This window comes from Mixophyes fleayi, chromosome 4 (assembly GCF_038048845.1).
Source record: "Mixophyes fleayi isolate aMixFle1 chromosome 4, aMixFle1.hap1, whole genome shotgun sequence".
NCBI lineage: Eukaryota > Metazoa > Chordata > Amphibia > Anura > Limnodynastidae > Mixophyes > Mixophyes fleayi.
The window spans coordinates 20,298,781-20,437,676 of record NC_134405.1 but is presented as its reverse complement, the minus strand read 5'-3'; the positions used below and the strand labels follow the sequence as shown (position 1 = coordinate 20,437,676).

The window sequence follows — 138,896 nt, the reverse complement described above, 5'->3', positions numbered from 1 at the left end:
TCCAGATAAGAGGATTTATGTACTCACATTAAATCCGTTTCTCTGATTCCGTCTGGGGGACACTGCTTACCATGGGGTTGTGGAGGGAGCTTGGGGAGTTGGCACCTAACTAGTTAACTTTAGTACTGCCGACAGACCCCTCCCCTCTACAATCTCCCTGCCCCCTCTTGTTCAGTTAATTAAAAAGCCCAAGGAGTAAAGGCCAGTCAAACAAGAGCACACAGAAGAAAAGCAGAAGGGAGGAATCGCAGTGTTCCCCAGACGGAATCAGAGAAACGGATTTAACGTGAGTACATAAATCCTCTTTTCTCTTTCATCCAGTTTGGGGGACACTGCTTACCATGGGGACGTTCTAAAGCAGCCCCCTAAGGATGGGACTACTCTGAAAGCCCCGCTCGTAAAGCACTACGAGCAAAATTTGCATCAGTGGATGCAAATACATTGAACTGGTAAAATTTTGTAAATGTATGGACAGAAGACCAGGTGGCTGCCCTGCAAAGCTGGTCTGCAGAAGCCCCATTTCTTGCTGCCCACGACGCCCCTATCGATCTGGTGGAATGGGCGGTTAGTCTCTCCGGCACAGGATGGTTAGCCTTTATATAAGCCTGTTTAATGGTTGCCGTAATCCATCTAGCAATGGACTGTTTAGAGGCTGGCCAGCCTCTCTTATTGGCATCATAAAGAACAAATAGAGAATCGGTACATCTAATCAGAGAAGTTCTTTTGACGTAAATGCGCAGAGCCCTAACCACATCTAACTTTTCCATGGATTGCTGATCCGAATGGGAAGTAGATGAAAAGACCGGAACTACAATTTCTTGCTTCAGGTGAAAAGCCGAAACTACCTTAGGAACGAAGGAAGGAAGGGTTCTCAACACTGCTCTGTCGTCGTGGGAAACCAAATATGGTTCCCGGCAAGACAGAGCTCCTAATTCCGATACCCTACGCGCAGATGCAAGAGCCAAAAGAAAGAGGACCTTCCAGGTCAACCACTTCAAATCTGCTCCAATAAATGGCTCAAAGGGAGGTCCTTTAAGCATATCCAGCACCAGGTTAAGATCCCATGGTGCTGTAGGCGGAACATAGGGAGGTTGAATATGCAGGACTCCCTGAAGGAAAGTCCTGATATCTGGTAAATCCGCTAGTTTCAGATGAAAAAATACTGAAAGAGCCGATACCTGAACCTTAAGTGAACCTAACCGAAGCCCTGCCTCCAGGCCATTCTGAAGGAAAGCCAACAAGCGAGGGAGACGAAAGGAAGACGGGGGACATGTCCTATTTTCGCACCATCTGATGTAAGCTCTCCAAATCCGATGATATATGCGAGCTGAAACTGTCTTTCTGGCTCGCATTAAAGTGTCTACTACTCTGGGGGAAAAACCTCTAGCCCTCCAGAGGCTGGCTTCAACAGCCATGCCGTTAAAATGAGCTGAGGTAAATTCTGGTGACGGAAGGGACCCTGCAGAAGCAGGTCGTCCCGAGATGGAAGAGGAATTCCCTGTCCTTCAGCCATAGAGATTATGTCCGCGTACCAGACTCGGCACGGCCATGAGGGAGCTATCAGAATTACTGGCAGACCCCCCTGCCTTACTCGTCTGAGTTCGCGAGGAAGCATTGGAATCGGAGGAAATAGGTATCCCAACCTGAATTCCCATGACATCGTCATGACGTCCACTGCCACCGCTAAGGGGTCTCTTGCCCTTGCGCAGAACCTGTGAACCTTTCTTTTGTGTCTGGAGGCCATGAGATCTATGTCCGGAAGACTAGAAAACTTCCGGATGGAGTGACCACTCCCCCGGCATCATCTGGTTTCGACTTAAGTAGTCGGCCTCCCAATTTCTTATTCCTGGAATGAAAACTGCGGAGATTGCAGGGACATATTGTTCTGCCCAAACCAAAATTTGAGCGGAAATCTTCATTGCAGCTACACTCTTGGTTCCTCCCTGCCTGTTGATATATGCCACGGCTGTAGCATTGTCGGACTGGACTCTGACCGGGTGGTTCTGGAGGAGGGACTGGGCCACCCAAAGGGCTAAAAGAATAGCCTTCAACTCCAGCACATTGATAGATAAGGCTGCTTCCTGAACCGACCAAAGTCCCTGGAGTCGGAGGTGCAGGATTACCGCCCCCCAACCTTTAAGGCTGGCGTCCATCGTGGCTATGATCCATGAGCATGGAGCGAAGGACCTGCCCACCCTCAAGTGATCCAGGACTAGCCACCACTGGAGCGATTCTATCGTCCTTGGGGATAGAGATATTTTCTGGAGATCCAAGCGTAGGTGGGATCCCGACCATTTTTTTAATAGATCCCACTGAAAACATCGGGAATGAGCTCGACCGAATGGAAGGGTCTTGAAGGAGGCCACCATCTTTCCCAGCAGCCGCATGCACAAGTGCATTAAGGGGCTGGGAGAAGTCAAGACCTGAGTTGTTACACTCTGAATAGAACTGATCTTCTCGACGGGCAGGAATACCTTTTGCTGACTGGTGTCCATAATGAGCCCTAGGAAAACCATGCATTGACACGGGATCATCTGAGATTTCCTTAGGTTTATTAGCCATCCATGGCCCTCGAGAACTGCCAAGAAGAGGGATAAGTGATGCCTTAAGCCAATCTCCGAGGAAGATTTGATGAGCAGGTCGTCCAAATACGGTACTACCTGAACTCCCTGTAGGTGAAGACATGCTGCCATAACTGACATGATCTTCATAAAAACCCTGGGCGCTGTGGAGAGGCCGAATGGGAGGGCCCGGAACTGATAGTGGGAGGATCCCACTGTGAATCTCAGGAGAGATTGATGGTGGATCCAAATGGGAACGTGGAGGTAAGCGTCCTTTATATCTATGGACGCCAAAAACTGATTCTTCTCTAGGCCGTTTATCACTGACCTCAGGGATTCCATCCGAAACTTGTCCACCCTTAAGTGCACATTGAGGCCCTTTAAGTTTAAGATGGGCCGAAAGGAGCCGTCCGGCTTCTTGACCAGAAACAGGTTTGAGTAGAAGCCCTGTCCTTTCTGGTAATTTGGGACCCTGCTGATAACTCTATGAGAAAGAAGAGAGGCGACACAATCCTGTATTGCCTGGCGTCTTGATGGATCTCGGGGTAACGGAGTTTAGAAGAAACGATGTGGAGCCGTGCCCAGTAGGTCTATCCTGTACCCCTCTGATATAATGCCCCGAATCCAAGGATCTTGAGAGGACGCTGTCCATTGTTCTTGAAACAAAGACAGACGTCCCCCCACTGGCGCCCCCTCCAAAGGAACAGGGTGGTCGTCAGGATGCAGGCTTCTCCTGGGTCTTGGAGGTATGACGCCTACCTGCAAACGAGGATCTCCCCCTGGCAGAGGAGCCTCAAGAATTGGGATGCCCGCCTCTTAAGGACTGACCCCTAAGTAAGGAAGTCCCCCGAAAGGGCTGGCGAAAGGAGCTGACCCGAGGGTTACGGCTCCTACTAGGGAATACCGGCAAGGAAGTGCTTTTGCCCCCCGTTGCCTGTGAGATCAGGGTATCCAATTCCGGGCCGAACAAACCTGCTGCAGAAAAAGGAATGGTTTCCACAGACTTTTTTGATTCCGCATCTCCTTCTCAGGATTTCAGCCATAACATCCTTCTTGCAGAAATAGATGCAGCCTGAACAGAAAATGAAACAGCTGCAGTGTTCTGGGCCGCCTCATAAAGGTACCCCGATGCCTCCTTTAAATGCAAAGCCAGGGGAAGTAAGTCAGAGTCCTGTAAGGCCTCTGCTAACTGGTCTGCCCATGTTTCCATGGCTTTAGCCACCCAAGCTGAAGCGAAAGTGGGTCTAAAGGAAGAACCCGCAGCTGCAAATATAGATTTCAGCTGAGACTCTACCCTACAATCATTGACATCCTGCAGAGATGCTGAACCCGGGGTTGGGAGTAAGGTGTGTTTGGCCAATCGGGCGATTGGAATATCGACCTTTGGAATAGTCTCCCAGCGGGCCACATCTTCCTCCTGTAACGGATACAGGGAAGAGAATATTTTAGGTACAGAGAACCTTTTATCAGGCTGTTTCCAGGCTCCTTCAGCAATATCCTTAAGCTCAACAGAAGGTGGAAAACGGCTAGCCTTTCTTTTGGCCGTCTTAAAGAGACTTCTGTCTCTAGGAATAGGATCCTCCTGTTCTGGGAGGTCCAAAGCTTGTCTTACTGCTAAAACTAAATCATTAATAAATTGGCTTTTAGAACTTTCTTCCTGACTCAAAGGTTGAACCTGGTCAGGATCAGAATTAATTTCCCTTTCTTCCTCTGAAAACTCCTCAGAGTCTGAAAGGACCATAAGGGGATTATCAGACCTAGGATGCTTTCTTTTAGAAGGCGGGATGTTAGGGGATTCAAGTAACTGGTGCAGCTTATCCAAACCCCTTCTAAATGCTGTGGACCATGGCGGTTCTGTGGGAACAGAGGCCTGGTCCGTCTGTAAAGAGGAAGTCCCTGGCATAGAGGTTCCAATAGAACCTGTGGCAGTAGGGAGGCCCAGCTGTGTACTAGGATTATTAGCCCCCGAGGTTACAACACTAGACCAGAACTGATTGGATTGGCAAACCATCTGAGCTAAAGAGGAAACCGACTGTGATAGGGAGGCCACCCAGGCCGGTTCCTCAGTCGGTGGGGCTGACATTTGCTGGGTTTGTGCAGATGGGACCTCTGCTTCGCAGACAGAGCATAGTGCCAACGGGTCGTTCTGGCCATTAGGTAATTTAACATGACATTTAGAACATGTAAAATATTTCGCAATAGGGCCCTTTCCCTTATCTGACATTTCTTAATAAAGGAAGGCACAACAAACACACAGACTAAAATTGTTAAATTTAGCTGAGTAGAGAGAGAGAGAGATATAATGTGTGGAGAGAGAGAAGTGAACTACAAGTAATCAACCAATCTAGATATAAAAGCTGTACTTGTAAAATTTTAAACACAAAAAAACATAAGCAAGTTGGAGACTATAAAATAACCCCTACTAGCCCACTTGTACACAGCAGTACAGAATATGTGTTTAAATAAATCAATACTTAGCCCATAGGCCAAATAGGGGAGAAGTCCAGCAGCAGTATCCTGGTGTCTGCTCCCTCAGCTCTGATCTCTCTCTTCCCGGGCTTCTCCTTGGCGCCAGAAGACTGGGACAGACCATCTCTCTCTGGAAGGAGGGGGGAGCTCTACTATGTCTTAGCTCCCCCCCCTTCAGTAATGCTGTCCATGCAGCTCCAAATCCAGGAAAAAGAACGGGGTTAATGTGGCAGAGTAATGGAGACCTCCAGGGGAGGTCTCCGCAGCGGAAGATACCAGATGCCCCCTCCTATGCATGAGGGGGGATCCTGGTATAGCCCCCTTCCTCCTCTCCTCCTTAATAGCGCTGTGTCCGGATCCAAGATGGCTGCCGCTATAACAGATATCCGATAACCGTTGCTCTATGCCTGCAGTGGCAGCGCCGGTTATCGGAGAGGCTCCAGGAGTGACAGCAGTCCGGTGAGACCGCTTGTCACTCCCAATTCAGGCACCCATTCTTTCTATCCCTGTCAGTGAGAGCCGCTGGCTCTTATCTGATCAGGGGAGTGCCTGCCACTGTTCTGCTGTGTGTGTTCTCTATAGCAGAACACCCACCAGCTCTGCCACCTGTTTAAAAAAAAAAAAAAGTTTTCAAAGAAAATAAATGAAATAAAAGTAAAAATTACTAGCAGTACATTAAAACACTGCCCAACTCACGGGCACCTAAAAAAACTGAACAAGAGGGGGCAGGGGGATTGTAGAGGGGAGGGGTCTGTCGGCAGTACTAAAGTTAACTAGTTAGGTGCCAACTCCCCAAGCTCCCTCCACAACCCATGGTAAGCAGTGTCCCCCAGACTGGATGAAAGAGATAAGCCTGTATTTTCTTTTCATTTGTAAGCTCATTCACTTATGTGTTCATTGAAAGTTTTTGCAAGAAATACTACACTATATTGTGTTTTTTTCTCAACCTGAAGTACCGTGATATACAAAAAGAGGCCCAGTATAATCGAAGTGATCTTGCAGATAAGCCTGCTACATTCTGTATTCTGGTATGCCTAAGCACTTTTAGTGTGGTTTTATTAATTTCCATCACTGGGTGTATGCTGCAAGGTCAATTACACTAAAAAGGTCACTATCGCTGGTTCTCCACGTTTGTTTCCTTTGACATATGATCCTGGATGGCCCTTTAAATGAAGCAGTAAGAATCCAATCTGATACGTTTGGTGAACAACAAACCATTTGGTGTGAGGACCATAATTCTCTGATACGCCTGGTTACAAGAAACTATCTGGTACGTGGTATTATTATAGTATAAGAGAGTATATCTATATTACTACACTATGAGGCGCCCTGCTTTGTCCTTTTTCTAGATCTGTTTCCTGGATTTACCACCCGGTTATCGTATTGTGGCTGCTGCTTGAAAACAAGAGTGTGTTCATGAAAGCTGGAATCTTAATATTATTTTATTGGACTTGATATGGAATAAGCACACACAGTATATCCATTGTAAGCCATTAACAGGACCAGCACTAGTGTACACAGTCCCCCTGACCTGAACTACTAATCTGACCATATTATATCTATTCCTTCAATTGATTCAATTCTGCAATTGCTGCGGGACCAGCATGCCGTAGTATTCAGGGGGCATTGCAGGGACTTGCTGGTGATCATGGATTCTTATCACAGGTAAACAGCGGGCATCACATTTTTTTATTTGTACGCTGGTTTAGTAAACTTGTGCTCAAACAAAGGTGAGCAGACAGGAATTTTAATTAGGGAATTGTTTCAATTGAAATTTAATTCCAACATGAAAAATAAGGGTGTGCACTTTCCAAAATGAAATTGTGCAGACTGATCCTTTTATGTCAACGATTTATTTTGAGCTTTGTGATAAACTAGTCTCCCACGCTCCAGAAATCCACGTCAGTGAAAAGAAAGCAAATATTTTTTTTTCTTCATAATGCCATTAACACACACCGCAGCTAGTTTGATGCAAACGCCGGACATAAGTAAACCTATGAGGTCGCCATCAGGGCTAACTACTAAACATCTCGCGGTCAGATACCCGTCATGTATATTCCTGCGTTTGGCTTGCAGACTTGGATGAGGGAGAGCTAGAGGAGCTGGTTACGTAGGTTATAAACATAAACAAAAAGAAAACTGAGAGCGCAAAAAACTGTAAGCCACTAGTTGGAATAATTACAAATTAATTTATTATATAAAATAATATGTATTTAAAGATGATATAAATATACCATTACACATATTTATAAAACAATAGCCAGTATTAGGTATAACAAAAAACTGGCATATATCAGATTCAACACTCTAAAATGTGTCAGAGCACATAAAATATTCCCTAAATGGATTCACAGCAGATGTAATAATAATTGGATATACTCGTGTATATGTATAGGTTGAAACTTGTAGACACAACAAAGTGTGTAAGATGATAATCCAACAAATACACGGCTCAATCCTGGAAAATGAATGTACTAGAGCACACAAATGTAAAAACAAATCCTCATACCGCAGGTAATTTAGTCCATGATAATGATAAAGTCACTCATGAATGATTCAGAAAGTTCATATGAACAAAAACCTCGTGTGTGAAATCCCCAATTGAGTACACAAAAGTCACCCTCTCTGTGAGAGGAACATTGTTGCCTTTTAGGTTGTTATATACTTGATGTTAGTCCCGGATAGGCAATCTAATGTGATAGTAAAGATCACTCATAGATAATTCAAGAGGTTCATATGAACCAGACTTCGTGTATAAAGTCCCCAATTGAGTACACAATAGTCACCCTCTCTATGAGAGGAACATAGATGCCTTTTAAGATGTTGTATACTTAACGTTAGTCCCGAATAGGCAATCAAATGTCATGGAGATTCAGCCTCAAAGCGGTATTGTATAGAGGTTTGACCATTCAAATCACGGAGAAAGTTTCTTCGACCCCGGGGTATGTTAGTGACTCCGCTGTTACAATCACTGACTGGAATCCAGCAAATACCTGACGCGTTTCTCGGCACTCTGGCGAGATTCAGCCTCAAAGCGGTATTGTATAGAGGTTTGACCATTCAAATCACGGAGAAAGTTTCTTCGACCCCGGGGTATGTTAGTGACTCCGCTGTTACAATCACTGACTGGAATCCAGCAAATACCTGACGCGTTTCTCGGCACTCTGGCCGTTTCATCAGAGGTGTAATTATCAGAACAGACCAGCCTTCTCTATATAGTCAGTGCTTCTAATCACATGGGGATAGTAAACCAATCCTTTATCGCTGATCATGTGATACAATGGTGCAATAGAATAAGGTTCCTGTTTAGAAAAAAGGTTATACACCATTCTGCTTCTATACATTGAGCTACCACTCTAAATACATATGGAGTGAACAAGACCTAGGTGGTAACCTAGACAAATTACTCCTTCAGAAGGAGAGCAGATTGATTTTTCTACTTAATTCAGTCTCACCATTCGGACTGAATGAAAACAATAGTTTCATTAGCTTTCCATAAATACACCATTCTGCTTCTATACATTGAGTTACCACTCTAAATACATATGGAGTGAACAAGACCTTATGAAGTATGTTTTATACTAGACACTGCTCAGGGAAGCGTGCAATTATGATAAGCATTGTATATTGCATCTAGCATTATCGCGCTTATTCACCCTGATGGTATACCAACAAATTATGTCCTCACCATACTTTTCTTCTCTACAGATTTATTTATTATACACAGTCATATCTAAACCATTGCTATTTGGATTAATCACTACTATCATTTATTAATGAACAACAAAAAAAATTTTTTATAAAAACTTTCATGTTCTTTACTTTAGTCTATTTATCTAATTATCTCATTTTCCTTACCTTCCCCTAATCATTCATTATTGCTCAATCTCACAACAGGTATCTTTTGTGCCTCCTTTTGCCTATGGTTACTATCATTAACATTACAGGCTTTTATATAATAAATTTTCTCATACCTACGATATATCTTCACTCAGGCTTTGTAAAGAATATTTTCTACCTAGCAACTACTGATGCTCTGAATCATTTTTCCTATTGGTTCTCCTAGGTTACACGATACATAGTTTTCTGATTGGCTCCCTCATGTGGCAATCACTGATAAGTACTCCCTATTGGTCGAGTACCACACAAAAAGAAACCTTCTCTGACAGCTCGGGTTATCCCTTGTCAAAGCTTACAGGCGAAACGTACGTCGGGAAGGTGACATCATCTCTGATGTCACACCCGGAAGTAACCACCACCACGGACATATAGTCCTTTTTGGGCTTCCTAGCTTTCCCAGCTTCTGATATTACCTGATAGCAATGCTGTATCTATATCTCTAATACAGGTTTTAACTCATTCATGTAAAGTAATAACTAAGAGAGATCTCATGCATATGAATCCAGCGCATCTTACTAGCAGGGGGTATATTACAACCCACTGAGTGTGCGCTCTGAGAACAGATACACTTAAATAAGATTCTTATGCAGAGCACAATACTCCTGAAAGGCTGTTATATATGATTATTCTATAGTGTGTTACGCATAAATCCTGTATGAATCTATTTGCAGTAGCACACAGACACCACATATTAGGTGAACTATCGAACTGCTACTGTTACTGCTTAGATCTCTATGACACAACATGAATATTAACCTGCTGAGACATTAGTCTATCGCCACATTGTACACTGTGCAGCAGAGCTCCATGCAGCTTTGATAAAGGATTGAGAGATTATCACATGTTTAAATCTCTTATTACTCTCCTTTCAGCTTGCGAATCTATACCAGACCATTATCAGGGACGCTAGGACAGGTGCTCACTATTAATCTGCACCGATTTAGAGCATCTCCATATGTATACCAAATTGGAGAATAATATATATATCTCACTTTATGATCATATAGCTTATTTATAATCTAGGCCACAGTTCATTAGCTCTATTTTTGCCCATTACCCACCACATCTTGATGTACTACTAACCTATCCAGCGGTGGTTACTGAAGGGTTAACTTATTTTAAATCTATTTTTCTATCCTTCTATGTGTTTTTATCTCTATATTTCGCCAAGTATTTACATGTGTTATAATAAAAGCATTTGCCCTGTTACATATGATATACTGACTATTTAAATTTTGGAAACCAGAGTGCCCTTGCTCTTTGAGCTACAACTTTCTCTGCTCCCCTTCCTTTTTTAAACTCATTATTTGAGTTGTTGGTGCACCCCTCCCTACTCGTGATACCATATAATTATCATTTGATATATTATGGAGGCAGGCTTCCTCCCTAGTGCGAACATTACTCTGGTTTCTCTCAACATGTTATTCAATGTCAAGAGGGTCGTTTGACAGGTCTTAAATTTAGGGCAATCGAGCATATTACCAAAACTATAAGAGGGGGGGATAGGTTTCATCTGTTGTGTAAGCGGGAAGCTTACTGGATTTTTAAGTTAAAAACTCTGACACCTTTAGGTTTGAACGACACCATAGAGCTTAACAATATCTGCTAAAGTTGTTTCTATATGTTTTAGAGTACTTATTCATGGTATTTATAATTAGTCAATTTTAATTTGACTTTAACGATCTAATTCGATGTATGCTAAGAAGGAGTACATTATGAGACCAGACTTGCAGTTGCTGAGTATGCTGACCACATAATATTGAAAGTGAAGTGGTTGTTAAGCTGTGTTCCAGTCTTTGGATTAATCATACAGATAAGCGATATAATTTCCTTTGGGTGTGTAATACTATGGTGATGGGCTATCACTAACACACTGCTTCTACTAATTCTATGCCTATATTATTCTGTCTTTTATATGTGCAAACTGGACTCATACCCTTGGTCCTATAAGACCGTCCAGCAAACGTGGAACTTTGATCCATTGACTATACTATTATTTCCCCACTGAACCTGGGATAAATTCCTAGTAACACACCATTGTGCGCCGTATCCTTGTTTGACTTTCTATATGATTCTGGACTTACCCACCTATTATAAGGAAGGCTGCCTCCATATGTGGAAGAGGTGTATGTGTGGACTTTCTCTATACTAACTTTATACAATACTGCTGTGAGCGCCATTGTTTATTACGCTTTTGGATATAATATTTATTTATATTTATTTTTATTACTATTATTATTTTTTATTATTTTTTGAGAATTTTGAGCCAACAATCTGTAGTATTGATCTTTTTATATATTAAAATTATTGTTTTATACCTTTATTTTATTTATATGTTATAGTATCTTTAGCTGTGCAGATCCGATATGTTTTGATGTGTAAAAACCATCTCTAGATACACCAATAACAAATCTTTATCCTAGATTGGTGTCTACAAATGATGTTTTGAACCAGCGGATCTTACAATTAGGATTACAACTTTCACAGCTGAGTTACGAGTGACGTATTTAACAGCTGGTATTTTTTCTGAATGGGAACCTTTTTTCTAAACAGGAACCTTATTCCATTGCACCATTGTATCACATGATCAGCGATAAAGGATTGGTTTACTATCCCCATGTGATTAGAAGCACTGACTATATAGAGAAGGCTGGTCTGTTCTGATAATTACACCTCTGATGAAACGGCCAGAGTGCCGAGAAACGCGTCAGGTATTTGCTGGATTCCAGTCAGTGATTGTAACAGCGGAGTCACTAACATACCCCGGGGTCGAAGAAACTTTCTCCGTGATTTGAATGGTCAAACCTCTATACAATACCGCTTTGAGGCTGAATCTCCATGACATTTGATTGCCTATTCGGGACTAACGTTAAGTATACAACATCTTAAAAGGCATCTATGTTCCTCTCATAGAGAGGGTGACTATTGTGTACTCAATTGGGGACTTTATACACGAAGTCTGGTTCATATGAACCTCTTGAATTATCTATGAGTGATCTTTACTATCACATTAGATTGCCTATCCGGGACTAACATCAAGTATATAACAACCTAAAAGGCAACAATGTTCCTCTCACAGAGAGGGTGACTTTTGTGTACTCAATTGGGGATTTCACACACGAGGTTTTTGTTCATATGAACTTCCTGAATCATTCATGAGTGACTTTATCATTATCATGGACTAAATTACCTGCGGTATGAGGATTTGTTTTTACATTTGTGTGCTCTAGTACATTCATTTTCCAGGATTGAGCCGTGTATTTGTTGGATTATCATCTTACACACTTTGTCGTGTCTACAAGTTTCAACCTATACATATACACGAGTATATCCAATTATTATTACATCTGCTGTGAATCCATTTAGGGAATATTTTATGTGCTCTGACACATTTTAGAGTGTTGAATCTGATATATGCCAGTTTTTTGTTATACCTAATAATGGCTATTGTTTTATAAATATGTGTAATGGTATATTTATATCATCTTTAAATACATATTATTTTATTTATTTATTTATTATTTTTTTTTAAACTCTTTATTTATGCAAAAAACAGAAGTTCCACATAGCAGATAATAAAAAAAAGAAAAACATTTGAACATAAGGGCCAAAACATGTCAATTGAGAAACGAACAAAAAAAAGTCAGGCAAATGACATATTGTTACACAGATTCCTAAACATAAAAAAAGCAGTAAGTTAACCCATGGAAAGGAGATAGGCTGACCCAGCCAAGGATGTTGGAAGACTCAACTGCCCTGGAACTCTATGTCGATGCTGTTCTTATTTTTTATTTTTTAGAGAGAGAAATAGAGGAGAGAAAGAGGAGGGAGAGGGGGGGTGGGGGAGGGAGGACCTGGTAAGAGCTTCTGAATAAAATAGCCTTTTAAGTAGCGGGCATATTTGCTTGATGAAAGGAGTACCAAAAGTTCCACACCTTATTGAAATTTATAATTTTGTCATGGAGAAGGCTGGTGATGTATTCCATAGAGGCCATGTACCACACACGAGAGACTACACTTTGGAGGCTGGGTGAATGGAGGGACTTCCATTCCTTCACTATCTGGAGGCGAGTAGCGGCACAGATGTGTTGAACAAGTCTATCTGCCTGTTTAGTTAGGCCTTTGACCCGGGAGCATAGCAGCATAACCATTGGGTCAGGTAACACCTCAACGTCTAAGATTCTTGTTATTAGGTCAGCCACCTGGGACCACAAATTTGAAACACTAGGGCATGTCCACCATATGTGGTAAAATGAACCCACCTCCCCACACCCTCTCCAACATGAGTCTGAAGTGCCAGGATATATTATATGAAGCTTTGAAGGCACTAGATACCATCTTGTATATACTTTAAATGTGTTTTCTCGTATTGAGGTGTTAATGGAGATTTTGGAGATTCTCACCCTTAGCCGGGACCATCCCTCCTGATCCAGGACTCTACCTTTAAATACATATTATTTTATATAATAAATGAATTTGTAATTATTCCAACTAGTGGCTTACAGTTTTTTGCGCTCTCAGTTTTCTTTTTGTTTATGTTTATATCCTTAATCAGGTCCCAGAGCCTGTAAGGAGAGCTGCAACTGGCCATAGTTTTGTTTATTTTAGGTATCAAATAGGTTTTAGAGCGCCCTCTTTCTATATCTAACTTTGTGTTGTTGCTGTGTCTGGTTGTGTGCTCACCCATTCAGTATTTATACCTATTAATACTACAGCTGGTAGGTTGTTGGCTCATTTTTTTCAACAATATGTCTATCTTAAAATGTATATCGGACAGAATTGAGAGGAGACAGGGCTATCTCTCTCGAGTAGTCCCTGGACCATCGCAAGCAGAATCTAATGGGAATGTGGAAATGTACCGTTTATTTAATAAATTGGAAACACTTTGCTTATCCGAAACAAGACATTGGTGGGACCAAGTTACATTACAAAAATATGTGGATGATAATATTATTCCCAGAGGTCTGCGGATAAATAAGATGGCTTCCTTTCAGGAAGATGTTAGCTTTACTAATGAATGGAATGTTATTCTGGATAATTGTTCGATCAAATTGATGAAACTTCTGATTCACTATAGAAATCAGAAGGTTGAGACGATACAGAAGGATATTGAAAAAGTTCAGGACTCTCTCAGAGATTATGAAAACTCTGATGGTTATAAAGAAAGGGACAATAAGATCAATAAGAGGGTTGTGGACTTTGAGAGAGCTTTGGTAGCTCGTAAAGATAGTAAACTTTTGAGAGATCGTACGGATTATGAAAATGATAGAGTTAGAACTTATAATAGGTTCCCGAGGGGAGAATCAAACGGGAGAGATAGATCTAATGGTCCTAGACAGTATGATTTCCACAATAAAGCTCGTCAACCATTCAATAGGAAGTTCAATACCCACAATACTCCCTCACCCAGGACTGCCCAATGGAGAGGTCCTAATAATAAATTAAAGAAGGATAACTCAATTTATAGACCTGCTCTAGACCGGGATACATATAATCCAGAACCTGATAGTGAATATGAGGATCCACCTTTGGATAAAATAGGAGCTCGAGCTCCATACAGAAAAGATACTAGACCTATGAGGAGGGACCCGCAGGAGAAAGTAGTTCCCCGCAGGAACATTGCGACCTCGTCTGCTACCTCTGCCTCTTCTTCCTCTTTTTTAGGAAGGGGCTATCATGCTCCATCATACACCCAAAGAGATCGAGATCTAGATATTCATACACCAAAAAGATTAAGAGAAGAGCCAGAGGATCCAGAGGAGGGGTGTTCAAATCGAATAAGAAACCCACATCATCAGTAACGGGTAAAGGTGTTTATAATTTATCTTCAAAAACACTTACACAATCCGAATTAAAACTCTTACAGAAGGGTTTAAAATTTGCCCCTGCAGAGAAACCTAATCTTTTTGATCTCTTTGTGGATCTAAATCGTTATATCAGGACTTTAAGTAGGAAGAGATACTTTGCATTGAAAGCTATTAAGAAGAATAAACAAGCTCTCTCTCCAATTTTGTGTGATGTTGATGAACAAATGGCACTGGCTGACTTAGAATCTTTATACATGGAGAGCAATGAGAATGACTCTCCTTCTGAGGTGAGTCTTTTTGACATTAACTCTTCAATGTCCTCGAAGAGGTTTAAGACAAAATCCAATTTTTATCCACTCCAGTATAAGGGTCCCTATGTGGATAGCTTCTACAGAAGCACCATGGAAGATTTTAGAAAACTTTGTGATAAATCCGTATGTGAACCGATCAGGGACAATCTTACTGCCCAAGAGAGAGTAGCTCTCAAGAGATTAATGAAAGATACCACCCTCATAATTAAATCAGCCGACAAAGGCGGGGGTGTGGTGGTTCAAGATAGATCTGATTATTACATGGAGGCAGTTAGACAATTGAATAATGACCGTTTCTATAGGAAGTTGGATAGAGATCCTACATCAAGTTTTCAATCTGAGTTGAAATTCATGTTAGATTTGGTACTATCAGAAGGGACAATAACAAAGGACACGTTTTGGTTTTTGTTTTCTCAACACCCGGTGACACCTACTTATTATCATTTGCCCAAAATTCACAAATCTTTAGTTTCACCTCCTGGGAGACCTATAATTTCAGGTGTGGGTTCCCTCACTAGTAATTTGTCTTACTTTGTTGATGTTCATTTGCAACCATTGGTTTCATCTCTAAAGTCACACATAAAGGATACGACCAGTTTTCTTAAGCTGATTCAGTCTGTAAGTTGGAAATCTACCTATACCTTCCTGACCTGTGATGTTGAATCACTGTACTCCAATATACCACATGAATTAGGTTTGGAGTCTGTTAAGTATTTTTTGGATAAACAGGATTCTATGGATCCAGTGTTATGTGATTTTATAATATCATCCATAAAATTCATTTTGGATCATAATTATTTTTTATTTGATCTGCAATTTTATTTACAGGTGTTGGGCACAGCCATGGGGACCAGGTTCGCCCCGAGCTATGCAAATCTCTTTATGGGGCTCTTCGAAGAGAGATACATATGGGATTCTGGCTTTGGGGCGAACCTGGTCCTCTATGGAAGGTATATAGATGATTTATTTTTTATTTGGGATGGGGATTTTCACTCTGTTTCATTGTTTACAGCTCACCTTAATTCAAATACCTTTGGTATTAAATTCACAAGCACGTGTAACTCATCAACTATCAATTTTCTGGACGTTACTTTGAAGATAGTCCAGGGACGGATTGAGACAGAGAACTTTTCAAAAGATGTAGATACGTTCAATTTTCTTCACTATAGAAGCAGCCACTACAAACCCTGGCGGGTTAATATACCGAAGGGGCAGTTCCTTAGGATTAAAAGGAACTGTTCTGATGTGGAAGATTTTAAAACTCATTCTGCCAAACTCTATGGTGCATTTCGGGAACAGGGCTACCCAAGTTTTATTCTGGATAAGGCTCTTGAGGACATTGAGAGACTTGATAGATCAAATCTATTTTTGTCTTCCAACAAACCTAAAACTATCGATAACTCTTTGGTCTTCATAACTAAGTTTAATAGTTTAGCAGGGGACATTAAGTCTATCGTGCGTAAAAACGCTTCATTATTAGAATTAGATGAATATATTGGCCCTCTCATCAAAAAGAATAACATTATAAGATTTAGAAGAAGCAAGAATTTAAAGGAACAATTAGCTGCTAGTCTTTTCAAGAGTACTGTCCTGACTCCCAGTCGACCGTCTACACAGCTCTGTGAGGGAGGGAGATGGTTGAGTAGGAAGGAAGGGTTTTTCAGATGTGGTAGATTAAAATGTGGTTCATGTGCATATGTGGACCACCAATGTATAGAGTTTTCTTCTTTTATATCAGGTGAGAAGTTTTTTTATCAAGAAATCCCTAGATTGCCAGTCTACATTTGTCATCTATTTGGTCAACTGTGGGTGCGGTATTCAATATGTAGGACGCACTATTAGAGCAGTCGGTACACGTTTCCAGGAACATCGACGCAACATAGTAAAGAATGTCAAAACACATCGTTTCTCTCAACATGTTATTCAATGTCAAGAGGGTCGTTTGACAGGTCTTAAATTTAGGGCAATCGAGCATATTACCAAAACTATAAGAGGGGGGGATAGGTTTCATCTGTTGTGTAAGCGGGAAGCTTACTGGATTTTTAAGTTAAAAACTCTGACACCTTTAGGTTTGAACGACACCATAGAGCTTAACAATATCTGCTAAAGTTGTTTCTATATGTTTTAGAGTACTTATTCATGGTATTTATAATTAGTCAATTTTAATTTGACTTTAACGATCTAATTCGATGTATGCTAAGAAGGAGTACATTATGAGAATTCTATATTAATATTTATTTATATTTATTTTTATTACTATTATTATTTTTTATTATTTTTTGAGAATTTTGAGCCAACAATCTGTAGTATTGATCTTTTTATATATTAAAATTATTGTTTTATACCTTTATTTTATTTATATGTTATAGTATCTTTAGCTGTGCAGATCCGATATGTTTTGATGTGTAAAAACCATCTCTAGATACACCAATAACAAATCTTTATCCTAGATTGGTGTCTACAAATGATGTTTTGAACCAGCGGATCTTACAATTAGGATTACAACTTTCACAGCTGAGTTACGAGTGACGTATTTAACAGCTGGTATTTTTTCTGAATGGGAACCTTTTTTCTAAACAGGAACCTTATTCCATTGCACCATTGTATCACATGATCAGCGATAAAGGATTGGTTTACTATCCCCATGTGATTAGAAGCACTGACTATATAGAGAAGGCTGGTCTGTTCTGATAATTACACCTCTGATGAAACGGCCAGAGTGCCGAGAAACGCGTCAGGTATTTGCTGGATTCCAGTCAGTGATTGTAACAGCGGAGTCACTAACATACCCCGGGGTCGAAGAAACTTTCTCCGTGATTTGAATGGTCAAACCTCTATACAATACCGCTTTGAGGCTGAATCTCCATGACATTTGATTGCCTATTCGGGACTAACGTTAAGTATACAACATCTTAAAAGGCATCTATGTTCCTCTCATAGAGAGGGTGACTATTGTGTACTCAATTGGGGACTTTATACACGAAGTCTGGTTCATATGAACCTCTTGAATTATCTATGAGTGATCTTTACTATCACATTAGATTGCCTATCCGGGACTAACATCAAGTATATAACAACCTAAAAGGCAACAATGTTCCTCTCACAGAGAGGGTGACTTTTGTGTACTCAATTGGGGATTTCACACACGAGGTTTTTGTTCATATGAACTTCCTGAATCATTCATGAGTGACTTTATCATTATCATGGACTAAATTACCTGCGGTATGAGGATTTGTTTTTACATTTGTGTGCTCTAGTACATTCATTTTCCAGGATTGAGCCGTGTATTTGTTGGATTATCATCTTACACACTTTGTTGTGTCTACAAGTTTCAACCTATACATATACACGAGTATATCCAATTATTATTACATCTGCTGTGAATCCATTTAGGGAATATTTTATGTGCTCTGACACATTTTAGAGTGTTGAATCTGATATATGCCAGTTTTTTGTTATACCTAATACTGGCTATTGTTTTATAAATATGTGTAATGGTATATTTTATATCATCTTTAAATACATATTATTTTATATAATAAATGAATTTGTATTTATTCCAACTAGTGGCTTACAGTTTTTTGCGCTCTCAGTTTTCTTTTTGTTTATGTTTATATCCTTAATCAGGTCCCAGAGCCTGTAAGGAGAGCTGCAACTGGCCATAGTTTTGTTTATTTTAGGTATCAAATAGGTTTTAGAGCGCCCTCTTTCTATATCTAACTTTGTGTGGTTACGTAGGTGTTTGGTGGCATTGTTGAGTCAAACCAATACTTGCATCCAAATGAAAAAACATATTGCAACATACGAGTAACAATTGCCGTACCGTGCCATAACTTTAGATGTCTGACCTGGAGAGTTCTAAAGCATAATGTGAAAAAGTGCCAGAAACCTACTGCAAAATCTACTAGCACTAGGTGGATCTAAGCTACATCGGGTGCTATAAGTCACTTTGTATTACATAACCACCAATGAATTTACATTTCTTGTACAGCCGAGTGCAGTCTTTTGTGCAATCATCGCAGAGACTGGTTGTAGCATCCTTTAAGAGGAGTAAAGGCAGGAAGTCTGCTGTGTACAGAAAAAATGTCTTCCGATCACTGATGTACAGCAAATATCTTCGGTTATGACAAGTTCCCGAGACTTGTATATATCTATGATCCTAAGCAGCTCTAACAGCAGGAGTGTAGGAAGCTGGCTTATCGATGTGCTCGGAATCCTACACAACACCCTCAACTCATCGCCTGTAGTATAGTGAGAAAGTGCCGCCCTGTCAATCGGTTGGGGCTTATCCCCAAATTACCCAAACATGCATTTGAAAACAGACAGTATTCTTCAACAGAGTGAAATAAAAAGTATAATTTATATGTACATCAGGAGGCAACAGCAGACCATGAGAAAAACAGAACCACATGAGGCATTGCAGGCCAGGCAGCGGTATACGAAAAGCGATGTGTGTATGTTTATATATATATACATGGCTTACATCAGCGGGATTGGAGAACACTGGAGGGCAGTTGGTGAGAGGACACAGGGACAGAGAGACTGACAAGAGGTCTTCGTGTCATCTGCTCTTTCTGGTGATGCCAGTGTGTGACCCTGGGAAGGACAGAACCATTGGCTCAGTGTCACCCTACGGAGGGACAGATTCACTGCATCCATCTGTCAGTGTTACCCTGTGAGGGCAGAAGGACAGACCAATTCTTGACTGCTCTCTTGGCTACTCTCCTCATTGAAGGAATAAAGGTCTCCTGTTCAGGACGAGACTTATTCATTCCATGCCAGGCCGAAGTACGACTCGCTCAACTGTGCAAAAGCTGCAGGGGATGAACAAACTGCAGTGCGGTGAGGTTCATCCTGTTGCAGTGCCCACTGGCCGGTCTCATCTGTCACTGCTTCCCCTCAGCAGTCTTTGCAGTACTTTAGCAAACATCAGGCGGGGCAAGCTTCAGTCGTCAATACAAATCACCTCTCCAGCTCTTCCGTCTTTCCTCTCAAGCAAATCCAGTTCCCTCTCCTTCTTCACCAGAATCGGGGGCCCATTAGACGCTGGAACAAAGGAAAAGGATTAAAACTTTAACTTGCAGGGAGGCAAGCACAAACCAATTAATTAAAATATTTGGAAGGTGGGGACCCACTTAAAAAGACCTGTAAATAATTTGACAGGACAATATTTTGTTTTACAGGAAATGGACTTATCCAGGTGATACAGATTTTGTTTCTTGTGTGGCTGGGAAATACTTGGACACTGGGAAAATCTAGATGGAAAACTGATGTACAAACTGAAAATTATATTACAAAGCCCAAAAAAAACTTGATTTGAATTGCTGAACAAATAACAGAAGACAAAAGCGAAGGACAAACAAAAGAAAGGCACTGCCAATGCTGAGAAATACCCCTCGAGCGCCGTTATTGCTGAGAAATACCCCTCCAGCGCTGCCGATGAGAAATATCCCCCTGGGAACGTTAGCAGGGTAAGAGGAAGGACGCATGCAGTTGTTTTGTAAACATTTCATTTCAGAAGGGTCTTCGTTTTATGTACAACCCATGCAGTTAGGGCAGCACAGTGGCCTAGCGGTTAGCACTACTGCCTCACAGCGCTGGGGTCGATTCCCGACCATGGCCTTATCTGTGTGGAGTTTGTATGTTCTCCCTGTGTTTGCGTGGGTTTCCTCCGGGTGCTCCGGTTTCCTCCCACACTCCAAAAACATACTGGTAGGTTAATTGACTGCAATCAAAATTGACCCTAGTCTCTCCCTCTCTGTCTGTCTGTGTGTGTGTATTAGGGGAATTTAGACTGCAAGATCCAATGGGGCAGGGACTGATGTGAGTGAGTTCTCTATACAGCGGAATCAGTGGCGCTATATAAATAAATGATGATGATGATGATGAGTTATATGCTGGGCACTGCGGGTTATAAATTAGTAGTCACTGTTGCTGTATAATACGTAATAATTTGTGAGATTGCATGCTGCTCATTGCTACCCAGAATGCTATGCAATTATGCAGAATGCATAAATGTAGCTCTCACATCTTACATTGGGGGATATAGGAACAGAGGCCTCACCTGCAGGAGGTGGGACACTAAGGGGCTTTGATTATGTGTTTTTCCCTACACTCAACAGAGTAGTCCTTGTGCAGAGTCAGATGCATGCTGCGATGCGAACAACTCAAACAATAGTAGGGCTTACAACGTTATATGTATGCCTGATGGAAGCAAGGACATGCGGTCATTTATTATCTAAGTCTTATTAATAAAAGCGAGTCACATTTACCATATTGAAAAAATTAAATAAAATTATCACCTCCACTTCTGCTATTTATCCATTTAAAGTTGAATGGTAATAGTCTTTCCTGCAGCAATGACAAGCAATGCAGGTAGATGGCTGCAACTTGATATAATGCAGCCACAGCACTAATGTCTTCAGCACTATCAGCTGGAGAGGTCAATCCGTAAACTGCAGATAGTCACCAGCTGCATCATCGAGTATATTTGGAAAATATTAGGAAACATATGTCTCTTGAAAGGCGTACCGGCGCATGACTCCACGTTTAACCGAGTCTCAATTACGTGAACACAGGCTTACGACCTAGCCTATGCTTGCCGCCCCTTCTGCCTTTCCAGGTGTAAGGAGTTGTAGGTAATAGGTATGCAAAACGCATTTTTGGTGCTGTACAAAACTGCAAATCTTAGGCAACTACAGAGGTACATCCGCTAAGAACAAGTTGCCTCCTTCTGCAGAACACATTGCCCCAGGCATGAAATGTGAAATATTCAGATCACCCAAAAAAAAAAAAAAGACTCAAAATGACTAATTGTTATTATGAAACAGTGACTTTAATTTATTGGCTTATACATTCCCTTGGGTAACCCTAATAAATTGCTACACTTTATGGTTGAGGAGCAAATGTACCCAAATAGCAGCTCTGCGTTATATCCAAGGCAGCACAGAAGGAAGACAAACCAATGTATTTAGCAAAACCAATAAATGAAAGACCGCTGTAGGGGGGAAATCTCTTTACACGTTTTGAACAAGACTTTAGTTTGGCCAAATCATTATCTGACAATCGAATCCAAATTCACTGAGACTTTAATGAGAAAGACACAGAAGAGCTATTTCCAGTTGCTGAAATATCCTAAAATATAGATTTATTGGACCTTGTTTACGAAGCACAAGAGGGAGGAGACGTCATTTAAAATCCTCTTTAGCGACATCGTGCCCCTAGATTTCATGAGTCTGAGAACCAAGGTGGCAAAGGCCGACCGGAGGAGCTGGGTGGAGAGACTGCTTTCCTTGCATAGTAAATAGTAAGTATAGTAACAATCTGCATAGCTTTGCAGAGTGGTGCAAAAACAAGATTTCACTTTGCGAGTGAGACTATGGCAAGAGATAATAGGTGGTGAAGTCACATTTTGTCTCCTCACTGTTATGATTAATTTAAGCCATAAATGAGGCAAAATGGAGCTTCAAAGTTTAATTTAAGTGCTTGGTTGTCAGACTTGCACAGTGCGTCTCTTCAGATTTTTCCGCCTGCTTGTAAACCTAGACTCCATCCTACTTAACGGAGGAGTCTCCCGAGAGTGTAGAGTAGACTCACACCTTGAAGTCCGACATCTGTGCGCAGCTGTGCAATACCAGAGCGATTTATTTATGCGCACCAAGTAAGCTTAAATTAGATTGATCCATAAAAATATACTGTAAAATTTAAAAACAATGCTTGTAAAACATAATACAATTTACAGAACGGGACACATAATGAAAAAAATAATTGGATGGAAATGAAAGGAAAAGAATGGTAGAGGAGAGAACGAAAAGCACTCACTCTCTTACCTGACAAGAAGGACCCTAGGGGCATCTGATTATAATTGGCCCCGGCATGTGGTGCTGTGGGTGGGTTGCTTGGGAAATGTCCCCCAAACAGAGGAGGAGTGGTGTAAGGACCAGGGGGGAACACCTGGGAGGGCAGAGAGAATTAAATCTGACTGTGTCACAACCACCGGTCACAACTTAACCCATCTGCTAATGTAACTGCAATTCCCACTCGTATACTAGACCCCTTGTAAGAACCTATTTCTATTTACCTTAATGCTAGAATGTGGAATGGAGCAGCAAGGGGCTTGACAACTGTTGTGGAACTACAATTCTGGCTAGCAAAGCTTCATGGGACTTGTAGTTCAACAACAACTATCGAACCACAGGTTGCCTCGATGTGTTATAATTATTGAAAACACAAATAGCTTCTACAAAGTTTAATTCCTCTTCGTACATTTTATCCCAATCCCTGCATCCCACCTAATTTTCCATTTTTCACAATTTCTGACTCATTAATGCAAACCATGTCCCTTCCATGCAGATTCTCATAATATCCCATCATTACCAGCAAGACACTTCTCTGTTCTTTCTACCCTTCCCCCACCCATCCACACCCTCTTCTATATCCGCCCTGGTCTCTCACCGGAGGAGCTGTGCTCTCGCTCCCTTTGCTTGCAAGCCGGCTCAGGATACTGCGCTCGGACATCTGCAGTCTGGCCGCGATCGGTGGGATGCGTGCGAGGGAGGCGGGCAGGCGCGTTACATCCGCCTTCATATCGCTCAACAGCTCCTCCAGCTGGTTCAACACTGAATAGAGGGAGAGCTCAGACACTCACACCAAACTCCTGTCTAACTCTAACAAACTGGGCCCACTCTAGAAATTGACACCTGCTTTCTTTACATGACTCTGTTCTTGGATAAAACCATTTCCACCCTATTATACTGACAGATTCACCCTCAGAAGGGGACCCTTCTTAATTTCCTTGTGACAATGGCCCTTTTTCTCCAGCTATTAAAAAAGTTTTCAATGCATCTCTATCTTTCAGCCCTGTGTTGGTGCAGATGTCCATGATATATATTGCCACAACACGTAGCTTATATGCTTAGAAAACACAGCCACTATGCTGCCTAATGATACGCAACTGTCACAAAAACAAACAATTCAATTCGGCCTAAGGCATTCTAATTCTTGTAAATCGTTGTTCTTAATCTTCTGACCTGTAACTGGTCTCAGTAAAGGAAATTGAGTGATGAGTTATGGGGATGACGCATGGACTAGGCCAAAAGGAAGAGCAGCTAAACGGGTGTTTGTGGAAACAAAACTTTCTCCGACTTCAGATGTTTTTACTACTGTGATGTTCTTTTTTTTAAAAAATAAATTGAAACTATGAACGTGATCAGGCATCTTTGTATCAATGTCCAGGCAGCCACAGTTATCCTAAAATAGGAAGGAATAGCTCAGTATTACTCCGGTCCTTTTACACTCATCTGTGTCTCTGTCCCGACATAGACCTGAGCGATTATAAGAATTAAAGGATAACTTCACCAACATCTAAAAATGGATGCAACATCTGCTACATTTTTGAGGGATCCTGTTGCACACTGCACTCATCTTTACGCTTATCCAGGATGTGCCAAATGCTGGATCCATCATGAATCCGGCTCCACGCTCCTCTTACCTGGCTTCTCCATTTTCTCAATCTGTCAGGGATCCAGTCCTACACTTGTCTCCTTTCTCCTTTTACCCTGGAGTTAGCGGTTGCTGGATCCATCACGGATCCGGTCCCAAACTGCACTCCTCTCATCTTACTCTATATGTGTCACTTTTTAGATCCATCAGGGATCCACTGCCACACTGGTCATCTTTTACACTGGATGCAACCTTTCTTGTATCTGTCAGAAATCTGGTCCCACACTGCTCTCCCCTGACCCAGGATGTACTGCTTGCTGGATTCATCAGGGATGTGGTTCCACACTGCATTCTTCTCGCCTCTTCCATGCGTTAAAAATGTCCTGGATCTGTCAGGGATTCGGTCCCCCACTGCTCTCCTTTTTCTATTTTTACCCTGGATTCGCTGTTTGCTAGATCTATCAGGGAACTAGTCCCATACTGCATTCTTCTTACCCAGGATGTAAAATTTTCTGCATCTGTCAGGGACCCAGTCCCACATTCCTCTCCTCTATCCTTTAATCCTGGATGTGCAGTGTGCTAGATCTGTCAGGGATCCAGTCACACACTGCACTCCTCTCCTCTTACCCTGGATCCATGAAGGTTCTGGTGCCATACTACTCTCCTTTTTTCCTGGAGCCGCTATTTGCTGGATCCACCAGAAATCTGGTCCCACACTACACTCCTCTTACTCAGGATACGCTGGTTCCTGGATTCATTAAGGATCCATTACCACACTGCACTCCTTTCTCTACTTACCCTGGGTGCACTATTTTCTACATCTGTTAGGGATCCAGTCCCACATTACACTCCTCTCACCCTGGATGTGCCAGTTACTGGATCAGTCAAGGATTCGGTTCCACACTGCACTCCTCTCACCCTAAATGTGTTGTTTGCTCTCCTCTTACCCTGGATATGCCATTTGCTGGATTTAGTGGAGATCTGGTCCTACACTGCTCTCCCATTACCCTGGAAGGGCAATTTGCTGGACCCATTAGGGATCCGGCTCCAGACTGCTCTCCTCTCTCCCTAGATGGAACATTTGCTGGATCCATTGGGGATTAGGTCCCCAACTGCACTCCTCTCCCCTCTTACCCTGTTTGAAACATACTAGACGGTAAGTATATAGAGTAGAACAGCATGGGACCATTAAAATTACCTTGAACCTCAGTGGATACGCAAGTTGCTCCGCTGCCATGACCACAGTTTTGTTTTTAAAGCAGCTCATGCAACACTACATTTTTCATTTTAAATCTGGTTACAATGCAATAAGCTCTCAAAGCTCTTCAGCAATTTTTGGTCATACTTAGCTATGGAGAACTCTCTGCAATACCCTGGATTAGTTACCTCCCATGAATAACTCTACACTGCAAGACTGCCATTCTCCATGGGGTGCGCAGGAACGTCCAAAATTCACTGCTACCTCACAAGACAATCGAGAGAGAAAAGCAGAAGCATCTATTACTCAACACAAATCTGTCATATATCACAGCCTAACCACAGTCTGGCTCTCAATGCAGACAGACTAAAAATGCTTCTCACATTCAACCGGCACTAAATGGAGGATTTAAGGTTTCAACCATAGGATCTGAAAAGCAATGCCAGATTCACGGAAAACAGCATAAACATCACACTGAGCAGGGAAATAGTCTGCTGACTCCAAGCAGACAAGCTGGAAGCCGGCCTATCCTTCCTGAAATCTTACCACAGAATGAAAAGGGGCTCTAATGCCAATAACAGAGAAGGACCGGGACAGATAGAAGGACCGGGACAGAGCCAAGCAAAGTCAATCTGCTCACCGACAGGAACAACAGACACTATGTTGGAGAGGAGTATCTGTGCTCTGTGTTCTTGTCCACATGGAAATCAAGAAGAGAAAGTACAACCAGCCCCAAATTCCTCCAAACTGGATGAATCAGCAGGGAGATAGACAGATGGGAATAGGTGCTAGAGGTCTAGAATCTAGTAAGAGCTTTCGTAACTTGCTTGGCAAAGATTGTGAAAATCAAACAGCAAAATTGGCACATGTGGAAAACCTTTATTTGCGGAGCCCCGTGCCGTGATTTGCACAGATTTGCTTAGAATTTACACCACAGAGCATTGGTTTGCCGAACAAGATGGCGGCATCAGCAGAGGACCGGAGAAGTTTGGTGGGGGGAGGAGTGTACAACCAATTGCACCCCACAAAAGCACTTGGTTATTGCGCCAGCTCTGAGCTGGCAGACGTCCAGCTTCACACTACCCTTTGAATGAGTCGAGTTTTGCGCCTTACCGCTAAAACATAGGCGCAGTCTAGTTTTCGGAGGCATCTCCCAAGATGCTACACCCAGTGCATTTTGAAGTGCACTGGGTGTAGCATCTAGAAGCACTGGTGCAAAACTAAGACATTTAGTAAATTAGGTCCACTGTATTATTGCTCCAAACAACTAAAACTGAGGCTTAAGTCTCGACTTGGTCACATTAGGCAATATCCGTAGTAAGTAATCCGACCAATCGTCCCAAGTGTGGAACGCCCAGATCCCTTTCAAATTGGCGACCACACGTGTGGCTTAACTGGAAAGTGATCCTGTCGCTGCAAAAGCCATTAGTCTTTAGTGCATAACACGGAGCAAGATAATAAGGAAGCAAAGGTTTGTTATGATGCTAAAATGGTGGGGCAATTTGAAATACTTATTTAAAGGGCAAATAATGAGCTATTTGTATGTTTCTTCTCACATTCATTAGGGCGTGGAATAAACCCTTCCTTATCTGGGATAAAAACAGCTATTATAAAAAAGTGAACACTTTTTGTTAAGGATGATGCTACGGTGAAACGCGTTTTATGGGGGACACACTGCTCTTTATTATGCTTTGCAAATGTCCCAAAATCACCCAGACAAATATAGATACATCTGCAGACATAGGGCTGATAAGACAAGGAGAGCTTTATACCCAATGTTATCCCTATGGAACAGGCAGTATGAGCCTATGGGAAATGTGATGTCTCAATAAGGACCCCTAACAACTCCACCTCTCTTTCCTCCTCTTACTTATCCCCCTTACTTCCAGCTTACCTTTATGTAGCACAGAGTTGGCTGGTTTGTTCCCTGCCAGGGACTCCTTCGACAGGTGTTGGTGACTCTCCGCCAAACATTCCGCCTCCGAGAAGCGGGCATTGAGGGCCATTGCGGGATGAGAGGGGTCTTGCGTCATATTGAGATAGGCAGCACGACGCAGCTGCTCCTCAATCACCAGGGCCTGCTCCAGCAGCTGAGAGGGAAGAAGCCAAATAGAAGAGTGGGGACATACAGAAATGAGACACAATGGGAAGAAGGAGAAACAATAGTAAATACAGTATATATAAATGTATAGAGACACGTTTCACAAATACAGCATGCTTGGTTGCTGGGTGGAGTGAATGGTGTGTGTCATGGGGGAGGTTCCCCCTCTGGGTGCTATTTTTGGGATGGGAGGGTATATAGCCCAGGGGTTATCACATCTTGAATATGGAGTATAGTTTTTGGTGCCTCATTAAAAGAAGAAAAAAAGACAAAGGAGAAATTGGAAGGGTTCAGTCGGGTAACCTAATTGTTTAATTGAATGCAAGGCTTAAATTATAGAGAGAGGTTAAAAGAACTAGGCAGGATTGCTTTGAAATAAATGGAGGAAATTTTAGTCAATACAAAGATTTGTTTAACAAACTTTTCGTAGCGAGGACTATATAGAGGTGAAGGGGTCATCACTTTCGCCATGAGCAATGGAAGACAGTTGTTAGTGCAACGGTGCCCAAGCTGCGGAATACTCGTTCACACGGCAAATTCACTAAGAGAACCTAAACATGGACTGGATGCCTTTCTTACAATAAATGGTATTGGTAAGTAGCAGACAAGTTACAATGCCCTGAGTTAGAACATGGTTTATCCCTGCGAATGTTCTAATGCTCTGACAGCAAACAATGAGAACAAAATTAAATTAAAAACAATAAGCGCTAATGTCCTAGTGATCAGAAGTAATAGAAAAGACAAAGAAAGAGAAGAAAGAAGAAGAAAGAAATGAGGAGCAAGAAAAAAAAGAGGTCAAGCTTAGGGGGCCGCACCTTGAATCGTCTGGCCAGGAACTTGTTTTTCATCTCCAGGAAGTTCCCCTTGTTGGTCTCGGATTTAAATGGCTCATTAATCATAGAAAAGGGAGGGTCGTTCTGGAGGTCTTGCCAGCGCGCATAGCCGTGTCTAAGATAATGTTAAAGAAAGAGTGCAAGAAGGCAGCAAAGAAGTTTACAAAGATTTAAAAAGCAGGACAACCGAACCAAGGAAAATGGGATATTTGTACATTAAATCTTTTCAGCTGAACCCATTGAATGACCTTGGGGAATTTTGCACCTAAAATAAAATCTGCAGTGTTTGAAACTCCTCCCTCTTCAGCTTCAGCTACAGTCCACAATCAGAAAAGTGAAGTGGAACCTGTAATGGTAGACAGTCAATCCCAATAGAATCTGAGGACCCCAAAACCCCAGCAAGGAGAGGGAAATCCCTCTCCTGAAGTCAAGCCTCCGGTGTGTGGTCCTGCACTGGGGCGCCCGATTGGCAGCTTATTACCAAAGCACCCTGCTCCTGCAGGCACTCAAAAAAAAGTTCACTCAAGAGCCAAATTCCTGGCTGAGCTTCTATACACCCAAGTTCTAGTGTTCCCATAGGATGAAAAAGAAAGAGAGGAAGTTCTACTTACATAATATTTATACTGCACAAACTGTTATAACATGAACCGTTGTTCTAGTTTAAATGTCCATACTATGCCCAAGGAAGAGTTCAATTGTTCAAAGTAATTAGATTTCTCTCTTTATTGTCCGTGTAGCTTGGCTAACACTGTTAAGCTGTGTGCAAATATTGATGTTTTTATTTCCTTTCTGCATGTTGTAGTGTGATTAATAAAATTTTAATTTGAAAACTGAAAATACAAATTTACATGAAATATTATCAGTAAAATACCAAAAATTACTTCCATGGCATTGGGGATCATGATATCAAGCACATACCTGTGTTGCTAAGACTCACTATTGCTGGATAATACACTGAAAAAAGACCAGGCCGGATGGAGCGTACAAAGTAGTGAGCATCGCGGGACTCTCCACCAAAGTCTTTTTTCACACAGGTGGACAACGTGCTTCCAGCTGTAGCAAGAAAGGCAGCACCACTCACCAGACCCCAGGTAAGTCAAGTAAGAATGGTTATAAAATAGAAAGACAAGGATACACCACAACCCCGGCCAGTAGCCAGTAATCGTGACGGCGGTGCCAGATCTCGTTCAGTCTGCCAGAGCAGATTGCTGCTCTCTCCTCGTTCTGCCACAAGGTGTGAAGTTCTACAGGTAAACAAAAAAAAATAAAAAGTTACGCACATATTTTATCTCTCCCTCTCTCTCATTGCTCCTCTCTTGCATCCTCTTCTACAAGTAGGCATCCCACCATCTCACCTGTGAAACCTCCATCTGCAATATTAAACATGAACCGAGGCCTCTCCGGTCGACTCTCCTCCTTCCTTCCATTGCTATTCCTCATCTCTTCTCGATGGCTGTTGGGCTTCATATCTTTCAATGTCTCCTTCTCAGTCTTCGCCTCCTCCGCTCCTGAAATGTAGGAAAACACTTTGTGGGACGATCTCAACAGGTAACTTGAGCTAATCATCAATGTGACGCAAGCAGAAAGAAAGCAGTCAATGGGCACAGGAACCTTGGGTTAAAAAAATGTACACTTACCCCTTAGTGTCTCTCTCTGGCCTGGGTCTGTTCTCTCTGCTGCTGGGTCTTTCTCAGTGGCACCTTCTTGGGGCTTCTCAGTATGAGGAGCTATATGGCAAAAACAAGATTTTTTTTTTAATTTAATCTATTATACACTAAAGAGAGATAAAGTACACTTAAATAAAGCGTACATCGCCCATAAAACTGAAGGGATGAAATAACGCAGCATACAACATTCTGAAGCAGAAAACTATACACATATACATAATGTGTACCCACCATTCCTCTCTTCCATGACTGGGGTTTGTTTTCCAGGCTCCTGCCTCGCTTGAGGCATATCTGGAGGTTCTAAAGTTTGTTTCTCATCATTCTTCTCTGGATCAGCATTTGAAGATGGACTCACTGCATCCTGAGGACTTGGCGACTAGAAATGAGATACATATAGGGTACATATATCAGATATTGATCTATTTCAGCCACCCTACATCATCCAAGTGTTCAGGGCAGCCTTCATCTCTTCACTTACTTGGAAGGGGATGGAGATGGGGAGAGAGTGAGAATGAAGGAAAAGGATAGGGAAGGTGAGAGAGTGAAAGAGTGAGAGGAGAAAGAGAAAGGAGAACGTGAGAAAGAAAGAAGAGAAAGAGAACACAAAGAGAGAGATAGAGGAGATAAGAGAAAGTGAAGAGAAGGAAAGAGAGTAAAGAGATTGAGATCAGAGTTAGAACAGAACGAGAGGAGAGCAAGGAGAAAACTGTATTTTTATACTATACTTTTCTCCGAGTCCATTGGGGAACACTGGATATAGAAGCTCAGCCAGAGTTTGGGCACCTTAAATTTCACTCTAAAGTCTGAACTCCACCCCCCTTTATACCTCCGCAGCCTGCTAGAATACGCAGTAATTTCAACAAAACCCCTGGAAACAACAAAGGAGGAACTGAACGAGAGAAAATTAACAAATTTCTCCAACAAAAAAATGTGGAACAATTTTTATTAGCAAGGGGAACAAGATAGAAAACAAGAGCGTAAAGGGCGGGCATACAGTGTCACTCAATGAACTCAGAGAAAATTATTTAACGCAAGTATAAAAATCCCATACTCTCTTCATTCTTTATGTGGGGCACTGAAACACTGGGGACTTCCCAAAGTTGCCCTTATGGGAGGGTACACCTAAAAACCCCTCTGTCCAAAGCAGGAATCTTTAGGCGCAAAAAAGGAGAATCTGTAAAACCTGGTGATTCTGTGAACCGAAGACCAGGTGGCTGCCCGACACAACTGCTCAACCAAGGGCCCTGTGTCCCATCCACCAGGAGACAATCACCGACTTGGTAGAATTTCCTCTCACATTTTTGGGAGCAGGCTATCCTGCAACAATGTAAGTCTGATGAATTAATTCACCTAGTAATAATCTATTTGAACATGGACCAGCCTCTCTTGTTGGCATCAGAGAGCCAAAAGGTATTCTGTCCTACGCGCTTAACAGGTCCTATGAATATATGAGATTCTAAGGGCCATATCTTGTACATGGACCTTCAAGCAAGGTCGGAGATCACTCCTTGATCAGCAGATTGTCCAATTAGGGAATGACTACCACAGGGACCCTCCAAGCTGTTTATGACAGTCATCAAAGACACCTTCCTGAACCTGTCGATCCAAAGCTGGATGTTTAGGGACTTTTTGATTTTTTTGAATGGACCTTAAGGATCCTTCTGGTTTACGGAGCAAGAAGAGATTTGAGCAGACACCCAACCCATTCTATTCTTCCAGGACTGGAATGAATGACTGAATGGCTTCTCATAGGGCAAATCGTCTTGCTTTGTCTTCAAGAAGACTGGTGTTGAAAAACCAAGCCTGCTTTCCTCTCTCTTGACATCTACAAGGAACGGAAAATTACCAACTGGAAGATTGACTCTTAGTTTTCCCTGAGGAACAAAAGGAGTAAAACATAGGGTCCTTAGGTCTGGGAGCTTTGATGGGTAGAAAAGAACTCTTTCTTCCGGTGACAAGATTAATAATATTATCCAATTCTGGACCAAATACGACATTCCCAGAGAGGGGTAGGGACTCCAGAGTGCTTTGTCAACCTCCCAGGCCCGAAGATAGATGGGTGCAGCATGCAGAGACTGTGAAGACTGAAGGCTCAGTAAGCCCTACATCTAGAGCTACATTTCCCAGGTATTCTGAGATGCTCTGTGGATGTGCTCAACCAAAGCTAGCAATTCGATCTGAGCATGCCGATAAACCCTCTAATTAAATCTTGACTGCTTTATTTACCCAAGCCAAAGCTAAGTATTCAGAATTTAAATGGTGGTGGTCTTAGACAAGTGCACTATGGGAGCATCCACCTTAGATGGGGGACACCCATTACACATTATCCTCACTGGATAGAGTATGAAAGGTTTGCAATCTGCGTGAGACCTGAAACCTACAATCCGGTTTGGACCACACTTCATTGCAACATGGACTTGTTGGGACACTTTCGACCCCTTGTTGTCCTGAATAATTAGTGCTTGCTGGACAGCTCCCACTAAAACCTCTACTCTCTGCGTCCTACTGGAATCCCCATCAAAACATGAGAAAACCTCAGTGTCAGAATCGTCCACCACCTCACCTTCCTTTTGGAAGGAAAATTCAGAGTATGAAGAACCGCAGAAGTTTAACGCTTCTGTTACTTGGCTAAGCTAGCAGATTATATGATCCATTCCACGGAAGAAGAAACCTTGATCTGACCCTGCACCAAGCATTGTAGAAGAGTTGCTCTCCAAGGCTCCCGCAAGCTTGATTGGTCTAAACAAGCTTGCCGCCCTGTGAAGTGAAGAGAGCTGGATAAGCTCCACAATCGACAGGGCAAGTATGATATAATCTGCCCACCTATCCCAGTAGGCTGCAGGTGAATAAAGGGAAGAATTCAGACTTTTAGAGCGAAATTTAAAGTGCCCAAATTCCAGCTGAGCTTCTAAACCAAGTGTTCCCCCATAATTATGAAAGAGAGAGAGATAGCGGAAAGATCAGAGGAGAGAAGTGATAGATAGGGAACAGAGGTAGGAGAGAAACAAAGTTACAATGTTATATGACAATATAGATATTGTCATATAACATTGGAGCGAGGAATGACCTCCCTCGCTCCATCCGCCTCTCTCCTACTCTGTGCTCCTTCAAACGTGCACTCAAAACTCACCTCTTTCTCAAAGCCTACCAACCATCCACTTAACCCCCATCTCCTCCGCTGATTCTCCCCTCTCTCCCATTCCCTCAACTGGCTCCTCTTGTGCCTGGTCTGTTTAACCCTCCCTTAGGATGTAAGCTCGTATGAGCAGGGCCCTCTTCCCTCCTGTCTCCTTACCCGTTCTTCTGCTCTGTGTCTATTGCATCTGCCTGCCTGGAGTTTCTGAAGTATTGGTACTTTTTGTTTATTGTTCTGTACTGTTATACCCTGTATAGTCTACTGTTTGTACTATGTGCGGCGCTGCGGAAACCTTGTGGCGCCTAACAAATAAAAGATAATAATAATAATAATATTTTACAGACTGCTCCTCTGCATGTGCCCTAATTTGTACAAATGTTGTCATCCCTACAACTTCCTTGCTATCTTCCTTGGCTCCTACCCCCTTCTCTTCCTATTTTTATGATCCAAAAGACATACATAAATAGTGTTGTCCTGCTGCGATAACAGATGGTGAGACGTGTCAAGACATGTGGGCGATGGTTTTACCCTCGCACTTGCTGTATGTTCCCCCTCCATCTCTTTCTTCTCTGTTCCTTTGACCTCTTTCTCCCTCTCTTCTCTGCCCTCCGTATCCTCTCTATCAACCGGGGTTCCCCCATTTTCTGGCCTCTCACTGGGGGCTGGAGTAGCTAGAAAACAAACAAACAAACAAACAAAAAAACACACAAAAGAAATGTTTTTTCTATAGATTCGATATTTTTTATGCAATAACACAACCAAATCAGAATGCACACAGTACTACTGACATATCTGCACCGGAGAAACAATGACAGACATACATGGATGCAGCCTTCGTTTAAAGCTCAGGCTTGTTGAAGTGACCCAGTTCACACTAAAAGGCCGATAACGCCACACGTTTGCCGATTCACTACATTTTCGTACCATCCCAATAAAATCCAATCCAATTAATACAGTTTCTCTCCCCCCTGTTATCACATTCCCACATACCTGGTTTAGATGTGCAGGGGGTGTTGGTGAGGCTGGGTTCCGGCGTGGTCGTACTGGTTTTTACAGTGGGTGAGGATGCCCTTGATGAAAGCTTAGAGTCTAGGCTGGGGTCCGGCATTAGCTCAGGCATACTCCATCGCCCATTAATATGTTCAAACTCCTGCACCTGTAAGGAAGGAATATATGGGTGATTCACCAGACGAGAATACCTTAAAATGGGGGGAAGGGGTTATAAGTAAATAGGAAAAAAAAGACAACAGGTCACTCTGGATCTATGTCTCTTGTGAGCCAACGTCACATTGTGGAGAGGACAGTGCTGAAATAAATTAATGTTTTATGTATTCCATCCCATGATCAGCACTATGAACATCCTATACATATTCCCGATGTAGTGATGGTTTGGTTTTAAGAGGTTCAAGAAAGAAGCGGTCAGTAAAAGTGCACTAATGTCGCCATGAAGTACTATTGCTGATTAAGTAATGCAATATCTCTGCCGCCCCCCCATCAGAAATGCCGCAGCATCCCGACCAACGCAATCTGTATAACTTCTGGCCTCTCAGTCCGGCTGCAGGCATAAAGACACAGCTTGGCTCTCCTCACAAAGCCAGGCACAGAGTGCAGTGCTTCTGGGAGGATGGAGGCAAGAATCTCAATCACAGACCACAAGCAACTAATATGGGAGAATATGTTATAAAACTCCACAGCCTGAAGATCTTGGGGGGTTTAAATTTAACAAAAAAAAAAAAAAAAAAAAGTTATTGGGCAATTTGGAATATCTATACAAGAAAAATTAAAGAAAAAAAAAAAGAAGAAGTGCATGACACAAGAACGTTTAATTAATGATAGCAGCTGCATCTAAAAATACAATTTTATCTCAGTAGATCTTTCCAGATATTACAAGACTAAGTATGACGATCAATCAGCTATCATACTATTTCACAAGCAATAAGGAAAATCTGACAGGAACATATTTAGCACTTAGTCACCATATATAAATACATTACTTAGACACACTTTATATTTTCAATTTACAATCATGGTGCAATTTGGAAGTGTTGGTATTAAAACAAGTTGTTGTTTTTTTTAAATAAATGCCCGTGTTTGATCTCTTGAGGAGTCCAACATTACAATGGTCCAATCCAAGATACAAAAGGGACAGCCCTTATTCAAGATGTCCACCTTTAGCATCCACAGGAGGGACTGAAGTGCAGAGAAGACAGACTGAGAAACAGGGTGGTCCAGATATAGTATTCGGTTAGACACTCAGTCAGAATGTTGACCTGAAAGGTCCGGGAAAGGAAGTGTACATATTGCAACTCCTCCAAGGTTGACCTTGGAGTAGCTTCATTCACTGGAGAACCATTCCTGTCTTGCGGGCTAGGGCACATCTCACTAACTTCAGGAGTGGATTGATCTTCTCCTGGCAAGAACACTCTCTGGATAAAAGTATCAAAGACAAGGTCCAAAAACACCATGTGTTGAGCCAGAATAAAGTCGGATTTTTGATCATTTATTATCCAACCATGTGATTCTAACAGTTGACTTGTTATCTGAAAGTGGTTGAGAAGCAGAGAGGAAAATTTGGCCTTTAGCAGCAACTGGTCCAAATAAGGACTCACACTGACTTAGTTTACTCTCAGCAGAGCAGCCATGACTGCCATGATTTTTATAACTAACCTGGGAGCAGTGGCCAATCCAAAAGGACTCTTAACTGGAAATGGTGATCCTTTATCGCAAATCTGAGAAGGCTTTGATGTCCCTTCCAGATTGAGATGTGAAGGTAAGCGCCCTTTAAATCCTGACCTTATGGACTCCAATATTGTACCTGCCCACCTGGAGACTGGTGTTTAGAGACTTCAAGTTCAAGATGGATCGACAAGTCCTGCCTGGTTTCTAAACAAAAAACGGACTGGGGTAAAAGCCTTGAGTCTTCTGCCTTTCCTGGAACTGGAACAATCAATGCTGTGGCTATCAGGACTGAATGGACTCCATGAAAGCTAGTCTCTTGACCCTTCCTAAGGGAAGACCGGTGTAAAAGAACCAACTGGAGGTCTAGACAATAACCCCTTTCTTCAATATCTCCAATCCACATATCTGAAGAAGGGGTCTTCCTTCTGTTTCATAAGAGCAGAAGGCAGGCTCCCGCCGCAAATAGGACAGGGTGAAGTTGGTTTGTCTGAGGGCTTGGGAGCAGGGTGTATGTATGCCCATGCCTGTTTGCCCTTTTGATTACCACCTCACGGGATGAAGAGCTGATCACTCGAGGCAGAATCTCTCTCTTTAGCGGGAAAGCAAAAGGATCAAAACCCCTGCACATTTCACTTGGGAGTATTAACTAGCAGAAAGAAGTTCTTACCTCCTTGTTGCTTGGTTAATTATTTTATTTTTTCTTGCTCTGGACCAAATCAAATTTCTTGCCTGACGATCAAATGTCAAGGATTCAAGAGTCCTCTTTGACTCCACATACGGCTCCCAAGATCTGAGTCAAAGACCTCTTCTAGCAGAAACTGCTAGTGCCAAGATTCTTGAACTGATAAAGGCAGTATCCAGAACTGCCTCACCTTGGTACTGTGAAGCCTCCCTAATGTGATCCTTTAAGGGCAGTAAGTCTGAGCAAGGTGTCCCTGACTGAAGACCCTAGATCACCTGATCCAACCATTTCTCAAAAGCCTTGTTGACCCATTCAGATGCCAGAATGGATCACAGGCCTGCACCTGTTTTGATATAAATGGATTTTAAAATGCCCTCACATTTTTGATCTGTGCTGTTCCACAGACAAGCAGCAGCACCTGGAACAGGGATAGTAGAAAGTTTGAACAAACGCGCCACAGGCACGTACACCATAGGAGGGAACACCCACCTTGCTGTATCTTCAGTCAGTAACGGATAGAGCAACAGGAACCTCAGCCGAACCTGGAACTTTTATCCTGGAACAAGGTCCATGGTTCTGCTAACATCTCAGACAATTGTGGAGAAGACAAGAAAGTAATGATGTGCTTTTTCTTCTTCGGAAAGGAAGGATCCTCTGAATCCGGAGTAGTGAAAGGCTGGTGAACCACCAATCCCAATACGTCCTCTCTCTTGTCTTTTAAATGGCTCTATTGCAATGCTAGCTGACTCACCATAATCAGAGTCTCCCATAAACCCTCACCTATCTCCTGAGAAAAAAAATCTCTGAATCCAAGACCTCGTGGAAATGAACCTGAGAAGGATTTGGACGCTTACACAGATTTGGACCTTAAGAATCAAATGGCTTCTCCAGTGACGAAGAGACGAAGACACTTAACCTAAACCCATAACCAACTTTTCCAAAGTTTTAGCCTACGGTGGCTCAATCTGGGCCACTGCAATGGACTCGGCTATAACCGAGCAATACTTCCCTGAAGGAAAGTTGAGATGGGTTCGGAAGAAACGGAAAAATCCTCACTCACCTTCCGATGTGCAGTGATTGATTGCGCCAATGATCTCGCCCATGCGGGTTAACTATTGGTATGATACATGCAATTTTCACTTAAAAGAGAGAAAGAGTACAGTACCCCAAAAATATCCAAAAGCAGGAGAAAAATACCTCATGTGCCTTTCATACTGGGATAACAGAGAGGAGAAAATTTTTTGTATGAACCATATCCACTCCAGGCTGCCTATGGCAGTCTGTCAAATCCCTCAGCGAGGTAAAGCTGGTCAAGGAAATGAGCCAATCCAGCAGGTTTCCCCTGCTAAAGCACTCCCTAGCAAGAACTAACTCTTTCTTAGCAATTGTTTTGGCCTGAAGTCCCCGGGACAGAACGACTGCCTCGGTCTTCAAAATCACTATGAAAACTCTTGAATGGAAGTAGCTGCAACTGCGGCATTCACAACCGTAATTCAAAAGTAAAAATCAACAAAATGTTATACGCTTAACTCCAGATGCTACAGCCCATAAAAGTACCCAGCACTTTAGGTCTCTTCGTTAGAATTGAGGAGCTGGAGATGATAATAAACAACAACTCTTTGATTACTTGTGAAAAACCAAATGAGGTTATCACTAGATTCATTACTAAAGAAATGCAAATAGGTTTACATTAGAAACATCTGTCAAAATGAGTCTTTTCTGGTTACAGGTCAGATATATTTGTCACATTTTTAATTTCACCTTTTTCTTGACCAAGGACATGACTCCGATGCGGGTCAGAACCTGTTGGCGAGACAGCCCTTCTCGAGGAACGCCATCTGCAAACGTCTCGGAACCGTCAGCACCTGGCTCACACAGATGCCTCATGAACAGAGATACGTAAGCTCTAAGATGCAAGAGAAACATAAAAGTTGGTTTTAACTAACTGCTGAGCTATACGGAACCCAAACCGTAACCCACCAAGTTCTAAGAGACTTGAACTGAACATAATCTCCCCAAAGAATCCCCTTTTAGGTACCACAATGAATGAACTAACTCAACTAACACAAAATATTATGGGACTGTAAAAATAAGATGCTTTTATATTTGTGGGTCTGGGGATACCTTGGAAACAGTAAAAACATCACATATAATAGCAACTTGCTACTACAACTTTAAGACCACCCCTTCAAATTTTAAGCTTTGTAAATTGTTCCCTAAAACACTGCTCATTTTTCAGGAGACTTTTCAATTAATTTAAAGTATAGGGATAAGGTTGAGAATTCCGCAACTCTGATCAGCTGGAGAATTCAAGTTCTTTTTAGGGAAGGAAAAAGGCTATGTGCACCAATCTCCCTAAATGCACTTTGTTGGCCCGATTCATTTTTGGATGCAACTTGCGTTTTAAAAAAACAAAAAAGAGCACGGAACTGCGAAGTTCCGACCATAGTCAAAATCCAAGCGTATCACAAGATACGCTTTGATGTTAATCTGTGTATAAGTACGCTCTGCCTAAATGTTATTTTCCACATGCAGACAGACAAGACTACAGAGTCTGTTCAATAAAAGGTCCCATCAAAGCACATAAAAAAAAAAAATGTTAAACTATAAAATAAAACAACAACTCTTAACAGTATAATCATTAATACAAATACGGCTTTTAAAAAAAGAGGGTTTATTTACTTACGTTAAATCTCTCTTTCTCTGAATCCATCTGGGGGACACTACTACAATGGGGTTCTGACTTGAGAAATCTGGATGTGAACATTATTAGTAATTTAGGCTTTAATGGCGTTGTTGTTAAGGCCGGTCTCTGGAGGTCTAAGGGCTTCTCGTACAAAGTAGTACAAACCTTGATGGGAGCGCACAAACCTTTTCACCACATATATACCACAGGGTGTGTCGTGCTAACATTAGATGGTGTGAACGGCATTCTTCCAGAGCTGACCTTTTCAAGTTACCTCGTTTGTTGGCTTTTCTGCAGACAGGCTTGGAGGCAGGGCTTCATCTGGCTTCACTGAAAGTCCAAGTCGCTGCTCTCCTGTATTCTTCCAATGTAGGCTTGCAGTTCTGCCGGCTGTTTGCACTTTTTTCCAGGGAGTTTTACGGGTTCAGCACACATTATGTTTCGCCCCTGGCTCCCTGGGATTTATATTTGGTTTTAGAGGTTCTTCAGAGGGAGGGCTCCTTTTGAACCTCTGGATTCGACTGAATTGAGACTTTTAACATTGCAAGTTGGTTTTTTTTGCTGGCCATAGCATCTGCGCACAGGGTGTCAGAGCTGGGTGCCTTGTCCTGTAGGGCCCCATATCTAGTTTTTCATGAAGACAGGGCAGTCCTCAGGACGGTTTGCTTCTTTCCTGCAAAAGATTGTGTCAGGTTTCCACATTAATCAGGATTCTGTGATTCCGACTTTTAAGGATAGTTCATCTTCCTCGGAGTCCTCTTTTCCTTCATCCTTGGATGTCGTTAGGGCCTTGCGAGTTTATGTGGATAGAGCATCGTCTTGCAGTAAGACGGATTCCCTCTTTGTTCTATATGATTCCCAAAAGAGGGTTTGGCCAGCCTCCAAACAAACCATTGCTCATTGGGTCAAGTCCATGATTAAGCATGGTTATGTGAGCGCACATAGACCTGATCACCAGATCACTGCTCACTCCACTTGTTCTGTGGGGGCGTCTTGGGCCGCGCACCATGGAGCTTCCGCGGATCAACTGTGTCCTGTGGCCACCTGGTCCTCTGTGCATACCTTCACGAAGTTCTATCAGTTTAATGTGTTTGCGTTGGCTGACGCAGGGTTTGGCCGCAATGTTTTGCAGACCGGGCAATCAGAGCGTTTCCTCCCATAGGTGGGCTGCTTTGATATGTCCCCATTGTAGCAGCCTCCCCCAGAGTGGATGAATGAGAAAAGAGGATTTATGTACTTATGTTAAATCTCTTTCTCTGAATCCATCTAGGGGACACTGCGTTCCCTCCCTTTTGCTCTTCTGCTGTCTGGTCTTAGTTGGTTGCTCTCTTCCTTGGGGCTTTTATATTACACTGAGGATAGTAGGGGTTGCAGAGGGGAGGAGTCAGCAAGTTTAGTTTAACTATTTGAGTGCCAACTCCTGCGCCCTCATACAACCCCATTGTAGAAGTGTCCCCCAGAGTGGATGAATGAGAAATTATATATATATATATATCTCAATGTAACAATAATTTATATTATTTTTTTTTACATTAAATACATAAATCAAGAAGCTTTTAATTTGTACTATACACACAATGGATTTTTATTGTCTCCCTTACTTGCATACACATACTCTGTGCTAGCTAGTGGCATGCACACTTGTAGCTCTTAATACAAACACTATGCAGAGTCAGTCAGCACTTACACCTGCCCTGTAGCTGGTGCATGTGATGCGGCTGACAACAAGCCTACTTACCAGAAACCCAGGACTTGAATCAGCCACATCCGAGTCTGCACTCCCTCGGTATGCCCTTACTACATATTGCCTACGATCGTCCACCCCTATTCCGCCCTTCAAGTCATAGCCAGTGGAGTCATTTGCGTTCAGACATGAATTGCATGCAACTGCGTTAAATGGCGTAAGACACGACACGCAAACGGACCTACGTCCGAACATGATTCGGGCCCCGCGTGTCTAATCCGTCCTTAGCAAGAAAAGGCCCCTATCCGCCCAACACCTCACTCATATGGTGCATCCTCGCAGACGCTTACCCGTAAAAGTGGGCGCATTTGTGCAAAAGTGTGACAACTCAAAACAGAATCTGCACTTAAATGACTCTTATTATGGCCAACTTTATTAACAGCCAACACACGTTTCACAAATTGGCTCCTGGTGAATACTGTACATAACTCAGATAATCAGCACATCAAGTTAATGGCTATGTAATACTGCCCCCTGCTGTGCATTAGCAGCATATCCCTATAATGCACAGCAGTAAACGGTGTAAAGGGATTAGACCTGGCCTCCTGCTACTTAATCTACAGAAGTGGGTACTAAATAATTCATTTTACACAGTATGAGTTTTCTGCTTTACCCATCAGACATGCCACAGCATCCTGACCCGCTTGGTCCGTATAGTGTCAGTGGATGGCTTCTGACGTTTGTCCTGCCATGGGCAGCGGGAAAAAAGACACAGCTCGGGTCTCCCCCCACTCCCCCAGCTGAAGGCAGAGTGTAATATCGGTCTGATTGAGGGAGGAGGTAAGACTCTCATTCACCACCACCAGGAAACAGACCAGGATTGACCAAGTAGGCATCAGATGAGTAAGGGCGTCATCACGTGAGCAGATGAGGCATTACACTGCACACCAATACCAGGCAGAGTCACTACGATATCTTTAATTGCATGTTGTCTGATGTACCAGTATCTATGTAATGGACATTTATCAAGCAATGGGTTTGAAAGAGTGGAGATGTTGCCTATAGCAACCAATCAGATTCTAGCTGTCATTTTGTAGAATGTACTAAATAAATGATAACTAGAACCTGATTGGTTGCTATAGGCAACACTTTTTCAAACCCACAGCTTGATAAATTTACCCCCTGGTCTGATGCACCAGTATGTGTTCAGGGGAGAATATGGGTAAATCTTTGTTGCACTTACTTAAATTCTTTCTCCATCTTGCCCCGCAAGTCTCTCACCAGCCAGTGTGTGCTAAATGCATCCTGAGGGGGCATCCCCCAGCGCATGACTGCATTCAAGAAGGCCTTTCGCTGACGCGTGTTGAAACCCAGAACCTGCAACAGAAGACAGTACATTTAGCCCACACATTAAGCCAATTTGGCCTTGTCAACATGTGGCAGAACTGGCTGCAGATTCGGTAGATTGCTGGTCATGGCTATGCATACGGCCAGGTTTATAATCATCACATTCAGACAATCTAAGCTAGTTTTTATGGGTTACATGAAACCTCTAACTAAAACAAATAACTACATGCAATGTGCTTTGTGGCCTGTATTATTCTTTTTGATGCTTTATTTCTTTCTTTCTATATGTCTTGTCTGTATTGTTGTTAATTTGAGCTTTTTAAGCAAAAGACACACACATCCGGGAGGTAAGATTGCAGTCAAATCAAGTTTCCCAAAATGTGTCAAATTACATAAAGGTTACAAAAATTATAGGAATCTTGTTTGAGAGTTTTACCATATAACAATACAAATCAGGACAGTCAAAGCACACACACACACACATACACACACAAGAGAAACCCATCTCAAACTAGTATATTCTGTGTTTTTTGGTGTGGGATTCTGCCACCGGGTACTCTGAAACATCTCACCTTACCTCTATATTCCCGCCAACTCGCGCCAGGAGAGGTGGCAGAGGCTTGTCCCTCTCGTTACGCAGTTGCCGACGAGACTGCCTCCGGCCTGCGACAGCGCAAATAAAAAGAGAGAAATAGCTGAGCAACAATGGCCCCCAGTAGAGATGTAGCACCCAGACGCTGAGCTATCTCGCCCTCACCTTCTGCCCGCTCGTCAAAGTCTTCATCTTCTTCTTCTGAGCCAACAGAATATTCCGACTGGTTATCTGAAATGGGGGTTAGTGTTACTACTTGCACGTGAAGCCACCAAGATTAGAAATGAACAATTTTGGTGATACTGTGGAGAGCTATAGGCATAATTCTGTATATGTACCCACCAACAGGTGGGTGGGAACAAAACTATTCCAATCTTCACGAAAGAAAGAGAAGCTGAATTCCAGGGTTCTCTCATACTAGTTCCTAACAAATCAATTGGCCCTTCACTTTTGAGGAATGACAATCCCTTCTAGCAGAATACGCAGTCTGTAGCACAGCAAGATATTTGATCAGCCTAAGAAGCTCCGCGATAAAGACTTGTAATCTTTAAGGAAGGGAAATCTTACCCTGATCTTCTTGAGCGGCGTCATTGTAGTTAACTTGCTTCCGTACTCTTTTCCCTTTCCCCAGGTTTCGTGCCAGGTCTTCCTGTTGCTGCTCGTAGTGATGTCTGAGCAGCTTCTCCCAGTAATCAGGATCTACGTTCTCCTCCTGTTTAATCACCTCCCGTTCCAACTCTTCCAACTGCGCAACATGAGGAAGCTCAGCATTACACAAAATGCAAAGTGCCTCCGTCGTGCTACAGGCAAAGTGCACTCACCTTCTCTTCCTCGCGCACCACATACTGAGCAACTTTGAAGGAGCTAAGATATTCGTTCACGTTCTGGACCTCAGTGTCCTCCGTCTCGTCCTGATTGCGGTCCAGAAGTCGCGCAATCGCCCCATTGTCGTAATGAATCACACTGCTGTCCTCCTCCTTGTTATCACCTGGCAGGAATCAAACGGTTATTGCCTGGGATTTTTATATCAGTAGTTTTAGAAGTATATTAGAAAACGGTGTGTCAATAATTACTGGAGCAGCTATATTAAAGCACATTTAGAAGAAGATTGACCTTAGACTCGCTAAGTCTACGGATGAGGAGCATGGCATGCTGAAGCCAGTGGAAGAGGTTGTGCATTCAAAGTGTGAAAACTTACTGAGGAGTGGTCAACTGTGGCCTTTTAGGCAACACAATAGATTATTACTTCTTGGTTTTATTTTTTACTTAAAAAATAGCTCTTTCCCCCTGATTGGTCATGAGTTGGATAAAATTATCAAAGAGGCTCCAACCACTGAAACCAAAATTATGGCCACAATAATGCCAGCATCCAAGGCTGTATCACCCAGGAACTCAGATGCCTCCAGAATATGGGCAACCAAAGTTCATAATTCTGACCTTGGTTTGGCAGATTGTAATCCTTCAGAAAGCTGTTCTAACCACTTTGTTAACACAGACCGAAGCCAGGATGTGTCTAAGGGGGGCACCAGCAGCAACGTAAATAGACTTTGAGGGGCATATTCAATTGACGGCAGGACCGCCGAAAATCCCGCGCTCGAAAACTATTACCGTTAATACGGTAATCTCTCGCTGAATTTCAGCTCGTAGCCCCCTGAGCTGCGAGCTGAAATCCAGAGAGTAAATTACCGTATTAACGTTTTTTCCGCTGGATTTTCGGCAATCCCGCCGACAATTGAATACCCCCCCTAAAATGGGTTTGCATTCTCTCACAGCTAAATTTGAGTATGGCTGCATTTTAGCATAGGAACGGGTGTGGTTTTTGACAACCGAGCTATAGGGGCATGCATTTTTGGCAGAGATTCCACTTTTCCTCATGCTCTCTTGGTAAAGGATTGTAATCTGTTTGAGACTTTGAACCTCTTATCAGGTTTGGCCCACATTTTGCAAAGCAACTCATTGAGCTGAAGAGAGGATGGAAAAGAAATGTACAGTTTCTTTTTGCAAGCAAAGAAACGTCTGGAAATGCAGGCCCAGCTGTGTCCTGAATATTGAGGGCGAAACGCACGTTTAGAGGAGTCTTCATCAAAATGCAAAAGGTTCCACCAAGTCCCAATTATCAGCTACTTTGCCTTCCTCCTGAGTGGAAAGGTTAGTAAATTCTAAAAACCACTCTTAAGAAGAGGAAACTCTCATTAAGCCTAATACTGACATGGACAGATTCTGGGCCCACAGAATCTCTTTTGAAGATGGGGCCTGTTCTAAAAAGCCTAAAGGTTCTCTGACAAATATGTGATCTGTCCCATCCTTCGGCTTACAGTTGGTATCTCAGAAACTCTTCTTAGGTGGGTCGAACAACACTTTAGACAATGCCTATAAGCAGTGACATTAGCACTTAGCATCAGCAATGGAAAGGGATTGAACTAGATTTCATAGAAATGACATCATCATCTAATTCCAAGGGCACAGTTACATTACTGCCAACAAGTGAAAGACTGAGGACCCATATTCTGCCCTCAATTAGTTCACCGGTTCTAACCCTGTTGCAGAGGCAATAAAGTAAACAGGCTGAACCATAAAACTCTCTCCTACCCCTTTCTAGATGGGTTGTCACTCACTTTCAATTTCATCTTTAAACAGCTCCTCTGTCCCAAACTTTAGGATGTCATCTAGCTCTTGCTTAGACATGGAGCCAGCTTTGGAGCCCAGACCTGGACGCACCACCAGATGAGTCAACATCATCTTCCTCTTGGCCACCTGGGTTATGCGTTCTTCCACAGACGCTCGCGTAACAAATCTGTAAATCATGACTTTGTTGGCCTGACCGATCCGGTGAGCGCGGCTGAAGGCCTGGAAGAGAGGATCGAAGAGTGTCTTGTCTCGACTCAAACACAGTAAGACTTCATTCATAGTCAATATAACGGTACACTACCTGAATATCGTTGTGGGGGTTCCAGTCAGAATCATAAATTATGACGGTGTCTGCTGTTGCCAAGTTAATCCCCAGACCCCCGGCACGGGTGGAGAGCAGAAAACAGAACTGTTGTGCTCCAGGGGCTACAAGGCAAAAGCAGGGATGAAGATGTAGTCAGGTCAGGAGAGATAAAACCAAACAAACAATTACTTTGCTGTGACAATCGGGCAAGATGAAGCAAGTGACATATTCAAATGCACTCACAATTAAACCGGTCAATAGACTCCTGTCTCAAGGAGCCGGTTATCCCTCCATCTATTCGCTCATATTTATACCCCTCATAATCCAAAAGGTCTTCTAGGAGATCCAGCATCTTTGTCATCTGGAAGAGGTGATTGTGAGCAAAGCGTGAGTAACACGGTTAAAAGGACCGAAACATATTACATACAATGTGAGCAGTGGCAGGTAGCATGATCATAGTATTTTCTGTTCGTTGTAGCCAAAGTTGTGATATTGTTTAACTCTTCATTAATCAAAACATAAAAGAAAGTAAAACCTTGTCTCTGAGTCCTTTGGGGAAATTGGAAGATACAGCGGAGTGCGGACACTTTAAATTTCTACATCAAGTCTGAAACTCCTGCCCCTTATAACCCTCGACTGGCTGGAAGTCAGATAATCTTCTTTCCAAGCCCACCGTAGAGAATAGAGAGAAACATAAAAGGAGAACTAAAGTGTAAAAGGGTTGGGGCCCAGTGTCCCCCAATGGATTCAATATAAGTACAAACATCCAGTTTTCTCCTTTAAAATGCTGGTCACTTGCCTGCCAGGAATACAATTTTTCTATAGGTTGGGGCTATAGGTTCCTTCACACCCCCTCTTTTTTCTTTTCCTGTTTTCCCCATGTTGTTTCCCATTTTCTCTTCTGTCCCTTCCCTATTTGTTGTGATTATCTTCCCTTTTTCATATTAAAAAAAGAAAAACAAAAACAAAAAACAAAAGAAGAGGAAGCGTTGTATGTTTACCCTAATATAATTACCCATACATAGACTATTGGTATATCTCTTTTGACATGTTTTTGATATGATTGATGTAACTCAATGTTCAATATTCCGTTATCTTTTACATCTGAACATTCATTTTCTTCAAACTAAAGAAATTATAAAAAAAACAAAAAACAAGAAAACATGAGGATTCCCTCCACGTGTAGAGCCGTACACTTCTCGAGATGCACCCGTTTGTACCCATTAGTGAGGATTTGCACCTGCACCTTTTAGCATGTCTGCTGTACAAATTTTCGTGAACACGCCTTTAGTGCACTCAATGTGCAGACAGAGGCGCAAGTGGCAGAATCGCTCAAGTCTGCATGGTTATATATGTATGCGCTCACTTTCCAGGAATGCACAGAGCAATTTCACATAAGATACATCATGTTCTCTGCATCAGCCCCATTGTGTAGAAATTTAAAGTGCCCGCAATCCTGGATGAGCCTCTATACCTCAAGGTTTCAATGTCCCCAATTAGGATGAAAGAGAAACGTCATTTTTGAACGTGCAAAACTTTTCGTACTCCAGCACAAATTATGTTTTGTAATATCAAACCTGTCCCCACTTTTTACATTTACACCCCCCTCCGATACAACATGGTTTTGCCAAGGTGCAAAGTTACTCATTTTTTTTTTGCTTTACTTTCCTTAATGGATCAGGCCCATTGTGTTCCGAGCACCAATCAGCAACTGATCGCTCGGAGTTACAATAGGGTTGGGTAAAACCTGCCTAGAGAGAGGCAGATATCATCTGAACAAAGCAACAAAGGTGAAGACACTACCACAGGAACACAGTGAGTGGAGACAACACCTGGGAGAAGATGAGCACTCGATGTCCCTGTTCATTTAGCTTCCGAAGCATCTTCTGTAAAAGGAGCAGCTTCCCAGAGGCTTTAATCAGAGCTCCTCCTTCATAGGCACCACTTGGAAGCTTGGCAGACTCCTGAAACGTAAGGGGTATGGATTAGTGCCTATCATCAACCATTTGGAGGAGGGGGCTCAGTTTCACAGCTTCCTGCTCTCTACAACTTCATGTCATCATGCAAGTGGAGGTAAAGCCTCATTTGTATTTCTGCTAGTTGTAAATGCAGCAATCCTGATTTAGTAAATAGTGGAACTCACCATTGCAGCCACAGGGAAGAGGTATGGATGGTTGCAGCATTTCTTTAGGTCCATCATGATGTTGAGTAACGATACCTGGTTCCCACCTCCTCGTGAGTTGAGAGCCTCAAAATTACGAGTGAGTATAAATTTGTAATATTTTCTGTAAGCCAATGTAGAAAAATTGCATGTATCAGGAAAAGACAGGATTTTTATTCTTACATTGAATCCTTTTCTCCGAGTTCAATGGGGAGGCACTGGAAACAGTGGGGTATAGAGACTGCACTGGAGCTTTGGCACTTTAAATTTGGCTTCATAGATTCAAGATCCTCCCCTTTCTATACCCCAGTAGACTGCCAGGACATTCAGTAATTTCTTTTAACAAAGCCCCAAGGACAGAACCAGGAAAAATGAAATGAAAGAGGAGAGAACAAGGTTCTCCAACAACAACAGGGAAATGGAACCCTTAACAAGGAGAACAGGAAACAACAATGGAAAAAAAGAGTGTAACGGTTGGTTATGGCTGGAACACCTTTCTGCAACACAGGCTAATGATGGCCACCACTGTAGCGGAGGAATTAATCGACTGGGCTGCAACTCCAAATGGGATAGAACTTAAATATATATTTGTTTAAACAATTTGTAAATATAATGTGTGCACTGCAACGCCTGGAGGGTTAATGTTCTGGCGCCTAGAGTAGAAATATATAAAATGTATTTTACATATGGGCTAAGAGTATTCTTAAAGTGTTTTAAATAATTTAAAATGTATGCTAAATAAATTATTCCTACCATGTCCTGGTGGTCCAGGGGATACGGGTCTCCTGCTGGCGGTGTTATACCACTGCTCCACTTCCTGTTTGTGGGAATTGGAGGGTTGTGGTGCCCCTTCCCTAATGGTCCAGTGTGGGGCTGTCCCTGGATAAAGTGGTGGCCTGAAGCCAACTAATGGTCACCCCCAGCTGCAGTACAGTAGCCACCATAAAGGACTTGTGATGGCGCCTTCTGGATTAATTTGATGTAGCTAGTCCCAGGAGGCAAAGAGAGCTCCAGTAGCAGAAGGAGTAACCAGCCAGTCACCAGTTAAAGTACACCCAGAAGTAAGAGGTTCCAGGTGCCAGTGAAGGTGGCAGCGACTATTCTACTACAACTTGGGTGCAGTTGGCACTTACAGTCGGTGGGTGACCGGTAACAGAGATCAGCAGTAGGAGTGGTCAGTAAGGCAGGTTGATGATGGTAAGATGGAACCCAAAATAAGCCACAGATAAACAGTTGGGGTAGCAGAGTCCATCCCGTTAAAGTGGGAGACTATTGGACTCAGAGAAATGAATTAAATTGAAAATGATGGGACTGAATGGCAAAACAGAGATGGCACTGGTGTCTCTCCCAGACTGGAGCATGCAAGTACACGTCCTTGACACTATGAACACGTCCTGTTTCATGCTGCTGATGACAGACCTCAAGGACTTCATCTTGAAGCAGTCCACGCAAAGCTGGATGTTTTAGGCTTTCAGCTTCAGAATGGGTTGAAATAATCTAACTTCTGAACCGAGAAGAGATTTGAGTAAAAACATAATTCCATCTCCTGATGGGGGGACATCATGAGATTTATCATATATCCCTGACTTACAATTCCTCACACTCAGGCATCTAAGGTGGAATCGAACCACCGCTCCCGGAAGAATAGCAGATGGGCTCCCACCATGGAAGAAACCGCATGGGCTGCTGCCTGTCATGCCAACGGTTTGTCTTAAGGCTTAGTAACTGGGCGCCTAGTAGCCCAAACCTGTTTTCCTCTCAGCTGACCTTCACTAGGAGCGGTTTGTTATCTGGAGGTCTAAGGTTTTGGATGTGCTCCTCTTACCACACATGACAGCGAGATGAGGGCAAATAGAGAGGATAGCTGCAATGCACAATCTTAAGGGGGAAGTGGAGCTGCAAAACAGACACAAAATCCAGAGGAGACACATAAAAACCCAGAAGAGTATAAGGGGAGCAGAAGGAGTTGCTGGATCCTACTGCTCTCTCTTTTTGGTGGCCTTTGCCTCAGTGAGTGAACCCCACGAAAGAGAAGGGGCTAGATAGAGAAAGCAACTCTCCCCAGGGTACAGCACCAAAGGGATGGCTGTAATTCAGAAGGAATTGGCCTCTCTGTGCCTAGCGCAGGGCTGCCACGACAGGCAGCCCCCACCTGACACCCATGGCACCAGTCTCTGAGGGGAGCCAATTACCTTCAAGCTACGCCTCCAGTGCCGGTCCCGATCCTCGATGGCACTGTAGGCAAGTGGATCCCAATCACTGCCTACAGCGGCAGTGATCAGGTTACCCCCAGAGGCAGTTTTGTGGTGGAAGTGTGTGGACCGGAGGCATGAGGTGGTATCGGCAGCGGTAACTCTGCAGCATCCAGAGGCCGCCAGGCTGTGGAGATGGCGGTAGAAGTGGCAGGAGTCAGTAAAATTAATATTCCCGGCTATCTAAGGCAGCCACAGAAAATAGAAACCAACTCTGGCGAGGACAAAAAACTGAAGGTCCCAGCAGGCTAGGGGTTAGAGAGGGAAGGGAGCTGGAATTTTTGTGCCAAATTTAAAGTGCCTAAGCTCAAGTCAGTCTTTAATCCCCAGTGTTTCCAGTGTCTGCCCACATGGATGAAAGAGAAAGTTAGATTAAAAGCCAGCCACAAATAATAATGAAACCTGAGCACCCATGTATGCACACTATGCTACTATTAGAGAGTCAGCATGGTCATCTCCGTATATACTTAGCAATGTTATGCCACCATTTATTCAGTCTTTTCAGTCTCCGTTACTGTCCTTTCAAGCCCACATTATACCTTCTATCCCACTAGTGCCCTCTAATCTCCACCACTTGCTCTCACTAGACTGACCATCCTTCTTACTTCTGCATGGGGCTAAGCTCCACTCGGACAATTAATTCCGTCTTGGCCGGCATGTTCTTAAACACATCAGCTTTAAGCCGGCGTAGTAGGTGAGGACCCAGTAGGTCATGCAACTTCTTGATTTGATCTTCTTTGGAAATATCTGCAAATTCTTCCAAGAATCCCTCCAAGTTACTGCAGGGAATAAAAGAAATTTATGAGTACAGGTTTATATAACGTAAATCCATGTGTCGTAAGATTACGTACTTGAACCTCTCTGGGGTGAGGAAGTTGAGCAGGTGGAACAGTTCCTCCAGGTTGTTCTGAAGAGGGGTTCCCGTGAGGAGCAGCTTGCAATCAATTTGGTATCCATTGAGCACCCGGAAAAACTGCAAAACAGGACACATGCTGACATGTCTATACTTCCACCAATATCGTGTGGACATATAAAGCCTGATGATGTCTCTATAGATTAACGATTCCATATAAATAAAAACTTCCGGGGGCTAATGAGTTGGTTTCTTCTATTTAACCAAAGCATGGGTAAAAGCCAGAACGGACATAGCCTTTACAGTGATTGCTTTCGCCGTCAACAGACCACCACTCCCATACACACCTTTGATTGATTGTTCTTGAGACGATGAGCCTCGTCCACCACCAGGCAGGCCCAACGAATGGATCCCAGAGCAGCCTGATCAATTGTCACCAGCTCATATGAGGTAAGAAGGACATGAAACTTCACCTGGGCTTGGGCCTGGGTGTTATTTCAAAAAAGGTAAAAATAATGTTATCACAAGGGAATAAAGGAGGAATATAAGCAGAACATGCATTTCTAATTGACCTACACATAATAAGCTAAATCCTCACCTTCATCTTGAAGGCTTTCTTCCCTCCCTTCATGACATTGCTCTGATAGGAAAACTCATTCTCTCGGATCACAGCTCTGCTGTCCTTGTCCCCTGTATAAGTCACCACATAAAAACCTGGAGCCCACATATGGAACTCACGCTCCCAGTTAATGATTGTTGACAGTGGGGCACTAACAAGGAAAGGGCCTCTCGTATGTCCCTATTGAACAGAGAAAAGTTAAGAGGTTAAAATCTTTGTCGCCTTCACCAACTCTCTTCTATGTCCAAGGTCTTTCAACAATTCATATAAAGCATTTCCAAACTGAAAAAGAGGATTTTTATACTCACGATAAATCCGTTTCTCCGATTCCTTCTGGGGGACACTGCTACCATGGGGTTGTGTGGGGGGAGGAGGAGTTCGGCACTTAACTAGTTAACTCTGTTAATGTATGCTGCTGACAAACCCCTCCCCTCTGCAACTCCCCCTGTAGCCTTCAGTTTAAGTATAAAGCCTCAAGGAAGGGGAGTCAACCAACCAAAGACCAAACAGCAGAAGAGCAGAAGGGAGGGAACGCAGTGTCCCCCAGATGGAATCAGAGAAACGGATTTATCGAGAGTATAAAAATCCTCTTTTCTCTTTCATCCTATCTGGGGTACACTGCTACCAAGGGGACATTCTAAAGCAGCCCCCTTAAGGGAGGGACCGCTCTGACAGACCGGCACGTAGAGCACTACGGCCAAAACTGACGTCTGCCGACTCAATGAGATTGAATTGGTAAAATTAAGTAAAGGTATGGACTGAGGACCAGGTGGCTGCTCTGCATAACCGGTCCGCTGAGGCGCCATTTCGCGCAGCCCAAGACGCCTCCACAGAACGGGTAGAATGGGCAACAATACGATCTAGCACAGGTCGGTTAGCATTGATATAAGCCTGCTTAATAGTCGACGTAAGCCATCTAGCAATAGATTGCTTGGAGGCGAGCCAACCACGTTTTGAGAAGTCAAATAAAATAAACAAAGAATCTGTGCGACAAATCTTTGATGTCCTATGGACATAGATTCGGAGAGCTCTGACTACATCCAGAAATTTCCATAGATCCTGTTCCAGACACTTGTGGGTCGTCCATGAACACTGGAACCACTATTTCTTGGTTTACATGAAAACCAGAAACTACTTTTGACAGGAAGGAAGGAACTGTTCTGAGAACTGCTCTATCGTCGTGAAACACCAGATAAGGTTCTCGACATGTTAGCGCCCCCAGCTCGGAAACTCTACGGGCTGAGGCAATTGAAAGTAGAAAATCCACTTTCCATTTTAAGAACCGTAACTCTGCAGTCTGCAACGGTTCGAAGGGAGGTTCTTGAAGCATATTAAGGACCAGATTAAGATTCCAGGGTGCCGTGGGCGGAACATAAGAAGGCTGGATATGCAGGACTCCCTTTAGGAAGGTCCTGACATCCGGTATGTCTGCCAGGCGACGGTGAAAAAAATTTCTCTGCTGTCAGTGAGAGCCGTCCGACTCTCTGTCTGACAGCTGCTTCTTACCTAAACAAGTGTGCTCTGTGTGAGGACAGAGCACAACTCTGTAGGAAATAAAAATTTAAATAAATAAAACCTATAAAGTGAAAAAAATTCACTGACTAGCATAAGTAAGCCCAACCCCCTTGGGCACTCAACTAAAACTGGAGGTTGCGGGGGTGGGGGGGATGCAGAGGGGAGGGATTTGTCAGCAGCATACATTAACTAGTTAAGTGCCGAACTCCTCCTCCCCTCACACAACCCCATGGTAGCGGTGTCCCCCAGTTAGGGTGAAAGAGAAATGCATAATTCCTGCGCTTTTACTATATATACCTGGAACACCTTAATTTCTATCACTACTTTTCTGTCATCTCACCTCTTTATAGAGAGAATATAGAAACACGATGGTCTGTATGGTCTTCCCCAGCCCCATCTCATCTGCCAGGATGGTATCCGTGCCCTGTGCCCAGGAGAATCGCAGCCAGTTTAATCCCTCCAACTGGTACATATGTAGAGTGCCACCCGTGGAGGAGACAAACGCCGGTTGAGTGTCGTATTTCACCGTAGGCTGCACACAAGGAGGTACAAGAGTCAAGCGTGGCACTCGTGTGTATAACAAACATACCTGGTCAGCACTCTATCATCAAAGGTACTCACATCACTGGTGGGAGAGCTGGGTACTTCATCCATATAGGATTCTTTGTGATTCCTCTTGTACTTGGGAGGACAGCAGATACTGTCACCCATGATCAGTTCCCTGAGAGACAGAGAGAGAGAGATGGACGAGTGGATGGATGTCAGGAACACAGGATAAGAAAGGTAAATGGGGAGCACATTTCATTATAAGAAGATATAAATGTCTTTCATTTCTCCCATCTAAACAATAGCATCCAAATGGCACCCATGTCTCCCATCCACAATTCAGTGAACATGTCTGTGACCCCCATTTCTCCAGTACACGCATCTGTTGGTCACCAACTCCCCAGTACACAGATCTGTGGCTCTCCAAGTCTCTAGTGCACAAGGCTGTGTCCCACCTACCCCCAAGTATACAGTTTGCAAGTCTGTGGGGCCCAAAGTCTCCAATTCACCCATCTATGGCTATTTCTCCAAAACATGCATTTGAGGCCCCTCAAGTTTTCAAAATATGCATATGTGACCTAGTACTTATAAAAAAATATGACAGTGGTTCTCTTGCAACTGGTATGCGTGTGTCTATGGTACCTGTGTCGCCAGTAAATCTGTTTGTGGTAATCGTAATCGGGCAACTTCATTCCTTCCTCTTCCCACGTGGACTGGTCGTAAGACAGGTCTCTCCACTTCAGCAGGTAGCGATATGTTCCTCTCTTATCCACACTACACAGAGAACAAGGATACATCTTACCAGATAAGAGAATGCTCCTGCACCCATTACATGGCATGACAGACAGGAGAAACCCCTATCTTATGAAATAGACAAGGTTCATTTCCACTTCCTTTGGTTTCAAACATCCAGGGTGAGATTTTAGATCTGTGCACCTTAGTTTTAATTCATCACCAGTTGCACCCATTAAAGTCTAAATATATGCTCAATAATGAAGCTCATACAGACTTTATTTTTAACTATTCACGTTCCCACCCCATTACCTGTGGTTAATAATCCTCTGTATAGACATCCAGTCAGGTTTGATGCCATATCGGTAGAACCTCTCCTCCATGTCAGAGTATTCAGCATCTTTGCTTTTCTCGCTCTTCCCTTCATCTTCTCCTGATCCGTAATCGAAAGGAGGCGGCTCATCCATGTCATTCTTCCTCTGGAAGTTGCGGTACATGACTGTATGGAAGATCTCCAACTGAAAGGATACCAGAGACAAAAGTGAGGAAGAGGATGGAGATAGAATCCTTTACACCGATGATGTAGGACACAGATGGAGGGCTATAATCCACCCCCTAAAAGGCACAATAATGGAAGAAAACTGACTGTTCCTTTAACCTGTAACCTTAATGCTCCCCAGTTCCTACTAATTCTTCCACAAGCCCAGCAGCAACAATAAAAGGAGCAGAGTAGAGCATAAAATGTTCATTCTTGGGTGAGCTGGTCCTGAAAATTAATAATCACATTTTCTCTTTCTGTAGTAAGATGACAATTACAGTTGGATGTTACATAGCAACTCTCAATGGGATGGCAGGAATGCCCATGAATGAATAACTACCTGGAAGTCATTCCTGCCAAACCCTACCTCTGTGTGCCCTATGAAGCCGGGATCCTTACGAAACAAAATACGTAGAAGGGGATGTAGACCAAGGCTTCCTCGATGTCCACAGATTCAAGAACTTGAATGCCCCTTAGAATCAAGTCTGCAATGCACCCGAGGTGACTTGAAGACTGGTCCCATAACAGTTTCCCTACCCTATTCTGTGTAGGGGAGGCAACTTTCCTCCCATGGCATCCCTGATTTTCATTACTGGTTCCAGATGTAGTCTGAGGACAAGGACTTAAGCCAGAGAATTTTGCAAACTACCACCTTGCTGCCCAAAATGTTTAGTGAGTCTCACAGAATCTAATTCTGCATCCTCGCTATAGGGTACGGTATCCAGAATGGGGAGGAAAGGGGCATGCAAATGCAGGCCAAGTACAATAAGGGATCGTGGATGCAAATACAGCTCATGCAGATCTGCATATATACACCTGCTAGGAGGCGTATCTTTTGCACCTGTTAGAGGGCATTGATGATGACTTGGCATAAACCAGGTACATATGCTGCCGATGTGAAGCCAGACGCATCTTGAAAATGTGTACAGTTCTGCATATGAGTGGAATCTAAGCTATTTTTGTGGGGTATTTGGGGGGGTTTTTTTAGAATACTTTATGCCCATTTTGTGACCAACTCTGCATCAGCCCCATGGAGAGAGGAGAGTGTAAATGTAAAAAAAAAAAAAGAGTGGGAGAGCAACTCACTGATATAAGAATCTAAACCGAAACATCCAACAAAACAAGTTTGAAACCTCAGATGAACACACGGACCTGTAGTTCGGTGATCCAGCTACAATGCCAGTACGACATGCCTGCCCACTTGACGAAAAATTCTCTCTCAGACCTCCCCTGCAGAGCTTGGGGAGGATCCTGATCCAAGGCAGCACTGGATGGTTGAGAAGGTGGGATCCCTTCCGGGGGAACCCCCCACCGCCAGTGTAATATCTTCTGGACGTGACCTTTTAGCCTTGGACACTGCAGACAAAAAGAGGAACAGAGGTTGCTTTGTAAATTACTGAAAATAAAAATAAGGAATCTAGCTGAATGTGTTACTTGGTTACTTCCTCAAAAACATCTCAAAATCCTTATAGTCTTTATACATATGTTAAAGCCCTCAAACATATATAATTTCTCTGTTTTATTACAGACTTCTACATGACACTTGTTTGAACACCATTCTCTTCTTCTAGCCCCCCTAGTCAATAACCCCTTACTTATTTTCTAAATCTTGCCTCTAGCCTGACCTTTAAACAATGACCATCTGCATTGCTCACCGTGCACCTTGGGCAAAGCCACTCCCCATGTGGGATGTCGGGCAGTGGAGGGTTCAGGCAGTGGATATGGTAAGAGGACACACAGGCATCGCAGCACAACAGCTCTCCCCCATCCTTACACACGCCACAGAACTCCATGTGGTCGTCCTCCTCTTCTCGCCTCTCATGCCTACGCTCTTCCAGCTCCTCCTCCTCCAGCTCCTTGGCTTCCCATTGAACTCCCTCCTTCTCCTGCCATCCGGAATTAAAACATATTAAAACACAACTTGACATATTAATGGCCTAAATGGAAAGCACAATTGGGTAGGGCCCTATACCCGGTGGTCTGTGTCCACCGATGAAGCAAGTGACAAATGAACTTTGGTAAATAAGACTTTGGTGTAAAAACTGTTGTCAAAGCCAGGGTCAGCTACTTGCAGCCTTTTGTCACAAATATAGTTGGGCAGGAAAACTGTCTGGTCTATATAATGGTATTTCCACTTACGCAATGGGGGCAGCTCCACTTGCCCTGAGGGGCATGCTCTAATTCTGGTTCCAGGCACACTAGGTGATAGGCTCGTGGACAAGTGTCACATAGGATGATCTCGCCGCCCTGTTGGCAGACCTCACAGTAGTCCTGATGGTCTGTTTCATAGCCCTCACCTGCAGAGACCCCTTCCTCCAGGACAACTAAAACGGGAGTAAGAACAGCCAGAAAAGACGTTAAATTGAGGTAAAACGGGTGTGTGAGAGACAGAGAGAATAATGGATAGCTGATCTATATCTCTCTTCTTACCATAATATTGATATGCTAGTGGCCTTCCTGACACTTCTTTTTTGTACGTCAATGTCCATCTATTATTTCCATATTCATTTACATTAACCTTCTCCTCTCACCTCCCCCCCAAGCATTACCTTTTTTCTTTTTTCCAGCTGGCCTCCCTCTCTTCCTCTTTACCCTTCCCGAACTGTCCGAAGGCGCAGAAGAGCTGTGGACACTTGAGTTCTCCAAGTCGGACGCTTCCGCAAGTTCAATCTCCTCACTCTGCAGGAAAACAATCTGTTCAAGAGAGCAACACTATACAACAACAGTAGCAACCTGGGGGAAAATATATTTTTCAAAACTTGTCCCAGTGTAAAAGAAATTATATTTACAGGTAAAATGGAGTTAAGCACTATCCACGGGAAGCAGGGCACTTCATAAAAAATATATATTCCTTTTTATACCCCAGCATTGAAGACACAGTTTCCACATATCAATGAGGAAACCAAAATGGCAACAATAAGGCTTATCTGCTCATAACTACTATTGTATACCTCATAAGGGGAATTAACTGCTATGTTCTAGTGACTTTACTGTATTATAGGGTTTTCACCTCTGATGGCCTGGGTGGGAATGAACCCTGCCTCTTTGTGGCGAGTCTATCCTGCCTCCACAAATTCACTTTCAAAGTCAACAGGACTTAATGCCCACCTGTAATTTTATTTTTTTCGAAGGGACACTCACAGCCTCTTCTTTTCTGCTTTGGTTTTGGACTTAACCTCTTAACACAAATTATTTCCATAATAGCTTCCATCCCCGCCCTTGCTTCCTCCTATAGATACCATTAAACTTGCATCTCTTAATGTTAAAGGTCCCATAGAACAGCCCACAGAAACTGACACGTTAAGAATACCTTACAATGATATATGTCACAAACTATTTCAAGAACACCTTACACTGAATTCGGATGTAATCTTTCTAGAAGAGACTCACCATAAAGTCATGAACCCAAATATTAGCATCACAAAACCATACTTCTCTACAAGAGCCATCAATTCCAACTAAAGACTCTGAGGGTCGCCATCTTATTGCATATGGATCTATTTACTGGCTGGATCTCAACATTCTAATCAACATTTATGCTCCAAATTAAACTCAACCCCATTCTTTTGGGAAATGGCTGATAAAAGGGCCACCCTACTCACATCATTGATTCTGATAGTGTGAAACTAAACCTCTATATTAGATCAAACTTGGATAAACCTTCCTCTAATTCAAGAGGATCACAATCAAAACCTCAAGATTTTCTTAAGGACGATTCTTTCCACTTTTGGACTCGGACACCCAGCGCTTACTGCATCTCACAGAACAACAGTATACATTCTATATGAACTGTATAATATATCTGTTTTTATACAATTTACCCACAAGATTACAAGTGTTGTACATGGTATGGTGTCTTTATGGTCTATTGGCAAACACCAAATTTGTTCTAGAAATCAAATTCCCAGTTCATCAGTTCTACTAGTTGTTTCACTAGGGTCAATTTGGGTGCCATAATTTGCAAACAACTTGGCCTAACTTGTCTACAGCAAGTCCATCATTCATGCCTAAAAAACATCCAAATGTAATGTTACCACTTCTGATCAGAAGGTTCTTTACACAATTAACCTCCTTTCTCCAGTGATTTGTTCTCACTGTTTCGGAATATTGGAATGTCTCATCAGGACTGACAGAAATAGCGTTGGTGTAAGGAGGGATTTTAAATACTTGCTATTCTTTTGTCTTATACTTGCAGTTAGGCCTCCCGGTGTCTATGTCCTTTTGCTTAATTATAAATACACTGCTCTGAGGGTTTCAGTATCTTAAAATGCTTTTTCTTTCATTCTAACTAAGTCTATATGTGGGAACCTAAGCAAAATGATGGTCTTCACTGACATTACAACCTTCAATGTAAGTTGTACGATATATTTTTTTATCACTTTATAGAGAACTTGAGAGCCCTATTTCCCCATTAACCTTGACTCCCATGTGCTAATAGAACTGTGAAGTTCCCATGCCCGGGCCTACACAGTCCAGATATTCCTGCCTCTACTCATAACTTCTCCATGACCGACAGTCAGCAGAAGTTTGAAAGTAAATGCAGAGCATTGGGTAGTTGCCGTAGACTGTTCAATCGACAACTACTCAGTGATCAGTTTCCTTTTAATCTTCTGTCAGCTTGGTGAAAAGTGATTGTTATGGGGATCGGCAGTAGTATCTGGTGAACTTGCACAGGTCCCAGCAATAAACCCCATTATATTTTACTTGTGGGAGGTTTACTGGGAAAATGTAGCTCTAGGGTGGAGTTCCTCTTTACGATGCATTAACAAAAGGACCTGCTTGTGTATTCCTAGTATTGGCGTACTTACCGAACTGCCAGCCTTCCGTTTAACTCCTCCCAGTTTGATCTTCATCAGGGTCACTTTCTTTTTAGCCGGCTTTTTTTTGGGCTCAGGCTTTCGGGGGATCTTGCACTGCTTCTTGTGGCCAGGACCTGAGACAAGAGATCATTGTGAGAAGGTGATATAGGATAGAGAAGCGGTGGGGGAAGAGGTGATAACACTCTGCAGGGATGGGCTGGGGCTCATTAAAAATTGACGCTGCAGAGATTACACAAGGGGCATGTCATGCTTTGCCAAGGAAAAGCTGCTCCTTAGGGCTCACCCTTGCCCTCCTTGGTCTTGGCTCTGCGGATTGGCATTGCCAGAGGAACGCTGGCAGAAGAGGGAAGGTTAACAGTCACTTGTTCGGCCACCGCTGCTGCAGCCGCTGCCGCCGCTGCTGCCACTGCTGCGGGAGATGACTTGAAAGGGTTGTTGGTACTGAATTCACGCCACTTGGCACCCAGAATGGTCATCATCTTGGACATGGGAATTTTGGGGTTCTTCTTGGCAATGAGAGGCCTAAAGGTACACAGTGACAAAGAGCTATGTGTCTATCCCTTCTATTCTATGGTGACACAGCAGGGGAACAGAAGTCTATCGCACCTATTTCCAGAGTGATAGCAAAAGATAGAAGCAATTTTATAAGCTTGTCCAGCCCATACAGGGTGACACAGGTAAAAGCCAAGTCTGTCCCTCCACTGCAGGATAAGAGTGACACAGACAGAAAAGAGCTGAGTCTGTCCCTCCCCCTGCAGGGTGACACAGACAGAAGGGAGCTTTGAGTCTGTCCCTCCCCCTGCAGGGTGACACAGACAGAAGGGAGCTAGGAGACTGTTCCTCCCTCTGTAGGGTAACACTGACACAGACAGAAAATAGCTCCCCCACAAAATGACAAACTAATGAGCTTAAAGTCTGTCCTTGCTACTACACAGAATTTTGAATTGAATTACCTCATGAACTGGCTAAACGCCTTGTAGTTTGTTAGTGTGTGATAATCGTCATCTGTAAAAACATGATCAACATCCTCCAATCCCCAGCTGGCCAGCAGCACTGCAGAGGACTTCTGTTCCACCTGCCAGAATAAAATAATATGGACGCTTACTTGGATTTATAACATGATAAGCGCTATAAACATGTAGAGTCCCTACTCTTCCTCCCTTGTTCTGTTTTGCTTTCTCCCCAGCTCAGCATTGATTGTAGAACGTTGAGGACAGACCTTGCGCTCTTCAACCACCACTTCGTCTTTCTTCCGCTTCTTGTTTTTTTTCTCTTTCTTTTCTTTGTGTTTCTTTTTTCTTTTCTTTCCTCCAATCTCGGCATCGCTGTCCTGAGAGACGTGATCTCCGATACCCTCATCCCAATGGAGGTCTTCGTCACTATCCTGAAACAGAACATGAACATGGAGCTCATAAATAAAAACATTAAGATGTTCAGGGGACATATCTGTATGCTGGTAGGAGATGTCCTCTGGTGACCATGCATTGTGATAAAATGTGAGTAATGAGGTGTCACACATAGAGATGTCTCTGTAAGATGTGTTGAAAACGATGGCGTCTGTGTATGGCGTTATGTGATGTCACCAAAGGAGATGTCTTCCGATGGTGGCAATGACTGTCCATCAAAGAGAGATGTATCTGAGATGTAAAGTGGTGCTACAAATTGGGTAGTGTTATAGTAGGTTTTATAAATGTGGAGGGGCTATCGTCATACAGAGCTAGGGATTGTTGCACATACGTTGGTGTCCATGCATGGTTGCCAAAATGTGTCATACATGGATATTGGTTTTCCCCAAAACAGACTCAAACCCCTACAATCTATTTTGCACGCAGCGGCAAAATTGATTTTCCTTGCAAATCGTTATTTCTCTGCTGAATCACTCTGTATGTCTCTACACTGGTTGCCTGTTTTCTACAGAATCCAATATAAAATACTTTTACTAACCTACAAGGCCATCAACAAAGCTGCACCAACATACATTTCCTCTCTTGTCTCAAAATATCTCCCAACTCGGCAACTCCGTTCGGCACGAGATCTGCGTCTTTCATACATCCTTCCATTTCCGGTTACAGGACTTTTTTCGGGCTGCACCCACTCTATGGAATTCTCTCCCACGCACAATAAGACTCTCCTCTGGTCTACAAACTTTCAAGCGTTCTCTGAAAACCCACCTCTTCAGACAAGCTTATAATATTCCTCAACCACCTTCTTAACCTCACTACATTACCCTATTACCAGCCGTTACACAATTTCACACGAGACAACAACCCCCTTACCAACATTGTTGTGTGACAGGATCATTTAGCTTATGAGTCACTTTTACCTTTGCAGTCTGGCTGGGCCGAAATGCAAAATGTAGACTTAACCTCATGTATCCCATTGTCCCATAGATTGTAAGCTTGCAAACAGGGCCTTCTCACCTCTTTGTCTGTTTTACCCAGCTTGTTTATTAGTTTACTGTGATTGTCCCCAATTGTAAAGCGCTACGGAATATGTTGGCGCTATATAAATAAATGATGATGATGATACATATTGAAACACTTGTTTAAATGTGTCACAAATGAACAGATTTTAAATGGTGGAAGTGGTGTCACAAATAGAGAGATATATCTCTACTGCATTAAGCAGTATCTCACGTAGGGGAAGGTGTCAATGTGTGATGAGAAAAGATTTACCATACAGAAGTGCCTACGTAAGATGGAAACAGGTGTCAAAAAGTTTGCTGTATGATGGCATGGTTTTGTCACAAAGGAGTAGATGTCTTCTCTTATGGTCTGGACATGTATCACACATGGAGTGGTGTCCCCTTATGTTACATAGTCAGATGATGTATCGTATGGAGACGGGTCATACATGGGTACATGTTCTAACGTACATGTTCTAACGTTCATAAGGCTATCGCATGCATGGAAATTTCTCTATTGTGCTTAAAATGTGTCATATCCTTCTCTTCAATGTATGGTGCTCAAAGGTCCACACATCTCAGAAAGTGTATTATTCTGTAAACGACTGGTGTTACATGGAGGATCTCCAAAGCGAACATATATAGTTAAGGTTGTTCAAAAAAGAATCATGTAAAAGTGAGGAACAAGGTCTTACAGGCTTTTTGCGTTTCCGTTCTCTGATGATTTTAAGCTCTCTCGGTTTGGTTTTATCCTTCTTCTTGGGTCCTCTCTTTTTCTTTGTAACAATTTTGGGAGAAGGGGCTGGAGAAAGGTCTTCTTCATCCTCTGTTTATATGGAGAAATTGCAGAAAGATGGATTACAGAGTGATAGAAAAACAAGACTTTAGAAAAGATTTGTGACAGTATACAATCTTTCCATAAAGCAACAAGAAAACAGAGAAGAACAACGATGAGTGTTTTGCTTATGGAAATATGTAAGTTTTTGGCTGTAATTATGTAAATTTTGATGGATATAGTTATGTAATTTTGTTATTTGTTCAAACCTCCTATGTACGGAGCTGCGGGCCCCTTGTGGATCCGTTCTAAAGATAATAATAATAATAATGTACATCCAAGACTAAACAGATATGTTTGCAAGATACCTACAGACAGAGAGGCAACCACTTTCTGGATTGTCTCAATTTACTAGGACTAGGTACTTCATGGCTCCTGTCTCACTGATAAGAATGGCTGTCTACAATGTGTGGAAAGGACAAGTCATATGAGAACCAAACTGAATGTTTACATCTTGTATATAGAAGAAGATATTTCACGATGACGAAAATAGGTGGATGGTATACCAACATATACCAACTTACACTATTCAAGAGAAACAAAACTAAAATTACTAAATAAAATAATACCTGTCCAGTTCTTTAGGTCGGAAGAGGTAGTCAGTGTATAAAACACAGTTTTAAATATCTACCTGCCATTCCCTAAAACTTGTATATTTGGAATCGGGCTGGACCTCTTGCTTAACAGAAGTTCGACCCAATATGTCACTAACATGTTTTGGCCAAGGTCATCATTGCCAGAACGTGGATGTCCCGTGAATACCCCACATTTATAATAAATGGATTGCTTTGGTCAACGAAGCTGTGGGGCATGAGAAATATACTTTACCAGTCCCATAATATCATGCATAAATATTTTAAGGTATGGTCGAAGTGGGCTAAGACCAGATATGCGACTCCGTCGCTGTCGGATGACTTCAACTGTTTCCTATGGGAGTCTACCCTGTCCTTTAGTGTTGTTAGTGGGAACTATGAATAACACTAATTCAATGTGAGTAACACTGTTTCCTATGCGAGTTGGCCTTGTCCCTTGGGATTTATAATGATACATTAATTGCAATCTCCGAATGTATGTCCTATTAGGAGTTGTTGCTGCTCTTCTGCCCCCCTCTGAGCTTGTTTTAATTTTGTTCGCTACTGAGCGGTTTCAGTTTCTTTGAGATTTATTGTTTATGTTCGAAATCCTTTCTTGGAGTAATTGTTGTACTTGACGCTCTTGTCCATTTGTGCTGATATATAATGCATTACACAATCACTATTTTACTAAGTTTAGCTCAACTGTAGTTTTCATTAGTTAGTGTTTTGTTTTAGGATGTAGAGCGTTATCTTTTCTGCTTGTATTGAACAAAAAAAAAAAAAACAATAATATTTGATTTAAAAAAATAACATCTAAAGAAACAGACAAGAAAAACACATTTAGCTCCTATACTGTGTGAGTCTCTGGCAGTGTTCTGCCCAGGACCTCTTTCCTGGGTGCTCCACCCGGCTGTTTTTACTTGCTACCCGGTTCTTGGAGTCCGAAGGAGTCCTATTACAATAGGACAAAACATTGTTTGTCCTATTATAATAAGCTCTGAGTGAGCACTGCAGCCAGCAGTGTGTTAGACCACTGACCACCAGTATGACCAGTCCAGGTAGGCAGGGGTTCAGGTGCAAAACATGAAAAAATTAATGAATGAATTTTTTTTAAAAAGTGTTTCCAGACCAGTCAGCAAGCGGGAAATAACAGCAAGAGTCTTTAAAAATAATATAAGTGTTGGCAATAACCTCCAACATTTTTTTCTTTATTATTTTTGCAATCTATTACACTGCCCTCACCCGGCTACTTCTCAATGCCACCCGGCTGTCAAAATTTTCTGGTTAGAATACTGTCCGGTATACTTAGTGGTGAAAGTGGAAAACAAATCAGAAGAAACCAAATACCTTTGTTTAAAAAACATATATAGATATTCTCCAAAAGCCGCCCTCTCTTAGAGCTATCTCCACACACTACAAATTTCTACTACCCATCCTTGACTATGATGTTTTGGAAACAGGACTGGAACAATGGAGAAAACGCTTTCCTAACTTAATGACTAAGGGCCTGATTCATTAAGGATCTTAACTTGTAAAACTTCTTATTTCAGTCTCCTGGACAAAACCATGTTACAATGCAAGGGGTGCAAATTAGTATTCTGTTTTGCACATAAGTTAAATACTGACTGTTTTTTCATGTAGCACACAAATACTTGATAGCTTATTTGTACACTGAAATTTAAAGTTGATATTTGTGTGGTACATGAAAAAACAGTCAGTATTTAACTTATGTGCAAAACAGAATACTAATTTGCACCCCTTGCATTGTAACATGGTTTGGTCCAGGAGACTGAAATAAGAAGATTCTTAAGTTAAGATCCTTAATGAATCAGGCCCCAAGTTCTTACTTAGCTCTTTGGCAACTACCACTACACTACCATAGAGCATATTTGTCCCCGTCCCGTTGTTTCAAAATAGGACTGACAACGGATCACACATGTCCTAAATGCAGTTTTCCAATGGCATATATTGTCTATTGTTTGTCGGACTGCCCCTTTATAAAGCGCTGCTGCAACAGCATCTAAAGATTTGCCAACGACCAATTGGTGAATCATGTCCCCTTAACGGTGGAGTCGGACATTTTTGGCATCTTATCTAAAGATTTCAAGGTCTCCAAGGGTTGTAGGAAGCTACTATTAGCAGTTTCGGCAGCTGCAAGGAAAAACGTTCTCTAGATGTGGGTTCAGAGGCGGCCCGTCCCTTCACTATGTAGGGAACTCTTTCATATTTTCTGTATGGACTGGGTGGAAACCATCATGTCAAAGGACAATAGTACTCAGTCCTATTTTCAAGAGTGGGAAACATTCATTGACACCTTTGCCGGTCCGGCTTAGACAGCTTATCCGCAACTGGGGTCCTCAAATACTACAATAGGGATTATTATCCAATTGGTTTTATACATACCACTTATAACAAAGTAATCCATTCTGACTTTAATCAGGTATGAAAAGATGACAAACAGTAAAATGGTTGGTCAGTTTGGATAGATTAACTACCCAAAATGTTATCATGTTTGACTGTGCCAAACAAATCACAAACCAGAATATGACAAAATATTACTTTAATAATTGTAAATTTTAGCCACATGAAACATGTCCATAATTCATAGTAAAAGAGCACAATAGTTTCTACATAGCCATTTGAGTAAAAACAGAGTATTGTTCTATAATGTCATACAACTCTTATTTACAGTTTAATTGGACTGTAACACTCCTAGGCTGGGTACACACTACAAAAAATTATCCCGATACGATATCGTTAATGATATTACCAACAACTGGAAAAAAAAAAAAAAGTACCGATCAGCATGTTGATTCATGTGTGCACGCTAAACACATTTTAAAAGATTTAACTTTAGATCCGATCTATGCTCTTCTTCTGTTATAACCATCGGCTGAAAAGATCTTGTCTCTGCACACGCCATAGAGGTCTATGGACACTACAGGTCATGAGTACATACACACTGCAGAATTGGAACATTGTTCCATCGTAGAACCAAATTTTTAAATTGGTTTAAAAATCAAATAAAACGATACGATATTCAGTCATTGTTGGAGCGCACACACTAATGCAATATTGGGCCAAAGGGCCCAATAATCACTCTGTAGTGTTTTACCAAGCCTTACACACAATATAATTCAATCAAAAACTAATGAATTTTATGATTGCATTATTATGTGTATATACCATTACCTAGCATTGGTTACATGTTGGTCTAGTGCGGACAAAGTTCAACAGTTTTGACTAGTTAAAGGCTGGTCTAGCCCAGTGAACATTCTAAAGTTTCCATTGGCTAATGGTTGATCTAAACCTGTCAACATCATTAGCTGCAAGAAGATTTTAAATCTGCAACAAATGTGTGGATGGAACAAAAATACAGAGTAATGTACCAAAAACCACTAGGAAAAATCTGATTCACCTAGGATTCTTGAAAATTAACATTTTTAATACTAATAAAAGCATGTAAACAGGCAAGGGGATGGAACCTATTTCAATGACCACAAATCCAGTTGCAGTTGCTGTCGGGAGCAGTGGGAGCAAGCTAAAAGCTTTTGGAGACTGCCTTCTCTACTTATGCCCGTTAACCGCAAGTGAACACAACGGGATAATGAGAGGACATCCACTGACCACAATGGTAAGCACTGACTACCACTGCATGTCAAAAGCAACCATGTTTCACATGCATTACTGTTTTTCTAATGCTAGCGGGTAACCAGGCTTAGGCATGCTATGTTACATGGTTAGGTGCAGTGATTGTGATTATCTAACAGATAATTTGTGATGTCTGTGGGTGAGTAATGAGATGTATGACTTGTATCTTTGTATACCTGGCATATGACTATATTGCATATCGCTTCCAATATACGATAGGGTAAATGTGGATTCACCCGCTGACTAAACAGGGCTTTTCAACAAGCTTTTAATCTTTCCAAAAAGTTTAATGAGATGTGCAAACACCTCATCCGAGTACATCTTTGGTTCTGTGAACCAAAAGTTCATTTTCCATTTTCAACCTTCCAGTGCTTGATTTTCCATGGTAATCTTATTTAAAATTAATTATAGGACGAAGTGTAAGATTTTTTTGTTTTTTGGAGTAAGCATGCAACCTGTTTGAAGAGAAGTTCAAGGATGACTGTTGCTCAAATATGCTGTGGTGGCTGCAGTTTCACCCACACACTTGAAGCAATAAAAAAATCATTGGTTTATACAGCAAATGGTATAACGCAAGGTGTTCCTGGAATGCAATCAGGTTCTTTCTTTTTTTCATGTTTTATTTTATTTAGCATTATATCCCTTGAACAACTGACTCATCATTCCTGTATCCCTGTAGGGGTATGTATTACATCCGAAGACAAACTTCACAATTACGACATCCCCAGTGAACCAAACGAGGAGACTCTGATCAACCGGATGCCGAGGAACCAAATCAAACGTTTTCCCAGGCACAATGCTGGAACCAGATGCTGTCACCGACAGCCCAGTTCCAATGACAACAAAGCGGGGAGGACACACAGCTGCCATCTTGGCATGACGTTTATTTACATTCTGACAGAATTTAATTATCACAAGCTGTAGCTAGGGATCAGGATCTCTCCAAGTGGTGAAATACATTATGCAAAGTGTGCTGCTTTTACTATTGATTATTTCAGCCACTTTCAAAACAAGGTAGTAAGGTAGCAAGGACTCAAAATATGGGCCTAAATGCTTTTGGGGTGGATAGCGCAATCCATTTCTGAAAAAAAAACCTCAAATTATAAATCACGTTTCTATCTATAATGTTTTGTCCAAGCCTCTAGTTTCCTAGCAGTTATTTTAATGGCACTGAAATTCAAACTTTAGCCAACATTAAAGTAATTTGAAGGGTCCATGCACTTTAAGACACACCCATCATCTTACTTCACTGCCCCTTCCCCAATCCTTACTTCCTGGGACCCACAGATTGACTTATATCACAACAAACCAAGCCATGTACAAGATATTTGTACAAGAGAGATGTGTGCTGATAATGTGGCATCTATAGGATAGCTTGGACACATGCCCAGCCTGGTGCTACATTAATATCCACTGCAGTTTTAAATTTCCCGCCCCATATAGTTTTCCAGCACTCAAACCTACATCCTGCAGAGGCTCAAAACAGAGCAGTCTGGCAGTAATTATCATGTGGAGGTGGGATCTCCTAGGAAGGAGACTGGAGTCAGACAGAAGTGGGGCATTAACAAAACAGGAGGTCGATGATGACTGATAACCATTGAAAATATACATAATTCCTTCACAAATGAACAATGAATCTCGCAGCCAATTCCCAGGCAATCTGGATCTTCGGTCTAAAAAGGTTAACAATTTATTTAGATGATCTTCAAAGACAATGGCAAGCGTGAGCTAACATGTCATGGTTTTAACATGTTGAATCGGACTTTGGGTTAATATTCAAATGCTGCAACAAAAGGTGATATTTTCCAGCCAAATAGATCCTTTGATAAGTCATTTTCACTAAGATTTCGACTTCCAAAATTAATACAGACATTGGTAAAATAACACGCCCAGAAACGGTGCAAAAAAAACAAGCTCCTCAGGAAAAGGTGCACCTGAGGGTGGGGCGGAGAATTACAACAATAAATCAATTCCCTCAAACACACAGATGCTTAAAAGAACTCGTTGGGGGTCATTGAATTGCCGTCTGGACATCACGCTGCGCACATTGCCAGCAATTAGGTTAGAAAACTCCACTAATTTTCGAGGAAAAATGAGCGGAAATTTCTGCCAAATCTCCGTCATGCAAGGTGTCTCGAGGACGATCCGGAGACACCTCACGGCTAATTGAATCTCCCCCCAAATGATACACACATCCGAAAAAAATGATAATAGAGATTTTATGCTGGCAGCTGATAAAAATCCAGTCACGTGAACACAATTAATGGGTTCAGGTCCTGATAGAAACGTAGAATTTGACAGCAGATAAGAACCACTTGACCCATCTACTCTGCCCATTTTTTAACCTATGATAACCTCAAAGCCTATTTGATCCTTGGTTCTTTGTAAGGATATTCTTATGTCTAGCACAGCATGTTTAAATTGTTCTACTGTATTAGCTTCTACCACCTCTGACGGGAGGCTAGTCCACTTATCCACCACTCTTTCTGTGAAGTAATATGTTCTCAAATTTCCTCTGAGCACGGTGGCTCAGTGATTAGCACTGCTGCCTCACAGCACTGGGGTCATGAGTTCGATTCCCGACCATGGCCTTATCTGTGTGGAGTTTGTATGTTCTCCCGTGTTTGCATGGGTTTCCTCCCACACTCCAAAATCATACTGGTAGGTTAATTGACTGCTAACAAATTGACCTTAGTCTCTCTCGCTGTATGTATGTTAAGTAATTTAGACTGTAAGCCCAATGGGGCAAGGACTGATGTGAGTGAGTTCTCCGTACAGCGCTGCGGAATTAGTGGCGCTATATAAATAGATGATGAGCACCAACGGAATGCGATGAGAAGTGTTAGAACACGAGGACATGCTCTGAAACTGAAGGGAATGTCCTCGTGTTCTAACACTTCTCATCGCATTCCGTTGGCTGCTATTGGCCCCAACAGTGACCCATGAGATTTACTCACACCAATCAAGACTAAATTGCCAAATGTTGCGGATCACAAATAGCAAAGCGCACATAAGCCACCCATGGTGATGACCCTAAACTCCTAACAATAATAATAATTACACTGACTTTGTTTATATTTACCACAAAGAAAAAAAAAAGGGGGAGGAGGCTCAAGGCCTTGAGAACCAAAAAAACTTGAAAATATTCTACCTCTGCCCTCTGGGTCATCCTGAAAATGTCATTCAAAAAGGTGCTAGCCAAAATATCACTGAGGGGACCCCAAAAGTTACAAAAGCATGTTATATTCAGGCTTATTACTGTAGAAAACAAAAGTAGCAGGTAGTTGTACCTTTTACTGAACCACTACACGCAATTATTACACACCACCCTGCTAAAACCTTGAATGCTGCCCAGTACTACACTATATATGACATTTGCCACACACGCTTATATTCCCCTCGCTACATGCTAAGGGAAAACGGCGGGAACGTCCTCACTGGGTTAACCCTCTTCAAAAGGTGAAGGGACAAACCATGCCACTGCGAGGAGGGGGGGGGTTGAGGTGGACACAGGGGGGCTGCCGTCACCAAGCCAAACAATAGGGGGACACACGGCTTCGCATCCCGCCGACCGACCCCCCCTCCCTCTATGCAATGAGACAGTCCGACGGTTAATGCGGTTTGTTAGGGACGAGGGGGAGACTTGAAGCCGCCCCCGCATTCTAATCCCCCCACCCTCCCTTGCTTACCTGCGGCAGCGGCGACGGATGGCGCGTCGTCGGTTTCAACACTCCCCGGCTCCCTGGAGGACGTTGGCGGGAAAGGGAGGCTGGGGCTATGGCGACTGAGTGTCGCCTGAGGATTGTCTTCATCCTCCTCCTCCCCCTCTTCGTCCAATTCTTCATCATCCTCCTCGTCCTCCTCCTTTTCGCCGTCCCCTTCTTCGGACACGGCCATCTCCTCTTCCTCCTCGTCCCTCAGAGAGGGGGAGGACATCGGCCGCCTGGGTCTTGTTTTTGGGCTCCTCCGAGCGGCTGACGGCAAAGTTTCCTCACAGGGGAAAAAAATAAAGACAAAACTTGACTAAAAATCCCTCAAAATGCAGGTAAATAACCCCAGGGAGGGCTTCATCCGACGTTATTCCTCAGAAATCTCCAAAATTTACCTCAAAACAATCCCAAAAAATCACTTCGGGGAAAGAAAACATCAACACCAGGGGGGGTGGGGGTGTCTTTTCTTTGTCTAAACCCCCTTGTTTTCCTAGTGCCGGTTCACAAATAATACATCATCCAAAAATAAAAACCCCAAGAGCCATAAAACTTGAAAAGGATAAAAATAAACCAGAAATGCTGGAAATTATGATGAGGAGAAAAAAAAAATAAGATTGGATTGAAGGGGATTTATTTTTATTCAGATCAAATGGAAAGTTGACAGGAAACCAAGATGGCCGCCCCTTCAATTATTATATGTAAAGTTAAAAAAAAAAATAATAAAATGAGGCTGTGTGAGATATTTATAAACCTTCCTCATCCCTCCCCCCACCTGAATCACACACAGCAGCTACTCCCCCTTTTTTTTATTAAGACCATTTCTATTATACACAGCAAAGCCTCTCTCTCTGGTGTAACAGCAGCAGCACAAAATGGCTGGGGGCAGCTGGCACAAATCAAATAATAATAAAAAAAATAATAATATATATATATTTATGATATGAGATTAGGTATGTAATATGTGGGTTTGGTCCATATAGGACCACTAGACAGATGTAAATGTATAGTCTGAGGGGATCATGTATTTTTTTTTTTTTTTGAGGAAAGAAACAAGTTTTCTCAGTAAACATGCATAAATATATTGTGTGAGAACGCAATTTTACATGTGAATATGTTTCTATATATTGACACAGGTGGCCAGAGTTTTTACTGCTGTTCTCTATACTTATTTGTGCGTACCATTGCATAGCCGCTGGTGAGTCAGGTGAGCATGTACTATTTGCTTGGTGGGTCTGATCTTCATTAAGTAATCGTGCAAGAGTGGCGCGGAAACAGCGATGGCATGTATAGAGGAACCAGGGCCGTAATTAGGGCTGTGCGACGGGCAACTGCCTAGGGCGCAACGCTGAAGGGGGGGGACGCAATTTAGGAATATTTTAGGTTAATTTGGGTAAAATTGAGGGCTAGGGTGGCGGCATTTGTCTTTCTCGGCCAGGGCGCTAGAATTCTAAGTTACGGCTCTGAGAGGAACCACCATTCCGAAACTAGGACACCCTTGTGACGTAAAGTTTGTTTTGTTCACGAATGTCAGCTCTTAAGTCCAAGTTGCAGGTTTACGGTGTTAAAAAAAAAAAAAATTATGGACAGTGCTGAGAAGCCCATAATACATGGGAGTCCTAGATGTAAGCAGCAATATGAGCCCTGTCTTGAAAAGGAAAATAGTTGTCAATCGTTAATAGGGAGCAGTGGTGTTCGGTGTGATTTTTATCCATAGTCTCAAAATTGGCCCGTTGAAGAGCGGTGGTTACAGTACATTAGTCAGTAGTTTCATATTTGTCCATGAGACTAAGCATAGGCAAACCGAGGGGGGTTTCCTAGTGCCTGGAAACAAACCCCCCCCCCAAACCTGGGGCACTGTATAATTGAGGTGGCTGGATCCTGCCCCGCTTCACACGGCTCTGGTTGAAAAGGGAGAGCTGCGTGCACCTAACAGTAGTGCACGCAGCATTGCCCATGTATATTATAGGGATAGGAAGCGTTGGAGAGTAACCAAGCACTGTCTAATATTACAGCCACGCCCCTATACATGCTGGCCACGCCCACTGGTGGCGTGGTGTGGAAACCCCCCTCTACAAATCCTGTGTTTGCCCCTGCTAAGGGGTATATTTACTAAACGGCGGGTTTGAAAAAGTGGAGATGTTGCCTATAGCAACCAATCATATTCTAGCTATCATTTATTTAGAGTATTCTACAAAATGAAAGGTAGAATATGAATGGTTGCTATAGGCAACATCTCCACTTCTTCAAACCCACAGTTTAGTAAATCTAGCCCCAAGAATGCATATTTGAAGGCCTCGTTGAAACTGCAGAGTTAGGGCTTGTCCACACAAGCTTTTTCTCAAAGTTTCCTCGGTTGCATTTAAAAACATTTAGAAAGAAGAAAGTTGAAACAACAATGTGCAGGCTTATGGATTATACTTATTCTGCATGCTGTACACAATTGTACATGAAGTATGGACATCAAAAATAAATAAATCTGAGCTCTATATCTCTTTGCAGCCCACGAAAATAACGTGTTGACATAGGAAATGATGACAATGCTGCATACAACATTTTGTTTCAGATTTCCCACTGCTTTTTTTTGTGTGAATGCCAATATTGGGGAAAAAGTTCTAGTGTAAAAGTACTTTTATGGGTTATAAATTCTATCCAAATATCCTCATACAATAGAATTGCTACATTATCAGGTGGTACATGTGGTTTAATTCAACGTCTCAACCATTCCCTCCAAAATAAGTTTTTGAGGATTTGCGTTAGGGCTATAATTATCGACAGTGAAAAGAAATTCTTAAACCATGACCAGTTAAGTGTTTTTGAGTACCACAGTACAAAATCAAAGTTTTCTGCCTGCAGCAAAGAGTATTGCTCAGCACTTAAGCCTACATAATAATTGGATTTTTCTTGGTACAGTATTAAGGGGTGTTGCTCAGTCTTAGGCAAGACAGGAATCCCAAATCCAGAACTGTCTTGGAAGCACCTGTTCTGATAAATAAGTCACATTGCACTGACAACTCACTAGGTGTTTAAAAAAAAAAAAAAAAAAAAGATGTTACAACTATATCAAGTAATTAAAATTTGTTGCTGCTAATATCACAAGGAGTGAGCAGACGGCTTCCATCTGTCTCATTTTAGATATGAGCCATATACATGCTCTAAAAGTTCACATGTTGCCATGAATTTATGATTAAGTAACCATGAATTGAAATATTTAGATTGTACATTTTACTATAGCCCAGGCTAGTCTTTATGCTAGGAAGGCTTATTTTTTTGTAATGGTTCACTGCTCTATTAGAGGGTGGGGGATAAATCGGAAGGTACTGTTCTAGTCAGTTCTTGTAGTGGAGAGGATAATTGCCTCCTGAGTTGCGGTGAGATTTCTAGCTGACAAAATCAGCCTATGGAGCTGGCCACATTATTAAATAAAGAGATTATGTCACACAAGATGTCAAGAGCAGGACATATTGTCACCTCAGACCTAGTTAGACGTGTAGGTGAAGAGATAATGTCAAGTGAGAGAGCTTAGCTTGTTAGTGTCAACTCTGAGGTTTAGATGAGCAAAGAATGTCATCTTACACTCAAAGCAATTTCTTTCACAGACTGACAGGGGAAAATGCCTGCATTTAATCGTAATTACAATCTCCGGCATACGTTGCATTTCCTTCTTCACATTTTTCCTTTTGCATTAATTTTAATTTATGTGCAAATTTTGCTTTTATTAAGTAAAACTTAACCTAATTTATAATATTGTTTGCCTTTGTTCTTTTACTAAAATTTAGAAATGAAGACATTTCAAGATGGCTTCCTGCACCATTTCTCTCATTTGTTTAGTATTTTTTTTTTTTTAGCTAAGAGAAGAAAGACAATAAATATATATTTCTTTTGTGAGGTGAGGGAGGAGGCTAGGGTGCTCAGCAGTCATGCTCAGTCTGACATCAGACTTGCATTAAGATTTAACTGCGTGCAAAGCTGGATGACTGTCTGGAAATGAATAAAACAATGTAAAAGATTTTATTTTTTTTAAAAAACACTCAATCTGGTTAATTCAGGGATGACATTTTCTTATATTAACTGTGGTTTGATTTATCTACTCAATGTGGATAGATCATTAACACAAATATGTGTGTTAAAATCTCAGTCACATTGCAGTTCTAATTATATAGTGTTAAAAGTCGAATTGTACAGAAATATTCTATTTGGTGGGGGTAGATTAGGGAGTGCAAGTGCTAGTTATTTTTTTTCATCTCCAGATTACAGGTACTCACTTATTCTATATGCGCAGGAGAAAAAACTAATTTTGGTCTTTGGCACAAAACATGAATTTTAGACCTACAGTTTTCCAATTATTTAGATTCTAAGGTGGGTATTCAATTGTTCGGCTTGACGGCCGAAATACTCGCGCTCTAAAACTATTACCGTTAATACAGTAATTACAGCTGCGAGCTGAAATTCAGCGAGTAAATTACCATATGAACGGTTTTTAAGCGCAATTTTACCGTATTAACAGTAATAGTTTTAGAGAGCGAGTTTTTCGGCCGTCAAGCCGAACAATTGAATACCCCCCTAAGACGTTAACAGTAAATCTTCATGAAATATAAAAGATTCTATATTTTGTGTAACAGTACAATCTATGTGGAATCCTTATCATTTGTGGCAAATGTATTTTCTGGGTCTAAATGTGTGGGGAGAAGATGGAAAAGATCTCATAAAAGATTCTAGAAATAGATTATTGTGATATAGGGGCCTATGTAACAATCTTTTGGTTTTTACCCTATTAAGTATGATCTGTCATTGCAGCAATGACAGATGACTTAGGGCAATTTACTGTTAAAGTCATGCATTTGATAGGAGGCTGTCCCAGCAATGACTCTTTGTCTAATTATGGAGATATCGCCTGCGATAGGCATTTGTTAAATTGCTGTTATATTTAAAAATGCCTAAATTATGCGGAAACAGCTGTTTCCCAACAGTCTCTGAACGATAGTGATTACTACCTTGGCTTTATTTAGCAAGTGAATTTGTTGATATTTTTATATTTAAAAGTCTGAAACTGTTAAGGTATCGGCCAAAAAGTCCAAGTAATCAGGAAATTGAGCACCATTAAGTTTTGTCATCATGTGTATTATACATTGTCAGAACAGCTTGATTATTAGTAAATTCCAGAAAATATTTATTCGGGAACCACTGAATTCATGCATAGCCAGCATGAGGGCAAAGTGGAAGGAACCAGTATGTGATACTAATGTTTCAGAACTTAGAATCCTAATTTCTATGCTTGCGTACAGGGCCTTCTCACCTTTGTCTGTTTTACCCAGTTCGTTGATTAGTTTACTGTGTTTGTCCCCAATTGTAAAGCGCTATGGAATATGTTGGCGCTTAATATATATAAATGATGATGATGATGATAAATATGTTTTCCCTATTACTTTCTGCTAAGTTCAGGACTTTGCACATAAGTCTAAAGTAATAAGGTAACCAACCACTCACAGGGAAGATCAAAAGCCCATACACCTGTAACATGTTTGCAATGATTCTGGCAACATCATCTAGATATTTTCATGAATGGGAGTCTCTTTAGCTATTTATTTGGACAATAATATTTTGCACACTCCATTATAGCTGCAAGCCCAACCTATATTTTTCAGAATACATACTCTATATATTGTACTCCAAAAAATACTGTTATAAAGTGACTAACCTACTCGTAAAATACACAAACTGCTCACATGTCATTTCTTGGCTCAACCCAAACTGGCAGTCAGAAACTACTGTTTTCTTTAGATTCTAAATAGTCTTCCACAGTCTTGGTGCCTTTTTAATTGAAACCAAATTTACTGGATTTGTTGATGGGTGTATAGAGGCCCCAGTTAGGACAATGGCACTTTAGAAAATCTCATAGTTTTTGCTTCTCTATCCCCCTCTTGTAGGCTACTCAGTTTCTTATATAGTGCCTACAAGACAGGGGGTACTTTTGGGCTGCTTTGGCAGCATGTTTTCTTATTTTTATTTCAGTTTAAATTTCCTGCTGCAGCAATCATCTGGAGCAGACAGCCTTGTTGGGCTGTCTGCACTAATGTGTCCCGCTCTTCAAGTGGGATTTCGGAAGAATCCCCGCTACTACTCCCGCAGGCAATGCTTAGGCACCCTGTACTGACATCACATCATTGGGTGCAGCAGCACCAGACTGGGGGAGTGGCAAAGATGTAATTGACTCCTGGTGCCGGGAGGGGGGAGACAGATTAGCCTCATGTGCTTAGGGCCTGTAGGCAGTGCAGTAATAGTGGCTTCTTGTGAGACTGGAGGCAGCTTTAAGCTAGCAGCCCTGCACTAGGCCCTAGTTGCCAGTAAGTGGGCCATTTTCTATGGCGATAGTAGAAGAGGTGCTGTGCCCTGGGGAAAGGTGCAAACCTAGGCAGAATGGCCTCTCCTTCTTGCTAAGATTTAGTTCACAATCTGAAACCTGCTGAAACAGGTACACATTCAGAGCTCTTGTCTCGCCTGGATCCCAGCTACAGTGAAGTACCAAGAGCTGGGGGTTCTTAGCTGAGTGGGTATGTGTGCATTACTCTTGCTGAGTTTTTCACACATTTGCCTCTCATATCATGCTTGCATTAAATGTCAGTCTAAGTTGCACAGTGGACACTAGGGCATAGAAACCTTGTACACCTCATGCAAGGCATGTCTGCGGTTTTTGCATCTGATCAGGCAGAACCAGCTGTGACAGGATGGACTACCTATGCCAACCTGTCTGTTGTTGCTGGGAACCAACTGGGCTTACTTTGCCACCGTTCCCTTTCGTTATCCCAAATGCACCCTCTAACCGCAGTAGGAGGGGCTTACAAATACTGTCACCACTTGACTCCTTACCAGCATCCAGCACCAGGTTTCATCTGGGTAACTGATGCTGCTAGTGTACCCCGTTACTGGTGTACCTGGGCTGGTACTCCTGACCTCTTCCTATGGATCATTGTTGCTCTGGATGGATCCCCCCTGGCCTATCACACTGACCAGAGCTGCTGGATAGCGGGCAGAGTGGTGGTACCGTAAAGCTGGGTCCAAATCTCAGAACAACTGGGAACGGATTAGAGTTAGGTCAAATCTGTAGGTCACCGGCATAAACAAGTTTCCAAGCAGGTCTTTGAAGCAAGTGATATTTATTTGCTCACCCTGGTTGAAGGTACCAGTGAGCAGGTCAGATGAAACCAGAACAATTTTCAATACAAAACAGTGCTTTTTATACAGTTTTGGACATAGCCTCACAGGGTAAGCCAGCCCCCTGAGGTCTGAGCTATCTTTAGAATCAAAATGCAATTTGTTTACCCAAAAATGAATTTACATGCAATACAAAGCTAACCATATTTACTCTTATCTGTGATATCCTAAAACTTGCTGTGATTTGCTGCATCTTGTTTTAGACACATGGCATCTAACAGCATGTCTAATTAAACCTTACTGTGCCTTCAGATGCTTGGTCCTCACTCATCAAACGGTCTAATTAACATGAGTCCTTTCTTCATACAGTTGCAGAATACACATTCCCAAAGAAAAGTTACAAAACCACAAACAAGTCATTTCCCTTCCAAAATACACAAAATACTTCTTCAACAAAGGCTTATTGCATCAGGTACATATCTCAGAAATAATGCATTTCCTCTAGCAAAGTTAAAACAAAAAATGAATTTCCTTCCCTGGTCTCAGAAATAGTTATTTCCTTTACTAAAATAAACACAATATCAAAAATAAGTACATTTGCAATTATATAAATAAGCGCCCTGCGCTATTTCCTTTAAATAAATTTATACCATAAGTTATTTAGAAGTGATACTGTCACACCAGCCTGGCTAAAATGCCTGGCTTAGTCTGTTCTGAGCTCATGCAGCTCACTGTGCAGTTGGAAGGAACCGTTTCTCCATCTCTTTTGCTGAAGCTTTAGCAAATGACTCAAGGGGCTCCTAGATGAGCTGGTTGTGCACAAGCCTGGCTAAGCTAATGTAGGGATCAGTTATAGTTTGCCCTCATAAGAGAAGATCCTGGAGAACTCTTCAGAGTTTCTCCCCTAGTCCCATCCTGAGTCTCTAAGTGTTTTTTCCCCATTCTGGGAAGGGTCTGCTTCTAAGTGTTAAAGGAACAGGGTAAGGTATTGGAGAAGTCAGACATTAAGGACTCCCTCGTGCCTTGACAAGCACTACTGTATGAGATTGTGTAGCAAAAAATATTTTTTTATTATTGCAGTACCGTGTTAGCCAGAAAAATCTATGTGATGTTAAATACTTTCGTGTCAAAAAAGACAAGTATTATAGGAGTGATAACTTTATTGGCAGAAACTGCAATCCAGGATGAATTTACACAGACACACAATAAAGAAGACTCTGGACACACACGTGGGTAAACACTTCTCTGGACCAGGACACAATATGACAGATTTAAAAGTCCTAATACTTAAAGGTCTTTTTAAAAATAACAGGGAGAGAAAAATATGGGAATTCAAGCTGATAAGAACATTCCAGTCATTGACTAAAGGACTCAATCTAACACCTGGATTTATGACCCACTACATGGACACACTTCACACCCCACAGCAAAGTGCAGACCTCTGAACTTGTAGGACCATCCATAACGAAAACCTCCTTTTTATTACTTTAGCTTATCTTAATGATGTATTCCCCCCCCCCCCCTGTACAAATTTTTTGATGTCACAGCTCTTAAATGTCGTGCCCTTTTCTCAGTTATTCACTTGTAAACTTACCTGATGAAGGGCCCTCTGTGCTCTGAAAGCTAGCAAATATAATAAAAAAAAAAGTTTTGGTTAGCCAATAAAGATATCACTCCTCTAATACTTTTGTCTTTTTTGACATGAAAATATTTAACATCGCATACTGTATGAGATGATATGGGTGCTCCAACTACGCATCTAGGACAGCAAGAAGTCAGCTGAACCTGACAATACGCTGTTTAGGAGGAAGTGGAAAACAGTAGGTTATTTTCTTTCCCCACTGTTGGATTCTTTTCTCTGGGAGGCATGAACTAAATCTTAGCGGAAGTTTAAGGTTACCTAATGACTACTGATCCTATATCTTCTGTCCAAGTGGGACAAAGGTAAGGCAACTAGAGTTTTTGTATAGAGTCATGACTATTCTGATCCCTAAGGCTGCAGCCCTTTAGGATAGTACAGTTATGAAATAGAGTCCATCCTTAAGAGACTTATCTCTGCTTCCACCTGGGGGTTTGTAGGCAGTAGAATAGTATTTACAGCAACTCCTGGAGGGTTTGAAGTCATAGCAAAAGTTTCCCTCGATTGCAGTGGAGGTTGGATGTTCTTCAATTGGCTTTGTGAGGAGAAAGAAGTGTGCTGTCGCTGACTCCTTCCTTCCTTACCCTGGAACCCAGTTAAGTATCTATTCCTTAGTTGGTTATCTGTGTATCACACGCAATTTTCTTGTTTAGTGTATTTTCCCCATCAGGGGAGTAAAGTTTAAGACTACATATCTTTGAGGGCTAGTCTGTTCTGGTAGACTTTTAAGTTTACTCTAGTAAAAACCATAAAAATAATAATATATAAAAAAAAGAGTGGAGTTAATTTATAGTGATACTTAATTTATTGCAGGATGTTGTTCTCAGCGAAGATCTTTGACTCAGGCAGTCGATTCTTCTTTCAGCAGGAGTCGTTTGCTGAGTGTCGAATCCCCAGAAGGGTCGGGATTTTATTCAAATCTATTCCTAGTCCCAAAGCTGGATGGGTCATTTCAGCTGAATCACTCAGCATTTGCGAGTGGACACGTTCCAGATGGAATCGGTCCACTACGTGATCAAGGGGCTGGAACCCCGGGATTTTTTAGCGTCGATAGACATCAAAAACACTTATCTCCATGTTCCCATCTGGGAGGGTCATTAGTCTCTCCTTTGGTTCACGATAGAGAAGAACCATTTTCAGTTCAGGGCACTTCCTTTTGGTCTGTCAACAATGCTCTGTGTGTTCACAAAGATCATGTCTGTGATGGCTGTCCGCCTCTGGGCCATGGGTGTTAACATAATTTCTTATTTGGAAAAATTCCTTATTAAGGCTCCTACGCGGAGCATCTTGGATCAGCATCTTTTGCTGACCCTTCGGATTCTGGAACAACACAGGTGGGGGTGATTGTGGCTGGGTCTCTGAGAACCGGGGGCGGCCTGCTTGAAAATTACTTCGGCTCCGGGAGGGTTTAATCACCGGTGCTAGAAGCCGCATGAAAAGTGGTTAAATCAAAAATGTATTTTACATGTGCGCTGCAGCGCCGGGTGAGTAGCACCCAACGCTGCAACAGGGAATGGGTTAAACCCTGGCGAGTGTAAAAATGTATTTTAACTAAATGTGAAGTGTTTGTGTAGGCGCCGGTACAGAACCGGCACTCAGCGCTGAAGGGGTTACCTCCCGGCGCTGGGCATCGGGAGTGTAACTATGTATATTTGAAATGTAAGTGTATATGTGTAAAATAAAAAAAAACTACTTACCTTGTGCTGGGGCTGCAGAGGCAGCCCTGGCTCCCCTTCACCCTCCAGCAGTGTCACGGCGCTTACCTGTGTCAGCGCCGCTCCTTCGCTCTGTACTTCCGCACTTCCGGGTAGGTCCCGGCGGGAGGTCAGCTGATCTGGGCGGGGAATTCAAACTCCTACTTCAGGACTGCTCTGACACACTGTAGGTGTCAGAGCAACGTGTTACCTGTATCTGGCTGCACTTCCTGTGCTTTGACTTCCTTGGTGTTCTCCTTTGTGACTGTTGATCTCTGTGTACCGAACCAGCTCTCCTTCAGACCATTCTACTGCCTAACCCCTGGTACTGCATAACGGACAGATCTCTGTGTACCGAACCAGCTCTCCTTCAGACCATTCTACTGCCTAACCCCTGGTACTGCATAACGGACAGATCTCTGTGTACCGAACCGGCTATCCTCCAGACCATTCTACTGTCTAATCCCTGGTACTGCATTAACGGACGGATCTCTGTGTACCGAACCAGCTATTCTGGACTACGCTTCTGCTCCTGGGGCTGTACCGTGGATTGACTCCTGCATTCCACCAGTCTCTACTCCAGACTACTACCTTCTGAATATACGGTTAGTGACTTCAGTTATCTATTCTTCTGTGGATCTGACCGTGCCGCTACATGTCCATCTCATAGAACTCTCTCCTTACGTCAGTAGGCTAACCTGGGGGCCGCGACCTGCGGTTCTCCGGCAGCAAAACCCACCCTGCCTTGCGGCGGTTCTTGGAGAAGACCGGGAGGGCCGTTAGACTCCGCGCCCTAGGAAGGCCGGCGTAAATACTGACTAAGGTAACCTTGAAACATAACAAGCAGCCAGGTGCAGGGGGTCTCCGGAAGCCAAGTCCCTAGTTGGAGCTCAAATAGCTTCAACTAGGGCAGGGACTGCTGCTCCGGGATCTGTCTGCTCTCCCCTGGTACTATTTTCGGCCAGGGAGCAGAGCCAGACCCCGGCGCCCAGTCCCTTGAAGTCTGTTTGTTCCTCTGGGGCGAGAGATTTATCTTTTAAATCTCCCACCCCAGACAGAGAGCAGGGGAGGAGAGTGGGCTGAGCCCCCATCTCCCTGGCAGCTCGTGGACAGAGGGGAAGTATACTCCCCCCTGCCACTAGCAGTAATGTTAAAGGTGTAAAACCTCTCTGGGCTGATTTATGTGCAGGCTGCATGAATCAGCCCAGATTGGTTAAAGGGACAGAAGGACGAATTACCTCCTGCTATGTCAAGTCTCAAATGTGTATAAAAAAAGGCTCTGTTTTGTATTAAAAGTTGTTCTTCCATCTGACCTGATCACTGGTACCTTTAACCAGTGTAAGAGCAAATAAACATCACTTGCTTCAAAGGCCTGCTTGGAAACTTCTCTATCCTGTGACCCACAGATTAGACCAAACTCTAATTAGTTCCCGGCTGTTCTGAGGTTTGGACCCAGTACCACCACTCTGCCCACTACCCAGCAGCTCTGGCCAGTGTGATAGGCCAGGGGGGATCCATCTACAGCAACCCTGATCTATAGGACGAGGTCAGGGGTACCAGCCCAGGTACACCAGTAACTGATGCTAGCAGCATCAGTCACCCCTAAAAACCTTGATTCTGGATGCCGGTAAAGATATAAGGGGACGGTGGCAAAGTAAGCCCAAACGGTTTCCAGCAACAGCAGACAGGGTGGCATAGGCGGTCCTTCCTGTTACAGTGATAAATTACTCGAAGTCCCAGTTGGTTGCGTCCCAGAGTATGGTATTCTTGGGTCTTCTCATGGACACTAGTCCACAGAAAGTTTTTCTTCCAGAAAACAAGGTTTCTGCAATCAGGACATCGGTGCAGAACCTTCTCCAGTCTCCTCGACCCTCTATGTTCATGGGCATTAAGCTCTTGGGTCAGATGGTCGCCTCTTTTGAGACCCTTCCTTATGGCCGGTTTTGTTCACGGGTTATTCAGTGGAACCTCTTATGCCAATGGTCGGAATCTGCCTTTCATCTCGAGTATTTCCAGTTGTCCAGGATTGCCCTTCTCTCCCTTCGGTGATGGGCAAACCCGAGAACTTAGTGATGGGTCAGTCGTTCGTTCCATGGTCATGGATCTTGGGGATCACGGACACCAGTTTGAGGGGGTGGGGGGCAGTGGTCCTCTTATTCGCCTACAGGGTCTGTGATCAAGCAGGGAGGTCTCCCTACCTATAAATGTTCTCAAATTAAAGGTAATCCTCCTGGCTCTTCAGTGGGCGCAGTAAACCGCCAAGGCGGGACAAGAAGCGCAAGTGCCATGGCAGTGGCGAACGAGATCTTGTCTTGGGCGGAAAGGTTCCAGCCATATCCGCAGTATTTATTCTGGGGCTGGACAACTGGTAGGCCGATTACTTGAGCAGGGAAGCGATCCTCCCAGGGGAATGGGTCCTTGCATCCTTGAGGATCTAGTTGACAGATGAGGCCTTCCCGACATAGACTTGATGACCTCTCGTCACAATTGCTGTGTACCAAGGTTTTACGCAAGGTCCAGGGATTCTTTCGCAGCGGCAGTGGATGTAATGACCATGCATTGGGACTTCTGACAGGGGTATTTGTTTCCTCCCATTCTCATGATTCAGCAAGTTTTTCGTTGGGTGGCTCTGGGGGTCGGGGCTTTCCGGTTTTTCTAGTTGCGGCAAACTGGCCCAGGACGGTTTGGTACGCCAACATTCTTCTGCTTGCAGACGGTCCGGGTTGGCCTCTTCCTCGCAGGCCCGATTTACCGGAGCAGGGACCCTTTCATCATCCTCATTTCGTTCGGTTGGCTTTAACAGCGTGGCTGTTGATGCCAACATTTGTCCGGCAAGAGTTTCTCTTCCGGTGTCGTGCAGACCTTGATGAAGGTTAGGAAGCCGTCTTCGGCACGCATTTACCATAGGATGTGGCTGACTTATGTGAAATGGTGTGAGGTTCATTCTTGTCAGTCGACTTTTTTCAATTTGTCTGGTTTATTGGAGTTTTTCCAAGATAGTTTGGATGTTGGGCTTCATTTCATTTCCCTTAGGGTTCAAAACTCGGCGTTATCTGTGTTTTTCCAATGCCGTCTGGCTATTCTTCCTGAAGATCAAACCTCTCAGGGAGTGTTGCGCATTCAGCCTCCTTACGTTCCGCAGATAGCATCCTGGGATCTCAATTTGGTCCTGGGTATTCTCCAGAAGCCTCCATTCGAACCTTTGCTTTCGGCTGAACTCAGATTTTTGACCTGCAAGGTAGTTTTCTTGTTAACTATTGCTTCGCAATATTGCACGCAGGGTGTCAGAACTTGGGGCCTTATCGTGTAGGGCTCCATACCTGATTTTTCATGAAGACAGGGCAGTCTTGAGGACAGTGCCTTCCTTTCTTCCTAAGGTCGTGTCTGGTTTCCAGGTGAACCAGGATATAGTGATTCCTGCTTTCCGAGAGGGTTCATCATTGGAAGTGGTGCAGGCTTTACACACTTATGTGGATAGGTCCTCTACTTATCGCAAGATGGACTATCTTTTTGTTTTGTATGACACCCATAAGAGAGGTTGGTCGGCTTCTAGCAATCCATTGCCCTTTGGATTATATCTACGATTCTGCAGGCTTATGTGAGTTCTAGCAGGCCGGTGCCAGAGAGGCTCACAGCTCACTCCACGCATTCGGTGGGGGCATCCTAGGCTGCTCGTCACAGTGCTTCGGCAGTCCAGCTGGGCAGGACTGCTACCCGGTCCTCTGTTCAAACTTTTACCAAATTTTACCAGTTTAATGTTTTTGCTGCTTCGGATACTACCTTTGGCCGCACTGTTTTGCGCACAGGGGTTCCCGAGCAAATCCTCCCTTAGGGGCTATTTTAGAAGGTCCCCATGTATCAGTGTCCCCCAGATTGAATGACTGAGAAAAGAAGATTTTGGTACTTATGTCAAATCTCTTTCTCTGAATCCATCTGGGGGACACTGCGTTTCCTCCCTTTGTAGGATATAGGTTCAGCCCACCCAGCTTCGACTGTTGGGAGTCTATGTTTCCCTACCAAGATAAGTGGTTCTACTGTAGATTCTTGGGGCATGATGAATTGGGGTTAAACCATTAAACTGTTTCTTCACTACCAGCCTTTTTTGGTCTGTTGTGAGACACCCGATTGGCACAGAGTTTTCTTCCAGGAGACTAGATAGTTACAAGACTAGTATGGTATCTATTGGCTCATAGACAGATGTCTGCCCTGTTTTGTATGCGTGTCCTGAAGATGATGTTCTCGACCTCTTAGGCTGTGCAGTCTGCACAACTTCACTCAAGGGCATTGCAAATTTCATTTTCACCTAAACACAGTTTCTCTCTTCGAGGATCTGTTGCTTGCTTCTGTGGTGGCTGAAGGTCAACATATTTAACGGTTCATACCTTTGCTATAAAGAACTGAACTGTTGTTAAAACAAATGCCAGTCTTTGAGCTGGGAGGTGGTAGTTCTCTGGTTCAGGATCTTTGGTCTCAGGCAGAGGCAAAGCTCCTGATTAATGTCCTAGAACTGAGGGTAGGGTTTAACATTCAGTTCAGGAATAACTTCTCTTGAGAGATAAACCCATAAGAGTTTATTCGGACAAAGCCACTACAGTGGTGTACATTAGGCATCAGGGATGCATAAGGAGCCCCCTTGCACTCAATGCAAGAGTTCACCAAGATCATGTACAAGGAAGAACATAATGTTTCAGCAAAATCGGCAGTGTTCATTCCAGAGGTGAAAATCTGGGAGGCCAATTACCTCTTCCTCAAAGGGAGGATCTGTTGAACTTTGCTCTAATGGTTCTAAAGATGAAGCCATTATTCTTAAGAAGTAGGGGATTCTTTGACAGGGCTTTTAAGACCATGCTCAGGGCCAGAAAACCTGTTTCAGTTATTAATTATCATAGGGTCTGGAAGACCTATTGTATGAATGAGAAGTACTTAACTTCTTTCCAGGTGGCTCACCTATTTTGGTTTAAAACTGTCGCTTAGGGTTCAGTTTTATGCATTTTTTTTTATTTTATTTTTTTCAGAAGAGACTAGCACTCTTACCAGAGGTACAGACATTCTTCCAGGGGGTAATACATTTGAGACAACTATTCAGTCCTTCTTTAGCCAGCCTTGGGATTTGAGCTTCCTTGAATCACTGCAATCTGTGGCTCTCATTTTCTCACATGTAAGACAATTTCCTATCTGCCATTTCCACAGCCTCAGGGGGTGTCGTAACTGGGTGCTCTATCTTTTCGTTTCATCTCTTTTCATGAGGATAGGGCTGTTTGTTGTACAAACCCATCTTTTTAACCTAGGTGGTTTCCAGGTTCCACTTAAGTCAGGATATCGTGATTCTGGCAAAGGGTAAGGATCAGACTGAAGAGTGGAAACCTGTTCTTTACATTTTGGAGGTGTATTCTACTAAGTCGTAGCATTTTGTGGGTGGCGAAATGCTTCAGCTGAGCAGCTAGATGGGATAGCCACATGGTCCTCGATTCATACATTCACAGAGCTTTCTAGTTCAATGTTTCTGCATTTTTAGGATGCCAGTTCTAGTTGGAAGGTGGGGCTGGAATCTATGAGAGTACCAAACAGGAGGGGCAGCTTTGGAACATCCCCATAGTCTCAGTGTTACCCAATTGGATGAATTAGAAAACGTGATTTCTCCTTCATCCACTTTGGGGCACACTGCTACTATGGGGTTGTGTGAGGGCGCATTGAGTTGGAACTTAAATAGTTAATAACTAAACTTGCTGCTGACTCCTCCCCTCTGCAACCCCAATGAACTTCAGTTTTGTTTAAGTGCCCAAGGAGTTGGGATAACTACTGCTCTGCAGTATTTGCTGCTTAGTTAGTTTTTACTGTTTTGTTAGGTTACTTGTTCTGTTAGATTTTGCTTGGGGGGATAACACTTAACCTTATGGGTTTGTAATGGAACTAAATCTTGTTTATTTTTGCTGTTTTGATGACTAAAGAAAAAAAGGAAGACTGAGAACTTAATCTATTGATCATGCAGTGACAGCACTATGTGTTGCTGCAATATCCAGGCAGGTCCATCTAAGGAACAGCCATATTGAGAGATACCAAGTACCCCGCTAAGGTGGAGGGGGAGACTTGGATCTCATAGAGCTACTGAGGAGCTTAGTTTCGAGCTGGGCAATGATATTGTATATCAGAGGAGGCACTTTCAGGTGCAGGTGCACATACTAGGCAGGATGTTGTGGAGATCCTGTTCCTGAGTGTGTGAAACATCTGACAGTTGAATGAGTGAGAGTTTCTCCCACTGCTGGTGGTATCCCCCAGAGCGGAAAGATGTTTCCTAGCACAGTCTGACTTCTTCCGCGCAGAAGAGCCGGCCTGGGTTTCCTCCTTAACGCAGTCGGTTTCTATGCTTACTCGGCTTATTAACCAACAAGCAGAAACTACTGCTGCTATGCATTTAAAAGCTGGACCCTCCTCAGCAGGTGCCATGGAGATGGTTAATTCTGTGGATTTAGAAGGTGCTAGAAGTGAGATCCCTTGGGCACTTCCTACTCTATCCCAGGCCACACAGACTGAACCTGTATGGTCATACTCTGCGTTTAGACCACTTCAATAGATATTTAGTCTCTCCTAGATAATTAGCGCCTAGAGCCAAGCGTTCCAGGCTTTCTCACCCTTTATCATTCTCAGTTTCAGAGGGTTCACCTGAAGAGAATGGCGAACTGGTGAAGGATTCATTCTACTCAATTGGGAGACCGATAACAACACCAGAAACCAGGGAATTCAGGATCTGGTGAAGGCGGTTCATCAGACCCTTGAACTAATAGAAGCAGAAGACCAGGGGCTTCCTGTTCAGGGGTTATTTAAATGCAGTACGCCAAAAACAGTTTGTTTTCCCTCTTCAGCGGAACTTACAGAGATTGCAGAGTCTGCCTGGAAGCAACCGGACAAGAGATTTTCAGTTCCTCGAAGGTGTGCAATGGTTTATCCTCTGCAGGAGCAGGAAGTGGCTCATTGGGAATAGTTACCCAGAGTGGATGCTCCGGTGGCTAGGTTAGCTCGGCATACTACCCTTCAGGTTCCTAGCTCAGTGGCAATTCAGGATCCATCGGATCGAAAAATAGAGGGGTTTCTGAAAAGCATTTTCATTGCGTCCGGCACGGCTTTTAGACCTTTGCTTTCGTCCGCTTGGGTGGCCAGAGCTATGATATCTTGGGCCGAACAATTAGCAGTGGGATTACAGGATTCCGAATAACTCCCTTTGGGTCTTCACCTTAAGGAAGCTTCTGGTTATGTTTAGGAGGCAGCTCAAGATGTGGCTCTTCTATATCCGCGTCTGCAGTGGCAGCTAGAAGGATGCTTTGGCTTTGTTCCTGGGATGCTGATGGCAAATCTAAAATATCCTTAGAAGCCTTACCTTTCTCCTGATTGGTGCCTTTCGGTCCTGAACCGGATAATATGATCAGTCAGAAGACTGGAGGCAAGAGTACTTTCCTGCCAGTGAACACTACTAAACCTATGATTCTGAGGTTTGGGTCTTTTCGGCAGTCCTTTCGTGGAAGCGCTGCCTCTAGGTGTCAGTCTTCCATTAGAAGCAGACCGTTTGCAATCAGAGGTCAGTCTCAGAAAGGCAAAGGTTCCTATTCCAAGAGACTTCACACCTCCAAGACAGTCAAGATGCCCGTGTGGCTGGATCACTTATAAATAAATTGTATAAATTTATTCAAAGGTAACAGTGCAGGGCGTCAGTTTGTATCATTGCAATTTACTGATTTTTATTATATTATGTGCACTTTTTTTTTATAGGAAATGTATTTATTGCTGAGACAGAGCCAGGGAAGAGATTTGCTTTTGTTTGTAACTTTGCTACAGTAAATCTCCAATTAGGCATATGTGGGAAGGGAATCTGTTTTGTTGTTAACAGGAAATGCTAAGGAAGTCTTTCATGCGAAGTGACAAATTGGCCTAGAAACCCTGTCAGGGGAGCGTTACCTGTGTGCATGTCCTGCTAGACAGACAGGATAGACAGCAAATCTGAGGAAATCACGTTGATGTGGAAGTTAAATTGTGTTGGATGCAAGTTTAGATTATATCCTGATGTTAAATTATCTCATGAGACGTTCCGGTGCCAATTAGGAATGGGCTGGGTTACCCCCTGCTGACGTGGGTCAGAATGTGTATAAAAGCAAGCTGTTTGAGCAGTATCGGTATCATTCCATCTGTAGCTTCAACTAGTGACTGTAACTGTCCTTATTAGGACACTTGAGCTAATAGAACATAATTTCTAACCTCTATTACCCGGAGCCAAGCTGCCAGACTACAGTCTTCAAGATCTAGCCCTGCACAACCCAGCAAAAAGGAAAAAACCAATGCTTTTAGACCACAGCCATCGCCAACAACCACAGATTCAGCGAGCTCAGAGGAAAAGACTCCATCTGCTAATTCTTCAGGAAACAGCAAACCCGTTGCCTCTGGAAAGATTATAACCCTAGCAACTGAACTCCCTTTGACTGACCCTAGAAACCCCAACATAGAGCTCCCTGCAGAGTGTCTTGACTTAGATGATAGTGAGGACCGCAGGGAAGAGATGAGGGCAGCGCAGTTCTCTGATCCCTCGCTGTAAGGCATGAGGCGCCAGGCTGGCAGCAGCCTTCCAGGATGGAGGTGGGGTGCGTGACCGGGATGTAAAGGGTTGTTGAACCATGTAGCTAGGAAGGTAGAGGGGCATAGACCAGTCTGGGAACTAGTTCAACTGGTGGTCCCACAGAGCTTTGGCACACAAATGATGTTAGTTACCTACGAAACCCCTGTCTGGACAACCTGGAAGGGACCGAACTCTGAAGCGCCTAACCCAGAACTTTTTCTGGCCTGAAATGTCGGTTGGCCGAATGCAAGTCCTATTATGTGTGTCAGCGTCTTGGGCGCCCCAGTGCTTGTGTTGCCCTCAGGTCCTTGCAAAGAGCTGGGAAACCTTTCCAGCAAGTGGCTGTGGACATAGTAGGTCCCCTGCCTGTGCCCAGTAGATTGGGAAGAGGTACATCCTCACCGTGGTGGATTACGCTACCCGGTATCCAGAGGCTGTAGCTCTGTCCGCAATCACTGCGGAAAAGGTATCGGCTGCACTGCTAGGAGTATTTAGTAGAGTAGGGTTCCCAAGTGAGATCCTAACTGATCAAGGGACAAAGTTCATGAGTGAACTGGTCCAGTGTCCGGGCAAAGTGCGGAGCAAGGCAACTCTGTACTGCCCCTTATCATCTCCAGAGTAACGGAGTGTGCGAGTGGTTCAATGGCACTCTGAAGCACATGCTACAGGTATTTGTAACATTGGGGGGTGGGACTGGGAACACTACCTGCAGCACCAACTGTTGCTTTTCGGGAAGTATCGCAGGAGTCTACCAGTTTCTCCCCTTTTGAACTATGTGGCCGCAGAGTCCGTGAACCTCTTGACCTGTTCCGGGTGTCTTGGGAAGGTGAGCTACCCACCCAGGATGTCTCTGTAGTGGAGTATGTGTTAAAGCTCTGAGATTGGTTAGAGAATCTCATGGGGCTCACGCAGGCTAAACCTAGCAGAAGCACAGTCGAAACAGAAGACTTGGTATTATCAGGGCGTGTTCACAAGAGTATTTGAGGTAGGACAGAAGGTCCTTGTTCTGATACCCACGCATCAGAAAAAGCACCAGGCTGCCTGAGCTAGATCGTACGCATCTGAAAACGCCTAAGTGACATCACCTACAGTGTGAACATGCTAAAGGCATACCACGAGCGTGTTGAGTTGGTCGCAGCAGTTTGCTGCTTACTGATTGAGGAAACAGGAAGTGATCCACTATCTGACCTCCTCGTGGATGCCAGGGGTGAAATTGGTGTAGAGGAAGTGGGCAGGGATGAGCAGTTGAGTGCCTGCACGAGGGATCAGCTTAAAGCATTGCTGTGGCCCTTTGCTACTCAGTTCAGCACAGAGCCCGGACTTGCTTGGAGATGCACCATGTGGACACTGGTGGGCATAGGCCAGTTAGGGAACCCGCTTATCGGGTCTCACCAGAGGCCAAGCAGAGTATACATAAGGAGGTACAGGAAATGCTTGTGCTAGGGGTTATCCAGCCATCGCATAGTCCATGGGCATTCTCTGTTGTACTGGTTCGAAAGAAGGACAAGACAATGCGGTTTTGAGTAGATTACCGCCAGTTGAATAAGGTGACCATGTCTGATGCCTATCCCCTGCCCCACATTGACGCTCTGTGAGACTAGTTAACTGGAACAAAGTATATTTCCACCTTTGACTTGAGTAAGGGATATTGGCAGATACCACTGACCTCAGAGGCTCAAGAATGGTCTGCATTCATCACCCCATTTGGCCTGTTCGAGTTTAAGTCCATGCCATTTGGTATGAAGACAGCTACGTGACGACTACTTTCCAGCATGTGGTAGATTACCTACTGGAAGGGTGTAAAGGCTTTGCTCAGGCTTACTTGGTTGATATTGCCATTTTCAGCAAAACCTGGGAGGACTATCTGAAACATGTAGGTCAGGTGTTGGAAAAAATTCAGTGTGCGGGTCTGACCATCAGAGCAGACAAGTGTTAAATAGGGATGTCAGAGGTACAGTACCTGGGGCATCGTGTGGGGGAAGTTAGGGTTAAGCCAGAACCAGCTAAGATAGAGGCAATCCGAGACTGGCCCGGACCACGACCCAAAGACAAGTACAGGCCTTTTTAGGGAATGCAGGGTACTACAGACGTTTTGTCCCAGACTTTAGTACTGTAGCGAAGCCTCTGACCGATCTCACTAAGAAGAAATTCCGCAAGGTACGTGACTGGACATTTGCTTGTGAGCTGGCATTTCAGTTGTTAAAGGAAGCCCTGGTTCGCGCTCCAGTACTGATGGCGCCAAATTATGACAAGGACTTAGCCAGATGGACGGGGCACCTGGAGCAATGTGGCCAATTTGAGCAGAAAACTGCTGAACCGGGAGGTGGGTTATGCCACAATTGAAAAGGAATGTTTGGGCAGTGAAAAAACTTCAACCTTACTTGTATGGACGACATTTTACTGTGGTGACTAATCATAATCCTTTAAAGTGGCTGCAACACACCTCAGGGGAGAATGGCATACTATTAAGATGGAGCCTTGCACTTCAAATTTATGACTCACATAATTCACAAACAATGAATGCTAACAGCAATACAGATGGACTGTCTCGGCCGGAAGAGCCAGATCCCACGAATCACCTCCGATAACCTCAAGAGACTGCGGGACCAGGGACCAAATCGTTGGGACATAGCCCTTTAGTTGCACGCATAGACAAGGGGAGGGGAGTGTGGCTGGATAACTTATAAATAACTTATTGTACACATTATTATACACGTTATTTAAAGGTAATAATGCAGGTCACCAGTTTGTATCATCGCAATATACTGATTTTTATTTATTGTGTGCACTTATTTGTAGAGGAAATGTATTTATTGCTGAGACAGAATCAGGGAGGAGATTCGCTTTTGTCTTTAACTTTGCTAGAGGAAATCCAATTAGGCATATGTGGGGAAGGGAGTCTGTTTTGCTGATAGCAGGAAATGCTAAGCAAGTCTTTCATGTGAAGTGATAAATTGGCCTGAAAGCCTGGCTGTCAGGAACCCCTCGAGCCAGTACAACAACACCCGGAGTCTGCTCTGACAGTCTGGTGTTCACGGGAGCCCCTAGTGGTGGGGACAGACTTGGCCGCAGACTACAGAGGGTCATGTGATGTGTACCAGCTGTGGAGAACCCAGGAGCAGAGGATAATGGCAGACAGCGAATCCAAAGAACAAGCCGAGGTCAGGGGTCACTTGCTAGATAGAATCGTCAGAAAACACGCCAGGGGTCAGGGTCACGAGCAAATCAGCAGAAATGAAGGTATGAGCCAAAAGGTCAAGGGCACAGGCAAAAAGACAAATCCAGAGTATAGGCAGGGGTCATACACGGCAAACAGAGGTCCAAGGTTTAACACCAACAGTACAGCAGCAGGCAGCAACACAGAGGACTGTAAGCTATAACCGGCAGGGAGGCTAAGCCCTCCCTGCCTTAAATACTACCAGCAGCCAATCAGAGCCTGGCTCTGAAGTATACAAAGCCCCCTGCATAAGTTTTAATTAACTTCATTAATTAGCCCGCAGGCTAGTGGGGCCGATGTGCACACGCGCCTGGCTTACTTTTATTGCCGGGACACGGCGCTGAAGAGGAAGCGTCCTACCGTCTCACGGCCGAAAGTGATGTCCCGGTCGTCAAGGTGACGAGACGCGGCGGCAGCTCGTACCGCTGCGGCTCCTAACAGTACCCCCTCATTGAGGAGGGGTCAAAGGACCCCGACAACCAGGTTTTCCAGGGAATTGTCTGAAAAATTCTTCAATGAGTTTGCGGGCATGCAAGCGTCTCCATGGAATCCAGGATCTTTCCTCCGGGCCACGATCTTTCCACTGAACTAAGAAGTGGATTTGCCCCTGGACCTTTTTGGAGTCCAGAATCTTCTCCACCAGGAATTTCTTGTGGCCTTCCGGGATGACAGGCTGAGATTTCCGTAAGTAACGGAGCCTAGAATTGCGTGCAGAGATAGCAGGCTTCAGGAGAGAACAATGAAAGGTGTTCGGAATCCTAAGTGAACGAGGAAGTTTTAGCCTGAAGACGACAGGATTCACCCGTTTGGTGATCAGGAATGGGCCAATAAATCTAGGGCCCAGTTTTTTGCAGGGCTGTCTGAGCTTAATATTGCAGGTGGATAACCAGACTTTTTGCCCCACCTTAAATGAACAGTCCTTCCGATGACAGTCTGCAAATTTTTTAGACTGGAAAGAGGCCCGTACTAATGCAGCATGCACTTTTTTCCAAACAGACTTGAGGTATGAAGCCGTGGAACGGATCTCCGGAAGGCCAGAAGAGTTGAGCAAGGACAAGGAATTTGATCTCAGATGGAAGCCAAAATTACAGAAAAAAGGAGAGGTTTGAGAGGAGGAATAAGAGGCGTTATTATATGCAAACTCAGCCCACGGGAGCAATGATGACCAATTGTCTTGAAACTCAGTAGTGTAGAAACGTAGAAGCTGTTCCAACGATTGGTTCACTCTTTCAGTCTGTCCATTGGATTAAGGGTGATAGGCTGAAGAGAGACTGATGTTAATCCCAAGGATGCTACAGAAGGACCTCCAGAACTGAGCAACAAATTGGGAGCCCCGGTCCGAAACTATGTCAATGGGTAAACCATGAAGACGAAAAACATGCTGTACAAATAACACCGCCAGATCCTGAGCGCTAGGGAGCTTGGTCAGAGGAACAAAATGGGACATTTTACTGAAACGGTCCACTATCACCCATGTAGTGTTGTTTCCTGAAGAGTATGGCAGATCCACAATAAAATCCATTGACAGATGTGTCCAGGGTTTCATAGGTGTAGACAAAGGCATAAGTGGACCTGAAGGTGAGATTCTAGAGGTTTTGTTTCTTGCGAAGGCTTCACAAGTGCGGACAAAGCTCTCAACATCTGAGGACAGTGAAGGTCACCATACAGAACGTGTAAGGATTTCAAGGGTTCTAGAGATACCCGGGTGCCCAGCCAATTTGTTCTCATGGACCTCAGAGAGGACAGCTCTACGTAGATGCACCGGCACAAAAAGACGCCCCGCAGGTGTTTCAGCAGGGGCTATCTTTTGAAACTGACGTGCGGTGTTTCCTAAGTCCTAAGTCAACCCGTCGTGAATGATAGAAGCCGGAATTATAGGTGAAGGTTCACCAGTAGGTAGTTGATGAGGTAGAAAGCTCCTAGACAAAGCATCCACCTTAGTATTCTTATAGCCCGGTCTATAGGTTAGGACAAAATTGAAACGGGTAAAGAATAAGGCCCATTGAGCTTGTCTGGAGTTTAATCGTATGGCAGACTCAATGTACAACAGGTTTTTATGATCAGTGAAATCGTATGAACTGCTCCCTCCAGCCAATGGCGCCACTACTCGAATGCCCACTTGTTTGCCAGGAGTTCTCGATTGCCCACATCGTAGTTGACTTCAGCAGCTGAAAACTTGCGTGAAAAGAAGGGACATGGATGCACTTTATGATCACCGGGGTCCCTCTGGGATAAGAGAGCACCAGCGCCTACTTCCGAGGCATCCACTTCCAGAATAAATGGCAACTGCGGATTAGGATGCTTGAGAACTGGAGCAGTAATAAACGCATTCTTGAGAGCTTCAAATGATGCAATGGCCCCCGGTGACCAATTACAGGGATCCGCCCCTTTGCGGGTAAGAGCAGTGATGGGAGCCACTAGATCAGAAAAAGCCCGAATGAATCTCCGATAGTAATTTGCGAAACCCAGAAATCTTTGGATCGCTTTCAGATTCGTGGGACGTACCCACTCCAGGATGGCCTGGACTTTACTAGGATCCATAGAAAACCCATTGGGAGAAATTACGTATCCTAGGAATGATACATTCTTAACATCGAATTCGCACTTTTCAAGTTTGGCGAAGACATGATGCTCTCTGAGTTTAAGCAGAACCTGTCTGACATGGTTACGATGTTAAGGGAGAGACTGAGAATATATCAGGATGTCATCCAGATACACTACCACAAAATGACCCAGGAACTCACGGAGAACCTCGTTGATGAGATCCTGGAAGACTGCTGGCGCATTACACAGGCCGAAGGGCATGACCAAATACTCATAATGGCCAGATTGAGTGTTGAAGGCCGTCTTCCACTTATCGCCCTCCCTGATGCGTATGAGATTATAGGCGCCATGGAGATCAATCTTGGTGTATATGGTAGCATCCCTCAGCTGTTCAAACAGGACAGAGATGAGCGGGAGCTGATATGTGTTTTTGATGGTGATCTTGTTCAAACCACGAAAGTCGATGCACGGGCGTAGACTACCGTCCTTTTTGGACACAAAAAAACACCCCGGATTTTGAAGGTCTGATGAACCCTTTCTGCAAGGTCTCAGTGATGCTGAATGGAGTCAGAGAAAAGGAGGATTTAACATAAGCATAAAAATCCCATTATCAACTGCCTGCAGCCAGGAACTAGCAGAGTTACCAACTGCCTGGAGCCAGGAACCATCAAATTGCCTATAATTGTCAATTGCACAGAGCCAGGAACTAGCACATTGCCTCTAATCAACAACTGCCAAAGACAGAAATGAGCACAGTACCAGTAATCAACTACCAGAGACAAGAACTAGCACTATGTATCAACCAACTGCCCGGAACTAGGACAGTGTCTACATCCATGAACATGTATCCCCATCAACAGCTACAATTGTTATTCTATTACTTTACATATATGATGTTCCCCACATCATTTAGATTGTAAGCTGGTTTGGCATGTAATTTGTTTGCATCATGATCCCCTCACTATACAGCACTAGGTAATATGGTGATGCTTTAGAAATTAAAGATAATAATAACTATGATTTTGTTTTTATATATTAAGTCCTTGAACTCCGCCATTCATTAAAAATATAGTTTTGGTGGGAGTTCTTTAACATCTGATTCATGATTGTAAGAAGTAACCCACTTACTGACAATAGTAATTTGAATTTTATGGAATAAGTTATTTGTGAACAAGCGATCTGGTTTATATCAGCCTTCTGCTCAAACTGGGGAAAGACACCTTTGATAAGCTAGTGACAATGATTGTAGTAACTAAGTGCCAGATTTAGAGTTGACTGTACAGTAATTACATTTGCTTCACATTAAAATGCGATTTGCCTAAAATTGACTGTGCTGTGCATGTGCACACCTTTCTCCAGAGTTGAGCTTATTTTGTGCTTGGAGAATCAGGTATGACGAAATGTAAGGTTCACTGTTCCAACATAATTGTCTCATTTCGCAGAAGGAATGGACTTTAACCAAGTCTTCTTTTTAGGCCTTTTGGTCCCAAGGTTGCAGGAGAGGCTGGTGCCAGTATTTTCAGTAAAAGTTAATCCTGCCGGGATTCACACTCCTTAGGTATCCTCGAAATATGTATCCCAATGTATTATTATACTACATGCTTTAACCATGTTTAAATTTAACACCGGTACTAGGTCTGCTGGTGACAGCTATAGACACCCTAGTTAGCACCTGTCCAGCCAGAGGCGTGGCAAGCACAGCCTGCTCCAAAGTTGCTCTAAGCACCGGGAAAAGGCACTACTGATAGCCAAGTCAGAGTCCAGATAGCCAGATGGAGGAAGCATGGGACACGCAGAGAGCAGTCATCTGCGGTTTGGCAGCCCAAGGATTAACAGCCAGGAACAATGCCCAACCGGATCTCATCACAGTGATTAAGCCCCCTCTGTAGAAATCTAGACCACACAGGACAACTGCTACTGTCCCAGGATCCAAGAACCACCAATCGGAGCCAGGATCCCACCCTTCCAATTGGGAAGCTCAGTCTGGAAATTGGGACCACATGAAAACTGGTATTGGGGAAAACATCTCTCTGTCCAAGTGGTTGTGTGCTGAATGTCAGGACTGGCAGGGATTACAGCTTCTGCTGGACTGGCTGGTGATCATAGTGCTACTGGAGGACAGTGAGGATCAGCAAGTCTTCGCCCATCATCTGGACATCACTGCAGGACTTGGGGATCTCTGTGTCTGCCAAAAGCAAGGTTAGAATGGAGCAGGACCTCTGCCCCATCAGAGTCAGATGAGAAGCCTCTGTAGCCTAGGTTACCTTGGATATCCCAGGCTTGACTACTAGGAGACTGGTAGAGTGTTTCCTTTGTATCCACTTGTGTTATGTTCCATTTATTATAGTGTGACTTTTTAACCATAGTGTTGCACATGTATGCCTGTTGTGTTATGGATAACTGCGTTGGATTGCAGTATGTTTTAGTCCTTTACTAAGCATGCAGTAATCGGTATTGGTGATTTAACCCTATCACATGATCTTACCCTTTCCACTGTTAATATCCATTAAAACCTAGAAATTAAAAAAATATTACTGGCTATTTGCCTTGGTGATTTCAAACCAACATAGAGGAATCAAGGGGTACCATGGTTGCACATAAGTTGTCTTTCGGGACAATCAGTCAGCTAGCAATGGAAAAGGAGCTAAGCATTACCCTGATATCTTGTTCATATTTGGTACAGTAGGGGCCATGGAGAAACAAGTCAGTCATGCCCCTTATAGATGCCTCTGAATTTTATTTAAGTGTATCTTTAAAATGTGCCTTCTACCCATAGTGCATCCTGGTGCCATCTCTTCCCCAGGTAAATGATGCACATGCACCCGGCCGTTCGCATGATGTAAAAGAAAATGTGATTCATCAGACCAGGTCACATTCTACCATTGCTTGATGGACCAGTTCTGGCGCTCAAATGGCCATTGTAGGCACTTTCAATGGTGGACAGGGGTCAGCATGGCACTCTGACCGATCTGCAGCTACTCAGCCCTATAAGTAGCAAGCTGTGATGCCCTGTGTGTTCTGGCACCTTTCTATAATAGCCAGCATTAACCTTTTTTTTTTAGCAATTTGTGCTACAGTAGCTGTTCTGTGGGATTGGACCAGACAGGCTAGTGTACGCTCCCCATGCGCATCAATGAGCCTTGGGCGACCATGACCCTGTCACCGGTTGTCCTTCCTTGGACTACTTTTGGTAGGTGCTAAACGTGAATACCCCACTAGATGTTTTACAGATGCTCTGACAAAGTCATCTTTGGAAAGGTCAAAGAGGCTTAGATCCTTACACTTGCCAATTTTTCCTGCGTCCAACACATCAACTTCAAGAACTGACTGTTCACTTGACAGGTGCCATTGTAATGAGATAATCAATGTTACTCATTTCACTTATTAGTGGTTTTAATGTTGCAACTGATCACTGACACAGTTTTTGTTATTTTAGTTAACTAGTCTCTATCTGCACTTGAGTTTTCACAATATCTTCCACTTTTACATTATTAGTACCACAAATATTTATATTACTGTTTTGAGGCTATTAGCCAAAGTCAGAACTAGTAATTATTTTACTGTATTTTTTTTCTCTGTGAAAGTTGCCTAATCTGTATTTCTTTTAAAAAGAAATATAATGTCTGATAAGAACAAGGATTCTTGTGCAGAATTGTATACTTGTTCACAATGCCTTACCAAATTATCTGTGGAGTAAAGAGACCTGGGGGTAAATGTATCAAGGCCTGATTTTGCAAATCCAGCGATTTTCTCGGGAGAGTTGAAACTCGCAGATGTATGAAGCTGAGATTTCATGTAAAATCGCCAGAGTTGTGCTTCTGTCAAAATCGCTATTTGCAAAATCGATAGAGATCAAACACCCGACTGTTTGCCACTCCAGATATACAAGTCTCAAATGTATGAAGCTGCGATTAAGCAAACTCAGGAGAGTTTGCTTTCAAACACGCCAGATACAACACACTGATGCGATTCCCAGAGAATCGCATCATGGAGGCTTCAAATCTGCAAGTGGGCAGATGCGGGAGAATTGTCAACTCTTCCGGGAGACCTACCCGGAATTCAGGAGTCTCCTGGGCATTCCAGGAGAGTGGCAAGTATGATCTATTATCTCTGTGGTGTGATTGTTTATGGCCTGTCTGTTTCTTTTAAAATAATAACATATAAAAACTGAGGACGAGCATATCATTTTCATATAAGACTGCTCCCCCTTCAGAAATTGGTATGTTCCTTGAAGCCAGTTCACGGAACTGGACAGTAGACAGTTGAAGAAACTCCTGAGCAGTGTTACTGATCAGCAGTGTATACTGTGTGTGACTGATAGGCTGCTCTCTATCTGTGGATACTACGGGTATCACTGCTACTGATAAGCAGTATTTTGTGTGTAACTGACAGACTGCTCTCTATCAGCAGTAGACTGTGTCTGTTTGACAGGTTGCTTTCTCTCTGCGGGTACTCTGCCCTAGACATGGTTCTGGAGGGATGAGTACCTTACATCAGTTTTGCCTTACACATATCTGTACAAATAGAATATTTACTAATTCCTTCATATAGTTATCAACTTATTGTTGAGATTTTTCTATTGTGAGGATTATTCTGTTATATATATTAACACAGGATTGTGTTGGGTACAACTCTGGGTTTATCCCTGTAGAGGTATAAGATATGTATCTGTATTTATATAAATACATAATGCTATGTATACACACTTAACTGAAGCTTTTTATCTGGTTGGTCTGAAACTGGACAGTATGAATAGCTAAGCAACCGGAGGTAAAAGTACCTTCCTGCTACCTTCCTCAGTGTTTTGGGTCTTTTTGGAAATCCTTTCTTGTGAACACGGGCTATTAAGTTCAGCTCGCCAATAGAGGTAGACTCCTTGCAACTGGAGGACAGTCACAAACAGGTAGAGTTGCTTACTCCAGAAGACATCCGAATCCCAAGATCTTAAAATAATAATAAAAAAATACTAATCTGCATGACGGGACCTTCCTCTCCTCGCGACTACGGAGGTAGGGGGTCACCTACAATTATTGAAATATCATTGGGTGGCATCCAACTAAGATATTTGAATCTTGGAGATCATGTCCAGAGTGGCAGAAACACCAGGGGCTTTGTTCAAACCTGCTCTTGGTGTACAAACAGGACGGGTCATTTCAATCAATTCTAAACCTCAAGGGGGCTAAACCAACATCTACGAGTAGACAAGTTTCGGATGGGATCAGTCCTTTGTTTTAATAGTAGGAAGCTCCCATTATCAATTCAGGGCTTTCCACAGCCCAGAGAAATTTCACAAAGATTATGGCAGTAATGGCAGAACGTTTATGTGCCTTGGGAGAGAACATTATTCCGCATTTGGACTATTTTCTCAAAGACTTATCAGGTCTTTTTCTCTATTAGCATCTGATCCTGTCTATTCGAATCCTGGAGCAACATGGTTGGATAATCAATTTTTCCAGATCCCAGTTGATGCCCTCACAGAGGATGAGGTTTCTAGGATTAATAATGGGCACCACTTTTCAGAAGATCTTTTTCCAGAACCTTCTCTACAGATCCCTACAACTCTCTGTACGGTTAATCCTGAGTCACCCTGGTCCTTCCATGCTCTTTGGTATGGGGATTCTAAGGTTGATGGTATCAATGTTCGAAACCCTCCCATACGGTCGTTTCCACTCTCGAACGTTCCAGTGCAATTTACTAAGACAATGGTCGTGTTCCCCTTTTTTATCTGGAGACCCAACGAATCAGACTCTCCAGGAAGACTTGTCAACCTCTGAAATGGTGGCTAGTTCAAGAGCTTCTGATGATGGGCTGGTCTTTTGTCCTGTGGTCTTGGATTCTGGTGACCACAGATGCCAATCTGAAGGGCTGGGGAACCGTTGTTCTCCAGCTTCGTCTCCAGGGTCTTTGGACATACAGAGAGGCGCTTCATATGTAAATCGCCAACGAGGAACAAGAAGCGCAGGAGCTATGCAGGTAGTGCGACAGGTCTTCTTGTGGGTGGAGAAATTCGTTCCAGCAATTTCGGCAGTGTTTATTCCAAAAGTGAACAACTAGAAGCGGATTATCAGCAGGCATGCAATTCTTCCGAGAGAATGGGAACTGCATCCTCAGGTGTTTCAAGAGTTAGTCTGGAAATGGGGCCTGGCAGATCTGATTCTGATAGCATCCAGACACAACCACTTGGTTCCAAGATTCTGCGCAAGAACCAGAGTTTCTCTGGCTGGAGGTATTGTCCATGAGGTGGGATTCCTGTTTAGGATATCACTTTCCACTAATTCCGATGATTCCATTGGTTCTTAAGTGAGTACTGTTGGAAGGTTTTCAGATCATTCTGGTGGCACCAAATTGGCTCGGTTGGCTCTGATTCGCCAACATCTTGCTTCTGTTGGAAGGGTCAGGCTGGGCTTTTCCTCTCAGGCCAGATCTTTTCAGTCAAGAACCATTTATACCATCCGGGCTTACATCGGCTGGCTTTAAAGGTGTGGCTGTTGAAGCCAACCTCTGGCAGTCGAGGAGGTTCTCTTCCAGGGTAGTGGAGACCCTCATAAAGGCTCGGAAACCGGTATCAGCTAAGATCTATCACAAGGTGTGGAGGATCTATGTACTGTAGAGAAGAAGTGTCATAACCCTACCTTTTTCAGATTAACCATTTTCTAGCCTTTCTTTAAGATCGGTTAGAGATGGGACTAAGACTGAGTTCTTTGAGGGTTCAGGTCTCTGACTTTCTATTTTCTTTCAGCGCTGGTTGGCTTTCCTCCCTGACATTTGTACTTTCCTTCAGGGGGTTATTCATGGTCAGCCTCCCAACGTTCCTCCATTGGCCCTGTGGGATTTGAACCTCATTATTGAGATTGTTCAGCGGCATCCATTCGAACCTGGAGTCGGCTGATCTGCGTTTCTTGACGTGGAACGTGGTGTTTTTGCTGGCCATTGCATCCACTCAACGTGTGTTGGAGCTTGGAGCCTTGTCCATTAGGGTTCTTTATCTGGTATTCCATGAGAATAGGACGGTTCATAGGACCGTACCTACTTGTTTGCCTAGGGTGGTTCCTGGTTTTTATTTAAATCATGAGATAGTGGTTCCGGCCTTTAGGGAAAGGGATTGCTTCTTCTGGGCCTTCTTCCTCTGTTAGTCTGGACGTGGTCCGGGCTTTACGGGTTTTTGTGGACAGGACTTCTGCTGGTTACAGGACTGACTCTCTTTTTGTTCTTTACGAATTTTATAGGAGAGGTTGGCCGCCCAACAAGCAGACCATTGCTCGTCGGATAAGATCTATGATTAAGCTTGCTTATATGTGTAGAAATCTACCTGTGCCTCAGGTTCTCACGGTGCATTCTACCTGTGCGGTGGGGGCTTCCTGGGCTGCTTGCCATGGAGCATCTGCAGAGCTGCTGGGTAGGGCGGCGACCTGGTCCTCAGTTCATATCTTTAAGAGGTTTTGCCAGTTCAACAATTTTGCGTCTGCAGACGTCAGTTTCGGACGCAGTGTTTTACGGGCTAGTAGTCCAGAGAGTTCTCTCCCTTAGGGTCTACTTTATAAGGTTCCCATGGTAGCAGTGTCCCCCGGAGTGGATGAAAGAGAAAAAAAGATTTTTGTACTTACGTTAAATATTTCTCCGATTCCATCTGGGGGACACTGCGTTCCCTACCTTTTGCTGTTCTACGATTAGTTATGTTGTTGAACCCTTTTCTTGGGACTTTAGTATTACTGAGGTCTGTGGGGTTGCAGAGGGAGGAGTCGGCAGCAAACTTAGTTGTTAACTATTTAAGTGCCAACTCCATGCGCCCTCATACAACCCCATGGTAGCAGTGTCCCCCAGATGGAATCGAGAAAGAGATTTAACTTAAGTACAAAAATCTTGTTTTGAAGGGACCAAAAGTAGTTGGTCTGTTTTGTTATTTCTTTATCAATTAAGCAGGCAAAAGAACTGGAGTTAATTCCAAGAGTGGTATTTGCATTTGGAAACTGTTGCTGTAAAATCACAACATGGGGTCAAATGAGTTCTCAATGCAAATTAAACAGGTCATCCTTAGGCTGGAAAAAATAGCCATCAAACAGATAGCAGAACCTTAGGAATGGGCAAATCAACAGTTTGATACATTTTAAGAAAAAAAGATGCACTGGTGAGCTTGGCAATACAAAAAGATCTGGACATCCATGGAAGGCAACAGTGGTGGATGATCGCAGCATCCTTTCCATGGTAAAGAAAAACCCCTCCACAACAGCCTAGAAAAATACTCCTGGAGATAGGCATATCCAAGTCTACCATAAAGAGAAGTCTTCATGAGAGCAAATACAGAGGGTTCACCAAAAGGTGCAAACCATTCTTGTAAGACTCAAAAATAGAAAGGTCATATTAGACTTTGCCAATAAAACTTTACTAAAAAAAAGCCAGCCCAGTTCTGGAACAGCATCCTTTGCACAGATGAAACTGTACCAGAATGATGGGAAGGAAAAATTATGGAGAAGACTTGTAATGGCTCATGATCTGAAGCATACTACATCAACAGCAAAACACAGTGGAGGCAGTGTCATGGCATGGGCATGTATGGCATCGGGTCACTAGTGTTTATTGATGATGTGACTGCAGCTGCCAGATGAATTCTAAAGTGTATATGGATATAATATCTGCTCACATTCAGCAAACTTGAAAACACACTGTCGAAAGCAACCCAGGAATTTAAGGCAAAGAAGTGGAATGTTCTGCAATGGCCGAGTCAATCACCTTAACTCAACCCGATCGAACCTGCACATCACTTGCTTTGCTGAAGCCAAAACTAAAGGCAGAAAGACCCACCAACAAGCAACACCTGAAGAAAGCTGCAGTCAAAGCCTAGCAAAGCATACCAAAGGAGGAAACCCAGCATATGGTGATGTCCATGGGTCCCAGACTTCAGGCAGTCATTGCCTGCAAAGGATTTGTGACAAATTATCAAAAATGAATATTTTTATTTGATTATGTTAATTTGTCCAATAACATTTGAGACCCTGAATATAGTGCACTGTGTATAAAAATGGTTGCAATTCCTAAACATTTCATACCATATTTTTAATTTCACATCCATTGTGGCATACAGAGCGAAAATGATGTCACTGTCCAAATATCTTCATTATTTTGCAAAATATATAACTGACTGTAAAATATTGCAAAAATAAGCACTTCAAATGGGCGCTAATGTTAAGCACATAATATATCAAAAATATGTGACATGTATGTTATATAATAAAAATGTCACATCACATAGAGTATCCTAAAATTGTCACATGGGTGTATATATTGGAGGTAGTCAACAATATATAAGCTCAAAAAGAGTATTGTAAAATGTAAATATAAAGTCTGATACCAACATATATTGTCCCACAAATGGAAGCATTAGCAATGAGTCGGATTGAACATCAGTGGTCAGTTCATAGGATAAAGATGGATTTTTCTCCTATGTATAGTCTTGTTTCTTCTCCATATTCATCATATCAAAACATGTAAAGAAAGAAAGATATAAAAAATTCCATAGTGTGTTATCCTTCATAGGAGTTTTATTAAAAATATAAAATATAAAACATCAAAGATATGGATCCTGAACAAGTGAAAATTGGCTGCTTACCAAAGCAAGCTGGCAATCTGTGCACATAACAAGATCTTTGAACTGGATTATCCCTGAGGAAAAACGGCTCCCCAAAATGGATTGGCAGTCACAATCATACACCAACGCGTTTCGACCCACTGGTGGTATTTTTCAAGGTGCATCTTGAAAAAGACCCCCAGTGGGTTGAAAAGTGCATGGTAAGCGCTGCAGTATGGCATTTATTTCTGTTGGTCCATTTTGGATAAAGCGGGTCCCTTTCCTGACGTATGATGCCCAGTGGAAGTCACAGCAGACAAAGCACCACAGCCAAGTTGAAAGACCTCCAAGATGTAAGTAATACTCTTATGGAGTCATAATCACTTGGAAGGGACACTAGACCTTGTCTATGCAAGTCTTGGGGTAGCTTGGGCGAAGTTTTAAAAATTAAATCTCCCAGCCTAGACTTGGTGCATGGACACCGAGTACAATTTTTGAAAGGTAGAGCACAGTCCAGGCTGATTCACATGAAAGATAAGTGAATCAACCTGGACTGGTTAAAGGAACGGTGGAATGGATTACCCCTGCCGACCTGGATGTGGTTTTTTTGAAGTGTTTATTAAAGTGCAGTGCAGTCCAGCAGATGGAAGATTCAGAAGCTTGTAGCACTTTTATACATGCAAACAATAAAAAGGTATGATTTTAGCAACTATATATCAGAACGAATATCGTACCACCCATTTTTGGATGGATGAGATAGAGGGAAGGGAGCGGAAACAGTACGGTTAGAATCATCAAAGAGAGGAAAAGGGAGATGAGAAGAAGGGGGAAATAAGTAAAGGGATAACCAGGGACCCCCAAACCTCAAGGATGCTAGTCACATACTCCAGGCACTGAACGTGCTAGACCCTACTAATGATTGATTGGAGAGTGGGAGGGGAAGACTGTTTCTAGTCAGCAGCAAGTGGACAGGTGGCCACTGTAAGAATATGTCAAATTAGCTATTTTTGGCGATGTGATGAGAAGGGGTAGACAAAACAATTTAGGTTCTAAGGGAATCATAATTATGAGAACTACAAAAATAAAATTCTTAATATCCATACAGAGACTAGCAAGTTTTGGACAACTCCACCACATGTGGAGAAATGTACCTTCTAAAGAACATCCTCACCAGCACCTGTTGGATGAGTTAGGAAGCATCTTTTTAAGATAGGAAGGGATATAATACCACCTAAATAATATTTTGTCTACATTCTTTTATCCTCTCACAAATTGAGCTGGAAGCAACACCTTCTCAGATCTCGGCCCAGTCTTCATCCAGAGACTCTCCCAGATCCCGCTCCCAGGCCAATTCATGTGGTGTCCCATACAGGCACTTTGTGAAATGTGAGTTTGGAGTATATTGTGGAAATCAGACTAGCTGATTTGAAGACATAGGGGGAAAATGGATAGGAAGGATTTGGAAAAGATATAGAAGTCTTGGGAGTATATTTATTTTGGTTGGTTTTATTCGGACAATCCAAGATATAAAGTGAAGGGGAAGTTAGGTCTGATATAAAGTTATGATGAAGCTAGGTCTGACTTTATTTGGGAGATTACGGGGGGAAAGTTGGCTTGAAAAATCTGATGGTAGCACTTGGTTATAAATACTCCCAAATGCCTGATTATTTTCAAGTCGCCAATTGAATGGGAAGATATATTCTAGTGATGTCTTGTCTGGTTAAGAAATCGAAAAGTCCAAGGGCTAGATTTACTAAGCTGTGGGTTTGAAAAAGTGGGGATGTTGCCTATAGCAACCAATCAGATTCTAGATGTCATTTTGTAGAAAGTACTAAATAAATGATAGCTAGAATCTGATTGGTTGCTATAGGCAACATCCCCACTTTTTCAAACCCGCAGCTTAGTAAATCTAGCCCCAAGACTTCTTTTTCATCGGGATAAATCTTATATTTTCGAAAAATGACTGTACAATTCGAGTTCGGTCACAATGGGGGGAGGGAGTGAAGCACATTAGCTAAAGTTAACAATACATCATCCGCATATAAAGCCAACTTATGCTCCCTGGAACCTACATAAATGCCTTAAATCTCTTTGTTAGGGGCAACCTTGACGTGTGCCATTGGAAATCCCGAATGAAGTTGAAGTCATACCATTAACAGAGACAGTGGCAGAAGAGGAGCGATATAAGGCTGAGATTCCATGTAGGAATTTGAAAAAGAAGTCCATCGACCTAAGGGCCCCGAACATGAATAGCCAGGATATTTGATCAAACGCCTTTTCAGCGTCCAATAACATAATCGGGTAAGGAATTTTACTGTCACAAATGGAGTGTATCAGGTCATATGCCCTCCTGGTGTTATCAAGGGCCTGTCTCCCAGGGATAAATCCCACCTAATCAGGAATGATTACAGTTGGTAGAAGGGGATTTAACTTACTGTCCGTTATTTTAGTGTAGAGTTTACATAAAGTTGGGAAAGCGATTTATAGCTAGAGCAGTGCAAATAGTCTACCCTGTGCTTCAGGATCGTTGTTATACTTGCTAAAATTGTGGCCAAGACTTTAAAAAGTCGGTTAAGTGGGGAGCTAGGATTTGTTTTATAATACTGGGCCAGGGACAGGGATCCTATGGATTTCATATCAGCCAAAGGTCTTGTCTTGTGTGATATCAGCATTTAAAGAGGATAGTTGGGCTAGAGTAAGTTTGGGAAGAGGAGCACCAGCCAAATGCGCCTCCACATCACCGCAAGTAAGGTCCTCTTGAGCTGGTGGGTTTGGGAGATTATAAGGTGTGGCACAGAATTTTCTAAAGCAATATAAAACGTTTACGATTTCATCCGGGTCAATCAGATTATGGGCAAGTTTCTGGCGTAACTTTCGAGCCAGCATAGAGTCAGCCTTGACAGCTTTATCATAGAAGTGCTGCTGGAGTTTCTGCAAGACGGAAGTTTGCAGAATGCCGTGTTGACCTCTTTCAGGGGGTTTTGTCATAACAGCTTTTATTTGAGGATCAATTTCAATCTCTGCTGTAGAGAAAGAATTAGCAGTGTGAAAATGCTCTGGTTGTAGCGGGCTTGGTTTACTTTTAGCATCCAATAAATTGGCTAAGGAGCCTTGCGTTAGTTTTTTATTCCTCTGAGACATCGGCGGATGAGTCATGGAGTAGTCACTTTGTAAGCACCTAGAAAGCCGAACAACCTTCCATGGAGGAGTGAGAAAAAAGGGAGGGGGGGGGGGGCTACACAGATTTTTATAGGGGCATGAGATAGGCCACCAGGTCCCAAGTTGGCAAGATTCACATGGCGCTGCCTGAGTAACTTGACTGGTATAGAATTACTAAAGTTCAGTGGAACAGTGTCAGAGGAGAACCACCAGGTGGCAGCAGTGGTTCACAGTCAAAGGGAATTACATAGATGCCTATTAGATGGTGAGGATAGGCTAGAAGTGTGCGCTTTAAAAAAGAGGGTTATTGAGTCCATTGAAGTGATCCCCCTCAGGGCAGCATAGTAGATTAGCGTAGCCCTGTAAAAAATTTAAATTCAAAGGAGCGGGCAGGCTCATGCTGGGGATCCTAGGAGCAACAATCAAGCTGGGGAGCCAGAGACAGGCTCATTGATCCACTGCACATCATTCAGGAAGAAAGCAAGAGTCAAATTGGCTCATCCATGGAGGAGGGGACATCACCCATGCCAGGAGACATTGGCACCTCTGGTCAAACTGAGGTGGTGAGAGTTCAATTGGGGGAGTGATTGTGGTGGGCAGAGGGTCTCTTCAGGGCATGGCAGCGCCCCCAATATCTCAGCGGCAGCTGGGTGAAAGCAGAGCATAGAGTCAGAGGCCAGCAGAAAGCCGGGTCAGCAACACCACTATAGATCTGGGATCCGTCACAGAGCACCTGCATGCAGCAGGAGTCCCAAAATATAGTGGCCCGAGTCTCTTAACTCTGCAGAAGCACTTAATATTAGGGAGTGTCGGGCGCTAACTTGGTCCTCCTCTGCAGTGTCCCCAGGCCGAGGCACCGATGGATGTCCTTTCCAGCTGGACTGCACCCGTGGCCATTACACTGGACTGCCGCGGACCACGTCACATAAGAGGAATGCCCCACACAGCTGAGCTGAGTTGCTGCGGGACTGCTGTCGATAACTGAGCTGATCTTTAGGCCTTTGCAGTAATGGTGGAAGGAAGAAAACGCGGACCACAGCTTTGGTAGAAGGAGGGGAATGCCAGCTCGGGGGCCACTTAAGGATCCCCAGAGAATCGGGGTACAGTGCAGTGGAGTAGGAGTCGGTTCAACTGCAAATAATCCCTGCTGGGTGAGGATTATTGGTGGTCCTCATACGGAGCCCAGTGAAGATATGTCCGACGACATAAGCTATCAGGCCATACCCCGCCAACCTTTGTGTGTTAAACATCATATAAAGTGCAAATATGCCCCAAGTGTATATTGCCTTCAAGACCATAAAGTGTGTGTGTGTGTGTAACGGCTCTAAGAGCCGTTACTGTGAGACGCCTATACTGGCTGCATTCCGGTGAACTGCTGCTACGAGCTGACATTCTCATCCATCCCTGGCTGTCCTGCATTGAGCCCAGCGTCCTGAGTTAGTGATCTGCTGATACAGGATACTGACCCAGAGTAAGAGTTCAGGAAGATCCAGCAAAGAGGTGCTGCAGTAGCTACATACCATCCAGAATCAAACGGTCTCAGGTGCTGGTGAAGGAGCCTGGTGGTGACAGCAACTACTCGGCTACAAGTGGGAGCACCACGTCTGTGTGAAGTTGACATTTATAGACGGTGATTGTGTGGTTACCTAGCAGGACAAGTAGAAGAGATCAATAACGGCAGGTTACTGACAGTAAGCAAGACCCCAAAATCTTTTGAAAGCTTGGGAAAGTAGGTCCAACCAGTTCCAATCATTATTACCAATACTCACCTGCTGTCCATAATTTCAACATACACAGGTCAATGTGCAGCTCTATGGACTTCAGACATCATGGTGAAAAACATAGGTTTCTATGGGAAATTTAATTTAGAATGGAGATGCACATTAAATTAATGAAATCTAAGTGTACAGAACTTTATCTGCTTATTTAGAGAAATTGTAGCATGCTCATATTTTAAAATTGCGAATCAGCATAATCTAAGTAAATGAATAAAATGTAATCCGTTATGGAAGGCAGGAAGTATAAAGGCTATATTCACATAAATTAAATATAAAGGGACTGATGCACGTTCGGTCTGAAGCATGGCCATATCTTGCATGAAAAAGCTCTGTGTATGCTCAGAAACAGCCCGTAGGCCAATAAACACAATTGCATGCAATTCATGTCCGAAGGCAAAAGATACCTCCTACTGCCTAGCAGTACACCCAGATTCAAATCTAAACACAACTTGAGAGCCGCTTAGATTTGAAAACAGGCGGAATTATACTCACATTACGTGCTCTTTTTTAAACTGCAACTTGCGTTCCTATTTGAATGAGGCCAAACATGTCTACACAAACTTATTGAAATTGCAGGTGTTTGGATGTGATTGTGATGTGATATCTGTCAGGAACTGGTCACTCCCTGCATGTGACACCAATCTCCTGTATTCTGCACATGTCTGGGGTAGGGTGGTAAGACTGAAGCCATTTCTCATAAAATGATCAAAGCCTGTCTAATGTTTACAAAAATACATTCAATGACCCAAAACCATGTGGGAAAATGTCTTATGGTCTGATGAGACCAAGGTTGAATATTTTGGCAACACAGCTCAACACCCAAAGAATACCATACCTACTGTGAAGCATGATGAAGCCAGTATCATGGTTTGGGGCTGATTCTATTCCGCTAGGACAGGGGCTCTAATCAACACAGAGGGCATAATGAGTCGCCAAAACTTGCTGTTCTCTCTCCGAAAGTTGAAGAGTAGGAGGAATTCACCTTCCAAAATGATAACGATCCAAGCACACATCCAAGTCAGCCAGGGAATCACAGGATCAGTCTTGGAGTGACCCATTCAGAGCCCAATCCCAGTGAAAATCTGTGGAATGACCTAAAGAGGGCTGTGCACAGGAGATCCTCTCAATTTGATAGACCATGAACTTTTTTTTTTTTTTTTTACAATTGCAAAGTCCTGGTGTGGGGAGTTGATAGAGACTTATTCAAAAAGACTCGCTGCTATAATAAAAGCAAACGGTTTTACTGCAAAGCATTAGTTTAGGTGGTATGTATACGTATGTAACTGGGCTAGTATAGCTTTTTAGTTTCACTTCTTTTTCCCCCAAAAAATTCTATTTGTTTTTCGCTTCAATTTTGTTGGTTGCAAAGTCACACTAAAGGTGGAAAAATGTCTGACATAATTTATTTTGATTTCAGGTTTTACATCACCAACACCTGCATTTTAATATGGATGTGTAGACTTTTTATATACACCGTATATGTGCTTAAAAGTATTTTGAAAACAAGACGCTTGCGTTAGATGCATTTTTAATATGTGTTTTTTCAGTTATAGTATCTATTTGAACATCATACGAAAAGCACACAATAACATTTTTGTACACATTCCCCAGACCAAGTGGCTGGACTCAACAATGTCAATGTAGATAGTTAAAGCTTGGGGCGTGAGGTGGCAGAGATCTGGTCATTCACAATTTTATTTACTTTACCATCATCTTTTCCCACTTTGTCCATTTTATCTACTCTGGCATCTCATCTTTTTGCACTTCTCCACCTTCGTAAAAAACAAATAAATAACCCAGCCATTAATGTCATTTTTCTGTCTGTCAGCAACAACTTGTACACACGGATGTTTGTGAGTCATCTGTTCTGCGTTGTAATGAGGTGAAACAAGCGTGTATGTAAATGCTCCAAAGGTTAGGGATCACTGATCCATTTGGTGAGTGAGACCTCTGTACACACAATGAAAGCATCACAGCCTTTGGCTTCCTATCAATGCTACAAGCAGCAATGCCTTGCGTTCAAAGTTGTCCGGTTTTCATTATGAATACACAATGAAGCATTTGCATACCTACTTGAAAGCACCTTGGCATGACACAACTCATACGCATATACAAAGCCTTCTGATAGTAGAGAACAGGGTGACACGTTGGATTTTTATCAGATGTTATGTTGTTATATAAAAAGAAATGGTGTGACTGGATCACTTATAAATAACTTATGGTATAAATTTATTCAAGGGAAATAGCGTGGGGCACTTATTATACGATTGCAAATGTACTTATTTTTGATATTGTAGGTATGTTGCGTAATCAGTGGCGCTTTATAACTAAATGGTGATGATGGTAATGATGTTGGTAAAAGAGAAATCTTTATTTCTGAGACCAGGGGAACAAATTTGTTTGTTTTATCTTTGCTAGAGGAATGCATGAGGTATATATCTGATACAATAAGCTTTTGTGGAGGAAGTCTTTTGTGTACCGTGATGTGGAGAAATGACTTGTTTGGGATTTTGTACCTTTCTTTGGGAATGTGTATTCTGCGACTGTCTGAAGAAAGCACCCATGGTAATCTCATGTTAATTAGACCTTTTGATGTGTGAAGATCTAGCACCTGAAGGTTTAATTAGACTGCTGTTAAATTTCCTGTGTCCAAACTAAGATGCAGGAAATCACAGCAAGTTTTAGGATATCACAGATAAGTGTAAATAATGTTAGCTTTGCATTGCATGTAAATCCATGTTTGGGTAAACAAATTGCATCCCGATTTTAAAAATAGGTCCGATTTCAGGAGGATGACTTAGCCTTAGAGGCTGTGTTCAAATCTGTATAAAAAAATCACTGTCTTGTGTTGAAAACTTTTCTTCCATCTGACCTGATCACTGGTACCTTCAATCAGTGTGACTGCAAATAAACATCATTTGCTTCAAAGACCTACTTGAAATGTCTTCCATGCTGAAAATCCTGTAACCTACAGATTAGATCCAATATCTAATCTTTTCCCGGCTGTTTCTGAGGTTTCGACCCAGCATCCAGTACCACCGCTCTGCCGCTACCCAGCAGCCCTGGCCAGTGCGATAGGCCAGGGGGGGAATCGATCCACAGCATCCCTGATCCATAGTAAGAGGCCAAGAGTACCAGCCCAGGTACACCAGTAACGGGGTACATTAGCAGCGTCAGTTATCCAGAAGATGCCGGTAAATGAGTCCAGTGGTTGCAGCATTTGTAAGCCCCTCCTACTGCGGTGAGAGGACGCATTTGGGATAACAAAAGGGAACGGTGGCAAAGTAAGCCCAGCCGGTTCCCAGCAGCAACAGACAGGGTGGCATAGGCGGTTCATCCTGTCACAGAAGGGTATCACAAGAAAATTACTTGCACAGACTTTCTACTCAATCGTGCAAGAGATAAATTAAATATTAAGCTGTGCAATTAATATCTGCAGACAAGTAAAATGTCTGAACCCAACAATACTTTCACGCTACTTTACAAGTTTCCACATGAATAAGGGTGTTTTATTATAAACCACCACCACATCTTATTCAGAATTACAAAATATTTATTGTATTATTGCATGAAACAAGATGGCACTTAGTACATTACCCGCAAGAAATGGCAAAGTGGGTTTGACATGCAAAGAGTATGAATATGACGACTTTACTGCGACTTATGGCTGCTCTGCATTCCTACTGGCTCTCTGTATTTGTGATGGCTTGCTGTGATAATTGAAACTGGTTAAGGATTGGCTTCTACGCACATTACCTAGATATTAAAACATCAACATGAAGTACTATGAATTTTGGCCTAAGAACTTGTTATATCTGTTTGCATACATTACTCTCATACTACATGAGGCTGGCACTATGATTTGTTGTCAACTGGGTAAAGGATGGAGCTTTCCTCTATATCTCTGTCAGATCATCATTAAAATACAAGTGTATGCTGGCTGTATATAGATCTGAATCTATCTTAAGCTCATCGAATTCCTCATCTTCATCCTGCACCCCGTTCTCCTCCAGTGTTACGTCCATGTTCAGAGGAACTCCACAATATTTCCAGGTGTAGCTGGCTGCATGGGCATTATATGGCAGGTAACGATGGAGAATCTCCCATATAGTCTCCTCAGAACACACCTGCAATAAACATAGATGAAAGGATAGAATGCCTTATACTTCCTATTTGTCACCCTGCATGGGGAGGACAGACTCATAGCTCCCTTCTGTCTGTGTCACACTGCATGGGGAGGACAGACTCATAGCTCCCTTCTGTCTGTGTCACCCTGCATGGGGAGGACAGACTCATAGCTCCCTCCTGTCTGTTTGGGAGCGACAAACCTGTAGCTCCTGCCTGTGTACCAGGTTGTAATTTTTTACCTACCTCTAGAATGTGCTCCTGGGATGTTAGGGTGTTAATGATACGAATGATCCTGGTTTTAGAAGACAAGTTGCCAATCTCGTAAGAGGGATCCCGCCACCAGGGACGCCCAAAGTCAGTGTCCCAGTCTGAACAAGGTAAGGAGGGGGACACATGGAGAAAACGCCCCTGAGGTGTGTAGTATTTCAAGCAGCCAGTTTGTGGATCTATGTGAGTCTTGATCTATGGACAAAGAGACAATTTGAAGTCCACAAAAGGAGTTTAAGCAAGGAGTGAGGTGGTAGCAAAACACAATAAATGTACAGTATAAAGTACATAGACAAGAGCCACTGATCTTGGATAACTGCATAAGACCTATCGCCATAACGATAAATGTATAATTTAAAACTATAATACCACCTCTATCATGATGACATGCAAATCTATCTTTTGTCCCCTGACCTCTCTTCCGCCTTCCTAACCCAGGTATCTAGCTGTCTCTCTGCTGTCACTACCTGGATGTCACAGCGCTTCCTGAAACTCAAGATCTCCAAATCAGAGCTCATCATCTTTCCCCCTGCAAATGTTGCTATCCCTCCCAATATCGCCCTTCTTTATTGGCTCCCTATCCATTTCAGAATTTAGTTCAGGCTCCTTACCCTTACTTACAAAGCCCTTACCAACACTTCTCCCTATTAAATCTCTGACCTTTTCTCGAGGTACATACCTACCCAGCCACTCCCGCTCAGCCCTTGACCTCCGCCTCAATTCACCTCTCATTACCTCCTCCCATGCTTGCCTCAAAGACTTCTGCCATGCTGCCACTAAACTCTGGAACTCCCTATCCCATCTCATTCAACTCTCCCCCAACATTCAGTCGTTCAAACGCTCACTCAAAACTTACCTTTTCAAGCTCGCCTATACTACCACCTCCTAACCATTCTATCCTACAATCTCCATCTGTTCCCAGATGGTCCTACTGTCTCTCGCCACCCGTCCATCTAGAATGTAAGCTCTCGCTTATCCCACGTCTATTTACTGTCTGACTCCCTCGTTCGTCCTGTCACGTGTTTTACTGCACTCGGTGCGAGTCCCCATAGCATTACTCACACTCATCTGTGGTACGTATATGTATTAGCTCATCTATTTGTTACTTGCTTCTGTATCTGGCGCTACGGAATCTGTGGCGCCTTATAAATAAATAATAATAATAATAAGTGCTAGATACACTCTACTACAGGGTGTTTCTAGCAAGCTATTAGACACAGGATATGGGTTATATTTGCAAAATAGTCCCTTAGGGTCTCCAACTTCTAAAAAATAAATTTGTAATGGTGGGCTTATGCTTAAAGCTGGCAGAATAAAAGGAGATATATGCATTAACAAAACAAAATAATTACCTCTGAAATTTTTTATCATTTTGAACATTACGTGAAAGCCCACACCAAGAATATGAGATGCAGATTTGTCAGCAACGTAGACAATCTCAGAATTAGAAAACAGATCAGCAACAAAATGAGTAAGTTGTGTAGAGACACTTCAATGTGTAATCAGGTTGCCATTCGTCACTGTATTTTCAATTCTGCTGTGTTTTGTGGTTGACATGATGGGACAGGCAACTACAGATTCTGACCAACTCTGAACAAGGCAGATCTTTTACAGGACAAGGTTTGCTCTTCATTATTGTAAATGTTATAGCTGTTTACCCAGATTATAAGATTGTTAAATATAACAATTATATGGAAAAAGATAGGGGCAGTTTCAATTCCCTGCGTTGCTCTTTACAACAATGCGGCCACAGCATTATTACCATTACTACGGTAAAGAACAACATGGGGAATTGAATCTGCCTCATAGTGTTGGTATAGACAGGTCCATAACTGAGGAAGAAGGAGAGAGTCACTGTGAGTAATTCAATATGAGATGATAACGCTGTGCAATCAAAGTTTTTCAGCAGAAAGACCATAACTTCGAGGTGTACCCATCATCCCCACATGGTGGAGGCAGCCATTTTGTTGTCTGAACCCATATGTAGGAGAGCATAGCCTATACATACTGATTTAGATCTAAAAACTTCTTCTGCTGAGTAAAGTGACAGATATACTTAGAAAACAATCAATCCTCTAGTAATTTTCTATGTTGTTTTCTAATGGGTACTTACATCCCGAGTCTTGGGATTAAACCAGTGGCTGATGTCTTTCCCTGCAGCCTCGATGATTGGCTTCAATAAAATGTCACCTGACGGAACATAAGACAGAAAGACTGTGGTGTAGTAGCATTATGCATAGACAGAGTGATAGTGTACCTGTAACTGGCAGCTTAATTATATGTGGATGATAATACTGCTGCCTTACAATAGCAACTCACTTTACCTAAACAGTAGCTTTTTTCACTACCCTATTTGTTCCCCTCACCTCTTAGATTGTAAGTGAGACAGAGGGGCAAATAGAAAATGTGGACGTATTGAAGCACAATGAAACCACAAGATAGAGGAGAAGTGTGGAGGGGAAAAAAAGGATAGAAGGGTCAGTGGTGCAGAAGAGGACGGGGCACAGGACAGCATGGAGAGGGCTAGGGGCACAAGAGAGTGGGGAGTGGGCAGGAGAGTGTGCAGAAGAGTGTGGAGAGGGCGAAGAAGAGGATGGGCAGCAGGAGAGAGTGGAGAGGGCTGGGGGCACAAGAGAGTGTGGAGAGGGCGCAGAGGAGGTCAGGGGGCACAGAACAGCATGGAGAGGGCTGGGGGCACAAGAGAGTGTGCAGAGGGCAGGGGAAGCAGGAGAGGGTGCAGAAGAGGACAGGGAGCGCAGGAGAGTGTGGAGAGGGCAGGAGAGGGTGCAGAAGAGGACAGGGAGCGCAAGAGAGTGTGGAGAGGGCGCAGAGGAGGACAGGGGGCACAGGACAGCATGGAGAGGGCTGGGGACACAAGAGAGTGTGGAGAGGGCAGGGGAAGCAGGAGAGGGTGCAGAAGAGGATGGGGCACAGGACAGCATGGAGAGGGCTGGGGGCACAAGAGAGTGTGGAGAGGACAGGGAGCGCAGGAGAGTGGAGAGGAGGACAGGGCACAGGACAGCATGGAGAGGGCTGGGGGCACAAGAGTGCGCAGAGGGCAGGGGAAGCAGGAGAGGGTGCAGAAGAGGACAAGGAGCGCAGGAGAGTGTGGAGAGGGCAGGGGAAGCAGGAGAGGGTGGAGAAGAGGACAGGGAGTGCAGGAGAGTGTGGAGAGGGCAGGGGGAGCAGGAGAGGGTGCAGAAGAGGACAGGGAGCGCAGGAGAGTGTGGAGAGGGCAGGGGGAGCAGGAGAGGGTGCAGAAGAGGACAGGGAGCGCAGGAGAGTGTGGAGAGGGCAGGGGAAGCAGGAGAGGGTGCAGAAGAGGACGGAGCGCAGGAGAGGGTGCAGAAGAGGACAGGGAGTGTGGAGAGGGCAGGGGGAGCAGGAGAGGGTGCAGAAGAGGACAGGGAGCGCAGGAGAGTGTGGAGAGGGCGAAGAGGATGGGGAGCAGGAGAGAGTGGAGAGGGCTGGGGGCACAAGAGAGTGTGGAGAGGGTGCAGAAGAGGACAGGGAGCGCAGGAGAGTGGAGAGAAGGACAGGGGGCACAGGACAGCATCGAGAGGGCTGGGGGCACAAGAGAGTGTGCAGAGGGCAGGGGAAGCAGGAGAGGGTGCAGAAGAGGACAGGGAGCGCAGGAGAGTGTGGAGAGGGCAGGGGAAGCAGGAGAGGGTGCAGAAGAGGACAGGGAGCGCAGGAGAGTATGGAGAGGCCAGGGGAAGCAGGAGAGGGTGCAGAAGAGGACAGGGAGTGCAGGAGAGGACAGGGAGTGTGGAGAGGGCAGGGGGAGCAGGAGAGGGTGCAGAAGAGGACAGGGAGCGCAGGAGAGTGTGGAGAGGGCAGGGGAAGCAGGAGAGGGTGCAGAAGAGGACAGGGAGGGCAGGAGAGGGTGCAGAAGAGGACAGGGAGCGCAGGAGAGTGGAGAGGGTGCAGAAGAGGACAGGGAGCGCAGGAGAGTGTGGAGAGGGCGAAGAGGATGGGGAGCAGGAGAGAGTGGAGAGGGCTGGGGGCACAAGAGAGTGTGGAGAGGGCGCAGAGGAGGACAGGGGGCACAGGACAGCATGGAGAGGGCTGGGGACACAAGAGAGTGTGGAGAGGGTGCAGAAGAGGACAGGGAGCGCAGGAGAGTGGAGAGAAGGACAGGGGGCACAGGACAGCATCGAGAGGGCTGGGGGCACAAGAGAGTGTGCAGAGGGCAGGGGAAGCAGGAGAGGGTGCAGAAGAGGACAGGGAGCGCAGGAGAGTGTGGAGAGGGCAGGGGAAGCAGGAGAGGGTGCAGAAGAGGACAGGGAGCGCAGGAGAGTATGGAGAGGCCAGGGGAAGCAGGAGAGGGTGCAGAAGAGGACAGGGAGTGCAGGAGAGGGTGCAGAAGAGGACAGGGAGTGTGGAGAGGGCAGGGGGAGCAGGAGAGGGTGCAGAAGAGGACAGGGAGCGCAGGAGAGTGTGGAGAGGGCATGGGAAGCAGGAGAGGGTGCAGAAGAGGACAGGGAGCGCAGGAGAGGGTGCAGAAGAGGACAGGGAGTGCAGGAGAGGGTGCAGAAGAGGACAGGGAGTGCAGGAGAGGGCAGGGGAAGCAGGAGAGGGTGCAGAAGAGGACAGGGAGTGCAGGAGAGTGTGGAGAGGGTGAAGAAGAGGATGGGGAGCAGGAGAGAGTGGAGAGGGCTGGGGGCACAAGAGAGTGTGGAGAGGGCGCAGAGGAGGACAGGGGGCACAGGACAGCATGGAGAGGGCTGGGGACACAAGAGAGTGTGGAGAGGGCAGGGGAAGCAGGAGAGGGTGCAGAAGAGTACAGGGAGCGCAGGAGAGTGTGGAGAGGGCAGGGGAAGCAGGAGAGGGTGCAGAAGAGGACAGGGAGCGCAGGAGAGTGTGGAGAGGGCAGGGGAAGCAGGAGAGGGTGCAGAAGAGGACAGGGAGCGCAGGAGAGTGTGGAGAGGGCAGGGGAAGCAGGAGAGGGTGCAGAAGAGGACAGGGAGCAGGAGAGAGTGGAGAGGGCGAAGAAGAGGATGGGGAGCAGGAGAGAGTGGAGAGGGCGAAGAAGAGGATGGGGAGCAGGAGAGAGTGGAGAGGGCGAAGAAGAGGATGGGGAGCAGGAGAGAGTGGAGAGGGCGAAGAAGAGGATGGGGAGCAGGAGAGAGTGGAGAGGGCTGGGGGCACAAGAGAGTGTGGAGAGGGCGCAGAGGAGGACAGGGGGCACAGGACAGCATGGAGAGGGCTGGGGACACAAGAGAGTGTGGAGAGGGCAGGGGGAGCAGGAAAAGGCAGGGGTGGGACAGGAGAGGGCTGGGGGTAGTGTCACCTCGGTGCTCTGTGGCCAGTTTGGTGAGGTCGTACACCTGGCCCAGGTAGGACACCCACAGGTCAGTGGGGGTGCTGTGCCGGGAGACCTCCCTGGGGGTGTAGTACGGAACTCTGGTAGGAGTCATGCTGACAGCTTCTCCTCAGCGTTACCCCGGCAACGGGACGCGCAAAGCTCCACTTCCGCCCTCCAGCTTCACTTCCGCGTTCCACGTGCTGTTTTGGGCTCATTTCCGCCATCTATCTACCCGGGGAGGTGCATGGGCGTGTCCTCTGACGTCACTCCACTCTCCATCGCCGCACTGCCTACTGGGAGCTGTAGTCCTGCTTCTATCCCAGAGTGCTGTTCGGTGTGGCTCATATCATGGCTGCTGTGCTGGAGGAGAATGGCTGCAGCCCCACTGCCGGGGTGAGTGTTTCTGTACAGTTCTGGCTCCCAGTATCCATTGCTGGGGGCGCAGTTCCCAGTATCCCTTCCATTGCTGGGGGTGGGGGTACTTCAATGAGAGGGTTACAGCCTAGACCCTCTCACATATGAATACTGGCAGATCTTACTTCCCACTTTTAAGTTGTTTTTCTTTTAATTTTATTGGTTTATTTTCATATGATTTACATCCTCCTGGAAGATCTCAGTTACAGCACTTTTGGCCACCCCACCCTGTATATGAACCTGTACCTGCCCAACCCCCCCCCCCCCCCCCTACCCAGGTTGAGATAATAATATCATACTTTCCTGTCTACCAGTGTCACCCTGCAGAGGGAGGGACAGACTCATAGCTCCCTTCTATCTGTATCACCCTGCAGGGGGGTGGGGGGGATTGGGGTGCAGAAAATGTTCCATCCTAGTGGTAATTGTGTCGCATTCCTTGTGTACTGCAATACAGAAACTGTTTTTAATACCCAACACTTACCCAAGCAAATTTGGGACAAAATAAGTCCAGGCCTCGTTCAGTGTAAACTGTGCCCGCTTTGACACAAAACATGCCATAATCCACCTAATTATGCCCACTTTCTGACAAAAGCCTAACCAGTTCCCTGTAAGCCCTCCCCTTTTGGGGTTCACTGTAAACAGGACAGCCAGGAGGAATGCTCTTTATACAGAATAAATAATAGGTTTTGTGTCCATCACCAGGATTCTGATGCGGAGGTGGGCGACACAGCCCGTCACAAGCTGGAATCTCTTCTGAACAGAAACATGAGGATAGAAATGACAGATGGGCGCTCTTTGATTGGCTGCTTTCTGTGCACAGATCGGGACTGTAACGTGATCTTGGGGTCAGCGCAGGAATTCCTCCGACCCTCAGGTGAGATCCTGTAAGACTGTGATAGAGAATCTGACATATCAACAGTTTCCTGTTATAACTCTTCCTCCCGTCCCGCAGACTCATTCCCCATCCGAGAGCCGCGTGTCCTGGGTCTGGCGATGGTTCCCGGTCATCATATTGTGTCTATACAGGTGGAGTTGGAGAGTGTCACCTCCCCCCAATACCTGTGACTTTCGGGGAGCAATGGGTGTGGAGGCTGCTAGTCGTTAGGCCTCTGTTGTATCTTTATGTGAATATATACACCCTCCTACCGCTGTGTCTCTTATCACTTGTTTCTAGATGTTTGTGTATAGTACGGTATGCATCCATTTTTCTATCCTTCCTAACAGTAAATTATTTTTTATTGCCTGTAATCTCTGTTCATTTATCTTCATTTTGGGCTTCAGGAGAGGCAAGAGGAGGTTTTATTTTGGTCTGATTGGGGAGGGGGGGGTGGGGCGTCGAGAGAAAGACCCTTCATCATCACCATTTATATAGCGCCTCGGATTCCGCAGCGCTGTACAGAGAACTCGCTCACATCAGTCCCTGCCCCATTGGGGCTTTGAGTCTAAATTCCCTAACACACACACACACACACAGACAGACTAGGGTCAATTTGATAGCAGCCAATTAACCTACCAGTATGGTTTTGGAATGTGGGAGGAAACTGGAGCACCCGGAGGAAACACACAAACACGAGGAGAACATACAAATTCCTTTCTTTATATCGTTTTTCTTTAAAATGTAGTGTAACCTGGCATGTTAGCCGCTATTATATCCAGGTTACCCTGGATCTGATAGTGCTGACAATATGGGTGGCAGTAGTTTTGGGGTTACACTCCGTTGCTTTAATAAACCCATGGGCTGAATCATGGACATTTATAATACATCAATTAATCTGATGCAATGAAAAATGATCAAATTTGGACTGGAGTTACACAATCCTCCCAGTTAATAAACTGTTAATATACAGCTGCCCATTTAGACAGAAAATTAAGCAAAAAAATTATTCCCTTGTATATGCATTGTGTGGAAGGTGGATTATGACTTTTTGAAGTTACTGCACTGGTTGCAGTACTGCAGATCTGCCACAAGATGGTGCCGCAGTTTGCATTGGGGGAGTTCAGATTCCTCAGCCTACGTGTTTCGGGCTTAATTTTACATGGTGTACACATTGTTTGAATACAACCCTGTGTGATATGATTGTTGTATACGTACTAGCAATGGGATTGCAAAGTTCAATAACTCGGACATTTCATCCCTTACCCTGTGGTTATCTGCGTCTTGTCCTCGAAGCAGCTGAGTGTTTATATTGTACTGGTAACATTTGTTCCTTTTCATTCACAAGTACAGTATGTGCTGACACTACAGATGAGCTCTGTTGCTGCATTTTTCTACCATCACAATTCAGTGTTATGCACACGTTATCTATTTTACAGATTCGTATTCTACGATTCACCCAAATGCCTCATCGTTTGGCAGACGTTCTGCATAATACCACCCCAAAGCTAAACTATCATTTTCATGCTAATATTAACGAGAAGAGAGAAGTGATATATCTGAAAAATATTTGCTTCATTAAACAATAACTCATTGACCTGTGCAACAAGATTGGTTAAATCACCCTGAATCTTAACCCACAAAGAATAGTGTTTTGCTGAATCCTAAACCAAATCCTTGGTATTGTGCATCGTTAGTCCGTTTTTTAATTAATGGCTAAACTCTCTGACACTGGGTAGTGTTGATGTTCCCAAGGCACAATTAAACTTTTGATTGGATTTTATTAGGTAGATTTGATTGATTCTGGTTGGCCAAGGACCCCATCAGTATGTAGATGAGGTCTTTGTCTAACCGGGAAAAGCTGCTGGCACTTGGCAGTCTGGTGTGGTCACTCTGTCCACCAACTCGTATGTGACCAATTCCGTCTGTGCAGAGATCAAATCAAACAACCAGATTTACCGAATATCTCGCATGGATAACATTAATGCGTAAATCTCTTTTGGCATTTAGCAAGTTTAAGCGTCCACCGGTTACATTTTATAAGTTCTCCATATCAAGCCTAACGATGGTAAGTAACTATTCCTCTTCTCCTGAAGAAATAGGAGACACTTAGGTCCAATACGGACAAACATAACGACGCCCTGCAAACAGGTTATGGTATGTAGAGCTTTATAACATTAGCCATACGTGCTGGATGATGTGGATCTAAGTCACTTGACATTAGATACTGCACCAGATCAATATAAAAAAATGACATTTATTCCATCTATAAACACAAAGGTAACATTTAAAAACAGTGTATGACATGGTCTTATAGCACAGAGGTGGGAAAACTACAGCTCTCCACCTCTTATGGGACCACAACTCCCAGCATGTCTTGGAGAGCTATAGGTGGCCAGTCTGTGCTACAGAAGTCATCCGCCGGGATCGATGGGTGGACACAGCGGTCACCGCCCCCCGATTGGCTGTCAGCGGAGGGAAGACGTGACATAAATATAACCTCACAATACAGAAATAGACAGTGTTTGTGACCGAAATGGTTATCCCGTTGTTGAGAAAATAAGTTTATCTTTGAAGCTTCGTAAGGTCAAGAGAACGGGCCCTCCTCACACCCAGGCCTTGCTCTCTGTGGGTCCTTGCTTGGCTGGGTGTCTCTGGGCCGTCGACCCTCGATACATGGCACGGCTGTACGGCAGGAAGCAGGAGCTGAGCTGGAAGCCTCGGGCAATACGAGCGTAACCAGCCAAGCCGAGAATCAGGAACGGCAGGACCAGTACCACTCCGAAGACCAGCAGTGTTACGCAGGCCACCGGAGTAAGGCTGGCGGGGCAGAGCGTCTCTTTGGGCCGGCGGAACTGGAGGGTGAGAGAGAAGATAAAGGGTTAATACATGCTATCTGTGATGATGCAGAGAGAGAGATGGGCTGTGACTGGTACTGGGCAGTGGAATGTGAGAGGGAGGCTGTACGTATATGTTACACAATCCTATATCACAACAGCTTCTGTGCAATACTAGAAACTACAGCAGCCAATTAGAAATGAGCTTTTGTTGTCTGCAAGTTAAGACAAAAGAAACAAATATTTGATTGGCTGCTGAGGCTTTAGTGCACTGTGAGCAATAACTAGGAAATAAACCTCATTACACCCTACAAATAAGTAGCTTGGTTATGTTGGTTTCCTATAAATATGCAGTAAAATAGGTAAGTTATTCTGTGCAGTGTATTTTATTTTTCTGTCATATTGCATCCTTAATATCAAATGTCAGCAACAGATTTCAATGGAAGATTGCCTCTACATGCAAATTACTATAGGAAATGACTGTGGCTATTACGTTAAAACTGACCCTACACCCAGTGGAGGCAGCCATTTTGTGGTCTGAACCAATTTTCAGTCGGGGACCACTGGATTGATTGATAGGCCAGCTCCATTGTTTGTAAGTGATGGGAGGGGGTCTCTTCTTACCCCTTATACACAGATTGGGGGATTTTGTCGTGATGGGCAAATCTGCTTGGTCGGCGGAACCCATAAGTTCCAGTGATCATCATCATCTATTTATTTATATAGCGCCACAGCGATGTACAGAGAACTCGCTCACATCAGTATCTACCCAATTGGAGCTTACAGTCTAAATCCCCTAACACACACACACAGACCAAGATAGATTAAGGGCAATTTTAATAGCAGTCAATTAACCTACCAGTATGTTTTTGTAGTGTGGGAGGAAACCGGAGCACCCGGAGGAAACCAACGCAAACACGGGGAGAACATACAAACTCCACACCGATAAGGCCCAGAATCGAACTCATGATCCCAGTGCTGTGAGGCAGAAGTGCTAACCACTAGGCCAGTGATGTCCTCTCTATGTGATCTGCTAATTGGTGATACAAACGCACTGGAAAAGATTTGGGGCAGGATTTGGGGAAATAGTCAGAGTAAATCTTCTCTAATGCAACAATAACCAAACCGGCCTCAACATGATCTCACATTGCCTCCATTGAATCGGTACGTAACAGTGACACATTGTGCCTCAATTACAGAGCAGTATGATGAGGTGTTTGTTTTACAGTGCGAGATTATTGAATGGGACAAAGGGGGTGAAGATGATGTATCCACATGCACAAAATAACAGCCAAAGGTAGTAAACTAAGTCCCAGTGGCCTCTCACACTCCTCAGTTTAAGCCATAAAACTGAACAGTACTTAGGAAATAAATATGTGGTTCAATCAAATGGGTCAGGGGTTGGACGTTGATATGACGTGTACACTACAGCACGATACGCTTCATGTATGAAACGTGGATAAAATCACACGATAAAGCACAATAAACACAGAAGAAATAAGTGTACATGAGTCTTTTAACAGGACATACAGGCAATACAAGTATGTGAACTGGCTTCCATATCACATGGAGAAGTGTGGAGCCATCCGGGCTGTTGCAATCACGTCCGACAGTCGTAGGACATTGCGATACGTGTAGGTAATAACAGCAGTCTTCGCATTTTTTTTTTTTTTTTTATATGACTGATTGTATGTGATTCGGACCCTCACAAGTTTAAATCTGGCCTTAGGCTATGTCTAAAAAGCCATTTGCTTTATTTTTTGTCTATTTGAAGCACTTTGATGCGCCTCTACGGTCATTTAAACGGGATTCTTAAGAGAAACACTGAAAAACGCATTTTACTTTACAAATGATCATGTGACAAGGAATCCTGGATGTGCCAACAAGGAAAAGTATTCTAGCCTTAAATTATACAAGATATTTTACCCCAGGATTTAGTGCTCCATGGGGTTCGGAGCTGTCTGAGGTAACCTGTTTCACATTCCCCAATATATAACCCCTCATAAATACAGAGTGCAAGCTCTGTGGTCCAGACCTCGGTCATCATATCATCCATCTGTGATTTCATGTGCTGTTGTGCACATGAGTGGGAAAATACCATAACTTTCTATTTTGCCACTTTAAGGATTACCCTAAATAGGTTCTACAAACATGAAGAACTCTGCAAATGTTCTTAGAATGTCTTTAAAGGAACGAATTTACAATTTTACACCATATTCTACTGAAATGTCTTTGTTTTGGGTTTGAAAATGTCCTTTTGTCACTTTTTAGTCTATACTAAATGTTTTGTTTTTTTAAGATAGTGTCCGTATTTATAGTAACTATTCTCTTCAGCCAGGATAATTACTGTTCATCATCATCATCGTTTATATAGCGCCAGCAAATTCCGTAGGGCTATAATAATAATAAGGTTTCATGTATATACTCAAATACAATCAATAAAAGAGAATACTACAAATACATAGTCCGACCCTCTCTAGCAGGCTTACTGCAGGTTCCAGGACATGCTGGCACTTGTAGTTCCAGAACCCCCACAGCTTGCCCGCATCTGGATTACAGTATGTGGGGATGCATAAATTAGCAGGTACTCAAATTGCCCATTACCAACCCCCCCCCCCCTCCTCCTCTCACACAGACAATCACGGAGAGTGGTACAGGATACTGACCCTTGGGTGGCACAGGAACCCGTACAGAAGCATGGCAGCAGATGGCAGGAGAGACCCTCCACACATCACAATGAATATCCCCAGGTTGGCAGCACCCACCAGCAGGTTGTGAGTGGTGATTAGGACAGCACAGGCCCAGCAATCCAGTGGCTCCCTGGGTACAGGTGGGGCAGGGGTATATGGTGGTGGCAGAGTAGGGGCATCCTCACCCATTGCCAGGCTCACGTCTGTGTTGGGCATGGATCTTGGTGTTGTCTCCCAGTCCGTTTATGAATCTTTATTTCAAAATCTGCCTCTTCCCCTCTCCCTTTCCTCCCCCTCCTCTTATCTAGGAATGCAGCATGCTTCACTCCCCTAATGTGTCTTAGGAATGTGAGGACTCCACATCCCCTAATACCTAACCCCCTCATAAATACACAGAGTGCATGCTCTGTGGTCAAGACCTCAGCCAGCACATCATCCATCAATGGTTTCTGGTGAGTCACACCCAGCATGGCTGTATGGTGTAACACACTGACTGTACCTATAATGTGACGGTAAATACTTTATAATCTGTGTTCTGAAGCCCGACAGTGTATTGGTGTGGGATGCTGACGCTTTCAGTGTACATTTATCCATTTTAACTGTCAGGTTTGATATCTGAGGAACGGAGCTTTGGGGTGATCAGGACCATGGAGGGGGGAAGAGAAAAGATTAGAGTTATGAATGACTGATGTGAGGGGGAGGGGAGATTGTGTCAGGTACCAGAGACCCCCAGGGTTGATGGAGAGCAGACCCTCCTATAACAGATGACCTCTGTGCTGCTGGAGTAGATAGCAGGAGGGGGCAGTAACACCCCTGGTTAAGTGCAATAAACGTTGGTTAATGTCCTTGTTATTTTATAATATATTACTGACCCCCATATAGGAAAAAAGTTTTGTTTCATATACCATGTTTGAGTCATCTATATCCATAGTCATCCCCCGATAGACCAGCAACGATCACAAGTTTTAGAATCTTGTCCCTATTTTTCTGTGTGATGTTGAATTCATTTGTGTCCAAAAAGACAAAAGTATTATAGGAGTGATACCTTTATTGGCTAAGCAAAATAAATTTGTATAATTGCTAGTTTTCAGAGCACAGAGGCCCCTTCATCATGCAAGTTTTAAAAAAATAATTGGTTAGCCAATAAAGATATCACTCTTATAATACTTTTGTCTTTTTTGACACAAAAGTATTCAACATCACATAGATTTTTCTGGCTGACACGGTACTGCAATAAAAAAAACAACTATTTATTTTTTGCTGCACGTCCCTATTTTTCAAAAACCAAGCATTTTTCTGATACAATTTCTCTTATTCTGTATATGAGACGTAATGCTCAGTGTCTGTCGTTATTCCCTGAGTGTGATCAGTAATATCTATTAAAGAGTATTTAAAATGCAAAACTATGAGACTATAACTATTTTCAGTGAATGTGTAATTATGGGAATGGACTGTAAAGTGTGTAATGTGCCTCTAAAAACTTTATACCAATATTCGTTCGATATTCAATGGAGTTTCACTGGTTTCCTGGCCACATACATGTTTGTGGAACAATCGCCAATTGAGATCTCAATTCTCTTTTTTTAAACATAGTTCGAACATGGTTAAACAAGTTCAACTTACTGAAATTTAGCTCAAATTTTTTTTTTTTTTTAATGTATAAAAAATTCATTGCATATCCTTGTTCTATGTATGATTAGCTCTCAATTTACAAACACATATGTGTGGCCCAAATATATGGGACTCTCGCTGTTGAGTTAGGACCACCCTATTAGCCAAAGCGCCGTGGAGTGGCGGGTGGCTTTAACATACATTTGCAAATGTGTGCAACTAAGACTTTTGCATTTTTATCTACAGTAGATATGGCAGCTATTTTGCTGGCTATAGCAGTGTGCTGGGGGAATTTTCTGTGTGTTTGGCTAACCCCACCCTTTCAAGCACCTGCTATGAGCCTATAAATTGATTGAGCAACTTCCACTTCTGTATGATTTATTTTTATGTAAGGTTTGTTTTTTTCTGTAGGATTTGTTTTTTTTCGTGTGACTTGTTATACCTAACAAATTACAGATCTTTGCGTCTCTTTATAAACAAACAACATTCTTGACCTTGGCAAGGAGCCCGGATCCTCTCCCCCTCTATGCTGCACGGAGATGGCGTCAGGGAATTCACGGCGTAGAAAGCTGTGGGCACTGAATAGACAGACGCACGAGTTTAACACCGATCACACATTACAAAATCACACTCCACTGGTTAATACGCCTTCACAACACCCGTAATGAATAAAATGCTTTCTGCCAGGTCTGTTTTTGGTAACATACAAGGGACCTCTCGCTAGGGTCACCAAATGTAGTTTCTGGTTTGGGACGGTTTTGAACCCATCTTAAACTAGCCTAAGGACAGAAAATACCAGCACAAGTTACAAGCTGATCTATACATACCTTGGTCTATTATTGTTTTTTAGTGCCAGTATACATCACAAGTGTCTCCTCCTCTTGAGTATGTAGTGTTGTCGGCAACTTACACGGATCCTGAAATGCGTTAGCATGACACGTAAACATTGTCCTGCACAAGTTTTGGGCCCGACGATGACGGTTGTCACACCTTTTCTCGTGATGTATCCATACATTAGATTTAAAGTTGCCTGTATCTTTAGATGTGTGCAACACAAAATACAGACGTGGAGTCCCAAGTGTACGGACTTTATCTTTACTGATACACAAACGGGCTCTCTCTACGTCCAACACAACGAGCCATATTATTAGATTCACTTAATTATGAAGTCACTTCCATTATAATCCTGCACAGTGACATTGGTTACCCCCTCCAAATTACTGTGACGTCACACAAAGCTGCAAATAACTAAACCCACCGGTATACAACGTTAGGTCATACCGGCACTCCCCTAGCCCCCCCCCCCCCCCCCCCTTCCCATTGCTCATTCTAACTAACTAGTTTGTGAACATTTGTCACAATCAAATTTGTCTGTATTGCAGAAGCCACAGTGGCTGAGCTATTTACATAGGTGCATTTTGGTCTCCAGAAAAATGGCTGTTGCATCTATAACTTGAGTCGCTGTAAACTTGAAGTTGATTCACCTCTGGCAAACCTTTAGTTAGGAACTTCCCCTCACCAGAAAGTACAAACAAGGAGTTATACTATTTCACTCAACACCATTCTCAGCATCTGTCTCAAGACACAGACAGGTACATTACAGATAGACAGATTTCTGCATACTGGATGTTATTCTCAATCTCTGTTCTATGTGTGTGTGTCCCGTGTGTCTGTCTGTCTATGTGTGTATGTGACATGGGAGAGATGGAACCCTAATTTTGGATTCTCTTAACACTATGTAGTAAAATGCAAAGACATATACATGAATTAATGTTTTCATATTTTATAAAATAGTGTTAAAAAGCATCTAAAATTCGGGATAAAATTGATTAAAACCTTTCAATATCTCTACAGCTCCAGGGGGCTAGGCCATTCAGTTAAATTTTCCATACCGCCACTCCTAAATTTCCATTTCAACCACTGATAATGGAGTAATAATAAGATAGAAAACTCTGCATTGATACTTATCAATCCTTTGCATATAGCAGATGAAGGTTATGGTGAAAATTGCTTTACAGGCTCAGCAGTTCCACGGCCGCTCTCAATAAAGCCCTGTGCATATTGGGATAGCAATCTCCTCAGACCCAAGAAAGGGTTGTAATTTACATAATCGTTTCCCCCCAAATAATTATGGTATAACTTGCAATGACAGACATCTGGCCTAACTAGGTGATGCCTCGTTGTCATCACCAAAAAATTTGCCAGTGCACCCCAAAAGTTGTGTTTTAGTGTGTTTCTGTACTTAAACGTTCTAAACCAAATCCTCACTATAGTACCGTACTAATTCATGGCACCATGAATGTTTGTCAAAGTCACAGCGCCCATACCATAATAGAATATCCACAATTCTACAGAATTTCTCACCAATCTGTGGTCCTACTAGCTATTACTTCCTAATTCAAAGTTGGGCGTTTTCCAAAATGGTCATACTAGTTTTCAGAAGGCAGGGCCGTAACGAGGGTGGTGCAGGCGGTGCCGTCGCCCAGGGTGCAAAGCCACGTGGGAGCAGCAGCCGCCTGCTACCTGCCTTCATACTTTCAGCCCTTAAGTTCCGCTTAAGGGCTAAAGAAGAGAGAGAGGGAGAGATTACCTAACCAGAGTTTGATGCTTCACTCCTTAACTTTAACTTCCGCCGTGGAACGCATGTGCGATCCACTGACAGGAAGTTCGGCATTTGGAATGCAAACTTGCGTTCCAAAAGCACATGCGTTCCACGGCAGAAGTTAAGGACAAGCATCAAACTCTGGTAAATTAATCTCTCTCTCTCCCTTCTCCCCCTCCTTAGATGGGGGGCGCCGGTGCCCTGTCTCGCCCAGGGCACCAAAATGTATAGTTACGCCACTGTCAGAAGGAACCACTAGTTTCTTCGGTATTAGACTTGCCCCACAAAGCCAGAAGCCTTTGCAGTATATGGTGTGTGCAAAAACGAGCCGCCATTTTACCCATAAATATCCTGCAGACACATCTGTCGCAAGGTTCCTACGGTGCTTTACGGTTCATTGTATGGGCTCTTTGGTGTGTGGAGATGATGGTCATGTGTGCCTATTCAATATTGTGAGGAAATTGTGTGTACATTATGTTGTATGCTGGAGAAAAAAAGAATATACATCCATCGCTTGTAATTCCCACACATTGGTATATTGGTGACCCAAGCTTAGTCAGGGAACGGAGATCTACAGGGCACAGGGAGATTATAGCAAAATCGTCAACATCCACCTTATACCAGTACAGTCATGGCCAAAGGTTTTGAAAATGACACAAATATTATTTTTCACAAAGTCTGCTGCCTCAGTTTTTATGATGGCAATTTGCACTTACTCCAGAATGTCATGAAGAGTGATCAGATGAATTGCATTTAATTTGAGTCCCTCTTTGCCATAACAATGACCTGTATCCCAAAAACAACATCTCTACGACATTTCAGCCCTGCCACAAAAGGAGCACCTGACATCAGGTTAGTGATTCTCCCGCTAACACAGGTGAGAGTGTTGATGAGGACAAGGCTGGAGATCACTCTGTAATGCTGATTGATTTAGAATAACAGACTGGAAGCTTTAAAAGGAGGGTATTGTTTGAAAATCATTGTTCTTCCTCTGTTAACCATGGTTAGCTGCAAGGAAGCACCTGCAGTCATCATTGCCTTGCACCAAAAGGGCTCCACAGGCAAGGATATTGCTGCTAGTAAAATTGCACATAAATCAACCATTTATGGGCTCATTAAGAACTACAAGGAGAGAGGTTCGATAGTTGTGAAGAAGGATTCAGAGGGCCCAAGAATATCCAGCAAGCGCCAACCGTCTCCTAAAGTTGATTCAACTTCGGGATCGGGGAACCACCAGTGCAAAGCTTGCTCATGAATGGCAGCAGGCAGGTGTGAGTGCATCTGCACGCAAAGTGAAGTAAAGACTTTTGGAAGATGGCCTGGTGTCAAGAAGGCCAGCAAAGAATGCACAAAAAACATCAGGGACAAACTGAAATTATGCAAAAGGTGCAGTAATTGGACTGCTGACGACATAAAGTCATTTTCTCTGATGAAACCCCTTTCAGATTGTTTGGGGCATCTGGAAAAGCGTTTGGTCGGAAAAGAAAAGGTGTACGCTATCATCAGTCCTGTGTCATACCAACAGTAAAGCATCATGAGACCATTCATGTGTGGGGTTGCTTCTCAGCCAAGAAAGTTGGCTCACTCACAATTTTGCCTAAGAACACAGCCATGAATAAAGAATGGTACCAAAATATCCTCCAAGAGCAACTTCTCCCAACCATTCAAGAACACTTTTTTGACGAACAATGCCTTTTCCTGCATGATGCGGCACCTTGCCATAAGGCAAAAGTGATAACTAAGTGGCTTGGGGATCAAAACATCGAAATTTTGTGTCTATGATCGGGAAACTCTCCAGACCTTAATCCCATTGAGAACTTGTGGTCAGTCCTCAAGAGGCGGGTGGACAAATAAAAACCCACAAATTCTGACAAACTCCAAGAATGGGCGACCATCAGTCAGTATGTGGCCCAGAAGTTGATTGACAGCATGCCAGGGCGAATTGCAGAGGTCTTCAAAAAGAAGGGTCAACACTGCAAATATTGACTCTTTGCATAAACTTAATGTAATTGTCAATAAAAGCCTTTGACACTTATGAAATGCTTGTAATTTTACTTCAGTATACCATAGCAACATCTCACAAAAAGGTCTAAACACACTGAAGCAGAACACTATGTGAATACCAATATGTGTGTCATTCTCAAAACTTTTGGCAATGACTGTACATTACTTATCCGGGGTTCTACGTTTCACCCAACCCAGAGGGTCCCCGACAATGACAAGGTCCTCATAATTCTGAAATTAAAAAACTGCAACACCCTTGTGACTTTAAGTTCACTTAGGACATAAAGTCTACCCCATGCATAGTTCTAGGAGCCAGTTTCCTCATGCCTTGTCCATTTGGGGTTATTAAGAGTTTAAATAATGGGAAAATAAGTATTATGAGTTTAGATTTTGTGAAAAAACGTAACACATGGGGATACCACCTTGGCTCCTGCAGCTAGTGTCTTGTTGATTGACAATACGCTGCATGTACAAAAGATCCCATCTCGGTGGGAGTAAGGGGAGCTGCTTCGGATGAAAACATACATCGTGGGACTCACCCGATCGAATAAAACGCCAGAGGCATCATATTTTGGAGTAATGTTTTACTTATGGAATTCCATCCAAAACTGTTTTATTTTTGTGGCATTGAACGAAGTAGTCTTTAAGATTATATGCAAATATATTTTAATTAAAGATTATAACAATGCACTATTCAGCCTTTAATATAAATGTCTACACAGATCTGTAGACTTTTTTTTTTTTTTTTTTAAATGAATCATAAAACACAGTTAACTATACATGGTTAGAAACACCTGGCAGCATGGAAATATTTAATATACAAGGGAAAAGCGGTTAATAATGGAGCCACCTAACACGTTTGGAAACCAAAGGAGAATTTTATCGACAGAGATTTATACATCAAACACCAAAGAGGGACAATTTGGAGAACGGGACGTAAGCCAAACATCACGCAGAAATAGCCGTCTCCAGGGACTTGCAACTTCCTTTGGCATTTATATAGAAATCGTGTTCCATCTGTCTATAGATGTGTATAATACTCTGCCATCTGGTTCTCGTTCTGCATTCATCTATATTATTCCACTCTTTATTCATCTCATCAATGTGTAATATTCATCATGTTATTCTCTATAGGTCGTCTTGTCTTCTGACTCCATCATTCCCATCCATCTTCTGTGTGTGAATAGCTCCACCATTGTGTTCTCTATCCTCATGAAACTATGTGGAATTAATGTATAGCGTTTATATATTGTGGCCAGTGTACAGTATTAGAATGCACAATTACTGCTTACTATGATGTTGCAATCAGCAGTATGCTTATCAGTGGCCATCTTCTTGTGCATTGTTCTTTTAATATGACTTACCGGGCAGAACGGTGGCTTAGTGGTTAGCACTTCTGCCTCACAGCACTGGGATCATGGGTTCAATTTCCAACCATGGCCTTATCTGTGTGGTTTGTATGTTCTCCCCGTGTTTGTGTGGTTTTCCTCCAGGTGCTCCGGTTTCCTCCCACACGCCAAAAATATACTGGTAGGATAATTGGCTGGTATTAAATTGACCTTAGTCTCTCTCACTCTATGTGTATGTTAGGACATTTAGATTGTAAGCTCCAATGGGGCAGGGACTGATGTGAGTGAGTTCTCAGTACAGTGCGGCGGAATTAATGGTGCTATATAAATAGCTGATAAGTTTATAGTAGTTTTCATTATTTTTGTATTACTCCCTCCTCAGTGAGAGGAGTTTTGTGACGGCAGATGGAGACCGCTCCTCCGTGAAGAAGTTGGTGTGTGACAGGATGGATCTCCTATGCCACCCTGTCTGCTGTGTTGCTGTGGACCCGCTGGGCTTAAATTGCTACCATCCCCTTTCTTTATCCCAAATGTGCCCTCTAACCGCAGTAGTAGGGTCTTTTGCTGCTGCCACCTCCTTAGTGACACCAGAAGCACATCCTTCTGCGTATCTCTCGCTGCTGGTGTGTCCCCTTACTGGTACACCTGGGCTGGTACCCCTGACCTTTTGCCTTTAGATCAGGGTTGCTGTGGAATGTTTCCCCAGGCTTATCACACTGTCCAGAGCTGCAGGGTAGCGGGCAGAGCGTTGATACTGGAATGCTGGGTTCTATCCTCAGAACAGCCGGATAACAGATTAGATTGGTCTAATCTGTAGGTCACAGGAATTACAGCAGGTAAGTAGGTGTCAAAGCAGGATCTTGAAGCAGTGATGTTTATTAGCTCAGGAAGTCCTAAAAAGGACAGTTACACACTCACTAGTATGAGGTACTAGTGATATCCATAAAGTACAGACTGTATAATAATAATTACATGGTCAAACTGCGCTTTTTATACAGATTTACACAGATACCCTGGCAGTTAGAGGGGCCTCCTGCCCCTCTAACCAAGCCAGGTGCTTTATTCAGCCTGCACATAAACCAAAAAGAGGTTTAACACCTTTTTACATTGCTGCTAATGGCAACACAACATTTGAGGTTTTCTATTGAATGTTTACCATCAGGATATAACATTAATCTTGCTTTGCTTTGAACTCAATTTAACTTGCAAAACTCACATTCATCTGTGATCACTTGAATAGGGAGTCTATCAGCAAGTATAATTACCTCCTCCTGTCTTTCAGGCTCAACAGACATTTTGGTCACTCAGTGATGAAATGGTCTAATTAACATGAAATTGCCTATCTCCAGACAGTTGCAAAACCCAAACATGACATACTGTTTTAGAAGTCAATACATTTCCACACATACCAATATAAAAAGATAAGTACATCAGCAATGAGATACAGAGGTGCACTGCGCTCCTAATTAAAATGAATATCTACAAAAAGTTATTTATAAGTGATCCAGTCACACTCCCTCCCTCCCCCCACCTTGTCCAGGTGGGTTACCACCATCCCATGTCCCCATGATTTGGTCCCTGGTCCCGCAGTCTCTTAGGGTTACCGGAAGTGATCCGGGGGATCCGGCTCTTCCTGCCAGAATAGTCCGGCCCCATTGCTGTGCGCCTTTCCTTGCTTGTGAATGATGTGAAAGTCATAAACTTGAAGTGCAAGACTCCAACTCCAAAGTCTGCCATTCAACCCTGAGACGTGTTGTATCCACTTTAAAGGATTATGGTCAGTCACCACAGTAAAATGTTGTCCGTACAAATAAGGTTGAAAGCTTGGGATTGGAATCAAAGATGGTTGAATGGATAAGATCTTGGTTGCAGGTTAAAAAACAGAGAGTTATATTAAATGGAGTGCATTCACAGGAGGGAAAGGTTACCAGTAGAGTACCCCAAGGATCTGTACTTGGACCAGTGCTTTTTAATATCTTTATTGGAGACATTGCAAATGGTATTGAAGGGAAAGTATGCCTTTTTGCAGATGACACAAAGATATGCTAAAGGGTAGACACACCAGGAGCAGTAAAACAAATGATTGATGATCTAGGTAGACTAGAAGAATGGTCAAGAGAGTGACTACTACAGTTTAATGCCAAAAAATGCTAAATCATGCACTTGGGTCTCAAAAACCCAAAGGCTAAATATAGTATTAATGGCACTATAATGGAAACTACTGAGAAGGAAAGGGATCTAGGAGTCACTATATCAGGTGACTTAAAGGCAGGAAATAAATGTAACAAATCAGCGAGGAAGGCAAGTCAGATGCTTGGTTGCATAGGGAGAGGAATCAGTAGCAGAAAGAAAGGAGTAATAATGCCACTATAAAGTTGTGACTCGATCACTGATAAATAACTTTTGGTATAAATTTATTGAAAGCAAATAGCTCAGGGTGCTTATTTATATAATTGCAAATGTACTTATTTTTGATATTGTGTGTATTTTGGTAAAGGAAATGTCTATTTCTGAGAATAGGCGAGGGAATGTTTTTTGGTTTTAACTTTGCTAGAGGAAATGCATTATTTCTGAGGTATATCTCATGCAATGCGCATTTGTTGAGGAAGTCTTCTGTGTCTTTTGGTGTAGAGAAATTACTTGTTTGGGGTTTTGTAACTTTGGAAATTCTCAAGTTAGTAATAGAGTGGAAGAATGTGTACTCTGCAACTGTCTGAAGAAAGGACCCATTTTAATCTCATGTTATTTAGACCTTTTGATGTGTGAGGGTCCAACACCTGAAGGCACAGAAAGGTTTAATAAGACTTGCTGTTAGATTTCCTCTGTTCCTCTAAAACAAGGTGCAGGAAATCACAGCAAGTTTTAGGATATCACAGATAAGTTTAGAGAGACTTGCCTACACTCTCCTCACACGCTTCCTTTCCGCTAACAACCTGTTGGATGCTCTTCAGTCTGGCTTTCGTTCTCAACACTCCACAGAGACTGCGTTGACCAAGGTTGTCAATGATCTGATCACTGCTAAGACTGAACGCCATTACTCTCTCCTAACTCTCCTGGATCTCTCGGCTGCATTTGACACCGTTGACCACTTTCTTCTCCTACAAACACTGCAATCCCTAGGTCTTCAAGACACTGTTCTATCCTGGTTCTCATCCTACCTTTCTAATCGCTCTTTTACTGTTAATTTCTCTGGAGCCACCTCTGCTCCACTTCCCCTATCCGTTGGAGTACCACAAGGCTCAGTACTAGGTCCTCTGCTGTTCTCTATCTATACCGCTTCTCTTGGAAATCTAATAAGTTCCTTTGGCTTTCAGTATCATCTCTATGCGGATGATACCAAATCTATCTATCCTCTCCTGATCTCTCGACATCTGTATTGTCCCGTGTAACTGACTGTCTTTCTGCCATTTCATCTTGGATGTCCTCTCGCCAACTCAAACTTAATCTTTCCAAAACAGAGTTAATAATATTCCCACCCACCAACAAGAGCATACCTGACATTTCTATCTCTGTTGATAACATGTCCATAAATCCCACCCCACAAGCTCGCTGCCTAGGTGTAATCCTTGACTCGCACCTATCCTTTGTTCCCCACATTGACTCTATATCTAAATCCTGCTACATACATCTAAAGAACATTTCCAGAATTCGCACATATCTCACGCAAGACACTGCAAAAACCTTAATTCATGCACTCATCATCTCCCGCATTGACTATTGCAATTCCCTTCTTACTGGTCTTCCCAAAAACAGACTCAAACCTCTACAATCTATTTTGCACGCTGCGGCAAGACTGATTTTCCTTACAAATCGTTCTTCCTCTGTTGAATCACTCTGTATGTCTCTACACTGGCTGCCTGTTTTGTACCGAATCCAATATAAATACTTTTACTAACCTACAAGGCCATCAACAAAGCTGCACCAACATACACCTCCTCTCTTGTCTCAAAATATCTCCCAACTCGGCAACTCCGTTCTACACAAGATCTGCGTCTCTCATCCACCCTCATTACATCCTCCCATTCCCGGTAACAGGACTTTTTTCGGGCTGCACCCACTCTATGGAATTCTCTCCCTCGCACAGTAAGACTCTCCTCTGGTCTACAAACTTTCAAGAGTTCTCTAAAAACCTACCTCTTCAGACAAGCTTATAATATTCCTCAGCCACCCTCTTAACCTCGCTACCTTTAGCCTGTTACACAATTTCACACAAGACAACTACCCCCTGACCAAC

General features: G+C 43.4%; 4 protein-coding genes and 1 long non-coding RNA gene across 8 annotated transcripts; 2 read left to right on the top strand and 3 right to left on the bottom strand.

Moving 5' to 3' along the window:
* Positions 1–19,389: 19,389 nt before the first annotated feature.
* On the bottom strand, positions 19,390–71,944 carry CHD3 (chromodomain helicase DNA binding protein 3). Of its 3 annotated transcripts, XM_075206433.1 has the most exons (41): positions 71,633–71,944; positions 71,217–71,517; positions 63,162–63,292; positions 61,282–61,446; positions 61,016–61,137; positions 60,346–60,584; positions 60,051–60,175; positions 57,792–57,921; positions 57,382–57,566; positions 56,898–57,128; positions 56,395–56,598; positions 55,017–55,222; positions 54,615–54,746; positions 54,048–54,147; positions 53,767–53,958; positions 51,891–52,091; positions 51,640–51,777; positions 51,291–51,412; positions 51,045–51,218; positions 48,170–48,311; positions 47,859–47,990; positions 46,270–46,387; positions 46,024–46,148; positions 45,710–45,941; positions 43,916–44,082; positions 43,662–43,839; positions 43,260–43,325; positions 43,080–43,165; positions 42,399–42,532; positions 38,547–38,691; positions 34,415–34,580; positions 33,953–34,095; positions 30,520–30,664; positions 30,259–30,348; positions 29,977–30,129; positions 29,757–29,865; positions 28,604–28,736; positions 27,582–27,777; positions 23,503–23,666; positions 22,878–23,001; positions 19,390–20,094 (listed from the first exon to the last, which is right to left on the bottom strand). In XM_075206433.1, exons 1-41 carry the CDS (start codon positions 71,672–71,674, stop codon positions 19,994–19,996), a joined length of 6,189 nt encoding a protein of 2,062 aa, XP_075062534.1. In that variant the 5' UTR covers positions 71,675–71,944; the 3' UTR covers positions 19,390–19,993. The 3 variants fall into 3 exon arrangements, with proteins under 3 accessions (XP_075062534.1, XP_075062535.1, XP_075062536.1); XM_075206435.1 differs by lacking the exon at positions 23,503–23,666 and having other exon boundaries at positions 20,009–20,094; XM_075206434.1 differs by lacking the exons at positions 22,878–23,001; positions 23,503–23,666.
* Positions 71,458–117,353, top strand: LOC142151107 (uncharacterized). 2 transcript variants are annotated; one of them, XR_012691143.1, is made up of 4 exons: positions 71,458–71,572; positions 72,371–72,441; positions 107,740–107,942; positions 116,364–117,353. It is a non-coding gene; the product is annotated as an uncharacterized LOC142151107 (long non-coding RNA). The 2 variants fall into 2 exon arrangements; XR_012691142.1 differs by lacking the exon at positions 116,364–117,353 and adding an exon at positions 109,639–110,388.
* Positions 114,111–120,525, bottom strand: CYB5D1 (cytochrome b5 domain containing 1). The gene is made up of 4 exons (XM_075206437.1): positions 120,267–120,525; positions 117,087–117,163; positions 114,950–115,168; positions 114,111–114,705 (listed from the first exon to the last, which is right to left on the bottom strand). The coding sequence occupies exons 1-4, from the start codon at positions 120,391–120,393 to the stop codon at positions 114,475–114,477; spliced, it is 654 nt and encodes a 217-aa protein (XP_075062538.1). The 5' UTR covers positions 120,394–120,525; the 3' UTR covers positions 114,111–114,474.
* Positions 120,526–120,567: 42 nt separating this feature from the next.
* On the top strand, positions 120,568–121,943 carry NAA38 (N-alpha-acetyltransferase 38, NatC auxiliary subunit). Its single transcript, XM_075206438.1, has 3 exons — positions 120,568–120,674; positions 121,398–121,569; positions 121,648–121,943. The coding sequence occupies exons 1-3, from the start codon at positions 120,630–120,632 to the stop codon at positions 121,758–121,760; spliced, it is 330 nt and encodes a 109-aa protein (XP_075062539.1). The 5' UTR covers positions 120,568–120,629; the 3' UTR covers positions 121,761–121,943.
* A 1,869-nt stretch (positions 121,944–123,812) lies between these two features.
* TMEM88 (transmembrane protein 88) lies at positions 123,813–127,354 on the bottom strand. The gene is made up of 2 exons (XM_075205007.1): positions 127,073–127,354; positions 123,813–124,424 (listed from the first exon to the last, which is right to left on the bottom strand). The coding sequence occupies exons 1-2, from the start codon at positions 127,310–127,312 to the stop codon at positions 124,176–124,178; spliced, it is 489 nt and encodes a 162-aa protein (XP_075061108.1). The 5' UTR covers positions 127,313–127,354; the 3' UTR covers positions 123,813–124,175.
* Between the last annotated feature and the right edge of the window lie 11,542 nt (positions 127,355–138,896).

What these genes read in the sequence shown, in the direction of transcription:
- CHD3 (XM_075206433.1), bottom strand. Translation starts at nt 71,674, where the DNA reads ATGTTTTCTTTCCCCGAAGTGATTTTTTGGGATTGTTTTGAG. An exon ending in GCGTTTAGCCAGTTCATGAG is followed by an intron (nt 60,585 to 61,015) that starts GTAATTCAATTC and finishes GTGTACCTTTAG; the next exon opens with GCCTCTCATTGCCAAGAAGA. An exon ending in AAGATGGAGAAAGAATTTAA is followed by an intron (nt 38,692 to 42,398) that starts GTAAGTGCAACA and finishes CTTGCATCTTAG; the next exon opens with AGCTTACGTATCTCTGTTCA.
- CYB5D1 (XM_075206437.1), bottom strand. Translation starts at nt 120,393, where the DNA reads ATGACTCCTACCAGAGTTCCGTACTACACCCCCAGGGAGGTCTCCCGG. An exon ending in TTAATCCCAAGACTCGGGAT is followed by an intron (nt 115,169 to 117,086) that starts GTAAGTACCCAT and finishes CTTTGTCCATAG; the next exon opens with ATCAAGACTCACATAGATCC. An exon ending in CCCAGGAGCACATTCTAGAG is followed by an intron (nt 114,706 to 114,949) that starts GTAGGTAAAAAA and finishes TGTTTATTGCAG; the next exon opens with GTGTGTTCTGAGGAGACTAT.
- NAA38 (XM_075206438.1), top strand. Translation starts at nt 120,630, where the DNA reads ATGGCTGCTGTGCTGGAGGAGAATGGCTGCAGCCCCACTGCCGGG. An exon ending in GCTGCAGCCCCACTGCCGGG is followed by an intron (nt 120,675 to 121,397) that starts GTGAGTGTTTCT and finishes GTCCATCACCAG; the next exon opens with GATTCTGATGCGGAGGTGGG. An exon ending in GGAATTCCTCCGACCCTCAG is followed by an intron (nt 121,570 to 121,647) that starts GTGAGATCCTGT and finishes CCCGTCCCGCAG; the next exon opens with ACTCATTCCCCATCCGAGAG.
- TMEM88 (XM_075205007.1), bottom strand. Translation starts at nt 127,312, where the DNA reads ATGCCCAACACAGACGTGAGCCTGGCAATGGGTGAGGATGCCCCTACT. An exon ending in GGTTCCTGTGCCACCCAAGG is followed by an intron (nt 124,425 to 127,072) that starts GTCAGTATCCTG and finishes CTCACCCTCCAG; the next exon opens with TTCCGCCGGCCCAAAGAGAC.